The 144,179-nt window shown below is 44.8% G+C and overlaps 1 protein-coding gene and 2 long non-coding RNA genes across 4 annotated transcripts; 2 read left to right on the forward strand and 1 right to left on the reverse strand.

The window, feature by feature from the left end:
* Positions 1–12,264: 12,264 nt before the first annotated feature.
* STUM (stum, mechanosensory transduction mediator homolog) lies at positions 12,265–81,985 on the reverse strand. Of its 2 annotated transcripts, none has more exons than XM_067565387.1 (3): positions 81,471–81,985; positions 29,648–29,827; positions 12,265–12,777 (listed from the first exon to the last, which is right to left on the reverse strand). In XM_067565387.1, exons 1-3 carry the CDS (start codon positions 81,673–81,675, stop codon positions 12,743–12,745), a joined length of 420 nt encoding a protein of 139 aa, XP_067421488.1. In that variant the 5' UTR covers positions 81,676–81,985; the 3' UTR covers positions 12,265–12,742. The 2 variants fall into 2 exon arrangements, with proteins under 2 accessions (XP_067421488.1, XP_067421489.1); XM_067565388.1 differs by lacking the exon at positions 12,265–12,777 and adding an exon at positions 16,992–17,219.
* A 5,295-nt stretch (positions 81,986–87,280) lies between these two features.
* On the forward strand, positions 87,281–101,764 carry LOC137164489 (uncharacterized). Its single transcript, XR_010923051.1, has 3 exons — positions 87,281–87,426; positions 96,377–96,486; positions 101,575–101,764. It is a non-coding gene; the product is annotated as an uncharacterized lncRNA (long non-coding RNA).
* Positions 101,765–128,939: 27,175 nt separating this feature from the next.
* Positions 128,940–132,771, forward strand: LOC137164491 (uncharacterized). Its single transcript, XR_010923052.1, has 2 exons — positions 128,940–129,013; positions 132,331–132,771. It is a non-coding gene; the product is annotated as an uncharacterized lncRNA (long non-coding RNA).
* The last annotated feature ends 11,408 nt before the right edge of the window (positions 132,772–144,179 follow it).

The following is a 144,179-nucleotide window of genomic DNA, read 5'->3' on the forward strand; positions in this document are numbered from 1 at the left end:
ATGTCTTGTATTAACAGCTCTAACATGTTGGGATAATATAAACAGAAAACTTGGCAGGAACTTGGGGCCAGATTTTTAAAGGTAATTAGCTCCTGAAAATGCTAAATGTTTTTGAAAATCCAGCTAGCATCTATCTGCACCCTTAGGGACCTAAATACCTTTTTAAAATCTGGTACTTAGTCCCTAGGTCATAGGACAATAGATGGATCACTGGGCTGAGTCACACCTAACCTATCTCTGGCTGTGGCTAACCAGCTGCATTAGAGGAAGGTGGAAGAAACCCTGTAGGAGACAGTTATGGAATTGCCTGCCTGCAAGGAAAATTTCTTTCTAACAGCCCTAAATCAGAGTTTGGCATGTGCCCTGGAGCATAACATACGCCCTTCACTGATCCAGTGAAAACTAGATTAGATTTGACCTAGTTATAAGGGTTTAAATTTAGTATTTCTCACATGCACACCAGATTATGCTAAATGAAAAGACTAAGGTTCTGTCAACATGCAGGTGCCTTAAAAGTGTGGAAATCTCTGTTGAATAGAAGATGTCTCAAGATTTATGGGATGTAGATGAAGGAATAATGAAGCAGAGCGTGGCATTTCAGGTGTGATGAGTAGATGGCTGTGATCTATAATCAGTTAAGGTGATTGTGGAACATGGCAAGGCTCTGAAGTAAATTGTGTAGGCAGCCATGAGTGCTTTATTTTGCAACCCTAACATTCTTTTAATGTAGTATTGTTGAATGGAATATTGTATATGAAAGCATGTGTATCAGTCACAAGTTTTTTCCCATCACACATTCAGGAATCACTTCTTTGATTAGAAATCCAAACACTTGGAGAAATGCAAAACTGCCAGAAGAGACTGATGAGTTCACAAGAGGACTCCAAGCAAGTGGAAGGGGGGCAGTAACATTGTCAAGAAACACCCTTCCATAAGTCTTGGCGTGTTATGGCATAACATTTATGGTATAAATGGCATGATACACTGAACTGTAGCAATTCCTGCTCACATCTAGGAATTTGGGGCTAGGAGGTGGGGACAACTGCACAGGCAGTGTCTTCATTGTTATGCAGGCAGCTTGTTTAAACCCACGTTCACATGGCACCTATACCCAAGGGCAAGAGACTTCCCAAGTCATGAGCTGGGTCAAGGCCACCCAAACAGCCCCATGAGAATTGGCAGCCAGAAACCATGTATCTGCATTGAGTGTTGGTACTTAAGATCCAAAATGTTTGCTGGGTCTTCGATCCCTGCCAATATATCATCTAGGTTTTTACTCCCTTTTCTCTAAGGATAATTCATTAGTATAAATAGGGAGATCACACCTGTTGGGTTTTCTGTGGGAGTACAAGGCATTGATGGAACTCCGCCCTTTCCATCTTCCATGTTGATACTTACTTATAGAGGCCCTGATTCTCCACTGCCTTGCACCTTGTGTACTCATTTAGATACCTGTGCAAAAAGAGCACCAAGTGGGCTGGGGTGGTGCCAAATCCACTTTGCCCTGATCTTGCACAGTGCAAGTGGCTGGGCAAGGCCCAAAGACACTGCTCTCTGTCTATGACCATGAAAGTATCAAAGTTTCACAGATCAAAAGCTGAATTATGTAAAGTGTCTGTGTCCACTTATTTAGGCTCCCCAGTGGATTTTTCTTTAAGGAAAGATGACTTCCTTGCTGCCTCTCTGAAGCATGCCTAAGACACTATATTAATATGTATATCACTGGACAGAAATCTGCTATAAAGAGTCGCTATGGACAATGCCATTATGCTCGGATAGCTGAACATTCCGTATATACAGATCCATTAAACTGTGACAATCCCAATCAAACAGCCCCCTGCCCCTGTCTAATGTTTGCTGAGCAATGGAACACTTAGCTAGGCTAGTAGGAAAATCTTCCTAACGGTGAGATGGATTAGTTAGACTGTGGACTTCTCTCCCGAGGAAAGTAACAAGAGACCCAGTGGTAGAGTCATTTTAAAACTGGACAAATCAATGAGGAAAGCACGATAGGGAACAATTCTGCCTTTATCAGGGTGTGGGGGCAAACTCTTGGGTCTTGCTCAATCTTTGATTTCTAGGCTGTGGACTCAGGCTATGTTAAATGGGAGGGAAACAGCACAAAACATCCCTGCACAGCAGTTTGGCCACTCATCATTCAAGTCTGCATTTGTCCATATGGCCTCAATTTATTAATGCCTGAGAAAGCTGAGCCGTGTCCCCGGTTTTCCTTCAGACATCATGGGTGTGTGCTTATGTTTACTCACTGCTGCCATGTATACACTTGGTTGGTAGGAAGAGGGGGCACATGCAATCTTCAACCCAATGAGAATACAGTGTCTCAAGGTTGTATAAAGAGAGAATCTCTTCTACTCCATTCAAACTGTACAGCAAGAGAATATATTTAACTAAAAAATCCACAGTATCAAAACACGGCAAGTCACAGTAACATACTTTGTGATATAAATAGGCATACAATTTTTTTCAAATAGTTTGGCACTCTGTGCAATCAGTCTGGACTCTTATATGAATTAAAATCAAGACTAACCATTGCATTGCAAACCTCTCAGCTTCCTTGTGGTGATAGGGAAGGGAAACCAGACATAAATCCCAAAAGGCAATGACTGTGTAACACATGATATAGGAGATGAAAAAAATATTCCCTGATGCTCCTTGAACAGCATCCAATTTTTATTTGGTAGCAAAGAGTTTTACCCTCTTCCATATAGTCCAGCAGCACTTGTGTAACTACTGTTTGCTGAAAGAGCTTTTGCTAAACTTTCAGGAGATTGACTATAGGCCGTGGTCTGCAGCTAGTTATATTAGTGTAATTCCAGAACAACTTCAGTGAAGTCAATATACCAAATTCTTCTCTGAGTTGCAAGCATGCTAGTCCTGATTAACTCAATGAGAATAGGGTGGAGAGAAGAATTTGGTTCAGTGAATTAATTTGGATTTACCGGTGTAAATGAGAGCACAATTTGGACCTCTGTGGAGACCCTTCCTAACAGTTGTTTATTTGTCTTCACTGTAGATTTCCCCCACATTTTACTCTTTCATCATGGAAAGGAAACAGGAAATATAGTGAACAAGCCAAAGGAAAACTGATGCACAGGAATACCGATCAGTTAATCCTAGCTGAGTCCTGGCAATAAATACAGAAGATCAAGAGGAAGGCATGGCTCCTAGGGGTACAGTGGAGGTCATTAGAAATAATTTAAAATTGACTTGTGGGTATAATCTGACTTCATATCAGCTCAGTTGAGGGGAGATAATGCATACCGTGGTCCTAATTTGGATAACAAATTGCAGCATTACTTGGACACGAATTGTGTCTGCTTGAACATGGAGGAAAGCTGGATGTACATGTTTACTGGAATATTGTTGCATACTGGCTGCTGGGTGCATTAGTGAGAAAGCACTGCTTTCTCCAGGGTGGCATGTCATGCCTATTCGAGTCTTATGGCTATGTCTTCTAGGGGCTGGATCCTAAGTGTCTTTAAGCTTTTATTGCTTCTGTCATCCAGCAGATGTGGTTTTTTTGGCTCAAATGGGAAAGACTTATGTTTATGGCACAGAAGGTCCTGACTTTTAGCCTCACTGTTGCTTGCTATGATATTCTGTGTAACTACAATGGAGTGGTACAGTGTATTTTAATATGCAGCTGCAATACACAAAATAAATATAGTGGAAATGGAGTGGGGTAAAACCCAGGTTTTTTGACTGGTCTATGGTTCTCCAACTCAAAAACGTGATCTTTGCAGTGCATTAAAACAGAAGTTCTCCCAAAAGATCATGCACACTTCATGCAGCAGAGAGAGATGAGCACAGAGGCAATTTACATCAGCACCTAAAGGGTTGTTAATCAGTTGTGTGTTACCTTTTACAAACTTAAGGCGCATGCATTTTTTCAAGAAAGTACAAGATGAAGCAGAGACAGAGGGATCCTACATTTATAACCATTGGTATTATTGTCCTGTGTGCTTGAACAGTAATTCCCAACCATTTTAGGCAAATGGATTAAGTTGCCAGATAAACAGATCAAGAACTCGGTTGTCTCAGCCAGTGCCACCGCCCAGTCCGATGTGAGAGCACTTTATGAGACAGTGGTGTGCATCACCCCAAAGCCATGTCTGATCCAAGCACTCACCACTGAATGGGAGGTGGGCAGTAGCAGCACTGTGACCTCTAGTAAACCGGACCATTGGGATAAGCAGAAAGAAACTAGAGTTACAAGTACCGAGGAACCACTGCAATAAAGTCCCTTTGAAAGCCCTTGTTTTTATGTTGAGAAATATCACCAAGCAACATTTTGGTGCAGTCTCATGCCTTCAAGGAAATGGTGATGCAGAAAAGACAATTGCTGTCCCTCTTGTAAAACTTTTATCTAAAACACATTCATATTTATAAAGGGAGAAATTACATCTATATAGCCTGCTGCTCTGCACGTTAGAAATGTAGATCAGATAAACAGCTAGATTATGCAGAGCTCAACAGTGCAGGCTTTTGGAGTTTTCTTTACTGAGACGATGAAATATTTGACTGGGGGTGTTTTGGTGAAAGCACTAAAAATGTGACTGAGGTTCCTGTTTCCTAGTTTTGCTCACAAGGAGTTGGGCATTTTGCAAGTAACCTGGGTAACATGGTGTGGCAGGAGTTCGTGCAATAAAGCATTTGTATTACTCCTACTGACAACAGGCAAACACTCAAACCCACATCGCCTGCTGGCATATTGGAGGAGGCAGCCTTTCTCCACTGAACTTTTTCAGAAGGAGGCATAAAAGCTCCTGGTGATGAATTCAGCCCTCACAAAAACAACAACAAAAATCTCTCCACTCACCTTGAGGAAAAAACCCACCCTCCACCTGAGCACTTCTACAAGAGTTTTCCCTGTATGATTCTTTTCATCACAGAGCTAGAATCCAGGAGCAATATTTAGCTTTAACCTATGAGTTGACACTAGCTTCCCTTCTGTAAGTACTTGAAATTCTCTCTTTAAGAGCAATGTTGGGAGTTTGAGAAGAGCTGAACATGTAGAAATTGTGGGGTCCACTGAGGCCTCCTGTCCTAAGGGAGGGTTTTGAGTGCTATCCAAAAAGGGAGTCGTTTTCAGCTCTTTCCACTGAACTACATGCAGTAGGGTTGATTCTACCCTGCTCTGTTCCTTGCATCTTAGCATCAGGTGAAAGGAAGCAGCATTTCTCCTTGTTCTAAGAGTCCTATGCTGGAAGTTTATCACTGAGGGCACTGAAAGCTTTGCAAGTATCAATCACAAACCAAAGCAGCCCAGTTTAGGAGAGAGTTGAGTGGATAGTGCTGTGATTACAAAGACCTTCGTTTATATGTCAGAACAAAGAGCCTAACCCTTACCTCAGTTCAGATGAGAAATTTACAACGCTGCAGTTAGTAGGACAGGATTGTTTTCCTCCTCTGGAAGGCCATGGGGGATCATTCAGAGCCTGTCTCCTGCTTCTAGAAGTAAGGAAGAATTGTGCAGCTGCTTTGTCAGGATCATTCTACTCAGTGATTTCATTTTTTTGTGGGGGAGTAGGGAGGTAGAGATGGGAATGAACAGAAACCTCCACTCTAAACATTGGGCCATCTTGATCCAGGCTCAAACTTCATGGCTGGCCCTGCCTTATGTGGTGGCCCACACTAAAACCTCAACTCTAAACTTTGGGAAAATTCAGATCTGGATGGTTAATGGTACAATGGGAATTGGACCTGTATAACCTGAGAGCAGGATTTGGCCTTACCTAATCAATCTTCACAACAGCTCCATGAAGTGTTACTCCCACTTACAGCTGAGGGAGACAGTGAGAGAGAGAAGTGAAGCGATTTTCCCAATGCCTCATAATAAATCCATGGCAGAATTCAGGGATTCTTCAGTCATATCCTAGCTATAGTCCTCCTGCCTTCCAAACAAGACAGACTCACTTTTTAGTAAGAGCAATTAGATAGGGTTGAGGCAATTACAATGTATTTATTTGACTGGTAGTACTTTGAGGAAAATCCAATTCTGTTCTTGTTCTCCAGTGACCATTGAGAATCACCAGCCAATAAGATGCATCAACAGTAAGCTGCGCCAGCTGGGAATGATTTATCAATAATTAAAATTGCTTAAGCAGTACTAAAGTGACAGGTAAAAAAATGGCTTATTGTGTGTCAGAAGCATGGCTCAACATTGCTTCATCTTAAATATTTCAGAACTTCTCGAAGGGCAAGTTGGTTGCTTTTCTGCCTCAGTCAGTCTGATAAAATAGCTAAACAGCTATGGAATTTTTAATGAAACAACAGAACTTTCATGTAAATTACACATCCTGTAGCCTGTTTATGCAATGCTGTCTATGCCAACATCACTAACCCAATAAAAGCAGCCAAGACACAGGCATAATTATAACACTGCGATCTCAGAAGATACAAGGCAGCCCCTAAGAGTTCAACATTTCCATAGCAACTATCCCCTAATTAATCCCATTTTCCTGTCCTTGCTAAAACACACAGATGGAAAACACTGAACATTAGACAAAAAAGTAACCTGCAAAACCTCAGCAATTTAGACAAGCTGCTAAATCCTTTATCATCTTTTGCTACAAAGAGACTTTCTGAGGCGTCCTGAACTCCAGCATGTCAGACCAACAGCTATGCCTGAGGCATCTGTTGGCTAGATCTAGAGTCTGGTACCTGATGTTCCAGGAGACATGTCTGTGGACAATTTGATTTCTTGTGGCAGCACTGGTCTATTTAACTCTTACAACACTGAGGTTTTCCACACTGACTTCCAGAGAAATGTTCAGAAGCATGGGGATGTTCAGAACCCAAAGGTAAAAGCAGCATCTGGAAGGTTTGCACTATTGCCTCATCTTTGAGCTGGTGAAACTACAGAAAATCCAAGGGCTCTAAATTACACCTCACCTCCTTTGAATCACTGAGCACTCTGAGTTGAGCCAGCCACTGGTTGCAATGAAGCTAACTACCCACACGGAGAGCAATTCCCAGTGGCCAGCGCACATGACTGTGTAGTTCTGTTCCTGGTTGTGTGTCTGACTCACTCTCTGACCTTGGTGAGGTTACTTAGCTTGTCTGTGCCTCAGTTTTTCCCAGCTGTAAAAGAGAGATCATATTCTATAGGACAGTAGGGGAAGACTAAGGTCAGGTTGATACTACGGACTTATATTGGTATAACTACATTGCTCAGATGTGTGAAAAATCCACACCCCTTGAGCGATGTAGTTAGACCGACCTAACCCCCATGTAGACAGTGCTATGTCAGTGGGAGAACTTCTCCCCTCGACTTATCTCCCACCTCTCAGGGAGGTGGATTAACTACGCCGACAGGAGAAGCTCTCCTGTTGGTATAGTAGCATCTTGACTAAAGCACCACAGTATGCAGCTGCATTGGTGCAGATGCACCTCTATAATGCTGTATGTGAAGACAAGCCTTAAGTCCTCAATGCTATATCTGTCTTGCAGGGTGTTTTGAAGCTTAATTCTTTAACATTTGCAGAGTTTGAGACTGAAGGAGCTAAGAAGTGCAAGGTACTATTATAGCATAGTATTGATCAGTGAATAATTAGCAGCCATGCAGTAATATATTCTAGTTTGTATAAATTACCAGGAGGATTTCAATTCTGAGGAGAATTCCTGTGGTAATTACTGTAGTAATAGTAATCCTGATGATCTTGTCGCTTGGCATTAATACAGGTGATTCACACAGTATTTTGATAACATTTCCAGAGTAATTTGCCATTGATTAACTGGGATTTGATTTTTAGCTTGCTGCTGTTGTGGAACTTTCTAACTGGCAAAGTGAAGTAATGGGCTCTCTGCCTCCGAGTGTTATCTAATGATGATGATAGCTGTTTTCTTTGTTAATCATTCCCAACCCTGTGTTATGGAAAAACAAAAACTGGCTCCTGCCACTCAAAGAAACCCACTTTGCTGCTGTCTGTATTGTGATTTTTTTTAAACCTCTCCAGAGTTGGTATTTTATTTTTTTTAAATCTACCTTCCTCCAAAATTTTAAGTACAAAACTTGCCTCTCTGCTCCACTCTGCAGATCTCTTCTCTTCAGAGCAGAGCTGAGAGGGGACTTCTAGCCATACACAGCAGCCATTCTTTAATAAAGGGTAGTTATCTTTAATAAAGGACATATAATGCTAGGTGTTTAAGCTTAGCAGTGGGCTTTCTGTATGATCTTGATCAAGTCATTTAACTTCCCACTGCCTCAGTTTCTCACTGGTAGAATGGAGATAATGATGTCTACATTTATAAAGTGCTCTGAGCTCTACCAGTGAAAAGTGTTATTGTTAGCATTCAGCCAGGACACATGAAGGGCTAGCTCAGGCAGCTCTCCCTCCGTTATGGCAAGGAAAGCTAATCTGACTGATCTTCTGCAAATCCAGTGCTGTTCGATCGTATCCTGAGTGAGCTGGCCCCAGCACCGCTCCTCTTTCTAAATTTGTGCCAGTTGTGCTTGAAGAACCAGACAAAACAGGCTTGTCCACCCTCCTAAATGAATCAAACACTGCACCCCATGTTGGCTGGTTAGAGATCTTCCCAGCTTGGTGCTCACACATCAGGTAGTATGTGTGCGTGCCTAAAATATATCAACCCAGCTAAAATTGGGCCTAATAAATATATAAGTATCTAAAATACATTGTTTATATTAAGGATTTGGGTCCTCATAGTCTCTCTCTCTCCCCCTCTCCCTCTCCATGTGTGATATCAAGGCAGTTGAGATCAGCTAAGATACTGGAGCTAACAGCCCCCAAGTTTAAATGGAAGAGACTCTTAAACTCACTCTCCCTCCTTTCCAGGTCTGACACAGCCTCAATCTATTGACCAGCAGGGCAGTTTGTTGACTGCAATGCTGATCTATTTTCCCACGCCTGGTCTCTGAGTATGTCTACACTCTGTTTTAAAACCTAAGGCCGCAAGTCTCAGAGGCCTGGTCTGGGCAAGGTATTGCTAGTAGTGATAGAGAAGTGTTATTACCATTACACAAGGCACTGATGAGACCTCATCTGGAATACTGTATGCAATTCTGGTCTCCCATGTTTAAGAAAGATGAATTCATATTGGAACAGGTGCAGAGATGGGCTCCTAGGATGATGAGAGGAATAGAGAACCTGCCTTACAAGAGGAGACTTAAGGAGCTTGGCTTGATTGGCCTAACAAAACAAAGGTTGAGGGGAGCTATGATTGCTTTCTCTAAATACATCAGAAGGATAAATACCAGGGAGAGAGAGAACAGTTATTTATGTTAAGGGCCAATGCTGGCACAAGAACAAATGGATATAAACTGGCTATCAATAAGTTTAGGCTTGAAATTAAACAAAGGTTTCTAACTATCAGAGGAGTGAAGATCTGGAACAGCCTTCCAAGGGGAGCAGTGGGGGCAAAAAACCTAACTTGTTTCAAAAATGGGCTTGATATGTTTTCAGAGGGGATGATATGAGATTGCCTACAATGGCATATGGCCCATCTGCTACTGCTATTACCAAACATCTCCAATGACTGGAAATGGGACACTATATGGGGAGTGCTCTAAGTCACTTTCCCAGGTGTCTGGCTGGTGGGTCTAACTGGTTACCATATATAGAGTCGTGAAGGAATTGGGGGTTTTCGCCTTCCTCTAAAGCATGGGGCATGGGTCACTTACTGGTTTGAACTAGAGTAAATGGGGAATCTCTTTAAATCAAGATTTGAGGACTTCAGTGACTCAGCCATAGGTTATGGGTCTATTACAGGAGTGGGTGGGTGAGGTTCTGTGGCCTACGTTGTGCAGGAGATCAGACTCGATCATCATGATGGTTCCTTCTAGCCTTAAAGTCTATGACTTGGGCTTGTGCTAATGGCACTAAGAACAGCAGTGTGAACACTGCAGCTCAGACTGGGCGGGGGATGGCTTTCAGAGCTCAAGCTCCAGCCTGAGCCCGAATGTCTACACAGCTGTTTTTAGCGCTGTAGTGTGAGCTTGGGTCTGTAGACCCAGGCTCTGAGGCTCACTGCTATGGGTTTTAGAACGCAGTGTAGACACACCCTGAGAGGATGGACTGAAGAAGAAGAGTTGAATCAGCTCTGTGGGATGGGAAGGTTTTTATGTAGATGACGAGTAAACCTGAATTATTTTGACTGGTACTTAAAAAAAAAAAAAAAAAAAAGAGAGAGAGAGAGAGAGAGCTTGAAGTCAATGGGAGCAGAAGCAGGACCTTAATTTATCTCTGCTCCATGACCATGGGAGAAGTGCTTTTTACTGAGTAGAAAGAAATCCCCTTCTACCTACTGACAGCTTTCTGATGAATGCACTGAGGAGTTGTATTAGTTATTTCTGAAATCCAGAAAAAGCTGAATGAAATGCACTGGTGAACCCCTGACAGGAGGAGGAGAGTGAGCAGGTGACATGGGGGAAGGAAAGAAACCCTGGCTTCTCAGAAGAAAGAAGAAAAATGAACACAGCCTTAAATGAAGACCAGCTGCCCAGTTACAGCTGGGAGAAGAGCATTTTTCATCAGAGATGATCTGAGCTACCTGCTTTGTAGTGACAATAGTATTAGCTCTGTAATTGTTATTTATTTGTTTTCTGAGCACTACAACTTTAAATCTTAAAGGACTTGGCTGTCTGCAGAGCCAGGCAGCCATTTTTGTGTTCAGGCCAGTGCTGACTGTCATAGAGGAAGCCCACATCTGCCACTCATGCACCATCACAGAGACTTTACTTTTGTTCTTTGTTTCTTTAAACTACAGCAAAGGTCATTCTAACTGAACGTATCTGTTTGGTCTGTGTGTCTGAAACACCCACAACATGATCCAAACGCAAACAGTGAGAGTATGTCTTCACTGACGGCGGCAAATTCGCTGCCATCAGATCGATTTATCCGGATTGATTGAGTGGAAGTGAAGACCCACTCAATCGATCCAGAAGTCGATTTAATAAAGTCACCTCCCCAAAAAGCGTAGTGCTGTGTCAATGGGTACACATTTCCTGTCACACAGTGTAGTGGAGACGGCACGCAGAAGGGAATTTAGGAAATCGATGTAAGTTACGCAAGCTACTCTATGTAGCTTGCATAACTCCCGGCAACTGCCACCGAAATTGCCTGTCAGTGTAGATCAGGCCTGAGGGTGAGGGGGGATCAGGGTAGAAAGCGCTGTGGAGCAGGTGGGGTTTCATGCCCTAGACCCTCTCCCACTGGAACTCTTATTTATGAAACAAAAAGGGAGAGTTACTGAGAAATCTTACATTTGGATGTGTCTCTGTTTTGATGCGCCTCAATTAAGGCTATGGGGATTTTTAATTAATTTGTTGAAAGGATAGTTCCCGAAGAGAGGGAATGGCAGTATAATTTTGCCCTGTGCTCCTGAATGGCTCCTCTCATCATCTTTTCATAGCGGGAAAGTGACTGGCAAACACGGTTCTCTCCATTCCTTGCAATGCACTTATGGGCCTGATATTCAGAGATGCTGAGTGCCCACAGCAGCTCAGGCCATTGATCTTCCCATGAATTTCATACTGGTATGCTGGATGGAGGGGCCTGCAGAATTAAGTCCTTTCTTTAGCCATCATATAGATACAACATAGCCAAGGGCAGTGCTTCCCAACACCAGTATGGTTCAACCCTGACCGGGAAGGACCACCACTCTAGGCTTGAAATGGCAGTTCATTTTCCATGCCCCAGTAAATCCTTGACCTCTTGGCCAAGACTGCTAACATGGAGTCTAGTCAGTGCCATCTGTTGCAGTGGTCTTTGAAATATGAACACTTGTCTTCTGGGAAGCGAACCAAGACCACTGCATCATGCACACAGGCAACAAAACACACATTATAAGTATATTAACTTCCACAGTATGGTGCTATTTATCCACAAGTCTCTTTCATGGGCAGGGGGGGCGGGGGGCTTTTTAGTCCCGGTAAATACTGGTATAAACCAGAAGCTTTAGACAGCATATTACCTCACCCAACCCACACACCGCACAAAGCACACGCCACACCACGTCGTCCCAGTTCTTTGCAAGAACCAGTTTGCTGCTGGTTTGCAGCAGGTCCAGTCATTTATCTTCTTTCAGCAGACAGAAGCAGGCAAGCTGTACTCACAGCCTGGGTCACCAGTAAAGTATGATTTATAGCAGCCACAAGCAAAACCTCAGGGCATCTGCAACAACAGAGCTTCAGTGAGCATCATAAACACACACAGCAGGAAAGGCTGAGCTGAGCCCCTGTTATCATGAAGCACTCAAGAAAGGACTCTTGGGAAACAAGGGACCACTCAGCTTTTGCTTTTACATACTGTACATATATCTATAAATATATTTCATCTTGATGTTCACAATTGGGGTTCTTTAACGGTGAATTATACAGGAGACCAAATGTCTTCAGCTGCTTCACACCCTGTGGATGGAGAAAGCAGCATCTCCGCTCTTCTCACCGCTTGCCCAAGTGCCATCTCACTCAGCAATGTCTCATTCTACTAATGTTTTCACCCTCCTTGGGATTGGCTGCCCATCACAATGTGTTGGCTGTGCCAGTCCTAACCCACGCCGTGTTTGCCTCATCTCCGGTTCTAAACAGGATCAGTGAAGGTCTCCATCTGCTGTTCTGCACCGCCGCTCCGCTGAACAGACGTACGCATTGGTTTAATCAAAACAAAACAAAAGAAAAGAAAAATGAAAATGTCCTTGTGCCCCCAGCTGCCAAACACAACCTTTCGCCATGTTCCTTGGAACACCCTTGTCCCAGCCATTACAGCTGCTGTGGGATCCCCTGTTCCTTGTTGCCTGTGGGGGAGTGGGAAGGGAACATGATTAAAATGTTGTTTCAGGGTTCGCAGCCTTGGTGTGCTGCAAACAAACCATCAGCAATGGGTCATGTTTAACAGGACCCACCATGAGAAGGGGGAGAGAGAGAAGTTTCTCTTTCACTTATTTCTGCTGGTGCAGGGGCATGCATTGTGGGGGATATCATTGCTGCCCTAGCCCATTTTTGGGTAGTGTGGTCATTGCCCTTTCTGATGTGCAGGTCTGACAGGAAATTGGAGCTGGTTGGGGTCTGGGTTGTGGCTTTTGCAGCCACAGGTACATTGGGGAGGGCTGGGAGGCCTGGTTTGCAGAATGCAGAGTCATCCCATACAGAGTGCCTCTTAGGGCATTGTGCAAAGTCCCTCCCCTCGTGCTGGCCTCAGGGTGCTAGGGGCAGACAGGGTGAGGGGAACTGACAATGCCCCCATCATGCTCAGCCAAGCTCCCCCTTTGGGATGTGTTTATTATCCTTCAAAGCTCCTCTTAAAACTCACCTCTGATGTGATGCCTACAAACACTTAACAGCAACTGGAATGCTGGGATTGCTACTTATTGAGTCGACTGTTATCATCTCACTCTGTTACCTTGTGCTCCCCCAGTCTGTTTCTTGTATCCACCTGTAGATTGTATGCTCTTTGGGGAAGGAGCAGTCTTTTATTAGCTGAGTGTACAGCGCCTAGCGCAGTGGGGGCCTGATTGGGGCCTGCAGGAGCTAGCACAACACAGTAAGAATAAGGGAGCACCCTTTGCTGCCCTGGCCTCCCACATGTGCCATTGCACTCGGAGGGCAAATGTTAAAATTCCAGTCTTGCTTTGAGTTCGGGGATCAAACCCACCCTACAGCCCACAGCAACGCTTAACCAAAACCGCCCAGTGTTGACAGGTTTTCACCCAAAGCCATAAATCAGCCCAGGTCTTGGTTGAAACTTGACTCCAAGCAGCTTGCTGAAAGGTCTGTGAATCTCTGGAAGGGAAGCAGAGGCCCTGCATCAGAAATGAAAACAGGTGAATTTCCCCTGCTTTCACAGTGAAGGATTTCAACAGCGCTAGTTTGCATACAGTGACTCTTTCAGCAGATTTTCCCCTGTGGTGACAAGCACATCCTAGGTATGGCTGTATTTCTTTGTCTGGAGGCATGTGCCCTATGCGTGACAGGGCACAATCAACTTCCTGGAGGCAACATTTCTTCTGGTGGCTGACATGCTTTTCTAGCCTTCCCCACTGCTCGCTCTCTGTCTAACTGCACCTGCTGTGTTAGTAACTGTAGTGTGTGCAGTGTCAGGTCTGCCTTGAGAGATCCTGGGTAGACTGCAGAAATGTGTCTAGTACAGGGGTAGTAATGGCTGAGCCTATGGCTATAAAAATCAATGGTGTTCTGTGCTCCACCTACCCCGTCCTGTAAATATGAACTTTTCTAAATTATTGAATACATGCATATTATTTTTTAGGATGAAGACAGAGAGTTATGGGAATGAAAACTTCAATATTACTCCCAAGATGTTTTGGCAACTGTGGTTTCCAGACACTGCTGGCTGGATTAATAACTTTAGCAATACTTTCATCTGAAATGCTAACGGAAAGTTCACAGGTTCTTTCTTTTATTTAAACTTGTATGAATCTAGTGCTGACTAAGGACTGCTAACAAGAACCAGACAGGAGCGGCACAAGCCTCCTTCTGACAGCTCCTCCAGTGCATTGTGGTCTTAGTTGAAATACCACTAGCTTTTTCCAGTCATGCCCCTCTCTGGTAGAGCTCCATAGCAGTGCCGGTTTGTGTGGTGGTCGGGTGATGGGGACAAACATCCACCAGAGGTTAGGATGAGACTTAAGTTATGGGCTATGTCAGGATTGGAACACAAATGTCAGGTCCCCTCCAGCGAGCTCACCCCTTCATGCTCCCTTCCCCGAAGCACGTTTCCATGCTCTTGCTGAAATAGCACTTCATCCCAGCACACCAGAGTCACATGCATTATAATCAGGGCACAGCTGTGCTGGTGAATGTGTAAAGTGCAAGGAGTTTTAGTGGGGAAATCAATTGCACTAGGTGGTGTCTCGATTCTTATATGATAAGACAGAGGAGCAGGAAAGGCTTCTCTCCTTACTTCCCAGGCATTGCCCACCCTACTCAAATAAAGGCAGCCAGTCACGTTTGCTTATGTCATCATCAAGGAAGCAAAGCACTAATGGCTTTTTCCTTTTGTGCTCACGAATGGCCAATAGAAATGCAGGAGTCCAACTAGGGGTACAAGCTGTCTGCATCAGTGCTCAGCTTTAGACACTGCAAGAGCTGGAACCCAATCCCCTATTCTTCCCTGCTTCTCATCTTATCTCCCACCTTTCTCCTGGGAGCACAAGCTTTGCCTTCCCAGATGGTGCCATTGACACACAGGAACCTTTTTCCTGGGAACACAGAATTTGCCCTCCTTGATGATGCTGTTGACGCATGTTCCTGAACTTGGGCCTTTGTAGCAATTTCCCCCTCATCTGGTGGTTGAGTTGGGGGTCTATTTGGGGTTCTGCTGCAGGATCAGTCAAGTACAACTTCATTTCCCATGATTACTCCCCAGATGGTTATGGTCAGGAGAGAGGGGCAGAAGAATCTCTCTCCACCAGTTTGTCATGATGACCCGTGATAATGACAGCATCAGTTATTTTAACTTTGTCCAGGTGGTCACAAAGTCTCTATCAGAATTACCCCCTGGCTTTCCCAATAGAGCCAGTGGTTATTATAATGACATCAGTGTGGAGCTCCCCTATTTAAGAAAACAATTGTCCTTACCTGTGTCATCAGTAACAATGGAGATGTTTAAAATGAAACATTTAACAATGCAGTTTCCTTTTCACCTTTTTCTTTTTCCTCAGTTTGGACAGTGAAACTAGACTGGTCAATATCACTTTCTGAATCTCAAGCAATTTTCAAATGTCCAACATTGCAGGTGAATATTTACATCCTAAAACAGCTTTCCACTGTTTCTTTTTCTTTACAACACTATTTGTAAAACCCTTTGAACACTAGTGCTGAATGTAAACTACTGGAAAGTGTTCTAACCTGTATCCTTGAGGGACTTTTTTGATATGTAATAGCCAGAGAGAGTGATTTAAACTAAATCCAAGATATGAATATCCCTGCACACTGGAAAAATTCAGATCCAGGTGCAGATCTTGGAGTCTGGGTCTATCTCTGGTAATAAAGGGGTGCAAAGAACAGAGAAAAAAGATTAGCTGCTTTATCTGCACTCCTACTATTTCTACATACATTTGTTCTACATGTTGTGCAGATAAATAGGCACCAGAAATACATTCTGCTTTTCCAAACAGCTTATTAAAAGTAAATAGAGAAGGTTTCCTCTGCATTTCTTAGCTAGAACACAGGAATTAGGTTTGAAGGCAAATTTTAACTGGCAGAAAATCCTAAAGATTAGGGGCCTGGCTATGCACAGAAATTGCAATGGTTAAACTTAAATCAGTTTAAAAACCAATTTAGTTAGGTTAGTACAAACTCCTGTGTGGATACTCTTATATCAGTTTGAAACTGGTTGTATCCATTTAGCTTACACTTCTAAATGTACAGGTGCAAGGTAAACCAATATAAGGCCTGGTCTACCCTTAAAAGTTTTACTAATATAATTATTTTGGATAGGAGTGTGATTTTTTTTGTAAAGGAAGTAGTTCTACCAGTAAAAACCCTAGGGTATGTCTACACTGTGGAGACTATACTACTATAGCGATGCTGCCATAGCCCTGTTGTATACATGCAGCCTGCGCTGACAGAAGTGTTTTTTCTGTCAGTGCAGGAACACCACCTCCCTGGATGCAGTTAGCTCTGTTAACAGAAACCCTGTTCTTTTTTTCATACCCCTGCCTGACATAGCTATGCCAATATATACATTTTCAGCATAGACCTAATGTGGACGCAATTATACCTACATAAAGATGCCTTATATTGATATTATAAAGCACCTTTATACCAGTATAACTGCATCCACAGTAGGGGGATTGTACCTCTTTTACCATATAGTTAAAATGGTACAACTTTCTAGTGTTGACAGCCTTTACTCAGATTTAAATCGATTCACACACAAAGTTGCACCGATTTAACTAAATCAGTTTAACATCACACCTTTAAGTAAACTGAGGCAGCTTTGTGTGTAGACTAGGCCTAAGAAAAAAATGTACAGGGACAAACTCTCTCTAGGCTGTGCCTGCAAGGATCTCTTACTCAGGTCATTGGGAGCTGTCTGCACCTACACACAAGGTCAGATTTTAGATGAAAATGATAAAATGTGCCAAGTCAAATCCTAAGGTCTTTAACTCAGGCAAACATTCATTGACTTCCATGGAAATTTGCCTGAATAGGTATAGTAGGATTTTACCCACTGGAAGTTAAGAGAAGAATTAAAAGAAAAACTTACCTTGTGAAACTTTGATGATGAACAAAAGAAGGCAAAGGAAGCATAAAAGAAAGAGAGAAGGGGAAAATGTAATAGTACAGGGAATATCCAAAACACCCAGAGAACATACAAACAATGAGTAAGTAGAGGCTACATAGTAAACAGAGAACAGCTCCTCTACAATTAAACCTTCACACACAGCTAAACAGTGTCAAGGCTTTATTTATTTAAAATCCTTACATTTCAAGAAGCTTATTTCATTTTGTGAAGGGGAAATCCCTACTTGCTTTTAAATAACTGGACGTAGGTCAATAACAAACTATGACACTTCATGATCAAAATGATTACCTTACAGGCTGCATTAGCAATGTATCCATTTCATGTGTGTTGGTTAAGGGGAATTGTTGAAATTAGGGTACATAGGAAGCAGAACACTATCACACAGGAAGAGGTACATCCTATTTGTTAGAGTAGGGGACTGGAAAACAAAACTCCTGGGTTCTTTTGCTACTGATTTGGTCTGTGCCCATGGATAAGTCACAACAGTAGCTCTGTGTCTCAGTTTCCTTGTTTATGAAATGGGGATAATGTCTACCTTTTGGACAAGTGTTGCAGTGCTTGATTATAATTAATGTTTGCAAAATGCTTTGAAATTCTTATCTTATTACAACATAGATCAGCATTGGGTCTGAAAGTGCAGAAAAGGCTACTTTTACATACTTTCCTTTGGCAGAGGTGAAGTGCAGCTTTAGGTGGGTAAAAAAAGAAAATGATAGATGTAAGCAATCACTTTCTCCTCAAAATTTCCTTTCATCCCATGCAGGCTTTCTCAGTCAGATACTTGGTTCTGGCTTTTCTTTTACTGTGTGTTTTAGCAACACTTGCTACCCTCCCACCCAGTCACTGAAGGCTGGCTTGGCAGCTGCAGCATGAAGAAAAAAAATGCGGGTTATGCCTTTCTAAAGTCCCCTCCACTCCAACAGTACAGTAGCCAGGTAATCATTCTGGGTGGCTAGCAGGTTCTGAGCACTGTAATTAGCAAAGGAGTGAGGCGTGGACAGCATGATTACAGGTAATCTCTTATTACCAGTTGGTAATGAAGTCTTGACAGCCAGCATCATGACACCTATTAACTCTGAGAAGTGGCTGTGAGAGGCTGCTGTTGCCCAGGAAAAACATGGGTTCTTGGAACCCAGAGTAATTATGTCTGCAGTTATTTATGGGCACAGACACACACATTGCAAGCAAGTAGAAAGCAAGAGGCTGAACTAGGGACTCTTTAAAAACCATACTACACATCTTGTCTATATCAGCAGGCTTAATTAAAGGGAAAAGGTGTGAATTGACCCCTTTTCTCTTTTCTAGTTTAAGTGGCTTTTCTGTGTAGAATCTCTGGTACATCAGAAAGCAAGATTGTTTTAAATGTGAATTTAGGGCTGTTAAGAGGTGCTAGTATGGCAACCTTGGGGGTTATAGGATCAGACAGATAGAGCACAGTCAGCAGGAGGGCAACCTTCTCCAGAAACTGCCTCATCCATGATCTGAACAGATCGCCTCTGGCAGTACTTGGGAAGCTTATTCTCTAGGATCTTTCATTTTCTGCTGAGGCCGCTAACATGAAGGGGCCTTTCTGAGGTGGACACTTGTCCAGTAGGACCTGGGCTGAGACCAACCCTGAGATTATTTCATATTCGGTGACTGTCAGATGGTAAAAAGTCTCATGTAAGGTTCAACCTAGAGGTGAAAGGCTCCATAACCCATTCCCAATTCCCTGAGCCAGACAGCCCCTTACTTCTACTACCCTCACTATCTTGAGACCATATTGATTACTGTGTAGTAGATTGCTTTCAACAACTAGCGTCCATTTTTTACAATGAAGCAGTGCCTAAAGCAAACTGGTGAGCTTCTGAAAAGGGCAATTTTGTACTAACTATCTGACACTCATTTGGCTAACATTTAGGATGGTGGAAACATCCCTTGGGTGCTGATTTATGTGGGAGTGAAGGGGGAACTCGCACAAAAACATCTGTCTCATGGGCCAGCTAACAAAGCTCCCATTTAACTCTGTTTCACTGTAGATCTTTGCAGCCTCCACATGGATGCAACCAAAGACTCACAGAGACTTTTATCCATAAACACTGCTCAGCATCTAGCAGCTGCGGAGAGGCTAGGCAGTGATCATAAAGTCAGGATGCTTTAGAGCAGAAAAGGGCTGCAGGGAAAGAGTTTGCAGTCATTCTTTGGGATTAGAGAGTAGAGAGACCAGGGGGAGTGCAAGCCCTGGGACTCTTGCATAAGTATAAGAGGCTGGCAAATGGCCACATGTGACCTAGAAGAGGCATTGGAGAGGAGCAGGTTCTGGTGGGAAGCCCTGACACAAGGGAAGGAACTGGACTTTCAGGGAGAGAGCCCTGAGATGCATCTAATTGAGAGGGGTGAAAAGTCAAGCCCAAGGAGGGAGGAAGTGTGTTTTTGTTTATATTTTCATGTTGGGACTTTGTTAGGGGATCCCAGGAGAGGCCCTGAGAGTCCTGTCTCTGAAACAAGGTTGAATCTAGAGAGGTTGTGGGGAAGAAGGCCTGAGAAAGGCTAGGTAGGAAGAAGCCCAGGGAAACATCAGCAAGGAGTGGGATGGAGAAGCCCTTGACTGCTGGTTATAGGATCCCTGGGCTGAACCCAGTGCAGAGGGAAGGCCTAGGTTCCCCTGCCTGCCAGCAGAGAAGGTGATGTGGAACCCGCTGAGAAGGGAATAAGGACCAATAAAGAGCTCTGAGAGAAGGCTGTGATGACCAAAGGGTCTGGAGTTGAGGCCAAAGACCTTTGGGTGAGGATGTTTGGATTCTTCATTTGTTGGACATTCTGTTACCGTGGAAGGGGTGAAATGAATTGTGACCTTGCCAGAGGGCTGAGTTACAGGAAGAAAGATCACTGCAGTGCCAGAGTGACTGGCGGGAGGGGACACAAGTGGGGAAACACAAGTGGCCACAAGGAGGCACTCTGGTGACTAGTCCTCCACTTCTACTGCTAGCAAACTCTTTTGGCTTTCAGGCCCCAAATGAAACGAGGCTGTTTCAAAAGCCACATATGGTTGGTTAGAGATTTTACCTGTTTGGTAGTTAATGAGGCCATCTGGCAATTCATTTAAATTAGAAAAGAGATGGGAAATGTCCCTTAAAATCAGATGATCAAAAAGTAATTACCTGTGATAATAAAACTGCGAAACACTAAAGCATCCTCCGAGCCCTCTTAATTGAACTGGCTCAACCCCACATCCCTTATTCTAGTGAGCTGAAGAGATCTGGGCAACACTTAAACTCAGTAAAGATCTTACAAGAGCTTACAGTGAGAGACTTTGCAAAGAGACCTCAACCTAAACTCATCTCTCTAGGATTTTATACACAGGATTTGTAGTTTCATCCCCACCCTTGGGGTTCTTGAGGAAACTGTGCAGGTATCTAAAATGAGATGCTAGTGTCTCTTCTCTAATGTACAAAGCTCTCCTATGAGAAAGGCAGCTGCTCTTCTTGGTCCTTCCCAGGGTCAGCTGTAAGCATAAGCTGCCTAATACGTCCCTGAGGTAAGACTGGGACCACTGTAGTCAATAACTCACTAGATCACTTTCTAGTCTTTAAGATTAGCAGAGCTGTAGTGGGGTCCACACTTGGAATCTCAGAGTCACTGATCAGGAGTGAGGTACATTGACTGTATGGTGGCTCTGGAGTAGATCAGGGTGAATAACTGATTTTTTGGTTCTTTGGCCATTCAGAAACATTGAAAAAAATGTGGTTTGTGTTGAACCAAATCTGAAAATCCCAAAGAGTTTTGGTGAATCCAAAAAGTCCATTTTGGGTTGAACAAAATGTGGTGGTTGATCCAAAATGGTTTTTTTTCTGGGCATTTTTAAAGGGGCAAAGAGGCAGAGGAGGAGGTAGTGCTGCCATTGCCCTCCTTATGACATTTTGTGCAAGGGTGTGGTTAGGACACTCAAATGGGATGTGGGAGAAGCAAGTTGGAGGCCCCACACTGGAGCAGGAATTTGAACCCAGGTTTCCCTCTACCAGGTGAGTACCCTAACCACCAGCCTATGATCTACTCAGAGGTGGGCTTCTCTCAATCTCTCCTGTTGAAGATGTTCTGCTTGGTATAAAATCTATGAATAGACTTTAGGCCAGGGAGAGAATGACTTTATAGCCTGAGGACAGGGGTGGGAAGAAGACCCAAATCCAAGTCCCTGTCCCATTCCAATGAATATTTATACAAAGTCAAACAGCTTCAATGGGAGAAATTGAGAAGACCCCACCTTAGAACACCTGATAGCCAGGGGGTTAGGACACTCACCTGGGAGGGGGGAGACCAGTGTTTAAGTCCCTGTTCTAGATCAGAGAGAACTGGACCTGTGTTTCCCACATCCCAGGTGACTGCTTGAACCACCTGGCTACAAGATGGGCACAGCGCCACCTTCTCCTCCAGCCATTTTGTGAATGTAGCCTGAAAAAAAAATTATTGCCACAACTATTTGGCAAATTCATGTCAAATTTGTGCAATGGGGCGGGTTGACCAAAACTGTATTGTTTGGTGAATAAACTATTTGTCTGAAAAAATTTGCCCAGCTCTCCTCAGGACCAGAACGGGAGGGAGATTCACAATTCAGGTTATAACTGCAACTATAAAGCTACCATTACATGGCCAAAGCAAGCTTGGTCAGCACACAACGCCCTACACCCGCGTCTAGCCAGTAAAACAGGGCCTAGTCCATCGCTAAATACACACAAATCCCAAAAGCAAAATGGTGGCTCAAAACAAGGACTAGGACTATCCCTCTTTGTGGCCCCTTTTCTCACTGCTTGTCCTCATTACTTTTAGACATGAAGCCTTTGCCCACTTCCTAAACCTGCATGAAGGACCTATAGATGTGCATATAATGGCACATCTATAGGTCCTTATGCCAGCTCAGTGTAAGGATAAGGGGACATTCTTATGTTATGATGCCAAGTAAGAAGCTAACACAAGCTCCAGCTGCCAGCTTGTCACTAGTTATTGTCATGCATGTTTCCTTGGAGAATAAAATGTGCTTTTGACTTCTCTCACTCCCCTGTGCAGAACAAACAGAGCAGCACTTTGCTGTTATGTTCCAGCACCTGATGGCCTGATCGTAATCACACACGTGTGTGTGTGTGCTTGGTAGCTGTGTGTTGCTCTCTGAGACGTATCTGCCAGATTTGAAATTCCTCAGAGAAATCTACACTGACAACAGGAGCACCTTGTGACAGACACTTCCCAGCTGCCCCTTCCTTCCTAGCAACCAGGCTGGAAAATTAATAAGAGCCTCCTGAGACCCAGTCTTTCTGCCTGCTGCTCAGATGATGGGCACTGCATAATCCACTCACCATTGGGTCTAGAGGCTCATCTACACTATGGGGTTATAGCAACATAGGTGCAGCACTCCAGCTATGCTGCTGTAAAATGGCAGTACAGATGCATCCTACAGCAATGGAAGGGGTTTTTCCATTGCTGTAGGAACTCCGCTGCCCTGAACAGCAGTAGCTAGGTTGACAGAGGCATTCTTCCATCTGTGTCTACACCAGGGGTTAGTTCAGCATAGCTACAGCACTCAGGGGTGTGCATTTTTCACACCCCTGAGCGACGTAGCTATGTCACTCTACATTTTTAATATAGACAAGGCCTAGGGAAACAAGGCAACAACTTCAAACGCGTGTGTCAGCCCAAATGGCTGCCTTCCTGACTGACTGCCTGCCTGCCCCTGCCACTAGACCCATCCTGTATTGAACCTGCCCAGAAAGGAATGGTAGGTACACTGTCCCATGCAAGGGAGCGCCTCTAAATCACAATCTTCTACAAGCATGTCTCTACAGTAGGTGTATCGTGGTCCATGCTACATTACACAGATGTTGTGCAGGATCTCAAAGGCATGTGTGACAATAATAAACTGATTTACAAATTATATTTAGAAATCACTTTATCCACCACTGGAATGTAGCCACCTCTGAGGCAGAACTTGGCAGCTGTTTAACAACCCCTTTGGAGCAAGGATTAGCTTTGTGTTATGTGCGTATAGAGAGCCTAACATAGTGAGGCCTGAGAGTGGCCTTACGTGTTACTTCAATACAAACACTGATAATGTGCTCCACATGGGACCGAGGGGGGAGGCTACATCTTAAATCAACCTAGATAATGACGCTGGTGCAGAATGCAGCAGCCCCTTTGGCAAATGATGTGTCTGGTGGTCTGGGATGTGTGTTGGCTGCCTATGGTTTTTCTAGGTAGATTTTAAAAAGGTGATTTTGACCTATAAAGGTGTAAATGGACAAGCACCTGGCTATTTGGGAGACCATGGCCCAGCTACCAAAGATATAGGCACCTATATTTCCAAGAGACTTCAACTGATTTCAATGGGAGTTAGTGCCCAAATACCCTTGGGGATCTGGGCTCATGTCTCCTAACCATACTGCCCCAGATGTGATCAGCAGAGGTTCATGAGGTGGAATCACCTCAGCTGAAACGGGAGGGAGCTATTAGCAGACTGCTCTCCCAGAGAGGCCCTCATCTTTGGCATGTGCAACCCTACCCTTTGAGATTGAACCATCTCAGATCTGTTGCCCTTCAGGGCTTGCTGCGCTGCCCATGTTTGTCTCCAGGCTTTTGGGAAGGGACGGGTGCACTGTGTGCGTCCGTGGCATCCTGCTTGGGTTTGACATGCACCGTGATGTGCACTGCGTTTTGGGTGTGAGGAGAGGCTGCTTTCTAATTCTCTGTTGCATGCTGGTGTATTTAATATATGTGAAAAAGGACCAAGCGTCTTGGACAGATGTGTTTTCTTGGTCTCATCATCATCATAGATCAAAATAAATACATACAACAGTACAGACTCACCAGTTTGCGGTAAATGGTCAAGAAGAATAGAGTGTCATTTCCAACTGGAACTTCAAGGGGAAATTAAAGAGGCACATTGGGCCTCGCCTAGACCCTAGACTAGGGGAAAGGTGCTTTTTTGATGAAGTAGCTCACTGAGAAACCTGATTGAAAACTCCACTTAGCCCCAGTATAGACATAGTTTAACTTCTTTAGCTTGATTTTTAGCATGTCAAGTTATAGCCTAAGGGACCTCGGTTGAAAATAAGGAGACCATACAAGGTTAGCTAACTAGATGTTTTAATTTGCTTCCCTTGGGCTATGTCTGCACTACAAGCTTTGGTTGACTGAAGTTATGTCCGCATGCAGCTACCAACATTTGTATAACCCTTGGGTGCATATGTTTGGCTTCTTGCGTCAGCTGCAGCAACTCACCAGCAGTGCTTCTGTGAATGCAAAGTACAATACACCACTGGTAGGTATCGCAGCATGCCACGCACCGTCCTCTGGTATAATATCTTTTGGGAAATTTTCACACTATGCCATGGGATAGAAAGCACTCATCTATGGATGTTTGGGAGGTAGAGGTTAAGTTCTCAGCATTCAACTTTCTTGATCCCATAATGCCATACATATCATATCATTTTTGTGCCTTTTAAAAAAAATCCCACGAATCCACACAGCACTTTTTGGCGTCCCCATCTCAGACAGAAGCATGGAGCCTGCAGAACTCTGCAGTATTCCCATGGCGTTGAAGTACAGAATGCATGATCCTCCTGCATTTTCAGCCTTGCAGTAAGTACTGCAGCAGCGGGGGACGTGACGATTTCTGTGAGGACAGTTTGCTAAGGGACAGAGCAAAAACTAATTCAAGGTTGTTGGTGGCATGCATGGAGCAGCTGCAGATGGCGGAGTGCCGCTTCTGCGCCCGAGAAATGAGCATTGGCTGGTGGGAATGCATCATCATGCAGGTTTGGGATGATGAGGAGTGGTTGCAGAACTTTCAGATGTGAAAGGCCACTTTCCTGGATCTAGGCCGAGTTTGCCCCAGCCCTTCAGCACAGGGACACCAAAATTACAGCTGCACTGACAGAGGAGAAGCAAGTGGCAATTGCACTCCAGAGTCTTGCAATGTCGGATTGCTGCCAGTCGGTGGGAAATCATTTTCATTTTGAAGCTGAAAAATCCTCAGTGGCGGCCATTTTCATGATTAATGTAGGGCCATTAATCATATCCAGCTATGCAGGACTATGACTCTCGGCGATGTGCAGGACATAATGGATGGATTTTCTGCAATGAGGCTCCTGAATTGTTGCAAGGCAATAAACATCCCTATTTTGGCAGCAGCCCACCTGACCTTGCCATAGAGTTCATCAACAGAAAGGGCTACCTTTTGTATGGTTATGCAAGCATTGGTGGATCACCAGGGATGCTTCTCCACTAGCAATGTGGGCTGGTCAGGGAAGGCACATGATGCTTGCATCTTTAAGAAAACTGGGCTGTTCTGAAAGCTGCAAGCAGGGCCTTTCTTTCCTGACTGGTGGATTAGCACTGGCAATATTGACATGCCTATAGTGATTCTGGGGAATCCACCCTACTCCTTGCTCCCCTGGCTCATGTAGCTGTAAACCAGCCACTTGACAGCACCAAACAAAGATTCAACTGCCTGTTCAGCAAGTGCAGAATGACAGTTGAATGTGCTTTTAGTAGAGTGAAGGGATGCCCGCAGTGTTTACTCACTCAGATTGGATCGCAGTGAGAAAATATCCCAATGGTTATAGCTGCCTGTTGTGTCTTGCATAATATCTGTGAGGCAAAGAGGGAAAAGCTGCCACCAGAGTGGAGGGGGGTGGCTGTCTGCTGACTTTGAACAGCCAGACACAAAGGCCATTACAAGACCCTAGCGTGGACCTATCCAGTTGAGAATGGCTTTGAAAGAGCACTTTAATGGTCAGCCACAGTGTGTTCTCTGCTGGAGTGTTCTCTTGGGAGGTTTGGGTGCCACTAAAAATTGCTATATGTTTCTAACTAGGAATGGGTGCTTTCCTGAAGCACTGGATGATGCGGTGCTTGCTGTACATTTACAAATTCTGCTTGCTTTGAGTATCACTGTGCATTCTGCAATATGTGTTGTAAATTAATAAAGAGCATTTTATTCTCCAAAAATAAAACTTTATTGAATAGGAGAAACAGTGCAGAAAATCAATGTGATCCCCCCCCCGGCAATATAATGCAAACTTTTGACAAATTAATGGGGTGGAACTTTAAAATTGAAAAGGCAGCAAACATTTCTTTCCATTTCAGTGCACAAATGTAGTCCATGCTGGCTACACAATGCACCAACCGTGGTTCTCACAGGCCAGTGTATGTGAAGCTTTGGTTTTCTTTGTTGTCCCCTGGCACAGAGTAGTAGGATAAGGATGTGGCCTGTGATGCCACATGGTATGTTGGGGAGTGTAAGAAGCAGCAAACATGGAGTTCTCCAAGGCTTGAAAAGGGTGGGGAGGCCAGGATTTTTGGACTGGTTGGTCAACCAGGTTCTACAGCATTTGGGTTTGCTACCTGAGAAGACCCATTCTGTCCTGGTGTATTTTCATCTCCTTTTCATGCTGAGACTCCTAGGCCTTTCTCCTGTCCTCTCTTTCCGTCTCTGTGCCATCTGCCCTGTTGGCCCTTTGTTCACAGTCCGATGCAGCACTGGTTTGCTGGATCTTGCTGAATATGTCCTCTGCTTTCTCCTCCTCATAGGGTCAGGCATCTGCAGGTGTGGAGGGGACACCCTGAAGGTCACCAGGCCAGAAGCTGCTATTAAAAACAGACAGATGTGCCACTGGATTTACAGTCACAACAGAAAGAGAAAGATATGTTTCACAATGTCCTTCCTTCATTCCCAGAAACACTTGGAATGAGAAATGCTTATTGACACTTCAGCTTTGGAGTGCCTTGGCACAGCCCTGCTCTCCAGCCCCAGCCAGGGGTTTGGCCTGCTGGAGTGAGGAGATGGTGAAGGATTTTCTGTTGCATGAAGCAATAACATTTTGGTCCATGTTCCTCGGGTGTAAGCACAGGGCAATGGCACTGAACAGTAGCACTATTTCCCATAGGTGGTGGTGACTTTAGCTGCTATCTCATTCCTGAGGGTAACAAAGGCATGGACAGCATAACTATTATTGGCATCCTGAAGCTGCCTAGGCCCGTATGCCACTAGCCTATTTACTGCAATGGTGCCTGCCAAACACACCGCAGAGTGGTGTGGAAAATTGTCCTATCACGGAGGAAGAAATCAGGGAGCCATCCTTGGAACCTTCATGAGAGGATTGCAGAGTTTCTCCATGAAAGTTTCATTGAGATCCCTCAGGAGACACAAGGCACATCCTTGTGTACGTGAACAAACTTCTCCACGTGGCCCTGCCACCTAACCTTACAGGGAATGAACAGCAGACACCAACTCTACCTCTGTTTGTTGTGCCTCTGTCTCATCTCATATGAGTAAAACTATGAAAAGTCGATATCTGTGTCTTCCTAACTTGAGGATGGGCTGGGAGTCATCTTTACATTTAAAAACTGTAAGGAAAAATGCATGCACACACTTACCCGAGTTCCCTTCCCCTTCATCCATCTCATCTGTGCTCGCTTGTTGGAGCTGGCTAGATGGTAGTGTCTAGAACAGGTGCTGACTTGTGGTATGACCGGAGCTTCTGCTGTGTCACCCCTCCCCGCTTCCTCGTCCTCACTGTTCACTTCAGGGGTCTCTGTTTCGGGGTCCTCCAAGGTATCCTCAGAGTCTGCTGGGCGGGGTCTCCGCCAAGTATGACATGACACTCGTAAAAGCAGTAGATCTGTGGGGCACCACCAAATCTATTGTTGACCTTCCTAACCTTGTGGTATGCCTGGCAAAGTTCCTTTGCTCGCACCCGGCACTGCTGCTGATCCCGGTTATATCCCTTTTCCTGCATCCCCTGTCCGTAGATGTCCATGTTTGGTCTGTAGCTGTGCTTACACAGCCTCTTCTTCCTTCAGAACAGGAGATCCAATACTTCCGATCTACCCCTGGCAGGAGCATGGTCGGTTGGGCAGTTGCAGACAACAAGGGTGAACTATTAGGTGTGCTCGCCAAGGTGCCGATCAGGAAAAGGCATTTCAAAAACACACGGAGGACTTTAAAGAAGGATGGCTTCCAGCCTCCGTGACCCCTGGGCAGTAAGGTTGTACTTGTGACCAGAATGGTCACTGCTGCAGCGAATGGGGCATTATGGGCCAGCTGCTGGAAGACTGCTGAGGTTGACACAGGCCATGCAGTGTCTATACTTGCCCTGCATTGACCTCAGTAGGTTGATCATGGCTTCATGCTGGTCAGAGAGGTGGTTTTATTGCGGCGCTGTAAAAAGCACTTAGGTCAGCTGGAGACAAGTTAGAGTGTAGAAAAATGCACTTATGTCAACGTAACTTTGTAGTGTAGACCAGGCCTTTCAGAGATGCATTTGTGTGTTTCTTCCCCTAAGCCTGAGGTCTTCATTGGTGTTTCAAGGTATCAAAAGGGCACTTTCACATTGGAGAAAACTTTGAGGCATTGATAACTCCTTTTGCCTACAAATTTGATGAAATCTCAAAAAACCTTTGGATAAATGGGATTTATGAGGAAATGGGGAACCAGCGACTCAGACAGTGAGGAGGATTCAGGGCATCTGTGCAGGTATGTACTCCGCATGACTCAGCTGTGCCTCCGCTGCCACTACCCAAGCTATTGTGACTACACTGCTATTTATACTCATACTAACCTTGTGACAGCTAATTTATGTGTACACAAGCAGGGGAATCAGACCCCTAGTGCGTAGTGTAAATTTAGTCTAAAAGTACAACACCAGAGAGTGTAGCTAAACTTGGGTTAATCTCAGTTAGCTGGAGTATGGTTAAATGGGAAGATGCAGCTGGGCTGCTGAGAGAAAGAGTGCTTATTCAAACACTGATTGATGCAACATCAGGCAATGGGGCACTGAAAAGCATGGGTTGGACTGAACCAGAAAGGGACAGTATTCTGTGCCAGCACTTCTCCAATGATCCCATTCATTTCTACAGATTTCATTTTAAAATGGAAAAGTATGTTACTAGTTTGAATGGTTGTGAGGGTGGGGGGGATCTTTCCAGGTGTGAATCAACACAGTGCTGTTCACATAAGTATGCAGGGAGAATGTGGAACAATAGATCTGAGAAGTGGGGATTACTCCCATTGAGTGCAACCCTGTTAGCTCTGAAGCATAATAATGACAATTGAAAGGTTAACTTGGTTAAGCAGTTCAGTGTTTATCATTTTATAGAAACACTCAGCTACTTCTGGGGCTGTGAGCAGAACTTGATATCATGGGAAGAAATTAAGCAGATGCCACCACTAGCTTCCCCCTTGTGCTGGGGCAGATATCGCTCTTTGTGTATCTTTTCACTCTGTTTCAGTGTGAGTGTCCCCATTCAATGAAAGCTTCCTAGTACTGTTTCCACTTTCCTCATTTCAAGGGCTGGGTTCTAGCGGTTGCAGGACACTAGCTGAGCCCCCTAACAATGTGGGGTGGAGAAAATGATCACACTGTACTTACTAGCAAGAATGACCATGTCCATCCCCCAAAATATACTCATGATCCAGCCAACCATCACGATAGCCGTCAGAATCTGAATCAGCGCCGCGGCGATGTTCAACCAGAAGACGCAGCACATGTGCCTGTCGGGGAGGTCAGTTCGGGCTCCGCACAGCACAGTGAAGGCAGACACAAATGTCCCTATGGAAACAGCAACAGTAAACCCTCAGTGGAAAGGCTGACACAGAAACAAAATGGCAGGAGCTGGGATGTTAGCACCTCCCCAGACAACAGCAAAGGTCCTTCCAGACCCCACCCCAAACTCTTGTTTTAGATCCAGTGTTCACAGCATCCCCCTTTTTATTGCTGCCTCTATAGAAATGCTACACACATGAAACTGTTTATAAAACACATCGCAATATTTGCCCAGCCGTCTCAGGAGGTGCTGACTGCTTCAGAGAAAGAAAGACTCAATCAAAGGGAGGCTGCTCCTTGATTTTAGAGACCTGCCAGCTTTAAAGGGGACACAGTCCAGCCGTTTGGCATACTCTGGGCTTGGAGCATCCAGAGCACAACACTGGATTGTCAGGAAATCGGTTGCCACAACCATCTTCATCTGGCAGCCTCCTTTCATTGTGCTCTGGCCTCACTTCCCAAGTATCAGCCTTAGGGAAACTATCTGGTGTCTTACACAGCATCACCTCAAGGTTTCAGCTAGCCAAAACTTTACGGCATTTAGTGCCCAGACACTATGGTGATGAGCGCCACAGAAGGGCATGTAACAATCATTCTGTAATACTAACTTAGCAATAACCAAGTTACACTGTATCTAACACTCCAACTTCTCTTTCATGGCAGCATCTCTCTTTGCAGGGACACATTGCTGCACATTTTAATAGGCAAGTCTGCCTGTCTATTCAGGTCTTGGCGGGCTGAGAGCTCCCCGTCCCTCAACACACAGACTAGCAAAGTCATGAATTTAAGTTCCCAGGCTCATCTTTTGAAAGTGTGCGCAGATGTCCTTTGAGGCTGAGGACTGATAGGTCAGATGCAGAGTGATCTCTTTGTGAAGTGTTCACCCACAGATAATAAAGTGTTTTTGTCTTTTATCATTTTCCTGTGAGGCCATTTGAGAGCATAGCGAGTGTCTAGTTTCACCTCTTGAATCCAAATGTTATGTACTGTATTTCACACAAGACACACCTCAAAATACCAACAGCAGGAAGACAAAGGCCGTGTCTACACTGGCAAAACTTTTGTCACTCAGGGGTGTGAAAAAACAGCCTCCTGAGAGACACAAATTTTGCCAGCATAAGTGCTTGTGTGGACAGTTCTATGTTGGCAGCAGACGCTTTCCTGCCAACATAGTTACCAGCACTCATTTAGGTGGTTTTATTATGTTGGTGGGAGAGCGCCCACCCATCAACATAACACGGCTACACAAGCGCTCTTACAATGCCACAGTCCAAAGAGTAAAGAATAGTAAAGGAGTGACAGAGATGGCCCCCTCTGAAACCTGTATCTTTGAAAGGGTTTCCCTGATAAATGTTTGGTCTTATGTCTACACTGCAATTAAACACCCACAGCTGGCTTACTGTAGGAATACAGGGCAACAGAACTGTGCTCAGCCTGTCCTGGGAGGGAGTCACCCTCAACTGAACTGATGCCAGACCCCTGTGAGAGGAAGAGGGGGTGGGGACAGGAGGTGTCCCTGCCAGCAGGTGTGGCTCTGCCCCTCTCCACTGTTCAAAGATAAGAGCTAATTTTGTTTTGTTAAGTGATCACAAGAGCTGAAATCACTTGTTGTGGGACAGCGTTTTCTGCCCAGCCTGCTTCAGCGATTAAGTTCCCCCACTCAGAGCTGAAAATCACTGAGAGCTGACAATCACTATGAGCTGCATGGAACCTCAAGGGACCGACCAGCAGAGGTCACAGTAGAGAAGCAGGTGGCAACAGAAGTGATGATGTACATTGGTGACAGTTGGCTTAGCAGCCAGCAGAGCAGCTGACAGGGCAGCCGGGGAGCAGAGTGGTCAGTGGAACAGCTGGCAGCAGAGTGAGCAAAGGGCCTTCTATCTCTCCCTTCTCCCCACCAGGGTACGAGGTGCACTCTGCAGCTGCACCTCTGAACTCCGGGTCTGCACTGACTAAGGACGACAACTGTGAGTGTGGTGCTCTGCGGGGAGGGGCACATTAAAGGAACTTCTGGTTGCTGGACGTTAGAACCTGAGGCAAAAGGAAACTGCCCAACGTACTCTGGGGTGGGTGTTTTGTTCATGCTTTTATGCTTGTGAATCCTGCTTGCGGCGTTTTCCCAATGGAATGCCAGGTTACTTTTCCCCTTTTATTAAACATTTCTTTTCTACACTCAGGCCTTGTCTACACTACAAAGATACATCGACCTATGCTAGGCTGATTTACAGCCACCGCATTAATGACTCACCAGGAGCACTTCCACCCACCTAAGAGGGGCAGTGTGGGGAACTAAGAGACATGCTGGCAGCTCCCTGCAGGAAGCCCGGCTGCCCCACAGGCTCCTGGGCTCCCAGTGGGCTGCCCTCCCCCACTCCCCATTCCCCATCAGGAACAGGGGGAGCTGCCCTGGCTTCTCACACACCCCCAGCCCGCTCCCTCCTGGGAGCCTGGCAGCCTTGTCAATTTCAAGGCTGCCTGGGCTCCCTGTGGGAGCAGGTGGAGAAGCCCTCCAGGCTTCTCCCTTCCCTGCTCCCTGTCAGGAGCCAAAGGAAGCCACCCAGGGCTTCTCCACTCCCCATTCCACACCAGTCGTCCAGGCTTCTTGCCCTGCTTCCAGCCAGAAGTGGGGTCCAGCCACTCAGCTCTCCAGGGAAGTGGGGGGCAGCTGGGCACTATCTACCCCCTTTCTTGTCAATTTCATGGCTTTGCTAGAGAGACAGTGTGTAAGGAACACAGTGTCTGCACTGACGCAGGTGGTTTTATTATGGTGGCATAGCAGGGGAGCATTTCAGTGTGTATACCTCCACTGTTTTGTCAATAAAAGCTGACTTTTGTCAACAAAACTCTGTAGTATAGACCAGCCCTCAGTCTCTGTGCTTGCGAGAGGGGAAGTATTGCCTCTAGAGGAGCCCAAGGGGTGGTGTGTAATTGTCCCAGATTACTGGATGAAGGCTTGAGGCAGTTTGGGGTGTATTGTTGAAAGGAATCCCTCTATATTGAACCCAGCCCTTGTTGCTGCCCATTCTGACTGACAGAAGGGTTACAGTTGCAATGTAGACAAACCCAAAGAGTCCTGTATAAACGTGTCCAGTTATCTACATGCTATGTCTATGCCGTATGGCCCCAATCCAGCAAAGCACTGACGCATGTGAGCAACTTTATACACGTGTGTGGCTACATGCTCAAATGCTTTGCTGGATTGTGTGCCTGAGTCACTTTACCAAATGACTCTTTTACAGGTGTGATCTGCTCTAGTCTAGGGAGGGCCATTCAATTTACATCTTGTAGGAGGCCTCACTATAGAGAGAGAGTGAGGTCGTCTGGGAAACTGGCTACTGGTCAAGAGGACGAGGTTCTCCAGTGCTGCACTGGCAGGAAGATGAACTGAATGATCTCGTCCATTTCTAATGTCTTTGCTTCTGTGAGCTGTAAGGAGAAGGGGGCAAAGGAGGATGGACTGTCAGACAACTAAAGAACTGATGAAGGCTGAAGGAGAGAGTCTACAGCCTATTTTTAATCTCAAAAACTTCTGCAGGCTCCAACTCCAATTGCCTTCAAATGCTCCCCAAGCTCCTAAAGCCCCCACTTCTCTTCTTGCTGCTGCCGGGAACTGATTTCATACTCCCACCTTATTTCCTTTGCAGCAGCTTGAAGATGGGAGCGGAGAAGCAGTTTAGAGGCAACACAGAGATATGGAGTAGGTGGGAACTGCTGAAGCAGTGGGAGGCAGCCCCACACTGGAACATTGCGGGGAGGGGAAATGGGAGTGCTTCTCCCATGTGAGAAATCCCCTCCGGGTTTTATCCTCCTACTGTTCAGCCTCTGATATACAGGGTTTTATATTTGGAGCTGTTGAAGCCTGAAGGTGTATCTGTGTAGTTAACCCTTCATTACTGCCTCACGTCCATCCAGACAAAATGTACCTTCAGTGCCAGCCCTTGGGCCAGATATGCAAGCTGGGAAAATTTGTGTTGTCAGCCCAGGGCAACCAAAGCCTCATCTCAGTTTCTTTGTAAACAGCAGCTGTGCCCTGTGCTGTTCTTTGGACACAGCACTTCCTCTCTAAGGCCATGTCTATACTGATGGCAGCAAATTTGCCGCCGCCAGATCGATCTTTCTGGATCAATTGAGCGGTCAGTGTAGACCTGTGTACATATATAACCCACTGTCCAGCTTGTGCTGTGTGTCCCTGTCTAGAGGCTACTCTGCTGCTGCCACCACCAGCTATGCAATCATTTCTTTGGCTCAAGGGATAGGGCCATCTGATTTTAGCATTTGGGGTTCCAGGTTCAGTCCAGACTGGCAACCCATGATGGCAGCAACTACATAAAAGAGATTTGTGCAAATGTACATGCGCTCAGATGTACATGTAGGTCAGTTTTATTGCATGCGCATGCATATCAGCTATACTGCCTCCAGGCATATCAGCTACACTGTTTTTTGCAGTTAGTTCGATACATAATGTGCACATGCACACACCTGATTTGCACATTCAGAGCAGATGTTTGCATGCATGTTGGTGCCCATGCAATTGCCTATGGCTACCACTGACTATCTGGAATTAGATCCAAACAAGCTTTATTCATCCTGAGGGCTTTCTGCAGAGGTTGGAGGGCAGGCAGAGAGTGTAATTACAGTAGGCTAGCAAGAAGGATGAGAATATGAAAGGAGGCTGAGGCAGAGGATGGGGAGATGAGAAGATAGGAATCCAGTTATGATTTTTTTTAAAATCTCTGTTGTGGAAAGACCTTTCAAAAACCCTCTGAGAGGCAGCAATTGCTGTCACCTCCCCAGAATATACTGCCATTTTACAGTCACCTTTCTTTTTACTGATGGAAAAGATGCAGTTTACAATTAGGAACCTGAAGAAGAGCTCTGTGTGGCTCAAAAGCTTGTGTCTTTCACCAACAGAAGTTGGTCCAATAAAAGATATTACCTCACCCACCTTGTCTCTCGAACTAGGGACAAAGACATTCAATTGGAGAGAGTGAGGGGTGGAGGGGGGCAATCCTCTTTTGGGAGGCAAGGGCAAGTAACCTTAACCACTCTGTGTGTAATCAGTGACATGGGATAAGGCAGATTGTTTTCTGGTACAGATGACTGAGCCAATGGCTGGTTAGGCTGGGCGGGAAGGGGAGAAGGGATAATTATTTTAATTCCTCTGGGTGTTGCATCAGCCTCCCCCTGGTTTTTTGTCAGAGGCAACACATTCTGCCACTGTGGCTTTGATATATTCCAGAGGAAATAGCCTGTTCCCCTTCCCATTTCTCCTATCTTTCCCTGTACTGTATCTCTAGAAAGGCAAGAAAATGGGTTGGAATATCCCCAAAACTTTGTAAAAACTGGATTAGGAGAAGCTACACACCTTGAGATCAAACTTGGATCAAGGATAGATTAGAATATGGATGGATGTTTCTATTCCAGTGGACATCAGTATGCACAGTTTGCATTTAAAATAACCCATCCTTCCTCTCTCCCCCACAGTGGCATACCGTGGGTCTCTGGCGCCCAGGGGCCAATATTTGCATTTGCACACACACCCATGTGGGCAGCAGCGGCAGCACCCCGTGCGAGTGTGGGTGTGTGTCTGTGGGCCCGTTTCCTGCTCTCCCCCACTCTCCCTCCTTGTGGGGGCGGCAGGTATGCCAGGGAGCAGAGTGACATGGGCAGATGCCCATGGGCTGCCTGACGATGGGGAGACCAGGAGGATGTTTGCTCTCCCCACAGCAGGAGCCCTCAGCTGCCAGCAAGCCTGAGCTGAGGTCAGCATGGCCGCCGGGGATGTCAAAGCCCGGCAGCCCCTGGCCACCTGTGATAGCAAGGGACAGCGCCTCCAAGGAGGGCCCGACCAGCGCCCCTTCCAGGCCAGCTCCCGGGGTCATGGCCCCCTCCCACCTCACCCCCCGTAGGTATGCCACTGTTCCCCCACCTTATTCTTCAAGATATGGGTTGACAAAATAATTTGTAAGCGAAAAATAATTCTCAGTACTTGGGGTTCTATTATACAGGCCCTTCCAAGGAGGTTTTTATTCAACACTTCCTCCCTGCAGAGTGCTGTACCACATTAGCTAATTAACCTCCCCAAGCACCTGTGTACCGTCGAGAAGCATGTTTGTTCCCATTCACTAGATAGGGCAGCACACAGAGAAGTGTGACATGCCCAATCCTAGAGAGAGAGAATTTGTTTATAAACTAGGATACACAGATTCATAGATTATAAACCCAGGAGGGACCGATGTGATGATGTAGTCTGACCTCTTGTATAACACAGGCCATAGAACTTCCTCAAAACAACTCCTAGAGCATAGCTTTTAGAAAAGCCTCCAATTTTGATTTAAAATTTGCCAAGGATGGAGAATCCACCACAACCACTGGTAAATTGTTTCAATAGCCATCACTGTTAAAAATGTGCAGTCGTTACAATCTGAATTTGTCTAGTGTCAACTTTCAGCCATTGGATCTTGTTACACTTTTGCCTGCTAGACTGAAGAGCCCGTTATTAAATATTTGTTTGACATGTAGGTACTTATAGACGGTGATCAAGTTACCCCTTAACCTTTTCTTTGTTAAGCTAAATAGCTTGATGAACTCATTGAGTCAATCACTATAAAACAAGCTTTCTATTCCTTTAACTGTTCTTGGGGATTTTCTCTGAACCCTCTCCAATTTATCAACAACCTGCTTGGATTGTGGATACTAAAACTGGACGCACTATTCCTGTAGTGGTCACATCAGCCCCAAATACAGTGGTAAAGTAACCTCTCTTCGCCTACTTGAGATTCCCCTGTTTATACATCCCAGGAGCGCATTAGTTCTTTTGGCCACAGTGTTGCTCTGGGAGCTCATGTTCAGTTGATTATCCTCTATGACCACCTAATCTCTTTCAGAGTCATTGCTTCCCAGGATAGACTCCCCGTGACACACTGTACCCCATGTACACCCGTATAGTGTGATTTGTGTGTCATTTATGTTCACCCTTATAAAGTAACTGTGTATTGTCTAATGCAAAGTATGTCATGTAAGGTGTTTTTGGAATGCGCGTGGCATACTGAACATATTGTTGTGGTAGCATGTTTCCTGCAATGTCATACATATGTACACATATGAAACTCTGCTGTGTCATATCCCCAAATGTGTGTCTCACATGGCTTGAATAGATGCAGACAAACACAAAGCTGTGTTTCCACGCCCAGCACAGCCATGCATACAGGAACAATGGACTGGCCTAAGCACCTGTGAGCACTTTGCTCAAGTGGAAGAAATCACGCCCATTGACAGTCAAGGCTGATCACCTGACCCCAAGGGGTGTTGGGAAACTTGTTAAAAGCTGAGGCGTCTTTGTCTCAGGGCTCTCCCTTAAAATCCATCTTCTAAGCAACACCAAGGACTGTGAATCTATCCACCGGGGGCCTGGCTGCATTGCAGCCAGCTGTGGGTAAGCTGACATCACAGAAGCTACTGAAATGTCAAATCTAGCTTAGCATGTGATTTATTACTTCAGTTAATTATGGTCAAATCTGTTGGTTAATATTAATCTGACTTATAATCACTTAAAATCTTGCTGTAGTCAATAAACTTATTTGTTTGTTTTATCTTAAACAGTGCATGTGGGTTGAGTGTGTGTAGAGTCTCCACTTAGACTGACAGAGCTGGTGCATATCAATTTCTTTGATAAATTGACAGACAAATGTAAATGAGCTTGCAGGGTGTAGTGTGCAGCACTGAACCTTGCAAGACAGCAGTTCCTGGGGTTGCATCTGGGATGGAGAGTGTTTGCTGGGGGTCAATACCATGAGTGGCTGGCCAGAAGCGCTCCTTCACTAGGTCAGGGACTGATTACTCGTAGGAGACTGGGCGTGGGCTAACCTAGGAGTGGGTGCTTCACACAGCAAAGCAAGGTAAATTGGGTCCCAGGAGTGAGGAATTGGGGTGACATAGCTACACACCAGTCTAGATTGTCTAGGGGAGGAACCTGAAATATGGTAACCCTAGGCCTCCCAATGACACTCACTCTGCCACTATAAATGGCCCAGTGAGAAGTCTAATAGAGCTGAGTGAATAGTTGGGTGGGGACATCACCAGGGAATATTTCTTTGAATTCTAAAGCAAATTAACTTGCCCATGTTTGGGACCTTTGTGTGTTTGCTTTTCCCTGAAGAACTGAGAATGTGAGCTTCCCTGGGGTGAATACCCACAAACAGTGATTCACAAACTGGCCCAAATGTGAATTTCAGGTTGTTTATTTGATTATAAAATTTGCAACTTGAACTGTTTTGGTTAGTTAAGTTGGTTGGTCAGATGATATTTTTTCTGTTCCCTGATTGGATGGCTGATGTAACTAAGCAACATGATGTAACCTGCTAAAATTACAATTGAATATACATCGATAGCCCTGAAAATCCTGCCATGTAACCTGTGTAAACAGATGAACTTCCCTGAATATCTGCAGCATTTCCTAGTACTTCCCTATACTTAGTGTAAGAAATACCTTCCAACCTGCAAATACTGATGTTAATCTAAATACAAATGGAGCATGATTCTGCTTCCTTTACTTGCCCTGAATAGTATATTAGGGCTTATCTACACAAACATTTAGCTCCTGACAAGCTGGGGCTTGAATCTAACCTGCACTAGCTACCCGTGCACTAACTGTCCATGTGGACCCTGCTAACACGCAGTAACAGTTCCTTAGTGTGCGTTGATCTAGTCCCATTTCAAAGCACTATATATCAAAGCACCCTACAGAACTTTTAATGCACTTCAGCAGGGTCCACCTGCATACTTAGCGTGCAGCAGGCTAGTGCGGAGTAAGTTTACACCCCAGCTTGACACATACTAAGTGTTCATGTAGACAAGCCTTTACTCCAGTAGTAGTCTCACTGGGGGCTGCCCAGAGGAGGAAAGACAAAAGGGCATTTTGCCCCCACCCGCTGCCCCTTTGAGAGAGCCCCCAAAGCACGTGGCATTGTGATTGACACGCAGGGTCACAGTGCCACTAACTGAAATTAGGCCCCGCAGCTCCTCTGTCATGATGGAGAGGCAACTGGGATAAACTTGAGGGATTCTGCAACCCCACGTGTCTGGTTGCAATGCTCGGAGCGGGGAGCTGGGCTCAGCCCTGCAGCTCAGGAGTCGCCATGGGGGGATGAGTGTGGGGCAGACTCACTTTAAAACTTCCTTCCCTCAGTGGTAACTTTGTTTTGAAGGGTGAGGGCCTCAGTTTTAGATTTTGCCCTGGGCCCCCAATAACCTCTATGTGATCCTGGTCTCATGGTTCTTTTACGCCACAGGCAGTTCCATTGAAGTCAGCGGGACTACTCAAGATTAAAGTACTGCTCAGTGTGGCTAAGGGCACACACTACACATTTACATTGGTGCAGCTGCACCAGTGTAGCCTGTCCGGTGAAGGCACTCTAACTGCTGGGGTGGCCAAACTTACTGACCCCCCACCCTCCCTGAAACCCCCTTCTGCTCTGGGAAGAATCCTCTAGCCCCACCACCCTGCCACAGAGCAGAAGCACCGAGCTCCCCACCCCAGTCTGGTAAATAGAGACTGGGGGTGGGGGTGGAGGCATAGGGGGCACCATGAACTGTACTTTAACTGTAAAAGAGCTGCATGCGAGTCACGCACCATGGTTTGGCCACTCCTGGCCAACAAGAAAAACTCCCCTCCACAAGAGGCAGTGAGAGAAGCTCCCCCACTGACATAACACAGCCTACATGGAGGGTTAAGGGCAGTATAACTGCATCGCTCAGGGGTGTGAGTTTTTCACACCCCTGAGTGACATACTGAAGTAAGTATGTATGTAGAGTAGACAGGGCCCTGGTCTACATTGACCTGGCGATTCGGCGGCAGTCGACGTGAGTTACACAAACTACGCAGAGTAGCTTGGTAATGCCCATCGACTGCTGTGCTTCTCTTCTGCGCAGTGTCTTCACTGCACTGCACCAACAGGAACAGCATTCCCGTCGACGCAGTGCTACGCTACTTGACAGGGTGGTTTTATTCAGTTGACTTTCTGATCAATTGAGCGGGCCTACACTGACTGCTCAGTCGATCCTGAAAGATCGATCTGGCGGCGGCGACTTTGCCGCCGTCAGTATAGACATACCCCAAGCCAAGGGCAGCAGAACCGAGCCCTTAGTTACCTAAGGGGATTGCCAAATCGAGGGCCCTACTGCACCAGAAAAAAATTGCACTAGGCAATACAACATAGACCATGAATATTCACAAGTTTCTCAGGAGGGAACTAAGCAGCCAAAAATGATCTGCTTCAAATATTTGTAGTAATATGGAATAGTGAATACATGTTGTGATCTCTGTGTAGACAAATTGCAAAAAAAAAAAGACATACTGTGTCAAATAATTTGTCAGCTCTGCCTAATGATTATGGCATTTCAGCTCGTCAAGGCCTATTACAACCCCCGAATGATCCTCACTGGTGCTGATTGGGAGTGTTTGCTGTACCTCCAAGGCCTCAGCTTGGGATCTGGTTGGAGCTCTCAGGCACTAAGCACTGAGGTGGTGGGAAGGGACCACAGGGTGGGTTTGCCTCTCTAAAGCAGCTGAGGGACACAGCTGTGAATCAACCAGCTGCAGCAGTGATGGGCAGAAGCAGGAAACCTCTGACACTGCCATGGCTCTTATTGCACCAGATGTGTCAGTAGGATGCAGACAGCACAACTAGTAATAGGCAAGCAAGCAAAGAAAGAATGCAGAGGAAATAGGGGAAAAAAGCCTTTGGGAAACTGTCTTTGCTTTTACTATCAACAGAATGAGACAATTTCGAATTATACAATCAAATTTGAGAAGGCTTCAATTTCATCGGTTTAATCCTTTGAATCTGTAGGGGACTATATTCATCCTGAGGGGACTATAAGGATACAGGGGCAGCCAGCAGCAGCCTGTGGCGTGAACCTTGGAGCCTGAATTGACAGGCTCAGGCTCATGGGGCTCACACTATGGCACTAAAAACAGCTGTGTAGATGTTCCTGCTAAGGCTGGCGCTTGGCGTTTGAAGCTCCCCTTATACTCAGGCTTCAGAGCCCAAGCTCCAGCCTGAGCTGGAACGTCTGCACAGCTATTTTTAGTGGGATAGTCCCAGCCTGAATATGTTGACCTGGGCTCTGGGACTTGCTGCTGTGTAGATGCAGCCATAAGGGGCAGGAGCTAGTCTGCCAACTCCTCTGCTTCCCTGGCTTCTTCAACATTTCTGCTCCCTCCCTCCTCTCCTCTTTCCCTTCCCCGATGATCATCCAAGTTGCAGCCCTCCATCTCACGCCAGCTATGCTGATGACTTCAAACTGCTGGCTCCTTCTTTCCATAGGCAGCTGTATGCTGGTCTGTCCGCACGCTCAGCCTTCCCACCCAATGTAACCTTCCGGTTCCTAGCCTGAGAGAGGAGTGGGGGAGTCTGGTCAAAGCAGGAGGGCAAGTCAGGGGATAAGGATGTTGGTGTGTGAGGAGCAGGATGTAGTGTAACTGTAGGGGCACTGGGCGCACCAGCGGGTTTTCCCATAGACTACAGGTTTTCTGAATCTACTACAGGCCTACAGGAAAAACCCCATCTGATTGTCTGCCTTAGGGGGATGGGAAAGGGCAGACAATCAAAGCTGCTCCATGTGATGATGGAGAGCTGGTCTCTGGGCGTGTGGAGCAGTGCTCATGCTCCCTCCCCCATGCAAACACAAGGGGCACGTCTACACAGCAAGGAAGAACGCACGGCAGGCCCGTGCCAGTCGACTCGGGCTTGCAGGGCTCAGGCTGTGGGGCTGTTTCGTTGCTGAGTGGACTTCCGGACTCGGTGGGAGGGTCCCAGAGCTCAGGCTCCAGCCCGATCCTGCAAGTCTACACAGTGATGAAACAGCCCCGCAGCCCAAGCTCCGCGAGCCCGAGTGGGCTGGCACGGGCCAGCCAGGGGTGTCCAGTTGCTGTGTAGACATAGCCACGATCTGAAGCACTAGAGCTGCAGGCCAGCTGGGGAATAGCCCCTCCCTGCTGGCTCTGCAGTTGGGCACCCTTCCCTCCTCCCACAAACAAATGTTCCTGATACTGTCCCCATATCCTGAAATTGGTGCTGGGGATGGGGGGAGTTTGAAGCTGGTTGAGGGACCCCCCCCACCCTCAGCAGAGAAAACAGAACCACTTCATGGGTGGGGGGAGCAAGGAGCAGAGCCCAGCAAGAAAGGCAGTGCTGAGAGCGCCCAGGACAAAGGGGCACAGTGGCAGAATCAATCGAAAGGCGTGTGTGGGAGGTAGGTGGGGGACTCAGTTGGTGTTGGGGGGTAGAAGTAGATTGTGGGAGGGCAGCAGAATTAGTTGACCAGTGTTGAGGAAGCAGAATTGTTGTGGAGTGTAGAGCTGCATTTCCAATTTCAGGTACACGAAAATGATGCTCTGTTATTGTGTTGGACAGTGTTGGCAAGTACTTGTGGATGTGGTGATGGACTATGTTGTGGCTGTGTTGAGGGGATGTACAGCGAATCCAAGGCCTGATCACAGCATGTGACAGAAATAAAGAGGGAGAAAATGTGTGCGAGAATTGAGTTTATTCTGGGTGTGTGGTGGGGTGTACGTGTGTGTTTGTAACCCATTAGTCAGCGTGTTATGCATCCCCTCTGGGCATGATCCACAGAGGATGTGAGTCTGCTACAGGCCTTGGCTCTTTAGGTGTGGCTGTAGAGACTTGTGGTTTTGGCTCTGGACATCTTCAAGATAATGACTATCACACTCTGCATTATGAGGAGAGAGAAAAATAACTAAGGTAATGCTTAGCCAACCAAGGAAGATGTCTGCTAACTGTCTGAAACAATTCCTTTCTCCTTCCTTGAGTTTTACACCTTTTGAGTAAACATGGCACTCTCCATGGGAGCACTGCTTACAAATCATGGAATGAAATCGCAAAATAATAAAATACAGGCTGATTATCTGGGGTTCTCTCCTGAGCGTGAGATCCAGTACACTTTGGAATAGTTTCTCAAAGCAAGTCTCTTTGCTTGAGATGGCAGTTGTTAGTTAAAGCCCTCGAAATATATTGTAGGGACAGAGCTTCCTTGGCCAGAAGGACAGATTGCGTGTGTCCTTTCCATCTTCAGCTGCTGTGATTCTGGCTCTAACTATGGCCTAATCTATACTGGAAATGGTTTTCTGGTGTATCTATACCAGTAAACAACCTATTTTCTGTATTACTGCATCTGAAGAAGAGAGCTGAAGTCTCTCGAAAACTTATGTCTACAAATATTAAATTTGTTAGTCTTTAAAGTGCCACAGAACTCTCGTTGTTTTTGCTGTATACAGACTAACATGGCTACCCCTCTGGAACTGTGCAGAATAGTACTTTTCCAGTATAGCTTAGAGAGATTCTCCAAATGAAATAAGGTATACCAGCAAAAGCATAATTAAGCTGGTACAACGCCATCTACACTAGGGTTTCTGCCAATAGCAAATTTTCTATTTAAATCACATCCTTATTCGATGTGGCTATACCGGCAGAAGCATTAAGTGCAGAACTGGCCTAGCTCAGCTGAGTAGGTGATCATTTTCTAGCTCTACAACTGTAATCAAATGAGAGAACAAATCCGTTTTACACTTAATATCTTTGCTCTAGAAATAAAGCAAGACACTACTTGGCAAGCTATTGAGTTATACCGATAAGGAGAGATATAGGTCAATGAAACGCAACGTGCAGCACTTAATTACCCAGTTAACCTAAATGCTGGAATTATATTGAGACTCAATCTCCGCAATTAACTGCCTCTATTACTGAAGAATTGGTCTCCTAAACCCAATATCCTGACAAGTTTCCCTTTCAGTTCAAGTTTTATTGGATAGCTATGCAAGCTTCATCATCCTTGCTAGTCTTACAAGGCCTACTTATTCTCCTCTCATCCTCCCATATAAGGTGAAAACAGGCTAGGATGGATAAGTGGCTTTAACAGATGAAGAGAAAGAGAGAAGGCTCAGTAAACAGGAGGCTTGTTCAGTACCAGAGAGCATACATTAGAGTGCAGGATTTGATTTGCAGATCCATGGGTCAATGTTGCTCACCAAGCATGATGACCTTTAACCTGACAGACAAAACAATGTGTTTGGTGTGGACTGAAGAAAAAATTCAGTGGGCTCTACTGGTGGACATGTGCAGCAATGAGATCAGGTACTAACTACCACAGATCTCGAAGCTTGTCCCCATTGGCAGGAAAGCACACAGGTTCCAGGTAACACAAATGGGAGTAGAGGGGTTAGGAAGAGGAGAGGGAAAAGACTAGAGAAAAAAGCTGAGCAAATGTGATGGAATCCAGACATTGCCACTGTGTGCTTCTCAGTAATTTTTTGTCTGCCCTGAAAACAGCTATGTTTAAAGTTATATTAAAAAGTTATGGCAGAAGCTAAACAAAGCAAGGAAATTCTATGTGAAGCCTGACTCTTGACTCACTGTGAACAAAAATACACCACAGTTTGATAAGTGAAAGCTGAATCGTCAGCTTGGTTTGTCCCAACTTCAATGTCTCTTTAAGCAGCAGCTTTTGATACTGAATTATCTTGTTATTTGCCCAATTACATTAAAAATGTCTTTAACAGATGTTTACAAAACATAATTTACTCGAGATCGATTGGAACAGCTCCAAATATGTCATTGGAGCTCAGATAAAGAGCTACAGTTGTTTACTATATAGTTCGGTTTGTTTCATGCATTCAGCATGACCTGCATTATTGTTTATTTGCTTTGTGATAGCATCCACAAAGTACTAAGTGCTGTCCACACACATGGGAAGAAGATGCAGTTCGTACCTCAAAAAGTTGGGATTATATTTCTTCCATGGAAAAACTGCTAGTTATTTTGAAAATTTCCAGTTTTGCTGTAAATTTCAAAATGTTTCCTAAGAAGATCAAAAGTTTGAGTGTAAAGTGATTTTCCCTTTTGTACCTTGAGCACCTCACCATGTCTGCTTTTGGGCATTTCATCATTTACAGCAGGTTGACCTCAATCAGTCACAACCAGTTACAAGCGGAGCGCCCCAAGGGTCGGTCCTGGGGCCGGTTTTGTTCAACATCTTCATTAATGATCTGGAAGATGGGGTAGATTGCACCCTCAGCAAGTTTGCGGATGACACTAAGCTGGGGGGAGTGGTAGATATCCTGGAAGGTAGGGATAGGATACAGAAGGACCTAAACAAACTGGAGGATTGGGCCAAAAGAAATCTAATGAGGTTCAACAAAGAAAAGCGCAGAGTCCTCCACTTAGGAAGGAAGAATCCCATGCACAACTATAGACTGGGGACCGACGAGCTAGGCAGCAGTTCTGCAGAAAAGGACCTGGGATAACAGTGGATAAAAAGCTGGATATGAGGCAGCAGTGTGCCCTGGTTGTGAAGAAGGCTAATAGCATATTGGGCTGCATTAGGAGGAGGATGGCCAGCAGATTGCGGGAAGTGATTATTCCCCTCTATTCGGCATTGGTAAGGCCGCATTTAGAGTATTGTGTCCAGTTTTGGGGCCCCCACTACAAAAAGGATGTAGACAAGTTGGAGAGAGTCCAGCGGAGGGCAACAAAAATGATTAGGGGGCTGGAGCACAGAACTTATGAGGAGAGGCTAAGGAAACTGGGCTTGTTTAGTCTGCAAAAGAGAAGAATGAGGGGGATTTGATAGCAGCCTTTAACTACCTGAAAGGGGGTTCCAGGGAGGATGGGGCTAGGCTGTTCTCGGTGGTGGCAGATGACAGAACAAGGAGCAATGGTCTCAAGTTGCAGTGGGGGAGGTCTAGGTTGGACATTAGGAAAAAGTTTTTCACTAGGAGGGTGGTGAAGCACTGGAATGGGTTACCTAGGGAGGTGGTGGAATCTCCATCTTTAGGGATTTTTAAGCTGAGGCTTGATAAAGCCCTGGCTGGGATGATATAGCTGAGGTTAGTCCTGCTTTGAGCAGGGGATTGGACTAGATGACCTCCTGAGGTCCCTTCCAACTCTAATATTCTATGATTCTATGATTCTAATTCTTCATTTCCAAATGGTTCTTCCTGACTTCAGTCTAATTAGCACTCTTAGCATTAGCATTCCACTGGAGGCTAGGAGCCCCACTCAGGTTTTGGGGCTGTATTGTGCTCGGTGCTGTACAAGCATGGAGTAAAAGATGGCTCTGACCCAAAAGAGTTTACAGTTTAATTAAGAAAAGATCCAGCAAGTAGGGAGAAGAAACCATTGGAAAGAATGGGGGAGGGAGAATGAGGGAAATGGTGGTAAAATAGAGATGAAATAGCAATCAGAAATCCCTACTGGCTGGCTCTGTTATCCGTTTCCTCTGGGCATCTTGTTAGGAGTGGATCTTGAGGAGGGATTTGAAGGAAGACTGAACAGTGGCTTTATAGACTAGTTTGGGGAGGCATGGAAGGAAGTGCAAAGGCACTTGTGTCAGAAGTGAACAAACAGACCATGGAAGCTGGTGTCACCGGTGGAGTGGAGAGGGCAGGGTGCAACACTCTTTGGTAGAAGTAGAGAGGGCCTAAGCAGTGAAGGACATTAAAGGTAAAGCCCAGAAGCTTGTATCTGATATAGTGGAAAGGGTGGACAATGAGAAAGAACTCAAAGATTTCAAGGAGGAAGGTGGTGTCAAAGGGAACCAGGCAGGATGGAGTGGAGGCCCTGAATTTTGGCCATGAAGAGGTCATTAGTGACCGTGGCAATTTCAGTTGGAAGGAGAGGGCGGAAACCAGATTGGAGGAGACTGAGAATGGAGTTGGAGGAGATGAATCCAAGGCAACAGTTGTAGAAGGTGCATTCAGGGTGTGCAGAGATGAAATGGAGAAAGGAGGGGGAGCAGCATTTGAAGTGGGAGGGTGAGGGTAAAGAATCGGATTCTGAGTGTGGTGCTCATGTTGTCAGGAGAAGGAGCCTAAGGAGAATGAAAGGGTAAGGAGAAGGGAATGGATATAAACACCTGCATAGACTAGACTAGAATAAATGGAGAGTGAGGGGCAATGAAAGACATGGAGTAGGAAGGGGTGGGGTCACTGGGGCAGCTATGGGTACAGAGAAAAATAAGCAGTCAAGAAAGCACTAATTTAACTCGCATGTCAAGACTAGTCAGTAGTGACTGAGAGTCCCTACCATCCGATGGTTGTCTGGTGGTCTATGTTAAAAGAGTTTGGTTGTCTCAGTCCAATTCCTTCTGGCAGGCATCCATACCACAAAAAACAAGACCACCATCGCCACCCTTGCTGGTCATCTTGGCAGATATGTTTTTTTATTTGTTAGAATAAAGGTCTGGGGCTGCGGGTTCTATTTCTGTACCTCTTGCTGACTCAGTGTGGCACTAGGCCAGTCACTTAACATCTCAATCTCATCTCCTTGCTGTATAATCTCATAATCCACCTCTGACACCCAGCTGCAAATTTGTTTTAACTGAATTTTATGTAAAGTGAAGATTCGTGCTACGGTTTACATTAAAATCCCATGGTGCAGCATTACATCCTATCACCATGCAAAAGATACAGGTTCAGGAGGCCAAGTAGGTCAAAGTTGTGATGAAACTCATTACTTCTCTAATTTTTTTTAAACCCATGTCTTCAACCAGTGTGAACCCTTGTGTGGACGCAGTTATACTGATTTAACTGTGCCTTGTACTGATATAGTTTATGCTAGTCCCTGAACTGGCATAAACTCTACAGGTATAAAACACACTTTTACCTGAATCCACACTAGACGTGTCTTGCCAGTTTAACTATACTGGTGTAACAGCGAGAGTCCTTAAAGACTAACAAATTTATTTGGGCATAAGCTTTCGTGGGCAGAAACCCACTTTGTCGGATGCATACTGGTATAGTTAAACCAGCAAAATGTGCTAGTGTAGGCTAGCTCGAAGAGCCAGTGTGATGCTATGCAATACCCTGGCAACTCATTCTGGCCCTAAAACCAGTGTCTCTAGCCCTGAGAGGACCACCCAATAAAAGGGGGATCATCCACTGTGTCAAGCAAGATTATGGGTTCTTGCACCACTCACTCTAACTGCTGCCAGTGTGGTAAGGAAAGAGGTGGTGGCCAGAGAAAAAGGGGCATGGTTAGGATGCTCATGTTCCACACCAATCCCCAGCTGTGGTTTCAGTCCCTTGGGACCATTAGCAGCCAGTGTTAGTTACAGCAGCCCTGAGGTTGCTCTAATTCAGCACAGGGAGACCAGACCTGCACACTCAGCAGCAAAAGCAAGGGAGTATAAAGTTGACCTTTAAGCTACCCACACCTATGTTCTGTGTGCAGCCCAAGAGTAGCCAAGGATTAAGGTCTACAACTACAACCCTGTCAGATCACATATGCCTCTCCCTCTCTCTTCAGCCATCACCTCCAATTGAGTTGTTAATCTAATTTTTTGTAAACTACCTAACAAAACTTCCTAATTTATTGAGGAACAAATGAAACACTTCCAAGATTCACTCTTCAGTGCGTGGTGGTTTGAATCTGGGTTTTACTGAGATGCCCTTTACCATGGAGACAAATTACATTATTTCAGGGCTACAGAGACACAAGACAGAATCAATTTTATTAAAATCGGGGACACATAGCAACTAGATTGGGATACAGACCAAAATAATCTGTAGTAAAGTAAGTGCCCCAGCCCCCAGTACTGCACCTAAATAAGACTAATATCGTCAAAACCCTAGGAACACAACACAAAGCTGACCATACATTTTAGTGTTCTGAAGCAATATACACAACCAGCTCCCAAGAGTAATCTACACTAATGACGGGCAAAGAACAGTTTCTTATGAAGGCAGAAATAATTCCGTACAAAACCAGTATAAAAGTTTATATGACGCCATAATTTCTGAAACATGGAATTAAAAGGAGCCCTAGCACAATATTTAAAGAATTACAGTGTGAGGCAAGGCATGGTAGCCTTGCAATAAAGACACTGGAATGTGATTTGGGAAATCCGGCTTCAGTTCCAGCTCTGCTGCAGAGTCGTTATGTGATCCTGGACAAGTCATTTTAATCTCTCTGGTTCTCAGTAGCCCATCAATAGAACAAGGATAATAATACTTCCTTTGTTTGTCATTTCTATTTAGATTGTAAACACTTATGGACAGGCGACTGTCTCTTACTATGTGTCTGTACAGTTCCTAGCTCAGTGGGGTCCTGATTTCAGTAGTGCTCCAGTAATACAAATAATGACCATCACTCTCTTTTACAGAAGAGAACTTAAACAAGCTCCGGCTTCTTGTTTCTGTGGATGACCCAGTGCTGTTATCAAGCTATCAGCAAAGTCATTTATTTTGATGATGTACAATATTCAGGGTGATTCTCAGTTTAAGATAAGGTGATTTGCTCCATGAATCTGGCTATCATGCTCTTTAGTGGCTTGGATGGATGAACAGGCACAAAAATTCAACATAGTAGCCACTTAAAACTAGTAAGGAAAATAAGCCACATCTTGTCCTTTTCTGAAAAATAGGGAAAGGTTTCTGGGGCATAACCAGTCTTACCTTTAATCAGATATATCTAGATAACTGCCCAGCAGTCACAGCAAATACTAACACCCTTTTGAATGATGACTTTCAAAGCAGGATTGTTTCTATAAAGGAATAGCAGGTAGTGAGGAAGACAAGAGTCCACATGAATTCAGACTGCAGTCAGGACAGGTTTAATTGGCTAGATCCCTTCTCAGCCTTATTTAAGGCACCATCCTATATTTGTGAAAGGTGAAAATCAGCTGTGCAAGGCCCTACACACACAACATATACCCTGCAATTTAGCTTCTCAGAGAAGGATTCTAGGAGGATCAGGAGAGCAGAGGCATAACTATATCCCTCCTTACATGCTATGGAAAGGTGCTTCATGCTGGCTCCAAATAGCCCAGAATATAGAGGAGGTGTGGTGACAGGCTGAAGGAGGGTCCATGACACCTGTGCCTCGATACCACAATGAATGGACTCTAGACTGGATCCATTGCTGTGCAGATTCTGGGGATGTGGAACGACAAAGGCTGCTGTTAGGGTTGCCAACCCTCCAAGATTGTCCTGGAGTCTCCAGGAATTAAAGATTAAATTTATATTAAATTTTAATTTAAAGATTATGTCATGTAATGAAACCTCCAGGAATATGTCCAACCAAAAGTGGCAACTCTAGATGCTATTCCAATTAATAGATTTCACACGCTGATCACCCTTTTAAACAAAGCCAAAGCTCAGGCTTTGTGGAGATGAGATGAAACCACAGATACTGTGCCAAATTAGATAAGAGAGTCCATTTAGGAATAATCCAGGCAATATAAACCCAGCTACAGATAATGTGCGTAGTGTCCTGAATGGAAGATTTCCTATTAGGGCTAACAAAGTGCAGAGAATATGGAAGCTGATGCACTGTATCAGCACTACTAGGCATTTAATAAATATCCTGTGACATTTCAGGAATTCCAGCCAGTCTCTTCTTGGCTTAGCTGATATAAATAAAGGTTGATTAATGGAAAACCTAACAGGGACTCCCAAACCTTTTGAAGCTTCTGTGTTTTACATACTGAAAAACAAACTGCTGATAAAGACAAGCCTGTGTAATCTCTGCAGGGAGTTTGCCTTCCCCTCAATTAGCCTTAATTCCCCTGTCCCTGTGTATAAAGACCAAAGTAAAATACCCTCTGCTGGCATGATCAACATCAAAATTAAGCTTCTTTCTACAGTGCAACAACCTCCTGCTTCCACATCATGGACAGCCCTTGAACACAAGACACTCATGGACGTGTGGCCAAACCATATTCAGATGTTGGATGCCTGAACATATTGGCCAAGTTACTCTCCTAGAAAAATATATCTGAATGGGAAATACTTTCACAAGGAACCACATGCCCAACAACATGTGAAATGTAACTGTGTAAAGACAGAGTCCCCACAACATTCCTCACCACCGCTATCATACACACACACTGTTGTCCAAGCACTCACCCCACTTCCTGGGGTTTGCCTTTAGTAACAAAGCCCTAAAAGCAGGATTGTGCTTTCACACATAAAAAAAAGCTTATTTCAGCCAAAATTCTTTTCCCCCCACTCTTCCCCAGAGAGCCACTCAGCCTTTTATGTCTTCAAACTGGAGCTGAAGGAAGGAACCTGCCTCATATAGCGGCCCATATAGAATAAGGGTTGTTTGAATCCTGTTAAGATTCTTTAGCCACCATCTCATCCCTTTTTACTTTCATACAGCTTTATTTGCATCCAGACATGATCGGGGCAGAGCTGTGAAGAGTATGTGCCTGTGAGATCTCATCTGTTGTACTTATTAGAGATGGGCCAAACCAGAATCATTTATCTGAATGTTCCCCACGCACCATGGCCTCTGGGAACTCTTGGGCCTCCAATTTACAGGAAATTATCTCTCATCTACTCATTTTTGACCATCTATAGATGGATATGTTATACACTCACAGATATTTAAATACATATTTATGTGTGTCTGTGTAGGTGCAAATGTATATGCGTATGTGTATGTATATCAATAAAGTGAATTCCCAACATCACAATAATCCCCTACATTCTGAGTGTTGCAAGAAGAATAACAACTCTATTATGCAAAGGTTCAAGAATACCTTGCTTTAAGATTAGAGCAGAGATACATGCAGGATTGTGAAGTACTGGGGAAAATGCTATAAAAAGGTAAACCAGAAATTATCAGGGTTTCATGCTATCTGTGGTTCTTTATTTTATCTGAGAATTATAAAAAGATAAAATGGACTTTGGGATGGATTGAACTAGTTGAAATCTCTACTGAAAGAGTACTGGAAATATTTATCTTAATGTTAAAGGGCAATGTCCATATAAGTCTCACATTTGTATAAATTTCCTCTCCTGTGCACTAAGCTCACCTAAGATTATAAAAAGAAAACATTTTGAAAGTCAGCATTGACACTGGGATACCAGATACCATAATGACAGGCAGAGTGCAACCGCCTAAGCAGAAAAGGACAGCTGGTGTTTATTTTTTTGCAGTTCCCTTAGCCAGGGGAAATGGACTGGTTTATAGTTTCTTCCTAGTCACTTTCTCTTTCGTTCTATGGCCTTGGACAATGCTGTTGTATTTGGGTTTCCAGCACTACAAAGGAAAACAAACTAACTAGCTGGGGTTTTTATTAGATTTATTTCATTCGTATTTTGTTATTGTTTGTTTGCAGTCATGCCTAGGAGCCCTAGTCATGGACCAGGACCACCCTTGTGCTAGGCACTGTACAAACACAGAACAAAAAGACTGTCTCTGCCCCAAAGAGCATATATTAATATTGGGGTTAGGCCTTTTTTCAACACCTACGTTGAGTACCTTTAAACTATCATGAGAAAACATTCTCTGCTGTGACTCACAAGGACCACTTATCTGCTGTTGCAGGCTATGTATGGCACAGTCCAAAATCTCTGTGAAGACTCCCCCTACACTGAGGACTCTGAAGGGGACTGTGTGAGGCCAAGGGAAGTTTCTCCTAGCCAACTGCAATGTCTTTATGGCCTGCTGTAACTCTAGCTGAAAGACAACTCTAGCTGAAAGTTTTCAAGTTTATGGAGTGTCCTTTAATTTGCTTTTGTTGTGGTTGTTCTCTTTCTATTGCCAAAAAAAATTATACTGGACCCACATTCATCCCTGGCCTAAATCCACTGACTGCAATGGAGTTACACCAAAGATTATTTAGCCCACCAGATGACCTTGACAACAATTCAGCAGCGCAAATTGTTGCAGGAAGATGATTCAAAGGATCTATGTTAGCAGACCATGGCAAACAATCTCAGACTGTAATTCAACCACTTTGTGTGAGGCTGACAAATCAAATACAAACGTAATCCAGAGCAAGACTAACATGAGTATATGTCTGTGAGGTTTAGTTAGGATTAGATAGCTCTTAAAAAGGATTAATATTAACAAATGCATATGGGGCCCAATGTACCTTTGGTTTAACTTCATTGTTTGCTGTGACATTACGCCAGGGATGGATTCAGCTCAGTAATACTGGCTGGTGTCATTGTCAAGCTGTAACAATCAGGCCTTGGCGATTCTGCAGCCCTCCAGGACCAATTTGTGCAGAAAAGCTGTGGCAATTTGGATGACATATATATGCTGACATCTGTAGCACTGCTGTAGTGCTAAGAAAAATAATGGGCTCACAGTTACCAAATGTTGCAGCTGTACTGAAGTCAAGGGGCCAAATTCTAATGGGGCTTCAAAGAAGCTGCACCCAGTTACACTGGGGTTCAGTCCACTGAGGTTGAACTGAAGACACAATTTGCCCCCCTCAAAAAAATATTCCCTAATGTAAATCTACTGACTTCAACAGAGTCCTTGAACCCTGGCGGGCGGGTGAGGCTTCACCTGGGAGAGACTAGCTCCCAGTCCTGCTTCTTCCACCTACAGCTCTGCCCACACTCCACCCTGCTCTGCCCCAGGCCCTGCCCTTTCCCCCACTCTGCCCCGCCACTGCTGGAGGGACACGGCGGGAAGGGGATCTCATGGGATTGGAGGGGTGAGGAGGGACATGGCGAGCAGTGGGTGGGCGGAGGGTGGAGCGTGGAGGGCACCTACTATTAACCTACAAGGCAAAAAAGGGCTGGCAGAGCCCTGAAGCAATTGGGTAGCTAACAGACTGGTGGTGTCAGGGAGCTGACACCCAGTTAAGCACCCACAAGTCTTCCTCTTGTTGAAAGCAAGGGGATAACAAGGTGATTCACAGAAAGTATCCCACATGCATCCAAGCACTTTCCAAATCCTGCCCCTCTTCCTCCAAATCAGTCCTTCTCTTTCCATCTCCACAGCTAAATCCGTCATTCAGACCCTCATTCCCTCCCACTTCAATTACCACAACATCCTCCTCTCCAACCTCCCTAAAGCCCACACCTCCCCACTTGCTGCTATGGGATCTTACCATTACAGGATCCTAACCAGCGACACTTGATGCTGCAGGCAGTTTTGGGGGTTAACCCGTGGTCCTCTCCCGCACAGGATCTCACTGACATAATCTGTGACACTTGCCACTGTAGGATTTTACTAAAATTAATCCAGGCAACTCACTGTCACTTGAATTTAAGACCAAGAAATGGATTAAAAATCTGTACGAATGAGAAAAGTCCCTGTACTCCTAACAAGCTGAAATAAAATGACAAAGGCTGTACATTCTCATGCCTCAGGCATAAACGAAGGTCAGGAATAAATTTCCCTCCACTATTATTAACCAATGACACAAACCATGAAGAATTTACACTTTCTTCTGAAGTGCCAGGCAAATTTTGCCTCTTGGAGGCACATTACTGAGCTAGACAGGCCATTGGTATGCTGCAATACATAAGCATTATCTTCCTATGCAGGATCCCTAACTCTGCTATTTTAACTCACATAGGTGGCTGTGGCATAATTATGTAGTCATTATAGCTTACATGTGAGCATTAAATAACTCCGCTTTCCTAGCTAAAACAATTCCTTTTTCTTTCCCTTTAAAGGTAGGAATGTGGCATTTTTCACCCATCAGGCTTTTAAAAAAACGAATGTTCTAAGTTCAGTATCATACAAAAACAGATCACTGCCACATTAGATGGAGCCATTCTGCCGTCTTTCATTGTGCTACAAAAAATTAAGCACGTATTTTTAGCTGACTGTGCTAAACGGAACAGTCTGATTGCAGAAGTTTGTCTTCAAAAGAACATTTGTTTAATCAGATGCAGTCATGAAAAATTACATTAATTTTTATGATAAGTATGTTCTACAGAAAGTTTGCTGGTACCAAGTGAAATCCAGAGATATCAGATTACCAGAGCCATGACACATATTGCTGGTTTTGCTCTGAGGCAGGATAGAACAGGGTCACCCAGACAATGAGACATGCCAGATGGGAAAAATCATACACAAATTGCATTGATATCACTTAGATATCACGTGATGAGCACAGTGTAAGTATAACAGGAAAGAATGCCAAAGGATCCCTAATCACTGCATAGCCGTATACAGTACTGTACATATACTACCCTGAATTGCACCTCTTTCTATTGCAGTATTCAGACAAAAACTGGCACACAACTCAGTAGTGAGGGAAGGGACCTTTAGGGCCAAGACTGATGGAGCAAACACTCACACTTATGAAAAATGTCATGACATTTTTAATGACCACATGCAGCCAATCTCAGAATTTAAGATCTCATCCAAACTACTGTTGCGCAAGAACCTGTGCTGTATTCAGTATCTCTGCCTTGGAAGAATGAAAACTGCATTGACACTAGCGAGATTTGAATCATGACCTGGGCTGTGGTTGCTTTGTAAAGCACAGATGGTGCAAAGTAGCCCTAAAGCTGGAGTAACTAATTAATGAAAAAATGAGAGTTCTGTAGCACTTTAAAGACTAACACATTTAATTTCAGCAGGCATGAGCTTTCGTGGGCTCCAACCCACTTCCTCAGATGCAAGTAATAGAAATCATACAAGAGGCAAGAGGCAACATATACATATCCAAGGGAAGTGACAACAATGGGGGAGGTGGATGAAGACAGGGTACTTGAGGCCTAATTACAATCATTGAGTAGAAGGTGAGAATGGGTGATCAGAGGTAATTGCTTCTTGTAATGAGATAACCATTCCAAGTCCGGATTCAGATTGCCCCAGAGCAGGCTGATCAGCAGCTCCTATTCCACCACTCTTCCTGTAACTGGTAAGGGGTGGGGCTGGTAGAAATTAGGCATGGCTAGAGCCTTTAGATCTACTTGAAGTTTTAAGGGTGCTCCAGCCGGGCTGGGGAATCAGTGTGGCCCTGTGACGATTTGGGGAATCTGTCTGTTAAATTTATGAATTCTGTATGAGATTCTGAACTCTCTGTATGTATCTTTACACACTCCATTTTCAATATGCAACACTTCACTTTCCCCATTGTCCATTTGCCTCCCAGTTAGACTGGAATTCAAAGTTGGGTGGCAAAGGGCTGAGGAAAGAGGGTAGTTGCCATAAGTGCTCTCCCATGGATATGTAATCACTCTAAACAACAGATTGGCTGCCAATTAAGAGAACTAGTTTAGTAGGGGAATGGTCGCCTAGCAACAAAACCACCTGGTAGGACTCTGTTATCACCTGTTGAAACTGACCGGGAAGTCTCCTGACTGAGGGATGAGAAGGCTATAAAGAAGAAGCTGCTTTTGTTGCTCTTTCTCTTTGGTAATCTTTCACCATCTTAAGATGAGGGAAGCTGCTGCAGCAGCTGGATAACAGGGGAGAGGAGGAGGAATGTTGCATTCCTGTCCACATCTCCCAAGGGAGAGTGAGCTAGTGAGGGGAAATCTGATGGGCTGCTGGCAGGGGGAGCCCAACTGGATCTGCAGCAGCATGCACTTAGTTCAGGTTCAAGGGAGCAGAAGCATGACTTAAAGCCACTTTTGCATCTTCCTTTCTAAGTTATGCTATGCTTTCTTCAGCCACAGTGGAGGACCTGAGTGTGGATGTGTCAAGCTTGAGGTTTACAGTATTCCACCAGCTGCTGCAACTATTGCAGCTGCTGTTTGCATCTTGTTTGATAGATGAACAAAAATCACTACCTTTTTTGAGCTCCCCTCACCCAGCAGGCAGATAGGAGGTGCTCTACAGGACAGAAACACCATTTGATCTTTTGGCTGCACTTTTAGAACAAGAACACTGCAGGGGCCTTCAGAACATGATTCATACAAAGACTGCCAGAAATCCCCTAAGCTTTACTGGAGAAGCAGCATAATCTACAGCAGCTTCCCAACTGATTTGCGGACGACTCTGTTGGCAGTCCCTGCAGAGCTGGCTAGTCCTTACAACTAGCAGAGAGAGTAAGGCCACATGGGTCTTGAACCTAGGCCTGTATAGCTTCCTAGCAGCTGGCATCACTGGCTGCCACCCAGCAATAGCTGTAACTGACTTGCACTCCACTTCCCATGACCCACTGTAGACATAGACCATGGGAAGTTCTGCCTTGAGTGTTTGACAGACAGTAGCTCCAAGTCTCCTGATTGGCTCCCTGCCCTATATAAACCCACGGGGTTTTCCAGGCAGTGTCCAGGCAATGGTGTGGATCTTCCATGATTATTCCTTGTCCAACTTGGTCTTTGCCACCTAAGTTAGACTCTAACTCTTGGTATTGATTAGGGTCAGATTGACCTAGACCTGACTATGAACTGCTTGGCTACTCCTAGCCTCAGATTTGCTCTGATCCTTGGCCCTGACTGCCTTTGTTGGTCTCCTGAGAGACAGCATGAGAGAGGAGAGGGGGAATGGGGAGAAGAATTGGAGAGGAAGAGCAGACAGCTTGATTAACACAATGGCTGGAACATTTATTGCACTAAGACAGATCAATATGCATAGAAATAATTTCTTAATGTTACTTTCCATGTAAGCAATTGCTGAAGGAAGAGTTGCCTCAGGGACTGGCTCAGACTGCTGATGGCACTCCACTCTCCAAAGAGTGGCTTGGAGCACTGCAAGGGCACTGCTAGCACCATGTTTAAAGTTGTATCAAGAGGCATTTTGGAGTATGCTCCCTCTAGTGCCTTGGAAGCATTATTCCTGCATAAGGCAGACATAACACTCCCATCATCGCTACCCGAACAACCCCTTCCTATCCTAACATGCCCCAGCACTGCTTACACCTTCTGTAATCCCCACCAGCTCTGGCTGTACAGATATGTAGGAGAGAGCTAGGAGATAAGTGACAGTGTCTGTAATGTCTGCACAGTGCTATTTTGGTGCTAAACATCAGCATTGTTAGGTGGATGGCAAATGATGTTGGATGGGCACAACCCATATCACAATCATGAGCCAAGCGTAACCACAAAATTTCAGATTTTTTCCCCATCATACCAAACTCCTTTTTCCAAAATGTCTTTTATTTTCCAGTTATTGCAGAATATTAGCAGCCAAGCCAAGTTCCTTCCTGAGAAGTTAATACCAACATAGCTCTCATATTTCTCAAGTGTCTGGCACAGAACTATTTATAATGCATTGATTTTTTTAAACATATGCAAATAACTCTGCACATATCCTCCCATTTTGTTCTGATTTGAACACGCTGCTGCTTCTCTCCGAACTCAGCTAAGCATTCTGACTGAAAGTGGCACTTCGTAGAGCACACTTCATCTCTGGTATTTCGTACACACTAATAAATCCTCACAACACTCTTGTGAAGTAGGTAGGTTCATGTTATCCCTGTTTTACTTCTGGGGAAACTGAGGTGGAGGGATTAAGTGATTTGCCAAATGCCTCAGTGGGAGCCAGTGTCAGAGCTAGACTGAAATTCAGGAGTTCCTGGTTTAAACCACCCCCCTCCTCAAGGCTCTGTGATGAAAATGGAGTGTATGTGATGGAGCCAGTAGTCTCCACCCTATTAAAGATCTATGCATTGTAGAACTCTGAAGGCCACATTTGCCCAGCAGATCACTGTGGACTAAACAGTTACGGTTAGTATTATATCTTCTTTACACCAGCAATTATGCTAGGTCCTTTACAGTCAAGCCTCAAGGCAAGCAAACAAGATCCTTGACCCAAAAAGCTTTCAATTGAAATAGACACTATACAGATGAGGGATGGTTTGTAACACAAAGCAAAGTAAATGAGACGTGAAGTTTACCATCAGTCTTGTTACTTCAAGTGTTGTAGCCATGTTGGTCCCAGGAAATTAGAGAGACAAGGTGCTTGGTCCATTAAAAGATATCTCATCCACCTTGTCAGTTCCAGGAATTCTTTAACTCTTCACAGTAGTCAGGATGAGGGGTCACAGGTACAGCTGAGCAAATAATTGTTTGGTGGTGTTTTTTCGTTGGTTCAGGAGCTGAACTGCATCAGAAGCACCAGGTTCCCATCTCTGGAGTAGTCCTCCTGAAGGGTCTGCCCTGGAGCCTCAGCGTGGGGACCCTACCAGCTCTGAGAGACCTGGCTCTAGCCAGGGCTCCAGTGACTGACATATTCCCTGCCACAGAGCTGTGGATTGGTAAAAGCTTTGTCAAATCTGCAATAGGTTCAGCTAAACATTTTGGGCCAATGAATCAGCATTTCCTGATGAAATTACATTTCTGACCCGCTCCATTTATAGGACTAAACTAATTTGTAACATGTTGTTCCATCCTTAACAATATAGGGGACATTCCTTACACTTTCCAAATTGCTTTGTGGTGTTACTTATTTGATCTGCCAAGTATGCCAAGATTGGTTACCAAATCAGAAACCTGTTTTCTGCAGGTAACTATTGATGTCTGCCATTCTCCACCATGTAAGCTTTATGGCATGTTTGCCATGAATTGTCAATAGAACCAGGTGTAAGCCATTCCTGGGCAAAGCCTTGTTGGTTGTGGAAAGCTCCTCTTCTACTGAATTGAACAGAAAGATATAATTGTTTCTATTACTTTATAGCAATGCTGCTTTGCACTTTCATCCAAGTATCTCAAAGCACCTTATAGGTGTAAAAGAGTTGAGCCTCATAATCCCATCTGAGGTAACATAGTGTTATTATCCTCAAACAGGTAGGTAAACTCACAGAAGATTTACAGCAGTTAAGTGACTTGTCCAAGATCACACAACAAGCCAAGAGCAGAGGTGAGAATACAGCATGCAAGTTCTGACTCTCAGTCCCCTTGTCTAGCCACTAAACTACACTCCCTCAATAGCTAGTAAAGGTCACTTCTTACCTGAACTCAAAAGAGAACAGCCATGGCGTTACGAGGTATGTGACACTACATTGTGGCTTGATGTCAGAGGAAGAAAATGAAAATAGCCCATGTTGTCTTAGGGTTTTATTTGAAGGATTAGCCACCTTTCATTTCCAACAACCCTTCCTGAAAAGGAACCAGTTTCCAAGAACAGACTAATGTAAATGCCTACAAATACAAAGCCCTCTCCAGCCAGTAGCACTCTCCTTTTAATGCAAGTTTCCCCTCATACCTTCCAGGTGTGCAGCTGTTCTAGACAAGGGTGGTGTTTGGGTGCTTATCCCCAGTCTACCTGCACAATGCAGAACTGGTGTTATTGAAGGGCTGCCGTATACTTTACACCTTTACTTTAGAGGGGAAGCAGGCTTCTTTCTGCCCAGTAAGGCTAACAAGATCTAGGCTGCATTAGAAATAAGGAAGTGATTATAATGTGTTATAGAAGTCAATGGCATGCCCTCCTCTTGAATACGGTGTTTATGTGGTCACTCCATTTCCAAAAGATGTAGCAGAAACAGAGAAGGTCCAGAAAAGGGCAATGATGATCATTAGAGGCACAGAAAGTCTTTTCTATAAGGAGTGATTAAAAAGATTAGGATGGTTTAGTTTAGAGAAGAGAGAAATAATATGGGATGTTAGATAGAATAAATAGGACTGACCTTCTCTAAATTGTTCATTAATTTATATCTTTCTCATAATGACAAGAATAAGAGGACAACCAATAAGATGAACAGGCTACGCATTTAAAGGTAATCAAAGGAAATACCCCTTTTACACAATACTCAATCTGTATAAAACATTGACCTTTGAACTAACTGACAAGCGATATGAACTCATGTTTCAGTGCATAAGTGAACCAATACTTACCTATGTTAGAAATAAATTTCCACCATGAGCAGGTTATTGTATAACTGTTTATTATGGGGTTTCTTGTACCTTCCTCTAAAGCATCTAGGACTGGATAGGACACTGGACTGGATCGTGAGCTGATCCAGTATAGTGATTCCTAGAGCCCTGATGTAAAATATGGTCTTATTATGGATATGGAGGGGAAGAGAGGATTTGAACTGAAAAACCTATTGTTCTTTCATCGTTCTTCCCTTTAAAGCAAGTCAGGTGAAAGCAAGTTCTTTCCCACGTCTACTTGCTCTGATCAGAGCTCTTTATCAGAATGCCCTTGACCACAGCCTGAAGGCTTTGTAATGCTGATGAAATACTCCTACATGTTCAGGAAGACATCCCTCAAATTGGCTGTTTCTAGTCCTTTTATACTGCATTTTTCCAGCAGGCATCTTTTCATAACATGACAGGGTTTGCATGGCTTAGATGAGCACTGTTGCTAAGAAACAAGTCCCAACTGTGCCTTTAAAACTCTGCATTTAAACATACAACTTAGAAAAAAAATTGACTTTTCACTAAATTGCGCTGTGTGTGTTTTATTGTAGATTTCTTTTTACTAGGATTGACCTAGCTAAATGAAAGCTAGATCGGGTATGTCTACACTTGCTGCAATCACTCCTCCTGACTGCAGTGTAGACACACCCCAAGGGTACGATGCCTAGCTCTGGCAGGCAGGTGTGTACTAATTCTGCTCAAGCTAGCATGCTAAATATAGTTGTGTGGCCACAGTGGCATGAGTGACACCTCCCACTAGCCGCTTGAGTACAATCCCGTTGAGATCGTAGGTATGTACTTGGGCGACTAGCCGAAACTACCACCCATGCCTCTGTGGCCACATTGCTCTATTTAGCACACTAGCTCAAGCAGAACCACACCTCCCAGCTGCAGTGTAGACATACGCTAATCTAATGGTGCCCAGCTCCAGGAGACATACCGACGCTGCTCTAGTCCAGCTAGTGTGCTAAACATTGAGTGTAGCCACAGCAGCACACACCAAGGGATGGGCTAGCCACACCAAGTAGGTGCCTAGCACCTGATGGTCACACACGCAGGCTGCTATCCCCTCCCTCCACTTGCGCTGCCACAATTACACTCTATTTTTAGCATGCTAGCTCCAACCGAGCTAGCTCCAGTATGTCCCCTCAAGCTGGGAATCACACCCCCAGCACAAATTGTAGACATGCTCTAAGAGAGAAAGGATGGCTTTGTAGTTAAGGCCCTGACTTTAGACGCTCTGGGTTTAACTCCAGCTCTGCCACAGACTTCCCCTGTAATTTGGAGCACATCAGTTAATCTCTCTGCCTCAAGTTCCACATCTGTAAAATGGGGATGATGATGATGATATCTTGGTGCCATAACTGGAACTAGAGGTGCAGGGGGCACTGCGGCACCCCCTGCTTGAAGTAGTAGTAATAGTCCAAATACATGGTCTCCACCTTCAGCACCACTACTATAAAAATTGTTCCAGCACCACTGATTGGTGCAAGCTGCCTGCAGATGATATTATTCTATGCAGTGAAGAGAAAGAGAGTTTAGAAAAGGATCTAGATAAATGCAGAGGTGTGTTGGAGAGTCCTGGGCTCAAACTAAGCAAAAGGAAAATAGAGTGTATAGTATGTAATTTCAATAATAAAAACATCGAATAATTATCCTTGAAGCTAGATTGGCAGGCACTACTGGAAACACAAAGTTTCAAGTATCTAGATTCCAGAACCCCAGGGAAATGCAGGACAAAATTAGAGCTAGGAAAATAAATGCCTGGCTCAAAGGCAGAGAGCGAGGTGGGATAGTATGTGACAGGAAAATACTAGTAAGATTAAAAGGGAAAGTCTATAAACCGGTGGTCCAGTCAGTTTCAGTGTATGGCGCTGATTGCTGGGCAGCCAAGAGGAAACATGAGCATAAATGTGACGGATGAGATGGATGAGGGGTGTAAGCAAGAAAGACACATGAGGAATGTGTATGTTTGGGACAAGCTCAAAATAACACCTACAAATGAAAGAAAGAGTGCGGTCATGTAAAGGGCAGTCCTCACAACTAAGTGGGTAAGAGAATCCAAAAGATCAAGACTGAAGGAAAAAGAGAGAAGCCAACCCAAGAAGAAGTGTTGGGGTGTCATGAAAGAAGATATGTTGACATGTGGTGTGATAGAAGATATATGGCACTGAAGAGAAGATTTTGGAGGGAGAGTACTCATAACACAGATCCCATTTGATGGGATTAATGCAAGGAAGAAAACTTTTGTCCATCTTGTTTATTTAGATTGTAAGCAGTCTGTATGCAAGGATTGTCTCTCATTGTGTTTATACAGAACCTGATACAATGGGGCCCTGATTTTGGTTGGAGCCTTTGGTGCTACTGTAATAAAAATAATAATAGTGCTGTCAAACCTTGCTATTTGGCCTACTTTATAGTTCAAACACAATAATTGCCAGTCTCTGCTCACTTCTTAGCAAAGATTTAATAGCAGTCACTGGAGTGAGGTCTCATGTTACTAAGACTTCATTACTTTTACAAAATATACTACGGAACATTTCCTAGTCCGCTGTGAAGCACCATAAATAATTAAAACTCAACTGTATTTCTCAAATAAAGAACAGTGCACTTTGTGATGCATTACCCTTGGATTTTTAATCTTGGTTGTTCACTCATTTGGAGAACAATTCTCAATGGGTTTCCTAGTCATTAGTGCAAATAACTGGGGTCTACTCTATTGTTTGGAGTGCAACTTAAGGGCCCCATTCTGCAACCTTTTATCACTGTGAGTAATATTTACTCACATGAGCAAACCCATTTATTTCAATGGTGCTGCTCATGTAACTACAACTTTGTGGACCTGATTCTCACAGTTTTTACACTAGTGTAATGCCACTGATATTAGTGAAGCTATCCTATCCCTGATTTCCATCAGTGTGAGAAGGGAATCAGACCCAATGTGAGCAAAAGTTGTGGAATCAGCTCCTAAGGGCTCGGTTCAGTATTGTGCCATCACGGCCATGCTACATGAGTGTAGGGCACTGCTGGTTCTGAATGGTACCATTTTACACCCACTTTACTCTGGTGTAAATGACTGCACAAGTGCAGGGGATGCTGGATCAAGCCCTTAGTGCAATTAAAAGTAAGGAATTTTATGTGCCTAGTCAAATGCCTAGTTACCTGGATGCCAATGTATAAAGGAGCAGTGACAACGTCTTCAGTGGATGTAAAATATTGTGCGTGAGACCAGACTGGTCAATAAGGGAAGACCATCAGCCCAAGCCCAAACGTCTACATTGCAATTTTATAACCCCAGAGCCTGAGACTCACGAATGTTTTGTTACAGTGTAGACGCACCCATAGAATCCCCTACTTCTCATCGCACTCAGGACTTGTTTCAGCAGTGACCTCAACCTTGAAAAGTCACTTAGAAGAATGCAAATGGGATGTAAAATACCACCATTCAATGGAGCACTGATCATTTGCACCGAGGAGCTAGCCCGTGAGGTGTACGAGCGCGGCCACCTTGGGGTACTTGAAATTTGTCTAAAACTTTAGTTCCACCACAGCTGAATGTCCACTTCACTAAGGCCTGGTCTACACCTAAAATTTAGGTTGATCTATCTACATTGCTTGGGGCTCTGAAAAAGTCACACCCTGGGTGACATAGTTAAGATGACCTAACGCCCACTGTAGATGCAGCTAGGTTCACAAAAATTCTTCTGTCAACCTAGCTACCGCCTCTCAGAGAGTGATGTGGGCCCAGACTCACCGAGGGGAGAACCTCCCCCCTCAAAATAGGCAGTTAAACCAACTGATTGCATACAGTATTATTGTACTATAAAAGTATCACGAGTAGTGTCTTTTATGAAGGCTTGTAATATTCTGAACTTGATGGTCATTATGAGACGTATACAGACTGTGGTCACGAATATATATATTTGTGTATATATAAAACTGTGCTCATAATTTGTGCTTCAGCATCCAGCTACACCTCATAGCTCGGCAGGTAAGCAGAAAGGCACACCTCCCACGCAAGATGTTACACAAAACTTGCTCCAAGTAATTATCCATTGTTGAGCACATGACAGGACAATGGTAGACCATTAAATTTAATGGAAAGACATTGTGACTACTGGGAATTTCCCCAATCTGAATAGCTGTGAGTCATCATAGTCTGAAAGGGAAAAAAAAGAGGAAAAAACCCTTTAAAAGGAGGCTCAAAACTGAGGTCTTCATCCAGAAACTGAGGGACAGTCACTTGGTGGGTGCTGTTTGTGAAACTCTGGGTCCCCGCCAGGGCAGGGGGTGTGCTGGGAAACAGGTCCGAGGCAATAGGTAATTTATATTAGAAAAGGGAATGTATCTAATTTGAAAGTGCGCAGCGTGAGGCTTTTTGCTTATTTTCTGTGTAACTTGTATATGTTTGCCTTGCCTCATCATTTAATCTTTGAATCTGTGGTTTTTCTATTTAAATTTAAAAAATTGTTTATTTTTACCCCAAGTAGGTCTCTGCTGTGCAAACTGGAGTGCAAGTGCCATGGTAAGGTGGTGTCTGGAGGACTGGTTTTACATCTTTGGGGGTGATGAACCAGAGGAGAAATGTCTGATTGTCTGGCAGTTAAGAACTTGGGGTGTATGGATTTGGGGAGACTCAAGCATGGAAGGGTTGTTGGGGTCACCCTGCAAGGAATAATTAGGCTGGTGGAAGCCAGGATGAGGCCTTGTGCCTGTGGGCAGGCTACTGGTGTCAGGCTCTGAGCCAAAGCTGCATAGCAAGAAGGCACCCAAGGTCACAGGGCAGGTGGTGACAGAACCCCTCGCTGGTCTGGGTAATCCCAAAAGATCACAGGTGGACTTACTTCAGCAATGGAAAACCCCTTCTGTCTGTGTAGTGAGTGTTTACACTACAGCACTGCAGCCGTGCTAAGAGTCAGGGGGACCCATTCTACTCAGTTACATCCATGCCACACCATTGGCTTCAGTGGGACATCTGGCTGCAATCAACAGCAAATTAGGTAAGCAAATGACCACTATCACTGCATTTTTTTAAATGAAAACAAGGAAAGGGTTTCATGCTCACCCCAGGCAGCATAGGGGGACCCCGCCATCTGTTTGCTCTTTTATACAATTCAAGAGTCACTTAGGAGCTCCTTGCCCCTTTCAGTCACACAAGCAACGGCCTCTGTTATCACAATGAACTGTCAGTAGGAGAAAAAAGCTCATGTCTTTCCCAATATCAAGACCAAAATATTAGTTACTCCAAAAATATCTCTCTCAATCGTCTTTTACCTCCTCAGACATTAATCATAGTTTGTTTGTCAAACTCAGAAACGCCTTCACTCCTCTTATTCCAAATACAAATGATAAAAACATATACAATCATTGCCATTTACATGGACCGAGCTGGCAGTGTTTTCACACTTACTTGGAATGTGAGAGCTAATGTAAGGCCCCAGCCTGAAAATCCTTACTTCACTGAGTAGTCTTCCTACAGCGAAGCCAATGAGCCAGCATATTCACTGAATAACTGGAGAGGAAATCTGCTGTAAATGAGATATGTGACCAATGGAATCACATAGTCATGACACCACTGGCTCCACCATGTCTTATCCCGACGCCATGGCAGAAGCCACAGAGAGGAGCTGAGGGTACTCAGTAGCTCACAGGTTCAGTTCTTATGACTGCTTTGTTTGTGTGCAACCATTTGGGGTCCATTTGTGCTTTTGGCCAGAATTTGGGCCTAGGATTCTTAGAATCAATTTTTCAGCCTTTGCTTGAGATTTCAGAAAAGGACCAGTCAGTTACATGGATAATGCAAACTTCCACAGTTACATAAGAAAGGGGAATCTAAACCCTTGTGATTCCAACACCCAAATTAACCATTGGGCGTAGGCAAAAACTTCCCTTATTGGGCAAGCTATATAATTGTCCATTACAGGGTTGTTTGCACCTTACTCTGCAGCATCTGTTACTGGCTACTGTCAGTGACCAAATGCTAGACTAGATGGACCACCGGTGTGATTTGGCATTGTAAATGCCTATGTCCCTGTGCCAAACTGGCACCTACTTTTCCCAATACTCCCAATATGAACTAAAATGTTGAATACGCACACACAGACAAAATCATGTTTATGGAGATGAAATTGTCATGGCAACAGCAAAGGTCTCACAAGTATTTTTAAAATAGCAAATTAACAAAACCCATTTATGAAATCCAAAATCCATTCTTTCATGAATACATTTAAAATACAGATTTTAAAAAATGGTTTCCTATCTATACAATAAGGAAATAATCTAAACTTGAGATTTTGCCTCATGATATTGGGGTGGATTTTTTTCCCCTTTTTTTAAATTTAGAAAAGCAAAGCTCAGTTTCAGTGTGATTGTTATACAGAGCACTTTAGGGCTTATTAGTTTCTTACCAGGTAAAATATTGTCACACAAATAATATTATGATTCATACTCATTAAGATGATTCTGTTTTTTAACCTAGTATATTTATAACCGTGTTTTATCCTGGTGTCTCTATGGTTTAGTTTGTGAATCTCCATTTAAAAACCCAGTTTCTCAGAGATTTATAAAGCTGCTCTGAAAATGTACTTGGCTCCAGGGTTGCAGCAAAGCAACATTTTGTTTATTTCGTTAGATTATTTTCTTTATAAATTTTCAACAAAATCAATTTGGCCATTTAGGCTTTGCCTTTGCTAAAGTTTTGTTCATGGTGTAACTCAAGCTTATTGCTTGCCGATGAACATGTGTCAATTCCCTGGCTATAAACTCCAGCATAGACATGCATAATGCTTGTGATTTGCTGAAATCTCAGCCTAGAGTAAATAACAATATTTGTGGTTTTGGACAAACCTTTTTTTAAAGAATATTAGGAACAGAGAGAATTGTAGCTATGGTATTGGTCCATTATCCAATGGAAATGGTAGAATTGTCAATACGAATGAAGAAAAGGCAAACGTTTTCAATAAATATTTCTGTTTGATATTTGGAAAAAAAACAGATGATGTTCTTTCCATTCTATTAGTATCTCAGAAGGATGTTAAACAACAGCAAATAAAGTCAGACATTTTTAAATCAGTAGGTCCAGAAACTGGTACCTAAGAGTTTTAAAAGAACTGCCTGAGGAGCTCACTGCACCGTTAATGTTGACTTTCAATAAATCTTGGAACACTGGGGAAGTTCCAGAAGACTGGAAGAAATCTAATGTTGTGCCAATATTTAAAAAGGTAAATGGGATGACCTGGGTAATTATAGGCCTGTCAGTCTGACATCAATCCCAGGCAAGACAATGGAGCAGCTGATATGAGACTTGATTAATAAAGAATTAAAGGAGGGCAATATAATTAATGCCAATCAATATGGCCCTATAGAAAATAAATCCTGTCAAACTAACTTAGTATGTTTTTTATGAGATAACAGGTTTAGTTGATAAAGGTAATAGTGTTAATGTAATACACTTAGACTTCTGCAAGGCATTTGACTTGGTCCTGCACATTTTGATTAAAAAAAAACTAGAACATATAAAGTTAACATGGCACACAGTAAATGGATTAAAAGATGGCTAACTGATATATCTCAAAATGTAATTGTAAATGAAAAATCATCATTGAGCAGGTATGTTTCCAGTGGAGTCCCATAGGGATCAGTTCTTGGCCCTATGCTATTTAACATTATTATCAATGACATGGAAGAAAACATTAAATCATCACTGATAAAGTTTGCAAATGACACAAAGATTGGGGGAGTGGTAAATAGTGAAGAGGACAGGTCACTGATACAAAGCAATTTGGAGCACTTGGTAAGCTGAGTGCTAGCAAACAACATGCATTTTGATACAGCTAAATGTAAATGTTTACAACTAGAAAAAAAGATGGCAGGTCAGACTTACAGGATGTGGGACTCTATTCTGGGAAACAACGACTCTGAAAAAACATTGGGATTTGTGGTGGATAGTCAACTGAATACAAACTCCCAGTATGCTGCTTTGGCTGAAAGGGCTAATGAGATCTTTGATGCATAAACAGGAGCATCTCGAGTAGCAGTAGAGAGGTTATTTTACCTCTGTATTTGGCACTGGGGCAACTGCTGCTGGAATATTGTGTCCAGGTCTGGTGTCCACAGTACAAGAAAAATGTTGATTTAGTGAGACGGTGTGGCCTCCCTCCAAGCCAGAGGGGGAAGAGTCGCCCTTCTTCCCCAAGTGGGCGGAGCCAGACCAGCCTCGCCCCTCCCACCAACAGAATTGGGCTTGTTTTGCAAGCGAGTAGCTTGTTTGAGTAAAGCAGTTCAACTTTTGTATGTAGATAAGCTAACTTAGGTCAATTGTCAATCAACTGGCTCAGGTTACAACAGGAGCAAAAACTCTAATTTAGACATATAATATTTAACTAGAGTTAATGGATTGCCAATTAAGTTTAGTTAACTAACACTTTAGTACACACTAGTCTGGATATTTGAAAAACGTTTGTTCCAGGACACAAATGTTTTTGGTTTTGTGTAGACTGGCTTGTACAGACCTGTTAATGAGCTGACTGGCAATCAGTTAGCTTGAGTTGAAAAACTCTAGTACAGTTTTGCCAATTCCAAGTCCCCAAAATCAAGAGATTTAAATAAATAAAAGGAGGAATTCTTTTTATTTGCTTTCTAGATTTTGAGATCTTAGAGTTCACATTTCCAACTTTTCTCCACAACCATGAGAGCTAGAGCCCTACTTTATTTGAATGAAAGCTGAGACTCTCAACTAACTAAAGACTCCAGGTGCTGGGGATCTAAGAAAAATACCAACTATTGCAAGAGTTTAGATGACAGTGAGCGTAGATAATCCATCTGTAGGGACAATGTCAAGTAGTTTAAGACAAACATTTAGTTCGTCTTAAAGGTGACCTGCAAAGGGGGTGGGGAAAGAGGGGAGCTTTTGCACATCTGTATAAGAAGTTCCAAGCAGTTTTAAAAGAGAGAGAGAGAGAGAAAGAGGGTGAAGGAATTGTTTCTCCTTGTATTTTAAATTAGAAATTCAATTCTTATCTACCCTGTTTTTTCCTGAAAGATTCCATGGACTTTCAGAACCTAGGAACTGTACAACATTAGATATACCAACAAGTGAAAACCAATTAAACGAGACGGGAAGTGATTCTTATTCAGACCTTAAAACAGTTTGGTTTTTTACATCTATTTAACTCAAACACACAAAAAATATGGGGAAAATCTCTTTGTTAAAAAGTTGATACCCAGGCCCTTTTAAATGAATGAAAAGCTCGCAATTTGCATCAGGAACCTTCAGCAAAACCAGGGAAATCCAGACTTGGAAATCCAGATATCCTAATATCTATAAGACCTGGTTGACACACATTTTTTTGCACTGGTAAAACGATGTCAGTTAAGGGTGTGATCTTTTACTGACATAGTTATACCAATATTAACCCTAGTGTTGGAGGCATTTTTAATGGTCTGAATGTGCTTTATGTTATAGCTTCCTTTGGCCATGTCTACACGATCCACTTTTGCTAGCACAGATATGTTGGTCAGGGATCTGATGAGTTGTGATCCCTGACCAACATAGCTGTACCAGCCAAAGTCCCTAGTGTAGATGCAGCTATACCAGCAAAGCTGTGCTTTTCCCAATATTGCTTGTTTTTCTCATAGGGGTGGTTCTAGCATAGGGACAAACACAGCGCATCCACACTAGAAGTGTTTTATAGTATAGCATACTGGTATTTCTATGCTGGTAAAGTGCTCCTAGTGTAGACATGGCCTTATTCTGGGAATAAACTACACTGGCATAAATACCTTATATCAGTATACACCTAACAGGGCAGCTATAACACTTTAACTATATATAAACCCTTTTTAAATGTGAGGTTGACACTATATCTCATAAAGAAACAAGAAAAGAGCACAAACAACGGGAGTCCTGTAGCACCTTAAAGATTAACAAATTTCTGCGGGCATAAGCTTTCGTGGGCTGCAACCCACTTCATCAGACGCATGGAAACTCAGAAACGTCAGATGCAAGAAAAGAGCACAATGTGCTTCTGTTCTGCCTTTTCAGGTTATCTTTAAAAAAAAAGGGGGGGGGGGGGTGGGAGTCAAAAACCTAACATGAATTCCAATTATCCCTTCACACAAGCTCACACACCCTGGATGTCATTTTAGACTCCCCTCTATCTTTCTCACCCTATCAGGTTCTCCCCATGTTTGATCATATCTTCCTCTTGCCTCTCTATCCAACTGCTAACCTCCATGTGCACGCGTGTATCTAGGTGTCAGAAGACTTGGGTTCTATTCCCAGCTCTTCTCCCAACTTTCTCGAGCAAGTTCACAGTGTCTCTGTTTCACCATCTGTAACACGGAGATAATACTACCTTGTTTCACACCAAGTGAATTCCATCTAGTCCACAGCACATCTAAAACCTCATGTCTGTGAGGCTCTTTTTAATCTGGGAGTGGAGGATATAGGAGTATTTACCTCCTCCTGTCTCCTTTCCAGTCTAGCCAAAATCCTCCAGCTAAAAGTATCTTCCTTGTCCAAATCACTTCCCTCCTTAAATTCTTTCATTGTCTTCCCCCACTCCTTCTGCACAGAGTTCACGCTCCCTTCAAGGCTCTGCACAGCTCTGCCCCCTTCAAACAGATCTACTCTGAGTTCTTTCTATAAAGCCCCCTCAGATCCAGTCCTCTGCCCCAAATGCTCCTTTTTCCTCCCACATTTGACTTTGTGCTTTCCTTCTCATCACACCCTGTGACTGGAACCGCCTCCTCCCCTCCTTCAAATTCGCTTTATTCATGCAGCCATGTATCACCAATCTCCTTTTCCCTGTTGTCTGCCTGCCTTCACCTTTAATCTTCCTAAAGTATCTGTCTAAATTACATTAGAGAATGAACTGGATTGCAAGATGCTTAGCAAACTCTATGTTATTAGGTGTTTGTTAAGTGCAATGTACACTCATGATGCTGTATAGACAAAGCAGTGAGCAGAAATGCCTTCATCCACTCCTTTCCCCCCCCCCCCTTTCATCAAAATGGGGGGGATTGTTTGGATTTATCCAGGCCCTGCAGTGGCTGCACCCCAAATACTGTGGCACTGGGCTAGTGCATGACAGCCTGAGAATGAAACTGACCCTCAGAGTGTCACTATAATCAAAAGTAAAACTGACTAGATTACTTTCACTGGCCAAGCTGAGTGAAGTTCAAAAGGTAAACAAACAGCATAAATAGAAACATTGTAATTTGTATTGTAGTAGTGCCCCCAATCAGGATCAGAGCCTCATTCCACTAGACACATAGCTGCCATGTCCCTGTCCCAGGGAGCTAATACCTGTATTTATAAAGCACAGCCCATGCCTGTCCTTGTTCAAGTGCTTGGTGTAACATGCCCTATAATAAACAATAAATTCATAATCATTCTCTTAAAGCCAAACAGGTAAACCTAACTGAAGGGGTCCAATACTTTAAAAAGGGGGAAGTGGAGGGCAATAAGTATTGGGCAACAGTGGCCATAATGAAATACAACTATGGGGAGAAAAATAGCTTTGAGCTGTTTCTGAGAAAATGGGGAGAGATGGATGGAGGTGGAGATCAATGGGAAGTGAATTCCATCTAGTCCACACAGCACATCTAAAACCTCATCCTCTTCTGACCCAAGACATGGCTGGAGCCAAGAAGAGTGTGTATAACAAACCATTTATTGGATGAATGTTGTCCTTTCTTCTGTACACAAATTATCTGTGAACAAACATTGATTTTTATTAATTTGTTATTCCACGTCATCCAAACTCTTCATGATACATATTCCAGACCCTTTTACTTTGATCAGATCTTTGATTAGTTATTTGCAATCAGCAGCCTAAGTCACATGGTATTCTTTCTGATCTGATTGAAACTTTCGTAAACAGAAGGAGGGAAATCAAAGTTCTTCTCTACACTGGCAAAAATGGGACCTGCCATGGTGGGAGCTCTAGTGTATATAAGGCTCAGGTGTTCTTACTACTGGGTTGGTCACCTAACCCTGAGACCCATCTACACTACACCTCCCATCACTGGTGGCACCAATGATGAATTACAGATCTTCTTTTTTGACAGTACAAATGCAGCCAAAGAGGTCTGTGCTGAGAATTCCACTGTGACACACAAACACAAATTTGCACAGGTATTTGTAAGACCTTTGCTTTCCACAAACTTGCTTACAAACAAACCAAATAAAATCACTCATTTCCACATTTGTAGGCAAACAGGAGAAAGACTCATGAATATCACAATGAGTTCCTGAGTTTAGTGCACGGAGGTTTGAAAGTCCTTTTTTTATTTTTGTATTTTTTGCCAGACTCTATATGTGACAATGAGAATGTCTTAAAATTCTTTGTTTTAATAAATTGAGGTGCTGTTGGTAATAGGGTGACCAGATGTTCCAATATTATCAGGATCATCTCAATATTAGGGGCTTTGTCTTATATAGGACCCTATTGCCCACCTCCCACCCCCCATATAGGACTGTATAACCTCACCCCCATCCTGATTTTTCACACGTGCTATCTGGTCACCCTGGTTGGTATGAAAGGGAGGAGACTTTGCCTTGAGACATCCATTTAATTGATAGAACAGCCAAAAAAAACAAAAAAAAAGGATATTGATATCCTCATGCAGATTTCATTCTTCTGATTGCTGCAGGGGATGTATTTTGTGCCCTTATTCAGCGTGTCTACAGAGAGCTCAATGGGGCCCTCTGTCACAGAGTTGTAATTAGAGCCCTTAGGTCAGATCTGTTTGAATAAATCAGTGTAGCTCCATTAAAGTCAATGGTACTACACAGATTTATACCAGCTAAGGATCTGGACCTTAAACTTCAACAAGGAGACTGTAAACTGAATAAACAGATGGGGAAGAAGAGAAGAGTTGTGATAAAGAGTGGAAACATCCAGGATAAACAAGAATTGCATAGCACTAAAGAAAAACATTCAGTGGGATGAGAACCGTTCCCTGCTTCTCCGCATATCTGTGGGAGACCATGATCCACACTTCCTTCTACTGGGATTTTCAGGGGTTACCTGGTGGCGGCTCCCCCATCTTGTCCTCACATTATTTCGTGCTCTTTTAGTTAATGCACAAAGATGCTCTCTTTAAAACTACCAAGCCTGAACAATACAGGATGTGGTCCAAACCTCCACCTGAAAGGGGGTTTTCATATTGGAGAATTAATTCATTTTCAGATAATTACACTCATTTTTCATATTTCCTCCAACGCCCCCCACACCACCACACACACACGCACGTGCTTTAGTGGAGGAGAAACGTGGCGGGGGAAGGGGGCACGATTTCAGTGTATTGGCTCAAGGAGAATGCTAGGGAGCCATATCTGCTCCCACGCTGGCTGGCACATGGCAGCTCCAAGGGAACATAGTCTGCCAGCATAGGGGCATGGCCAGCCCCTCAGCTCAGCCGCCATCTGCAGCACATGCTAGCTGAAGGCTCGCACTCCAAAATCCAGCAGGATCTGTGGAGCAGAATATGCACCTGAGTGTCTCTGCTGGCTCCTCTGGCTCCCATTCTCAGGGCTGGTGAGGGCAGGATTTGGCACTGAGGCTTAAAAACAACCAGTTCATGACGTTCTTAATGCAGGATACAGCTAATTCCCGTTGATTTCATAGTGTCTGTGACAGAGCTAGAAATAATCCTTAGCTCTTGGATAATGTTTTTCAACAGTATATCTCAAACCACTTTACATAGGAGAGCAGTGTCATTACCCCCACTTCCAGATGGGGAAACTGAGGCACAAGAATGGAAGTGACTTGCCCAAGGTCACCCAGCAGGCCAGAAGCAGAACTGGGAACAGAAGCCAGATCTGATGTTCAGTCCTGTGCTTTGGCCACAAAAATAAAGAAAGACTCTAACTCTCTCTTTTCTCTCACAGTCTGTATCTTCCCCTTTTCTGACCCTGAATTTGTGACACCCCCATTATTTCTAGGTCTATGTCTTGCATTGTCAGAAAGGCAGAGCTAGGACAGACGCAGGTGAACCAGATTACACTGTCCCATTGCAAATTCTGATCCAGCACCTCCACAAGTTGCTATGTCTAAATATGGCAGATGAATCCAAGCAGTGTATGAAGCTAAGTACCCTAGGTTCTGTCATACCAGCATGCAATGTGGTGATCTAAAGGGACTCTTGCAGGTCATATTTGGCCCGAATTGTAAGTTACAGCAAAGCAAGCCTGCTACAAATGGCGGAGAATGGGGACAAGAGCTTCCCAACCCTGACACAAGGGTAAATTAGTGGGAGCTTGGAAACCCACGCACAGGAGAGACAGAGAATCTAAGCAGCACTGATCCAGAACAGGGGTGCAAGTGGCTGACAGAGAGCCAGCAACAACAGGCAGTCCAGCCACAGCAGTTTGAGCAGCAGCAACTGTTACAACAGTGGGCCACTCAACAACAGCTATAAACAACCCAACAACAGCAGCTGCTCGGTGAGATGGCATCCCAGCAGAAGGACCTGCTACAAAACTTGCTTCATCAACTCCTGATGGGGTTACGGCCTCCCAATGGCTTTCAGAGCACTGGGCCCTTGTGCTGGCCTCCTACCTGACCGACCCAGCCAAGGCAGCCTACTGAGAGTTTGACCCTGTGATTGCATGGGATTACACAGGTTAAGGCTGTGCTCTTGAACTTTCTCAATATCCACAAAGAGATGCACTGCTGCCACTTCCAGCTGGGAATGGGAGCCCAGCTCTGGGGGGTGGCCCAAAAACAGAAGGAATGTTGCTGGTGCTGGTTATGGCCAGATGAGCAGACTGCAGCCCAAGTGGCTGAGTTAGTACTGGTTGAGCAGTTCATACAAATACTCCCCGCTGGTGGACACAAGTGGATACTGAGGCACCACCCACAGTCTCTATCAGAGGCAATGCAGCTGATGAGAAAACTGTATGGCCTCAGGGGAAACCCCCCCCACCCCCCCACACACACACACACCTCCGAAACTAGGGGGAAAGGGACAACCTGGGGCTAAGAAGCTAACCCAGACTGATGTGAAGTCAGCCAGACAAGACAATGGGCTCAGACCTGTTTCTCATGTGGGCTACCAGGACATATCTGAAGAGCATGCCCCCTGATGGAATGTGAGTATGCCAAGCTGTGGACAGCAGAGAGCAGAGCATGGATGAAAGGACCCACCAAAATTACAGTCCTCATGTGAATCAAGAGGACCAAATTACAGGGTCTGTTGGATAACAAGGGAAAGATATTAAGACTGCATAGTCAGTGATCCAGCACCCCAAATGGTAGCCCACCATGATGCATGAGAGCTGAAGCAAACACACGTGACTAGAAATGTACCATGCACACAAGAAATATGGCTTGAGGGGTAAAGGGCACAGCTGGCCCTAAGTCTGATAAGTACCTAGGCAAAAGACAAAATGACAACACTAGTAGTGAGTAAACACTTGAAGAGGAAGCAGAAATAAATCCCCGCAGTAGGTAGAGGGTGTTATGCTGGGATGAGAGGGTAGGATCTCTTGTACTGGATGCCCCCTGCAGCATATTTAGGAACCTGCTGCTTCATGTCAGGTGTAGGATGAGACATATTGTCAGGACTGTCAAAAATCACATTCACATTTGCCATTTCAGCGGCCTTAGACCCCCTGTGTAAATTTTCATTGAAATGTGTAGGATATTACCAGCCTCATCACAGGACAGTAAATGAGTCAACTTTAGAGCCAAAATCTGCCATCAGGTGCAAATGTCCCATTCTGACCAAAGTCAGCAGGGACCTATGATGGGGTATAAAAACCCCACACAGGACAACATGGGGTTAATGAACTAAAGTGGTCTCAGGTGGTTCCCCTCTGTTGCAATTGTGAGAAATGTCAGGATTGGAAAGAGGCACTTCAGAGGAAAAGCCCCAGTTCAGCTGATGGCAGACCAAGGAAGAGAGCAAATCTTCAGTACTCAGCTACGGAAGGGAGAGCTGACTGAAGGCAGGAGCTGCCCAGCTGACAGCTGACCAGTGGCCCCTCCTCAGGAAAGAAAGGGCTAGATGCTGATGCACTTTGAGAAGGCATCAGTCTCTCTTACATGTGAACTCAGTTCCCCTTGTTTTTGTTCACTGACTACCCCGGAATGGGAGAGAGGTTGAAGTGACCTGGGTGAAGGGCCAGGTCTCAGGAAGAGACAGATCACCACAGACCAGGAGCCACTGTTCCCAGAAGGTAGTGACGAGGAGACAGCTGCTATGCCAGCCTAACCCCAAGGATTAGCCAACCCCTTCACAGAACCCCATGCAATCATAGGAGAGTGGCATTTTTTACTGTTATTTTTACAGCAGAAAATTGGAGTGGAAAGTGGTCCAGACTCAGGGAAGTATGATTGAAAGCAGCAAATCAATGCAAAGAGGGGAAAGAATAATCGGGGGGTTTTAAGAATAAAGGACTTTGGGTTGGTCTAACTATCTGACGGTAACACAAGATGCACAGATCCAAGTTCAAGCCTCACATTCCCAACCTGGTAAAGACTGGAAGTATACTAGAGGCAGCAGCCTCAGGCCTTAGAAGAGAGGGAATACTTTCTGCAGACTGGCACTGATTAAATACAGAGGGCTTTCTGCGGCGTTTGGCTAGGGGGAAAACCCCTATACAAAGAATGAGAGAGATCCATAAAGCCAGCCCCTTCTAGCCTCTTCTGATGGCCCTGGGAAAATGATAAGGTGATTTTTTGGGTTCTGAGAAAAGCTTGTAGTAATCCCCAAACAATGTATTCAAATGAGAAGGAGAATGAGTACTGACAGCCTGTCTAGGTTCTCTTGTAATTCTACTATGGGGAATTATTTTCTCCTGTGATAAAAAGCTATGTTCAGTAAGACCGAAGGAAAACTTTGGTTTTCAAAATATTTTGGGGCGGGGAAAAGGGTGAGAAATCTTTACATGATAAAGGGTCATATTATAAAGACACTAAGGCACTCAGCTGGAGTGCTTCCATGCAGTCCATTCATCTACATTCTACAAGTACCTGAATACAAGAGACATATCTGAAGGGTATAATAGGGGACAATGGAAGCATGTACCCCAGTGTCATAGTTATATAATAAAACTTTTAAAAGATTTAGTATTTTCCTTTGAAATAAATCTCTGGGTTTTTAAAAACATTGCACATGTTGTAAAGACATTTGTCTGTATACGGTGTTGCACTTATGTAACTTCTTTCATCAGAGGAATTCAGTCATTTTGCATGCATTAAGCCATAAAAACACACCTGCAAAATAGGTGTGAGAGGTGCTATCCCTTCAAGAGCAGGGCAAGGTGGGAAATCATAATTTCCATAGGGAAGGCTGTGATGAAGGAAAGACCAGCAGGAATTGCAGTAAGGATTCTACAGCCCAATATGGGAGTTCTGAGGTATGGGTTGTTCCTGGGTTTTTTTAAGTTTGTTTGTTTCAATTGTTGTTAAAAAAGAGTGATTTGGTCTTGCAGTCCTAGCACCCTTGTAATGCTAAGGCTCTGGGATGCAGCTGGCTCTGAATTGCAGCAGGCAATTATCCCCATTTTACAAATGAGGAAACTAAGATTAAAGCTAACTGTTTCAAGAGTAGCCTCAATTGGCGAGTGCCCTCCTAGAGCAACCAGAGGTCTGATATTCAAAGATGTTAGTGTCCACAGCTTCCATGGACATCATTGATTGAAGTGGAATAAGGACCAAGGTGCCCCAAAGGGAGCACCTAAAAACAAAGGCCAACAAAATGAATGGCAAATTCCAAAAATGTTGACACCAGTGGCTTGGCCCTGATCACTTAGTGAGTCAATATGAGAGCTAGGATTTTAGAACTCAGGACTCCCAGGCCTTGTCTACACTTACCTCGGAGATTTGGCGGCAGTCGACTGGAGTTATGCAAACTAGGCAAAAAACTTGTGTAACTCCCGTCGACTTCTGTGCTTCTGTTCTGCGCGCCATCTTCACTGCACTGTGCCGACGGGAACCGCGTTCCCATCGACACAGCGCTACACCACTTGAGAAAGTGGTCTTAATACGTCAATTTCTGGATCTACTCAGCGGGTCTTCCCTGACCGCTCAGTCAATTCAGATAAGTCGATCTGACGGTGGCGAATTTGCCGCCGTCAGTGAAGACATAGCCCCAGTTACCAGTGCTCTGCTCTAACCACTAGACTACACAGCTTCCAAAAAGTAAAACAGTCAGTGTGCACTTCAGGCAGGGATTTTCCACAGACTGGTCCAAAGGGGTAGAAATTACTGAGAGCTTTATAATAATTAAAATAATGACTAGACTGCTGGATCTCTGCAGTCACAACTTCTGCTGAGAATCCCTCAAAGTGAGCACAGGATATGGGAGACAGAAGGATGCCATCTCAGTCTTGGCATCATTTCCTGGCTGCTGTAAAAAATCATATTGTGGCATTTCCATCATTATTTTTAAAAATAAATGAAATATAGATGTAGTACAGTGGATGCTATTCATTCCTGTTTTAACAGATGAAGAAAAAAATGCTTTCATTCTAGCAGGTGGAAAATTCTGAAGTGACTAAACTGACATTCTCCTGCTTCCTTCCTAGTGTCTGTGCTCAGAGCTGCAGGAAGTGAGACACATTTGAATGTCACTCGTTCGAACAAACTGATTTTTCAGAATGCAGCTCCTTTTAGTATTCAAAAGCAACAGTTCATTTTTGTGACACTTCTTAAAGAGGATGGGGAAAGCCACAGACTTGTGTATGTCATAATATAGAACAATGCAAAGCACCAAAGAGTACAGAGAAAGGAGAAGGGGATAAATACATTCCCTAACTAGGAACCAGGCATCAGAAGATGAAATCCTGACCCCACTGAAGTTAAGGGGAATCTTGCAACTGACTTCAATGGTGCCAAGATTACAGCCAGAGCTGGGGCTGGAGGGATTTCCATGATGCCCAGCCTCGCCCCATCCCCAACATAAGACAAAATATTGATCTTTAGTTCTACCCCAAGAACTTTCTGTCAGGAAAAGTAATGAGCGCAGGAGACTGATCCATTAGCTTTTCCTCTACAAAGCACAGCAGGTTGGTGAAAGCTCCACGGTGCCTGATCCAAAGCCTTTTGAAGTCAAGGGAAGAGTTTTGGCCTTCAGAGTTCAGCAGCACAGGGGCCAGCTTGGGCTTTCCCCCCACCACTTGATTCTCTGCTGCTGCAATGGCATTTTGCAGGGATTGTGAAGTAGCGAAGTTGAAGTACGGTCTAAGGCTATTGCTACACTGACGGTGGCAAAGTCGCCGCCATCAGATCGACTTCTCGGGATTGACTGAGCAGTCAGTGAAGACCCACTCAGTCGATCCAGAAATCAATGTATTAAGACCACCTTCTCAAGTGGCGTAGTGCTACATCGACAGGAACACGGTTCCCATCGGCGCAGTGCAGTTAAGACAGCGTGCAGAAGAGAAGCAGAGAAGTCGACGGGAGTTACGCAAGTTTTGTGCGTAGCTTGTGTAACTCCAGTCGACTGCCGCTGAATCTCGGAGGTAAGCGTAGACAAGCCCTAAGGCTATGTCGTCACTGACAGTGGCAAATTCGCCACTGTCAGATCAAGTTATCTGGATCAACTGAGCGGTCAGTGAAAACCCGCTCAGTCGATCCAGAAATTGACGTATTAAGACCACCTTCTCAAGTGGCGTAGCGCTGCATTGACAGGAACAGGGTTCCCATCGGCGCAGTGTTGTGAAGACAGCGCGGCGTGCAGAACAGAAGCACAGAAGTCGACAGAAGCTACACAAATTTTTTGCGTAGTTTGCGTAACTCAGGTCGACTGCTGCCGAATCTCCAGGTAAGTGTAGACAAGCCCTTAAGAGCCAAACACCCACCACCTTGTGCCATCACCGCGGCACAGTCGCTGGTGCATGGGTGTAATCCTGGGCAGAGAGCAGTCGCCTGGCACCTCTGCGGCCCAGCTGGTCCTTCCCTGCCTTCAGCAGGGCCCTGTCTGCCACTTCTCTGGGGCGGGGCGGGGCGGGGCGGGGGGGGGGGGGGGGGGTTATTGCATGGCCAAGCAGCCCAGAGCTGCCTTTCTCCCCAGGAGGTTGCATCGCTGCAAAATCCGACTCTACCGATCATGGGCAGAAAACAAACACTGAGCGAAGGTGCAGATCTTCGCGGGGTCCCAGAGAGAAGGAGGGGCAGGCAGTCCCTGAGAGCCAGGAAAGTGCCAGTCTAGACAACTCCTCCCCTCCCCCCGGCTTCCCCTCTTGCAGAAGTATGAACGACACACACTGGAGTAATTGCCTGGGGCGGCCCCTCCCGCCCTACCGCCGGCTCGGCCTGGGGCGATCTCCCGGTCCCGCAGTACTTCACGCGAACCCGCCGGTGGCCAGCTGGAGAGGGAAGCAGCGCACGGCCCGCGCTAGCGCCCCCCTTGCAAATGACAGAGGAGGGCGGCCCCGCACCTCGCCTCCTTGCAGCAGCCGCCCTGATCTGAGCTCAGCGAAGTAAGGCTGGGGTTACGGAGCCAGGCCAGCGGCTGCCCCAGCAGAAGGAGGCAGGGCAGGGCACGACTCCTGCTTTCCCGTTAGATCGGGCCAGGAAAAGTTGTCAGCGGCAGCCTCATGGCCCCTGGCCCCACCCCCGCACCGTCCTAAGGAAGCAGCGGTAGCAGCAGCTTTTCTAGGGTGAGGGGGGTGCCGCCCAGTCCGCCCGCCCGCCCGGGGTCACCCCATCCGCCCGCAGCGCAGCGCAGCGCCCACTCCGCTGGCGAGGTCTCCAAGCAGCAGGGAGCAAAACTGGAGGCGAAGCTGGGGGGAGCCTGGATCTTGTCTGCTTGCAATGGAAGGTCGTTATGCCAGTGACAGCAAATGCCTTGGCTTCACCCAGGAGCCCTCACACCCTTAACGAGCCCCGCCGTGCGGTCACCCAGCTGCACGGGCACCCTCGTGCGCCCAGCCAGTCCCCGGCCGACCCCGCGGGACCCCTCATGCACCCGGCACAGACAGTCACCCTGCCCTGCACGCCGCCTGCGTGCACAGTAACCCTTAGGTATCCCAGCCCCCCCCGACACGAGTGACCCTTCCACCCCGGGGCTGCACCGCAGCCGGGCGGCAGCAGCGTGGCCCGCACCCCCTGCCCCGGCGGGCACCAGGCACGGAGGGCAGGTCGCGGGGCGCCTTACCCAGCCCCGGCACGAAGGTGTTGAGGAACAAGCAGATGACGGCCACGGGGAACGGCATGTAGGGGATGGCGGCGCGCAGGGGCCCCTTCTTCTCCCGGATCTGCACCACCACCCCGCTGGAGGAGGCAGTGCCCCTGCTGGGCTCCCCGCCCGCCGCCGCCGGCGCCGCCGCCGCGGGCTCCGCTTCTTTGGGAAGCTGATCCATGGCTGGTCTCCCGCGGCTGGAGCTGGCCGTGCCCAAGCGGGTTTCCGCTGAGCTGGGACGGGGGAGAGCACAGCACAGCACAGCACAGGACCGGCAGCCGAGCCGAGCCGAGCCGAGCCGAGCCCCGCTGTGCTGGTGTCTCCGGCTGAGTCCGGGGTGGGAGCGGCGGCGCTGCTGTCTGAACAAGAGCTCGGGCTCCTGAGCGCTGGGCTTAAAGAGACAGCGCGCTGCTTCACACACACACACCCCAACACACCATCTCCCACACACACTCTCCAATCACTCACACAGTCTCACACATACACTCCCCAACACACCATCTCCCACACATACTCCCCAACACACACACACACACACACACACTCCCCAACACACCATCTCCCACACACACTCTCCAATCACTCACAGTCTCACACACACACTCCCCAACACACCATCTCCCACACAGTCTCCCACCCACACTCCCCCAACACACACACTCACTCTCAAACACACACTCTCACTCTCACACACAATCTCCTTCACACACTCCTAAACACACACTCTCACACACAGTCTACCTCACACACTCCCTCAACACTTTCTCTCTCACACACACACACACACACACTCCCTCCAACATACACTCTCTCTCTCTCACACACACACAATCTCTCACACAATTCCCCAAACACACAGCCTCTCTGACACACACACTTTCCCACACACCCACATCCAATCTCACTCCTCAATTTCTTTCTCTCTAGACTAGGATAGATGGTCATGTTTAAAATGTGTTAACTAAACTGGAAAAGGGCACTCTGATTCTGAAATAAGCAGCCGCATAGGGATTTAGAGGGTAAAACCAAAGTGGTGTAGTTATATTGGATTGTCTGTTAAAAGGTTGAGTATGACCAGCTCACGTTTTCAGACATGACTTGCCCATTGTAGGCTGCGTGAAAAGTCCTGTTTAAAATCATATTAGTTAAAACAAGCTAGTTAATCCTGGTCAATCTGATGGGAGTCAGATCAGAATGTTAACTAATGTTATAAAACATGCCCCTTTTTCCTACATGCCCACAGTCTCACACACTCATTCTCTCAAACCCACCCACATAGCCTCCTACATGTCCATCTATACTCACAGACATCCACATACACCTGGTCATATACACACATTACCTCCTGTGACTCTCTTAGGCCTGGTCTACAAAAATTAGATTCACCTAGCTATGTTGCTCAGGACTGTGAAAACCTAACCTACCCCACCACCACCACCACCATAGAATTCTTCCATCAACCTAGCTACCACCTCTCACAGAGGTGGATTCAGTATATTGGTGGAAACCCCCCTTCCATCAATGCAGAAGGCATCTATGCTATGGTGCTACAGTTGCACAACTCAAACAGTGCTGCTGTAGTGTAGACAAACCCATACACTTATAAAACTCATTCTTCCTCTCATATACACACAGCGCTTGCTTCTGCTCTTATTTACACCAGCATAAATCAAGAGTAATTCCCAGTGAAATTAATAGAGCCACACTTGTGTGAAATGGCTGTTGGTGAGAAAAACAGGCCCACTGTCTCACACATGTTCTCCCCCAATCTCAAATATATGCTGCACATACACACAGATGCTTAGAGACTGACACATCTGGCAATGAGGATAAGAGAAAGGCAGGGCAAAAAGGTATTTGATTTAATCACTTTGAGGGGGGAAATCTGTTGCACAGAAGCACAAAAATAATGAAAACTGATAGCTTTTCATATTAGAAAAATGTTGCTCTTGCGGGTGCAGATAGCGTTGTAAATGAAACCCACACATATCCTCATTTATTGCCTACAAAAGGTTGCTTTAGGGGGGAAAAAAGCGGTTCTGAAAATGTAAATGAAAAAAACAAATATATACTGCTCAGAAGTTCATCTGGGTTTGGAATAGAGTGAAAATATATCTTAATTCATATCAATAGCATAAAGTGTAATATCCTTTTGTATGAGTGGTGATTACCATTCAGTATGCAGTTTGATGGATGAAATGGTAATAGAACTTGAAGGTATTTGTTGTTCAAAGTGATGACAATGCTGGTCGCTGAAGATAGTCTTGAGTGAAGAAATCATGGGACATATCAGAGGCATTAATCACAGTACAAAGTGTAAGCATCAGATGCACTTTTATATTTCTGTGGCAATGATCAGTAGACAATAACCTTTGTCCCACCATATAGTTTAAAGCTTTATTTGCATTAAGTGTTCTTAAGAATTTTAACCATGACAGCAAAGCTTAAGTGGTTTATACATGTAATCGGAACCGCATCTAATGTAAACATACGGTTTAACAGTATGATCAGGATCACAGAAATGAGCATGGAGAAGACTGTTAGGTAATCTAAGTAATCCCATTGCCAGGGCAGCTTTGTTCCATACAGTGTATGTCAAGTTTGGGTTGTTTTTTAAATATATGGGCAACAATCCCCCAAAATGTAGACTTCCAGTGTAAACTCTGACATTTTAGCCATATTTGTTATCTTTCACTTCTGTACATGTATTTGATCGGCACATTTCTCTAATTTGTTTTGATTAAGTATCTAATCTAGACATTCTCCTGGACTGCAAGAATAAACATTCTTTAGGCATCTAGAATACTTACAGTGATGTCATTTATTCATATCATAGTAGATCTTGACACCCCACAGGACTTTAAATATATAGATTAGAAGGCTATCTCAGGTATGCACCTGTTTCTAGAAAGATCTAATGGAAATGATTTTTGAATCTAACAATCTCTCCAACATGTGGGCAATAAGATTACATGTAGAATGTAAGATCCTCATGCCAAGAAGGTTGCCTAACTAGGTTGTATACTAGGCTAAGTGAATTCTTGGACCTCAATCAATAATTAATAATAATATTCTCTACTTTCTCAACCAGGTGATAAACTGCTAACAATTCTGGTAATTGTGGGAGGGTGAATCTACATTATGTAGATTAAAAATAGGCAAAAGGTAAACCATTGTGTTGCATAAAAGAGACTAGACAAAATACAACAGGAGCAGAGTGCAATTAAAAATATTTTATTAATAAGTTTGTGCTGCTGTAGAGCATTTCCTTGGAGAGACTTGAAGTGCTTTACAAACATAAATTAATTAAATTTCATAATGTTCCTTTGAGGTAGGTAAGGAACCCGCCATTGAAATGCAGCCACTTCTGGAGGGGAACACACCATTGATTTAGTATCATCCAGCAACACTACACAACAGATTATTTATTCATATAGCACCAGTATGTAAGTGCTTTATGGACATTTAGGAAAAAAGATCCCTGCCTTGAAGGGCTTAAAATGAGGAAGGACACAGTATTCAGTTGAAAAGGTACAGCAGAAATCTAAGAAGAGTGTAATTATTAGAGCTAAAATTTGGCGAGGATAATAGGATTAGCATCCTTACCCTTACAAAAGGTGGGATTCTTAATCGCCAAAAATTTTACTGAGATTTGTTCAAATGAATAATAAATAAAAGCCTCACTTCATCTTCTCGGCCTGGAAAGAGCACTCAGATTTGGTTTAGTTACACACAAAACCATTGCACTGTAATCACAAACAGATTGGAGGTGGAAACAGGCGTGTGTTTCAAAGGGGCCCCCAGATTACAGCATTACACCCACTGTGCGTCGCAGCACAAACATCCCTGTATCAATGTAGATCTCTTCATCTGTCCCTGACTGTGACTACACCTTCACTAAGCCCTCCCCAGACGTTACGCAGCAGTGTTGTACAAGGCAAACAATCAAAGATGAAGGTTAGAATTGCAGCTATGCTAGAGGGCATGGCTTAGCAGTCTAAGCATCAGTCTTCAGATACCTAGTTTCCACGTTCTTCTTGACTTCTGTTTTTGTGGGCAGACAGTTGTTGAAAGGAAGGTAGTGCTGTGCCCAAGTTGAGACCAACAGGAGCCAGAGGCAAGGTTTCTGTAGTGGTAGGGCCTAAACTGAAAAGTGGCCAGGTGGAGACATGAACTACGGTGAAACACAAGCTTGTACCTATACCATTGGAGAGCCAAGTGCATGTTCTGAGGAAGTACAGGCACATGTCTGAGGGCTTTATGTGTGGCTTGGGTGTGTGTTGGCAGCAAGGGATGGGTTTAAGCATGTGCAGACCTTCAGGTGTAGTCATACCTTTGCTTCTGTGTCCTTGATGGGCACAGCAGTCTCAAAGAGCTGTGAATGGAGAGCCCAGCCTTGAGGTAGCCAAAGTCTGAGTCCATTAAGTGCTTTAAAGATTAAGATTTGAATTGGACCTGCTGGTAGACAAGGAGGCATTGCAGGGCATAGAGCACTGCAATGTGCTTTTTGTGGCTAGTCCCATTCCAATGGCAAGCTGGAGGTTTTGGTTGACTTTGATCAACAACCCCAGGGAATGTACATTAATCATACTTTGAAGTGTCCAACTTGTGGCTTGTTATTGCAGTCTGTAGTCTCCTAGCTAACTGAAGGCAGGAGAAAGCTTTCATTGTTACTGTCATTACCTGGTCCTCAAAGAGCGATGATGAGTCTAGAAATTCTGTGGGGCTTTGCACTACTCTGACAACTGGGTTTTTTCCCTTTTCCTATGCTTTGGAGACTCATAAAGGCAGACAGATAAACTGGACAACATACCTTGCACTGCATGGGCCTTTCCAATGAGACCTCAATTTTAAAAAGGTCCTACAAGCCCAGGGTGGACTTTAAAGATCTAATGGCTGTAAGGGTTTGCCCTATCATCTTTGGCCAAATGTTTTCCTTTCCACCCTGGTGCAGTGTGTTCTGTGATGCCTTCCACCTCACAGATGGCTCTATTTCCGTTGTACGCATGCAGTCAGTGAAGCATTTTAGGATCCTTGAGAATGAAAGTCTGTATGTTATACTATTATTAATAGTGAAAGTAGCACAGTTTGTCTTCTACTGCTAAGTAAAGGAAAGTTTCACTGTCCCTTTAAAATATACACCCCACACAACAGATCTTGAATTCTTTCCTGGGCAGCCTTACATATTATACAAACATTTTAAGAGAGAGATACAAAAATAGTCCCAAATACAAATCAAATGAGGAATGTGAAATAAGGGACCCAGCAGAGTTACTGCTCACCAGCAAAACCCTGGGGGCAGGAAAACAGCCACATTCCACCTCAGTTACACTGCCAAAAATCCAGAGTTACTCCATAAATTTGAATAGTTTTTCTGGATTTACACTAGTTTGGCTGAGAACAGAATTTGGCCCCATGAGTCCAGTTTGCTCCAAATATAAGAAATCAATTAACTACTACAACGGAGGGGATTATATTCATAGTACTGCAAACATAACAGTACGGTCATATAATCAGGTCTGGTCAACAGAGAAACTAAGATTAGGGCCCCCAATTTGCCCTGATTTACACAGATGTAACTCTCTTTGTGCCCAAAACTGCCCCTTAGGGGTGTGTAGGGAATGGGTGTGGCCTCCCTCTGAAACTGACCAAGGAACAGGCCAAGCCTGGCAGGGCAGAGGCAGGGATTGCCTGTCCGTCCCCCCCCCAACAGGAAATCAGGGGCGGGACAGGAAGTATAAAAGGAAGTCCCAGGAGCACACTCCAGGGTAAGCTGGGGGGGGGGGGCTAGCCCACCTACCTGCCTCCAGAGTGGCCTGGGTACTGGTGAGCGAGCAGTGGTCTGGGCCCCAGAGGTACCCCCCAGACCTAAGCACCCCTGGGGAGCCAAATGGGCCAGGAGCTGGAGAAGTTGCCAGAGGCTGATGATGAGGTGAGGGCCCTGATGGGGCTGGACCTGAAAGAACTGCCCTACACTGACTTCCCCAACAAGCTGCCTGACCTACCACCCCCTGATGATCTTGAGGGGTTTGCAACCTACCCCTGGGTGTCTACCCTGATGAGGTCAACTGGGCTGTGGCCTACCAGGTACCTGAGGGAAAGGGGGCAAGAAGTAGCCCAGGGGAGGGGAAGCCTGGTCCAGGGACTGTAGGACTGGAGGGTGAGTTAGTGTGTTGTGCCTGGATCCCCACTGATAGGGCCCTGAGCTGGGATGCAGTGGAGTTGGGTGGGCCTGCATTTCCCTTCCCTGACCACCCCAGGAGTGCCTGAAGTGTTTGCTGCCCTGGACTGGGGGCCCAGAGACTTTTTGCTGCCCTGGACTGGGCCCACACCCACTGGAGCGGAGCTGGGAATGGGTGTGGCCTCCCTCTGGAACTGACAGGGAGGCATGGCCATGCTCTCTACATGTGAAATTCACTTCTGTGCAGAAAACCAGCCTTAAGGCTAAGCCCCACTTCAAATCTATTTTTACTTGTTTTAAATGACATGTAGGCATATGTGAGCTGTCTGCACAGGGTGGATCTCACCCAGTCACCCCAATGTAAGGCTAGAGCCTTTCCACAGACATCTGAGGGCTCACACTGAGTTCAATACAAGGGCAAATCCTGGTCATTTTGGAGTCCATGTTATAAATGTCCATGGGAGTTGTACCTATAAAACTGCAGGCAGAACTGGGCCCTTTGGGCCAAATCTTGGTCTCACTAAAGTTGTCACCAAAACCTCCATTGAATTACAGTTGGACCAGTATTTGGCCCTATATGTGTAACCTACTTATGTCACATGGTTTGTCTCTGTCATTATGGCAGAAAATACTGGTTTCCGCACAATTTCCAGCTGGTCTATGTGATTTAATGTGTCATTTCCTGATGTGTTCAGCTGTACCACCTGTGCAACAGCAGCATGGCTGCGATTCTTACTAGAGCTGTTTGCTTCAATGCTGGCTGTGTGAGACAGCCACACCAGCACAGTCTCTGCACACAAGATTCAACCCCTGGCTTTCTAGTCCTTTTGCTCTCCCTTTTCAGGCAGCTTTTTACTAGAGATGAGTATGAGTGGAAAAAATTCAGAAGCAGCTCTTGATCTAGTTCTAAGCTACTGCAAGTTCAGGGTCAGTGATTCAGCACTTTAGGTCCATTTCTACTGCAGCTACAGAAGTCCCCAATTTCACCCTGCCCAGAGCATTTCTCAGTTCCCATGTAATTATCACTATATCTCTCTCAATGTCTGGCTTCTTTCAAGAGCTCATGGGGAATATCCTTGGGAATAAAGATTTTTTGTGTGTGTGTGTGACACGTGCAGCTGCCACTGCTATGTGCAAAGATTCTTGTCCGTACAGCTGATCAGTTGGCTCTGTTGAGGTATGGGTTATTCTCATTGACACTTGCTTATTTTCCAGGAGCCCTGGACATCTTCATCCCTTATTAGAACTTTTGCTGTCTGATTCTTTGATAACAATGGAGCATAGAGGGAGTGATTTAGACTCTCCTTGGTGTTGAAAAGGTCCTTTCACACTCTTCCCTGCACCTGACCACCTCTTCTATTCTCTAGTTGCCTGCACTGTACAGGGAAGTGTTCCTATTACAGCAATTGACAAACCATTTTGTCCCTCAGCTGATATTTCTGAATTCTCCTTTCATGCCATTTGCTTTAAGCAATCTTCTCCTTTCTACCAAAACTAGCATGATGATCAGACACTATTATATGGTCCTCCCAAATATTTATTTGCCTTGAAGTATGTAAAATACCAGAGTTCTAGAGGCTAGCGGATTTAATTTTTTGTTTCCTGGATCATTTAGTTCTCTTTCCAGCATAATTTTGATTGGTATTTTTCTTCAGGAAAAGCAGATGCTGGTCTTAAAATGTCCTGAAGCTCTTTCTCTAACCTACTTATTTGTTTCTTATTGGAGCACCCCAGCTTCTCCTCAAATCTGCCTTGCTGCTTTCCCAACCTCTCTCCCACCACCCCCTGGTTCCTACTCTCACTTTCCAGCCAGTCTGTCTCCCCTAATCTCAGCCCCTAATCAGTTTTTCTCTCTCCTTTCTGTCAATCTCCAGTTCAGTCTCCGGCCCACCTCTGTGGCTCCTTGTCCCAATCTGTTTTCCCTCCCATGCCTGGCTCTTGTCCCCTCTGCATTTGATTCTCCACTGCCTGGGCTAAGCAGGAGAAGCTTTCAGAGTACACGAGAGACCTTCTCCCTTCTCTCATTTCTGGTGCCTAGGCATTTTAGGCACAGTCCGTAGCAGCTCAGACGTGCAAGTACAAAGAAAGTCCTGCTCAGCCCCAGGCTGAAGCATGCCTATTGCTGATGGAATCTCCAGGGGATTAAGCTGTGAAGTTCTAGCTACTCTCTACTGAGCATGTGTGTACTGCAAGTTTTCAAAGGCTTTCCTTGGACAAATTTGGGCAGATTTTCACAGGGATGGCAAAAGGCACGACTCTGATATTAAGTGCCCCTTCTCCCCCCCCCCCCCACTAAATTGCAGGTTCTTGCCCCAAACATGGGGACACTAGAGCTTCTCAAAGAATAGGTCATCAGAATATTTTAACATGGGCAATACAACATCATTTTCCCGGCCTTGTCTTTGGAAATGGCTGACCTGTTATGGCTGAAATGTTCCTAAAACCTCAGTCTGAAGAAGACACCTGATGTGGAAAACTTCAGCCAAAACAGAAAGTTTAGCAAAGTTATAGGCACCTGAAAATAGTCTTATAATCGGAAGTGTCAACTACCTTAATAGGTGGTGCTACCAGCACTGCCTATAAATAAGTCTATAGGCAGACTAGTACTGTGGATAGGATGGTGGCCTGGGACTCCAGCTCAGCCACTGGTCAGCTGTGACACCATGGGCAAGTCACTTCACTTTTCTGTCCTTCTGCTCTCCCTTCAACTTTTGTCTGCCTTGCATAGCTTGTAAATTCTTTAGGTAGGCCAGGGATTGTCTCTTAATATGCATTTGTATTATGCTTAGCACAGCAGGGCCCCAATCTCAGTTGGGGCCATCGGCCATTATTGCACTATTATAGAAGATGATAAATAATTGCATAATTCTTATTTTAATTGAAGTTTTCAACACTATAAAACAAAATTACATGTTTGCTAGGATGGATCTATGCCAGTATCCAAAGTAAACCTTCACCTGCTTATCTCTGTATACAAACTCTTTAAGCCTTGCCTTGACAAGGATTAAAAGTGTGTGGTAAATCCTAATCAAGACAAGGCCCTAGAAATGATCATGGTCTCACTTCACAGCTGCTTTACTACACTGTCTTGAGAGACTCTTCTACTCTGTGGGTGAAACTCATCCTTGGGCTGAGGGCCAGCACAAGACCTGTCAGTCACTTATACACTTTGATAGACTGAAGTGGGACCTAAGTGGTGCACAGGCCTTGTTCTGGTCCTCTGCACATGGGAGAATTTCCCATTAGTTCCCATTAGCAGTATTGGGAACTGAGTGTGCCCATGGAGGGCAGAACAGATGCCACAGTGCTGTAGCAAAACTTAAAAAAAAAAAAAAAAAAAAAAAAAATTCTTGAAAGACAGAATTCAGTGCTGGTGAAAGGTGTCAGGCTGAGGAAGCCCTTTACCCACAGAACAGATACAACACAGGCATCTGTATACTCATATTACCCTTCCGATGTATTGTAATTGTAGCCATGCTGTGAAGGAGTCCCTTTAGGAGAGAAAAGGGAATTTAGTCCTTACGTCCACTTCTTAGCCTCTTTGCCAGTGAGAGAACCAACTATTGGCAGTTGTGTCACGGGCACCTGTCCACTGCAAACTAAACTAAGATCCCATACTCATGTCACACAGGACACCAAACAGGTATGACAGGTTCACAGCTTTTAATTGCTGCCTCCTTGGGCTGAAATCAAGATGGTGTCCTATAGATAAATCACTGTATGTCCCACTACCAATCTCTTCAGCCATCCACTCCTTCACAAGAACTGATTCTTAACTGTTTTAAGTCTATTTTATAGACTTGGGTTGACCTCCTGAAGAAGGTCTTTGCAGTAGGAGCTGCAGACTGCCTGGTTGCAGATGTGACTGAGATGGAAACCTTTGAAAATTACACTGCGTAAGGCCCTACTTAACTTGTGATATTGCAGAAATTGTGGATTCCACAATATTAGGCTTCCAATGCAGTTTTGACAACGGGAGCCTTGCTATGTGTGGGACTGAAAGTGGGAGCTTTGCCTGCCTTGGGGCTGAGAGCAGGAGCCCCCCCCCCCCCCCCCCCGTTAGTCCTAGGCCCCTGCTTTCAGCCCCAGGCAGTTGACGGTAGTAATCCCCCCCCCAGTTTCAGTCCTGGGCTGCCAACAACAGGAGTGCCCGTTCTTAGTGCCAGGTGGCTGACAGCAGAAAATCGTGGGAAAGTAATAATGGACTTTATTACTTTTCTGCACTTTTCCATGGTTTGTCTGCCACTCAGTGGCAACTTCTTGACAATCATCCCGCAATTCAAGTAGGGCCTTAACCATGAGCCATTTATTTCATGCTCACATCTGAAGGAGCCCAGCTATAGGCAGTGGCTTGAGAGCAACGCTGAGGTCTTGCTGTGAGGTATGTTATTAGAGAGCCTAGTTGTTCTGCATTAAATGACCCTGTTTCAGTCTGAATTTCTTGCCACTTATACATTTTTGTATTGCTCAATAGAACATGTTCCAGACAAGAGTAAATGTTCTGTTTTATATGGCAGCCCTCTCAAAAGCTGTGCAATTGAAGGGGAAAAAGTGCTGCTCTTTTTGAATTCAGTCAGAGGCTGAGTTGTCTCTAGATGAGACTGTAATGCTTGTGAAGGCTGTTAGTCTAGTTGACAAGTTGGGGGGCTGAACTCTATGTATCAACACAGGAACTGTTGCAGTGCACAGTGCCTTTATGCTGCTCCACCCCCAATCAGGAGGGACAGGTTTAGGCAGCGAAGTGGATGTTTAGTAACCAGGAATCAATCCTTCTCCTTCTGCTGATACTGCCTACAGGTTTGTAATGCCAGTTGGGCTGAGACCAGCAGCTAAACTTTATATAGGTTGCAGAACAGACATCAAATGGTGACAACATTTGATCACAACCAACTTGTGCTGGATTTACCTGGCTACCTAGAAATAAAAGTCCCTGTAGCGCATTAGAAATCCACTGAGCCAGCCAGTCCCCTTCGGTAAGGAGCAATGGGTGTGTTCGGGTAACCTGCTGGTATGTCTTTCTATTCTAAAAACAAATGGAAAACACCTGCAAATTACAGCCTATTTCCCCCATAGGCTGAAGAGCTAAAAACTCAGTTCAGTCCCTGCTGTTGTAATCCATAATGATAGAATATACTCTACTGCAGTGGTCCCCAGACATTTTAACCCATGCCACCCCCTTATCCCTGTCCACACACCCCTGCCTCCCTTCAGCTGGGGCCAGTTAAGGCTGGGAGCTGAGGCTGGGAACGGGGCCATGGTCAGGGGCCAGTGGTCAGGGGCTGCAGCAGGCCAAGGGATTGGGAGCCAAGCGCTGAGGCCACATGCTGCAACCAGGGGCCAAGGCTGAGGCCAAGCCAGGGGCTGGGCCTGGAACAGAGTTCAGGACAGAGCAGGGCTGGGTGATACTCCCTCCCTGCCCCTTGTAGCAGCTGGCCCTGGGCCTTAGTTTGAAGACCTCTGCTCTACTGTGTTCAAATCAGTGGGGTAGATCCTGGGGAGATGACGTGGCCCCTACCATGGTGGATGCAGAAGGTCATTAAAGGTGCAGGCCATGTTGGAACTGGGCATCACTGAGCATCGCAAAGTGAATGGCGCAGCCCTATGGTGTTGGTACCTCTGCATCGACTCCCGATGGATGAATGCAATTTCCAAGTTCAATGCCTACCCCAGGTCCCGAATAGACGAGCTACTTGACCGCTTGGGGGAGGCCCACTTTATCACCACCCTCAACCTCATCAAGGGATATTGGCAAATCCCCCTCGACCCTGGATCGAAAGACAAGATGGTGTTTGCCACACCCACCAGGCTCTAGAAATGCACCCAGATGCTCTTTGACCTCCACAGGGTCCCTGCGACGTTCCAGTGGCTCATGGACTGCCTCCTACAGGAGCACATGGACTATGCTGCCTCATATCTGGATGACCTAGTTGTTTATAGCCGGCACTGGGAAGACCAACTCAACTGGATGGTGGTGGTTCTGTGGACCTTGAAGGCTAGCCTAATCGCCAACCCAAGAAGGTCATTTCTTGCCATGCTATCCGACACTATCTGAGACCCACATTGGGTGGGGGGGGGCAGGTACACCCCCACTTGTTGGGAAAGTCCAGGCCTTGAAAGTCTGCCTACCACCCACCACGAAATGACAGGTCTGCCAGTTTTGGGGTTTGGTAACCAATACAGGCAGTTCATATCCCAGTTTGCTGCTATTGTGGCCCCCTTGACTGCTTCCAACTAAGGACAGTCCACTGGACCACAGAGTGCAAGGTGGCCTTCCAGACCCTAAAGACTCACCTCTGGCTGGAGCCAGTTCTGTATAGTCTGAATTTCACACGGGGCTTCGTCACGCCGATGGATGCCTCAGACAGGACTCGGGGTGGTCCTGTCTCAGGAAGTTGATGGGGAGGACCACCCCATCCCATATATAAACTGGAAGTTATTCTCCCGTGAACAGAATTACTCAGTCATTGAGAGAGAGGCCCTTGTCAAGTGGGCCAACAACGCCCTCAGGTATTAACTCCTCGATGCCTCTGTCATGCTGGTTACTGACCATGCTCCCTGAAGATAGCTTAATTCAGTGAAGGACACCAACGCCTGACTCATGCGGTGATACCTCGCACTACAGCCCTATGCCTTCACTCTCTGTCACTGAGCAGGCAAAGACTCTGTCAGTGCTCATTTCCTATCCTGCCTAGGAGCTGGAAGACACTGAACCCTGGGACTGGGAGCTTGGCTTGAGAGGGGTGTGTGTGGTGTGTTCTCCCTCTGACCCTGAGGGGGAGGAGCAAGCCTCTCTACCCAAGGGGGCAGAGCCAGGCCAACCTTGTCCCCCACCCCCACCCCCATTGGAAGCAGGTGGGCGGGACAGGAAGTACAAAAGGCAGGGCCTCTCTCTCAGTTGGGAGAGAGCTGCTGGAGAAGAACATCTCTCCCCAGTGCTCTGGCTCAAGCCCAATCACTGCACAGCTGAGTCCACGGCCTGGAGTCCAGAGGAGCTGCCAGAGCTGCTTGACGCCTGTGACCTGGAAGAGCTGCTTGACGCCTGCAGTCTGGGGGAGCTGCCAGATGCTTGTGACACTGAGAGCCTGCTGGGGCTGCCCCTTGCAGGGAGACTGACGGCAACCCTGTGGCCCAGGTACTGTAAGGAAGGGAGGTAGAAAGGAGTCCAGAGGAACCAGACAATTGTCCAGTTGTGTTGCTTACTGCAGCAGGGTCAGCACGTTTTGGCTGGTGCCCCGGTGACCCAGTGTCCTATTTTGTGGCCTCTTTGCATTGTTACCAGTTGTGGGTTCTGCAGTTTTTCCAAGCTTCCCTCCTACTAAGGTTCTTTGGTCTCCCACTCGCCAGTTGTGCCCTGTTATATTGTAAATTTGGTGATGATATTTTCACATTTGTCTCTTCTCCTTACTACTGTGTGAGTATTGTCTGATGTGGTCTCCCCTATGCTGCTAGCATGTATCTACCCCCTCATTGTGGAAGTCAAGCTGTGGTTTTCTGGTTTTTTCTTAGATCACTTCATAAGTCTAGGCATGACACTAAATTCCCTCCAGCCCATTTAGTTCTCTTCTTCCCTATCTCCACTGCGATTTTTTTTTTAACTGCCCTTGCCACAGAGATAACATCAGAAACTATCTTATGAGGCTTCAAGAAGTAACTGACAATACTGTGGACAGGGGACATCAGTGTTCCTACAAAGTATACATGAATTAGATGCTTTTTTTTGTTATGGTGACTAACTCACATGCACAGGGTTCATCTACCTACCAGACTTGGACAAGAGCTTTTCCCTGTTATATATTGTCAGTATATTGAGAGTTTTACCTTCCTATGAAACATTCATCTGGGTCATTACAACAATCAGGTGGGGGGTGTTTTATTCAATTTTGTGCAATTGTCAGGGTAAGGAATTGGTGGACTTTGATCTTGTCTCCTATGTTCCTTTGCTTAACCATCTGCTGTAATTTAATTGACCGCTTAATTTTTCTGAGGTGGGTCCCATCTGGCCCTGTTCTTTTGTTTGCGTTTGTGACATTCTGAATTTCTTGATCCCTCCTCCTGGCATGATCTCAACTCTGACAGTATTTCTACTGTCTCCTTTAGAAAAAGCATGGCTGGTTTTGGCATGGCCTCTATCCCCCTTTATCAATACAAGGCAAAGGGTTTTTAATAAGCAGTTTGCTGCTTCTTTGTATATCATAATTGACCCGTTTACCTTCCGGGTGTCTAACTGTATTCTTAAATGAACTCTTGTTCTCTGTGTAACAGGAACCCTTCTCCTTGACTTAGATTGTTTGTGCTTTCTTTTGGTTAGTTTCTCTCATTATTCTTTCAATCACCTTCAATTTCTTTGTCTTGCAGTTCTCTCCTGTCATTCAGGTTTTCTGCAGTGCCTCATGTGATATGACAACTTCCTGCAAGATCTTTGGGAGATCCTACTATGTTAAGCTTAGGTATCATTATGGGCCACGGATAGTATGTAATTTCCTAAGATATGGTGACCACAGCCCTCCAGGAACTAAGAACAGTGGGAGGTGATTAGGCAAATTCACTCAGGTTGTAACACCTCCAGAGAGCTACTCCAATCTGGAGAGGCTCACACATACTGGTTGGGAGTGGATTCTCCAGAGAGAACAATAGACAACAAAAGGACTTTTGGATAACTAGCTTAAGTTTAAAATAACTCAAGGCCTTCTTTCTGATCCAGCCAACAGACAGAACCTGCTATCCAAGGAGAGGAGGAGGGGCAATCCTTAAGGAAGGGCTGGAAGGATCAACACCTACCAGATCTTGAGGCTGGAGTTGAGATGACCTCTGGTAAGCTTTTTAGCATGTGTAGGTTTTTTAATTGTTAAAGTTTTCTCTAACTCTTTCACCTTAAGAACACATGCGCTTCTTTAGAAAGAGCTGTGTGGCAACTTAACTGTGGGCAACTTCGCTGTTTATAGACTCTGAGGAGAAAGCAAAACTCAGATGCTGGCTGTTTAGGGAGTCTGGTGTACTGGGGAACTCAATGAGTGTGGGTAGGGAACTAGGCAGCCTGGATAAACTCTGATCAAGAGGGGGGGAGACATGGGTCTCTGCCCAAGAGAGGTTATAACTTGGAGCCAGAAGCCTAAAAGTGGGTGCCCTTGCTGAATCACAGAGAGGGGAATAGAAGTGCAGTTGCCTTGAACTGTGACAGCTCACACAGGCCTTTTATCCCAGATGACCTGAATTTTTAAAGCACAGCCATGATTTGCTCTGGCTTTCAGTTCTAGTGTATAATTTTCATCTGTGAAGCAACTCATTTTGGTATGTTCTCCTTATTTGCCCTCTGGAAAAGCAAAATCAATACAGGTATTCTACTTCACTCACAAAGTTTAGGCTATGGGCTAGTCTACACTTGCAGCTGTGCTGTTCTAAGTTTTATCATTACAGCTGTGCTGCTGTAAGAGCACTTGTGTAGCCACATTATGTCGACAGGAGAGCTCTCATAATTATTTGACAGGACCTCTACAGTACAGTAATGGATCACTTATTCCATTCCCCCAACAAGTCATGGGGACTTCTAACAGCTTTTAGGATCTGCTTTCCAGGTAGATTTTTATGGATGTTACACTTGGCCCATGCCATACCTGCTAGTTGGTGCAAAGATCCTCTGTCTGGTTGTTCTGGCTCTACTGATTTCTCACAGAAGGGAGAAGTATTCAGAAGTGGTCACCAATATGTCCCGAATGACATATCTATATTGTAGCGCTCTTCCCACGCCAAGGTTTATCACTAGAGCTGGTCAGGAAGGGATTCCCACACCCAAAATTTGGATTTTCATCAAGGAGGAAATAAGTTGGGGATTTTCAACAAAAACCTGAATATTTTGATTGAATATTTTCTTTTCACAAACTTTTTTTTAATAAAATCCTATTTTTCAACAAACAATCTTTCATCAGAAATATTTTGAACAGCTGTTTCTTATAAGAAAAGCTGAGGACCAGTTCTAGCCCTTACACAATACCTGTGGGATAACTTGCTTGACAAACACGTGTCAGGCATGGTAGATAATGCTTAGGGCTGGTCTACACTACAGAGATCTTGTTGACAAAAGTTTTGACAAACTCCAGCAAGTTCCCAGAGCATCCCCAAACCCTGGCTGGACTGCCAGCAGCCGGAGCAGTCTAGAGGAGCCCCAGCTGGCCAAGGCCAAGCCCTGAGCCCTGGCCAGCCAGAGGAGCTCTGAGCCCCACCATGGCCCAGACCCCAGCCTCTATTACCCCTCGCCCATGAGGGATGGGAAGAGGCAGGGCCACCACAGCTTAGCCTCCCCTGGCCTATTATAAGGTCTTCTCATGGGCAGCGGGTCTAAGTCACTGTCATGTACTTGTACACGGTAGGTTGCAGGGCTGCTACGAGCAGGTCAGACTTCTGTATGCGACATAGATGGACAACAGAGCGTACCTCTAAGAGGTGCACCCCAGATGTGTTCAGTATATGATCCTTTAACACTCTGGCTGGTATGGCTAAGGTTAGCTTACATAAGGTAGTTTATACACAGCGCCACCTACTGTCTAAACAGTATAATACAATTTAACATGCTATTACAGTTGCATCTAGACATTCTTGTGCCGAGACAGGATTGTTTCCTACAATATATTCTTCAGAGATTTGTTCAGTTCATTTTAAAATGATCCTAACCGAGGGTATTCATTCCCTGGTGTGATAGTGAACATAGTTCAGATTTGTCTATATTGCAATCAGAGGTACAATTGCAGCTCAGGTAGTAATACCGGTTTTAATGGAGCTAGCATGGCTAAAAATAGCAATGAAGATGTGGTGGCACTGCACAGACCTGAGGGTGGGTTAGGAACACAAACACGCATTCAAAGGTTCTAAATGGGCTTGTACAGCCTGTGCTGAAGCCTGTGGCACTGCGTCTGCACTGCTATTTTTAGCTATGTTAGCTAGATTAAATCTAGTGCAGGTATGTCTAAGGAAGCTGTAATCAACCCCAGATTGCAGTGTAGACATACCCTTAGACTGAAAAAGCAACATTTGCTGGCTCTTCCCAGGTTTTATGATTTATGTAGGGCCAGGCACTCTAGAGATAAGAATAAAAACAAGATTCCCTGCCCTGCAGAGTTCACAATCTAAACAGTGTACAGTCATACAAAGGGGGAATGAGACCATCAACAAATAGTTTGACTGAATAACGAAGGCAGCACTTGGATCCAGATCTGAATTAGATTTTTTTAATAGAGTTCAAGGTTGATTCAGAGCTAAAGTTTGGGTTTGATGCCAGAACTGCATGATCTGCTCAACTGAGTGAGATCTAGAAGTACCAATGGCAGGTAGTTGGGTGGGGGTCGGGAGAGGAGAAGAAACCCTGATGGACAGGGTCTCTCTTTGTCTCTAACAGCTGGGTATAAAACTACTGAATATGTACAACTCAATGGATAAGGAAGAGAGAAAGATTAAGGGGAAGGGAGAAGTTAGCATACCCATGAACTCTTAACTCAGGAACTGAGTCCTAGGGGAAGAGTCTGAAGGCAGTTACAAAGAGGTTTTACTTAATCCTCAGTGATAAATGAACAGGCTATTATTTTAGTAGCTATGGGATGGATTTTAGATAAGGAATCACAGGCTTTCCTGATGAAATAAATGTGTGTGATATACTGATTGCCTCCATGTGGGAACCATTCCCATCCTTTCCTATTAATGATTCCTACTGAGACTTTCTACATAGATAGAGATCATTAATTAATATCAAAGCCACTGCAATCACCTGCTCTCTTTAATTGGCCCCAGAAACACCGAGCTTGGCCCAACTGAGATCATGCACCCTGTACTCTGATTAGTGTGTTTTAGTTTGGTTTAATTTTTTTTAGTGAATTTAGTGCTCGTGAAAGTTGCTAGGTTGACAGCCCAAGTGATACAAGTCCCCCCTGTTTAACCACAGATCAGGTACAGGATGGACAATGGCAGTGCAAGCTTCTCCCACATGCTGCCCTGCCAATATGCCATAAACCTGATCTAGAGAAATTCCCACTAGGCGCAAGAGGGGAATTTTGTCTTATGGACTCCCTGCTCAAGACTATCACAAAAGTGCAAAATGTGGCAGCATGTTCTAGTGAACTGAGCCCTGGTCCAGCTTTTTTACTGATTACTTGTGTGATTCAGAGCAGGTCATTTAATCTGTGTGCCTCAGTTTCTGTAGCAATCATCACTAGTATCTGAGGCTACGTTTACACTGACAGCGGCAAAATCCCCGTCGCCAGATGGATCTTTCAGGATCAATTGAGCAGGTCTCACTGACCGCTCAATTGATCAGGAAGTCAAGTGAGTAAGTCCACCCCCTCGACTAGTGTAGCGCTGAGTCGACAGGAACGGCTCAGCACCGTGTGAACAACGCGCAGAAGGGAAGCTGAGCAGTCAACGTCAGTTACGCAAACCATGCAGAGTAGTTTGCATAACTCCCGTCGACTGCCGCTGAATCGCGCAGTCGATGTGAACCAGCCCTAAGTACGAAGTGTTACTACTACATTTGTGATGCCAACATGTCTTAGAAAATGGACTGAATCTCATGTTTGCAGATCACCTTCAGCCACTTCCAACCTTTTCTAAGGAATTTTAACGTAGTAAAATGTTCTGTCTAACATGCAGATTGTTTTTCCCCTTCACCTGTTTCCAAGGCACAGAAATCTCAAAGGTAAATAGAGGGGGGGAAAAAGATGAGATGCGAGTTAAAATGTTCTGCTTAACCTCTTTCCTCTAACTGGAATAAATCAACATGTTCTTGCCTCTGGAAATATGCCATGTGAATCTTTATAGCTGGTAAGGCATTATGTTAAGCCATTATGCAACATTACAAATGATGATGGCACACAAGCAGCACTGTGTGGCTGAGAGCTTCTATTTCACAGCAGCCAGGCTGACAGTGAATTAAAGCACCTTCATAATGGAAGGTCCCATGGTTTCAGAGCTCTCCCTTTCTTCTACTGCCACATTAACATATAGAATAGAGAAGTATTCTCATTTTCTTCTAATACATCACTAGACTCTGAAAATGGCTCTCCCATTAGGAGTAAAGGTATGTGATGTGTTAGGCAAACCAGAACCTTGAAGCTGACTCCTTTTTTGAATTTCAAAAGTTTGGGTTCAATTCTTGCTCATATAATTTGGCCCCTCAAACTCTGGTTTTGATTCAAACCTAAACTCTCTCCTAAATCTGATCTAGATCTGAGCACTCCCTCTCTTGCCATCAGATTTCTTATTCAACAGGCTGGTGCCTATCTTAGGACCAAAGATAGTATATGACCATCCCCTGTCCGCCTCTTCCCCTCCTTCCCTCCTCCCTCCCCAAAAAAATCCCTAAGTCATTTTTAAAATGACTGCATAATGCACTTAGTGTAATACTATAGGAATAATTCTGCTCTCGCTGGTAATTGGAGACAATGAGCTAGATGACTTGATAAAGTAAATCTTTCCCATCTCCAATGTCTATGGGACGAATTTGCCATTGCTCACCGTATGTGTCTGCAACTACTACTGACTTTTACACTGAAACAATTCCCATTACTGAGGGTAGAATCTGGCCCACTGAAATTAGATGACAAAAGACCTATTGTATTAGGTCCTCTAATCAACGTTCTCTCTGACCAGTGGAGGATCAGTCCTTGCAGTAAAATCCCAAATGCATTGCACAGTTTATATTTAAATGCTTCAGGTGATGGAGCTTCCACCACTCCTTGGGGTAGATTATGCCAGTCTAATAGATCTCACTATCAGGCATCAGGTTTACATTTTTCCTTTGTTCAGTTGATCCTGTGACTTACAGCACTGTACAAGAATAGCAGTGATGCCTGGAATACTGGGTAATAGTAGGAGTGATGAAGCACACTACAAAGACACTAAAGGATTTCTTCGCATCAGTCTTCACAGGAAAGGATGTCAGGCAACAAAGATGAGCAACCATCAGAGGTTGGGATATCAAAAGAAGGTACTGAAATAAACGGATAAATTAAAGAGCAACAAGTCACCAGGACCAAAGAGTATTGATGCAAGAGGCTGAGCGACTAACAAGATATGCACACACTCATTAAAATCAGCTATTGCACTGAAAACAGCAAATGTGGTACCTGTCCTTAAGGGCTCTCAGGGTGATCCTGAGAATTACACACCCGTAAGGCTTACTTCACTAACAGACAAACAGGTTGAGATACTAATAACATACTGAATGACAACTCTGAGCTGACCAATATATAATAGAGGTATGATTCTCTTCTCCTTGCTGATTTCCCACTAATTTGCTGTAAATTGGTGCAGCTCCAAATTACATCAGCAGATAATTTAGCTCTGACAGTAACTTGGCTCTGACAATTTAAAAACCAAAAGGTAGACATTGAGAATCTGATCTGAAAACCATTGTGAGGGAAGGAATATGGAACCTCACGATGTTTGTTTTGCAGATGCTGTTCAAAGCATAACTGCATTTTAGTGTTTACTCTGCAATCGGAAGTCAATGGGGCTGTCTCAGTTGACAAGACAGAGAATTTGGTCCACAGCCTCAACTTACTTTCTGAGAATACAGCTGTGTTCTGCCTCTTACAATTGATGGGGTAAGAGAGGATCTGCAAATAGAGCTTAGGTAATAATTCTATTGATGATGCATGAGAGAGAATAGAATCTACCTCACTCTCCTATAGCTTATCTTTCATTAGTGGTAAAGGCAGAGATGATTAAAAGAAACACATGGAGCAGAGTTTTTGAGTTAGAATTATTTTTATATACTCAGATTTCTGACTTGCACTGTAAGGGAACTCTAGTGAGCTCTCAGTAGTTAGAGTAGCTTTAGTAGTTAAGAGTATTGTGCAGGCAGTAGTCAGAGAAAAGGTTTTCTGTTGCTTCCAAGAACAAAGGAAAATTTCTCTGTTGTAATCCTAGTCCTTAGCAAGAGAAAGTGAGACCTAACTGATAGCTAATGACTATACATTCAATTAATATCGAGGAAAAACTACCTTTTATTTAAATTCAACACCCATTGGATCTAACTCTGCATCCACACTCAGACAGAAGTCCGAGTAAGGACTGCTGCAAGGAACACAAAGGACCTCTCTTCATAGTGATGTAACTTTCTTTCCATAGACCCACTTCAGACCAAAAATAGTTTCCTCATAGCTAGAGTTGCAATTTTCACATTGTGATGCACTGAAATGATCCATGACTTTCACCTTCTGTCTAAATTAGACATGGGCCTGAACCAGAACTCTGAATCTTTCTACACATCCCTGAACTTCGGAGAGGTTTAAAATCCAGACCTAGATTCAGATCAGAACTTTGCAGCTGGCATTCATCCATAGTACACCTTCACTAGCTTCTAAGATCGCAAAGTAGGTTCCACTGCTTAATAATTTTAAGGTACAGCTGTGTTTCTCATCCTCTTTTCATCCCTGGCCATAGATTACTGGCAACATCTCCAAAGCCATCTGTTGCCATGTAAGACATTGCTGAAAATGCAAGCAGTCCTTTGTATTGTTTCCTCTTACACATAGTGTTCTGTGTGCATTGTTATTGTCAAGCTTGAAGTCTTGAGTAGCTCTTAACTTTATTCTCCTTTAAAAGATAATTTTAAAATAGAATTTCCTCCTTTAAATGATGAACACAAGAATTTGACTTTGTCTCTCTTAAATACACTAAAAACACTTTTGACCCTTTAAAATACAGACACTGCAGCAGTGTTTAGTCGAGATAGCAGCTGTATGCTAACACCTATTGAGTTGGTAGGCATTTGCTCAAACACAGTACATCCAACTTACATTAAAAGGAGCAAACTGAGACCATCTGCTTTTTAAATACTCTTTGGCTCCCTCTGCAAAACCCAGAAGATTAAAGGACAGCAGTGACTTGTGATTCTCTACTATGAGGTTTCACAAGATTAGTTAAAAAGAAAAAATAAACTCCATAGCAGTCTCTTGCCTAGCCTCAGACCCTGCCTGAAATGAACATTTCATCAAGTGAATGGAATCAAGTGGTCTGAAGTTGCAGGGGGGGGAGGTCTAGGTTGGATATTAGGAAAAACTTTTTCACGAGGAAGGTGGTGAAGCACTGGAATGGGTTACCTAGGGAGGTGGTAGAACCTCTATCCTTAGAGGTTTTTAAGGTGCGGCTCGACAGAGCCTTGGCTGGGATGGTTTAGCTGAGGTTAGCCCTGCTTTGAGCAGGGGATTGGACTGGATGACCTCCTGAGGTCCCTGCCAGCCCTAATCTTCTCTGATTCTATGAATGCATTTGTATGGGAAGCATTTTAAAATAAAATGTATAATGGTGAGGAAAATAAGATTGTGGGCTCTGAAGTCCATGCTCTTCTATCACATGGTAGGGAACCTGCAGCCGAGGAAGGGGAGAGCTCTGCCACTTTGGCATGTGCCTCTTTTTGTCCCAACCTGCTCCCATTCATGGAGACCCCTCTTAGTTCTGTGGACCTGAAGGAGGTTGATGCTGGAAGAGGTTGCTCCGAAACCCACTCCCCCAGAGCCATGGAGGGGCAGCAACACAAGTTAACCACAAGTGGCATTCAGGAGAGTGACCCTTTGTTCAGGTCGCTGGGGATCTAGGGTCAATGGAGTGGGCTCTGTGCAGCTTCTAAAGGGGAGAGAAATGCTTCCAATGGAACAAGGAGTAGGAAGTTCCAAGAGATGATAGTGTTTCCACTCCCCAGTACAGATTGTTTCTGCTCTGTATCCTTCCGGAGTGGGAGAGCAGGGATGTTAAAATGTGAAATTTGTTTTTCTGCCACAAATTTGGAAAGATCTCATTTCAACCAGACACAGCTCTGTGTGCATGAGGAGATGACAAGCCGTACTGGGTATGTTTAGAGGATGTGCAAAAGACTTACAGTTCAGACAAACATTAAAGTGTACACGTGCTGTTGGAACAACTTGCCTATATTTTGCCTGTAGTGCGCACATACACCCGCACTAAGTAGTTTTAGCTTCTACAGGGAATGGGTTATGTGGCTTCTGCTGACTTACTGAAGCAGGTAACGCATTATCTCACCTGGATAGACAGGGGTGCAAGAATCACACACTTGCACAGAGATGGGGTGAATTTAATTATTGAAGTTTCAGCAACTCTTTCATCGGTGAAATAGGCTGTGGGTTTCCCAGTTAGCTGATTCTGGTCTGAGGAACAGGCAAGGTATTGGATCATTTACTGAAACATGATTTTAAACACACCTGATTGGAATGACAGAAGTATTATGCAGTGTTGTAGCCATGTTGATTACAGGATATTAGAGAGACAAGGTGGGACCAAACTCCAGGATCCTGACACCTAGTCATCAAACTACTTACTAGACCCAGCTCCCTTTGTTCTAACTACCCAAGTTAATCCCCTGTCAAATTATTTTGATTACTCATCATCCTCTTTTGAAAGAGTAATGGTGTGGTAGTTATCTGTGTTATGCCAAAAGAAAAGTAACAACTTTAAACATAAAACATTTCCCCTCCACAATGTTCAAGCAGCAGCTTTTGACTAGACAGGATTGCAGCAGAAGAGCCAAGAAATCTGACATACAGTAAGGATTTCAGCCAAACACAGACCAGAAAAGTCAAATTCCATTTCCCTATGAATAACAAGAAAATGCTATTGACACTAATTGGTGTACCAAGTTCAACACTTCTTTGGAGTCACAACTCTGGTTTATTGTGTCCAATCGCCTTATTGCTCTGCACATGCCCCCTCCTTCACACAATTTACTTCTAGCTGCACCCTCTAATTATAACTTGCCTTTTGCTGTCACAGACTAGTTATTATAATAATGAATAACACTCCATTTGTACTTCTATAAGGCCTTTCATCTGAGGATCAGAAAGGACTCTAGGACCTTTAATTAATTAAACTTGAAAGTACCTATGTCAGGCGAGTAAGTGGATATAAGGAACATTTATATCGGCTCTTGGGTGGAATTCAACAGCTTTTTAATAGCTTTCAGCAACATTGTACAGGGATGTAGAACAGGACGTGAAGAAAACTGCTATATTCTCTTGGAGGTTCTGGGTGGATTCATATGCAGAATGTCCCATTTATTAGAAGCACATCATTATGGACTGGATCCTACCAATCCCTACTGTGATGAACAGTCCACAATCACAGGAATAGTCTCACTGACTGCTAACTCAGCTATTTATCCGGGTGTTTAATGTGGCCACTGTAGAATCTGAAGAATCACAAGTATTTTAAAAAAGAACTATTCAATGGGACTACTCCTTCAGGCACTGTTAATGTCACTAAGGGGTTTGCAAAATCAAGAATTGAAGACTTGGGGCTTTAACTGGGGAAGGAATTTAGCTTTAGATTTAAGCATCATCAATAGATGATCAAATATAAATAATGCACAGCTGAATATTTTGCCTTTCACTAGGTTTGCATAAAATATATGCACATATTTGATAGGAATTCAAAGAGGGTCAATGAAATGGAAATTGGATTCATAAATCTTTTAACAGTAGTAGACCAAGATGCTCTGCAGTTCTTTGCCACTGACAGTTTGCCTGACTTCATTTCCTGTCCTTTTGCAAAATGGTTGCAGTGCATTTGACATGCTTTTGCTAAGCTGCTTAGAATCCTAATTTTTTTGTCCCAGGGAACGAAGGGCATACTCAGCACAGAGGGCCTTGCAGAACATGAGGACATGTCTAATGGCTGTTGTACATGGAGTGCCTAAAGGAGGACAAGCTGTTGCTGTTTATCAAGTACACACCAAAAAAACATGCTTTCCTTATCAAATTTATGTAATCCAGGGTAGCACTTAGGCTAGTACAAGACTAGCTCCAGGTTACATATGTCCTGCTGGTTAAGTGTACATCTTCCTAGTCAAATATTCTCTGACCCTTTGTCAGGGGGTTGGACTAGTTGACCTCCTGAGGTCCCTTCCAGCTCTAATATTCTATGATTCTATGATTTGCAAAGAAAGCATCATACAACTCTCACTCTTTCCTCCTTCCTTCTTCCCCTCCCCAATTCCTATCTCCTCAGCAAAGATTGTCCTCTGAACAGGCATAGGTGAACCATTTTTTCTTTTACTGAAAATTCTTCTGCACTAGCACAGTGGGAAGTGGAAGAACCCAGATCTCAAGAGAGAGGACATCTTTGCTCTATTTCCTGCTTGATCAGAAGCAGGCAGCATCAGAATTCACAAGAGAACCTGTTCCCTGTAGCTGTCTAAATCAATTTTGAAGGCTCAGTTCAGAGGTTCAAGATTGAAGTGCTGAAGTTCAGGAACTTGTGAAAGTTTGGATACTTAGTTATGGGCAGATCTCAGAAGTTTCAATTGTTTAACGTCTGTGTGGGGGTTCTGAGGTTTTTTGGCCCAATTCACTCCGAAGACCAATCCAGCATGGTGCAAGGATGGAGGTAGTTAACATCTTTCTACCTCCTAAAGACAAAATTACCTTAGAAAAGTATGGGGGGAGTGGGCAGGGAAAATACCCAATCAATACTGTATATAAAATAACATGCCTGGAAGGTCTAACCTTTGGTGTGTTTTAAAGTTAACATCCACTTTGCTGTTTCCATAGAAACCCTGAGGACATTTAATAACAATTTGCTGTTCAGTCGATAAATCCATGAAGCACTGAATGCAGACCCCTGATGGAGTTAGATTTGAAGGTGGAAGGTTGTTTGACCTTGTTTTAATTTGGGTTTAATTTGTGTCCAAGAATAGAAGTTTGTACAGTTTTCACACAGAGCAGAGAAGCCTTTAATTGGAGCAGGAACATGCATTTAGCAGAGTGATTCTCAGATTTTGTGTTAATAGGCCCTTCAGGATGGAATCATTTGCTACAGAGTTTGTCTCCCAATGTCTCCTAGTGGCTCAATTAAGAGAGGCATAAGCAGGGATGCTGGAACAATTTTTATAGTGGGGTGCTGCCAGCCATTGAACCAAACTGTAAAACCTGTATATGATGGAAACCACTTCAAGCCAGGGGGTGCAGCAGCCCCTCCCCCCACATCCCTACTTCCAGCACCAATGGGCATCAGGTGTGTCCATTTGGGGCCCCTGGATAATTTTCCTACCCTTGGAGGCAGATCATACTTAATCTAGAATATTTAGACCCTCCAAATTATTATTATTTGTATAGTGTCAGTGGGAAAAGGGTTTTGACAGGTTTAACGATAAGATTGTTGCTCCAAAATGCTTACAGTCTAGACAGATAATTTGCAAATACAGGAGAGAGGTGAGAAGCAACAAATGCAATGAAGTTCTACATGCATTTAGTCTGTGTGTCAAATCAGGCCTCACCATCTCTGCTGAGAGGGCTGACAAGGGTACCTGTGTGTGATGGTTGGTTTTTGTGATTGTGGACACAAGTCTACTAAGAACTGGAGGGCAATCCCCAAACTATTTCATATTGACCATTGAACAGATGGTTGTGACTTTCAGCCATTATTATTATTTATTATGGTAGTGCATAGGGACCAACCAAGATCAGGGCCCCATTGTGCTAGTCATTGTACAAACGGAGTAGTAGATAGTCCCTGCCCCTAAGAGTTTGCACTCTAAATAATCACTGACCTGGACTTGATTTAAACCAATGATGTAGAAACGAAAGGTTCTCCATCTCATTGTGGCATTGACAACTCCCTGAACCCTCCAATCCCTTTCCTTCCCCCTCTCCCATACGCTATTTAAGGGACAGCATTCATGTCAGATTCGTAGAGGAGACAATAAACATCCTCAGTGAGCGATTTAAAATGCTCCAGCAAAGCTGAGGAGCCAAATGTCTCACAAGGTTTTGACAATGCAGCGGTGCTGCTTGCTCTGGCTTTCTATTCTCCAGCTTCAAGGTTTTTTAGGGAAAATCTAATAAATAGTCACTTTTTCAGCTGTGTTTGATCACCAATATTTTCCAGGAAAAGCTTATGCTATATCCCAGCACTGATAAACTACTGAACCACCAATAAGCCAAATAGCTGTATAAATCTATGACACAAGCATATATCCCCAATGGGTAAGAAACAAACAAAACCCATTATACTCGTGGCCAGCATTGACTTTCATAGCTACAATAATAGCCATGTAACAAAGCTGTCATATTTTCTCTGAGACATTGTTTTATCCTAATCCCACTGAAATATTACATTATAGGAGCTGTAATAGCAGGCTTCCCAGACAAAACTGTCATACATACAAATTAAAGAATAAATGATAAATGCACCATACAGGAAAAAAGTAATACTTCCCATAAAAGCATTGAATGAACAGAGGATGACATAGCTCCTATGGCTTATACGGATACTTAAGAAGTGAAGGTTAACATTTGTCTGGCTGAAACAGTAACAAGTGAATATTTCTAGCTCAATTAAGCTTTACTGGTTGAGAAGAAGGAACAGCAACCATGCCTCTTTACAGTAGCAATGTGGAAAAATAGAGATGACCCGTATTTAAAGTCCTGGATCCAAACATACCTTAACTATGGGTGGAAGCTTTTAGATCCAGCTGTGGACCCACCAGTTTCAGCTCAGGTCCAGCTCAATGGGAATCATACAGGGCCATATTCACAAAGGGGTTCAACCCAGTGTCCAAATATTGGCTTTACAAATGTGCTGCTATGTTTTAGTACATCTACTCTTGACACCTCTTATGTTCACAGTGAAGCTTGGCTGTGGGTATGGGAATTGTGTGGTTGTGTGTTAAATCCAAAAGCCTAAATTTAGGCTCCATAAAGTGAACACACAAATATAAGTGTACTACTATACAGGCGCAAACTGGAAGGCCATTTCTGAGAATTAGTCCCACACCAAGGGCCCGCTCCCAATCCTGCTGATCTCACTGAATTTATTGGGAGCAGAAGTTCTGTGCATGTTGTAAGAGACACCCAGCACCTTCCAAGACTAGCTCACCGAGGGCCAGATCAAAAGGTGTGTTGGGCATCTGTAGCTCCCTTGTGTACTATGCAAGTTGCAGGAGCTCCTTGGGTGTTCAGGATTTGGCCATATGTTACTAATCATTATTCATGAATCACTGGGAGAAATGAAACCGTTAACAATATACAGCAGTTCCAGACAGGCAGTGGACAAGAATACTATAGCCCAATGAAACCACGCCCAGAACTTAATTAGATTAAAATGGAGCTAATTACATGGGCCAGAGACCAGTGTTAATACTTCTACTCCTGTGGAAAAAAACCCACAGCAACTTATTGAATGACCACCACTGGTAAGAGCTGCAGTTTATCATCTTTTAAATGTTGATTATCAGCAAAATGATTCTAAATACCCAACTAGGCCACTGCTTCAGAAATGATTCAGGAGAAGAGCAGTGACTCAGTAGATAAAATAGTACTTCATACAACGTATAGGCATTCTAAGGTCTCCATCCAAGAATAGCCTTAGCTCTTAGCTTATTAGATCTGACAGCCCTGGGTTGTAGGCTGTTTAAAAAAAAAAAAAAAAAAGCACTAGTTCACATTTGCCAGATCTCCCACTCCAAATAATACATATTGGCAATATTCAGATTTCTTACTAACCCTTTGGCTTTTTCAATGATGCAATGTAAGTAGGGGACGAGAAGTGCTTAATTTGTGCTGGAGCTTGCCAGGGCTGAGCCCCAGCACCTCTAGGCTTGGCAGTTCATAGCCTCAGCACCTCTGGGCTTGCTGCGTCAAATTATGAAAGTAAAACAAATGATGTGAGCCCCGGCACCTAATTGCTTGAGCCCTGGCACCTCTTTTGTTATAAATTAAGCACTGGGGACAGGGGAATAAACCCAGATTGTATATAAAAAGCATGCTTGAAAACATCCCAGAAAAATATAATTGCAGGGCAATTGTAGCGGTACATGAGTTTATTGTTATAATAATTAATAATTCATTTTTCCGTAGATCGCATCCCTCATCTGAGAATGTCAATGTACTTCACAAATTTTAGTTAAACCTCCTAACTAATACTCCTATTACCCCCATTTTACAGATGGATAAACCAAACCACCAAGAGACAGAAGTGATTTGCCCAAGGTCAAATAGAAAGTAGCAGAGGCGGGAATAGAACCTACAGTCCAGACAGTCTTTGTGCAGCTAGAAATAGGTAGTCATTAATAGAGAGGCTTTTCTATGGTGTCTATTACCTATAATTAATTTAGCCTCACAATACTTTTGTCAGGTAGGGTTATATTATTATTTCCATTTTAAAGTTGGGGAAACTGAGGTACACAATTAAGTAACTTGCCCAGGATCACACAGCAAGTCTGTGGCAGAGGCAGGGATAAAAACCAGACCACCTGAATGCTGGTCCAGTGGCTTAACATAATCACAAGACTGTCCTTCCTCTTTGCAATCCGGATAATGGTGGACATCACTGTCTAGATATTGTAGACAGATTGATTCAACTCTATTTTTTCCCCTTCCAGTGAAAATTTCCTTCCATAATTGCAGTAGGCAATATTCAGATATGGTTACCCTCTTAACATTCTGAAACAGAGGTTGTAGATGGGCACAATTGCCACCAGGGTATAATTTCATGATCATTTACTGCCTTATCTAAAACCTTTTTTCCTAGCAACTATCTGATTAAAGTGAGCTGTTTTGGATAAACACTGTGGAAACCCTCTTCAGAGACGAAAGTCTCTGATGGAAACACACAGCTTTTAAATGAATGTATTTTCGTCACACCGAGGGCACCTATAGAAATTCTAACGGCAAGTTTTTAACAATCACTACGTTACATTACCATTGTATGAACAATTTAATTGCAATAAAAACAAGGTGACTTCTTAAAAGAACAAATTATCACTGCAGCAAGCTATGCCTTACACAAATAACAGATTTGCAGAAACCCTCAGAAACAATTACTTGTCGCAGGAGTAATCCCGTTAGCAAGTACATATGGAGCCCAGTGATCCAAAAGCTGAGCAGGCATGAATAGGTTTTCTGTTCTTTCTAATTCCTACCTGTGTGACTTTTTCCTTTGGGGAAAAAAATTGGCTCTGAGGAAATTGAGATAATTTGTGACTGGTTCTTACAATGCAAATTGATTTTTTTTAAATACCTAGTCTAGTTCTCTTTCAAACCATCTCTTTAACCATCCTATACAGATTAGTAATGGGATTTGAATTCCTTCCCCTCCAGACTGCCAGCTCAGGATGGCAGTCACTGAATGGTACCTTTTGATGGGTTGTTGGGTGACTTTTGTGAAAGGAGTTGGAGTCTCTCAGCCCAGCTGATGAGTGATGAGCCTATAACAAAATGATCCCCCCAATGTATAGGCATAGAAATGTAAAGTCTGCAGAATCCTGTACTTCATAGGTGTCAGAGAGCATATTATAATAACAGGCACTCGTGCTTGGCTCGTCCATTTTAGCCCAGTGTCTGTCTTCTCATAATGTATTAGCTATTAGTGGTGACTTTTGCTCAGGAGATGAAAATGAGATATACAAAATGTAAGGGGGAAAAATAAAAGAAACAAAAATGATAAAATTCTGCAGTTTGCAAATATGCACATTTCTGCTTTCCTTTTCTGTCCCAGCGATTATTGTGCAGCTCGATGAATTTTGACTGCAGTTGTAATTTTAAATAACAGAAAGATATGGGTTGTAGTTGTGGGGTTACACGTTGCTGGAAAACAAAGCTTTATTGAAGTGTGTATCAGTTCAGAGCAGATTATAGTATATAGCTCTACTTTGTTATAAGGATGGCCTCACGTTTTGGTTCAAAATTTCTTTTTCCCTACACATATGGTTGGTATTTTCTTTCTGTTTACTACTTCTATAAACTATTGACATCAGGAATATTGTATTAGCTAGAGTAAATCACTGAAAGTGGATAATTTGTCTGATTTTTTGCCTCTTTTTTTTCATGACTTGAAAAGTGAAGTGGGGGGTGTTGTGACTTATTTAATGAATATTTCTTAGAATGACTCTTGGTGTACAGATTGCTTGTAAGCAATTCTTTGCACGTGTTCGATATTTGAAATTCAGATGAGCTGATTAGCTCTGATAGGATGCAGAGGTCACATGGCATTTTTGTTGCCTGTCTGGATAAGCATAGCTCTAGGAATCAGGATTCTGGTGCAAGTTATTTCATTTATTGGCTCAAAATTCATTTACTGTGAATATTCACTAATGTTAGCTTAAAATTTCTGTTTCCAGTTTCTGCTTCCACCTGTCAGGAAGCTTGTTTGCTAGAATATTTATAGTAAGAGAACAAATCATGAATGCAATGAAATCTAATTTACATTTATATTTAGGTAACATTTTAGCAATTCCCCAAGCGCTAGAATTAAGGATTTGCACAGGGACTAATATTTGTTGACGATATTCCTTGTCTGTACAGTGCCTAGCACATTGTTGGTGCTTGTCAGGGGGTGCGCATGCCCATCCCACTTTGGGGGTCTGATTGCCCAGGGAATGAGGCAGTGCAGCTCAACGGCCAGAGTTAGTCTCACTGCCTGGGGTTGTGAGGCAGTATGGCCCGACAGCCAGAATCAACGTCACTGCCTGGGGCTGCCAGCCAGTACAGCCCAACAGCTAGAGTCAGTATAATTGCCCTCAGATCAGGGCTCCGCGGCCTAGTGGCCAGAGTCAATAGCAGCCCTGGGATCAGGGCTCCATGAGCAAGTAGTCAATAGCTACGGCAGGGGTTGGCGCACCTCTGCAGTCTGAAGCTCAGGTATGGGTTTGCTGTCATCCCAAAGGGAGTGGCAGGGGGAAAGGGGACGCAGGACTGCCTGACTCCACTGCGTCCCAGCCCAGGGCCCTGTCCGTGACAGGGGTGGTCACTATCCTGGTTAGTGGGTATCCTACCGCAACACGCTGACTGGTCTCAGTCGGGAGATACCACTAACCCTGTCTCCCTGGGCTACTTCCTACCGTGCCTCCTGATGCAGCGACCTGCGTCTCATCAGGGCCTTCGGGTTCCCCAGCGTCGGTAGCTCCGTGGACATCTGGCTCTGGGTAGCCGGCTGTGGGCAGCCACTCTCTGTTCAGGTCTCCAGTTCCCTCAGCTGGGAGTTGTAGCAGCTCCCTGCTTGGAGCTCCACCAAGCTTGCTTCCTCCTCAGTGGTCAGCCCCGAATGAGCTGGGCTGCTCACTTTTGTACTGGGGCAGCGGTTAGAGCATGCCTAGCACGGTCTAAGGGGCAGGACTTCCTCCACCCATAATGCCGGGTGGACTTTAATCTCTAGTGCAGGGTAGGCACACCCTCTCACACACACACACCCTTAAGAGGGGTCCAGGTGGGTGGACTGCCTCCCCCTCCACTTCCTCCAGCCTGGAGAAGTCCACGTTAGTGTGTGTTTTACTGGGGCAGTGGAATACATAGAAGTTGTATGATTGGAGGGAGAGATACCATTGCATGATCTGGGGGTTTGTGTCCTTTATGCTGCTCAGCCACCAAAGGGATGTGTGGTCTGTCACTAATTTAAAGGTGTTCCCAAGTAGGTAGTATCGCAGAGCATCGATGGCCAACTTCACAGCCAGGGCTTCCTTTTCAATAGTCAAATAGTTGAATTCTCTTGGGAACAGATTTTGGCTCATGTATAAAATGGGTTGTTCTTCCCCGTTGACTTCCTGTGATAGTATGGATCCGAGCATGACCCCGGAGGCATCTGTCTGGAGGATGAAGTCCTTTGTAAAGTCCGGGTGAGTGAGGACCCATTCCTGAGGTAGTTGGCACTTCAGCATTTGGAAGGTTGTCTCGCAGTCGGTGAACCACCATATATGTTGGGGTTGCAAGTTTTTGGTTAGGTCCAAGAGGGGGGGCAGTGAGTGTTGCAAAGCGGACATGAAGAGGCGGTAATACTCTGCTAAGACCAAGAAGTGTAGCACTTGTCTTTGTTGTCGGGGTTGGCGTGTCCTTCAGGACCTGCACTTTGTTGATCAGGGGTTGCAACTTACCCCCACCTACTACATACTCCAGGTAGATCACCTCCTCTTGACCAGGATGGCATTTTGCAGGGTTGGCTTTGAGCCCTGTCTCTAAAGGCCTGGAGCAACTTGGAGAGGGGTCCAAGGTGTTCTTCCCAGCTGTTACTGTAGACCACAATATCGTCGATGTAGCCTGCTGCATATCGGTCGTGGGCTTGTAATATCTTATTCATCAGCCGCTGAAAGGTGGTGGCTGCCCTATGCAACCCGAGTGGCATGGTCACAAACTGGAACAGGCCGTTTGGCGTGGGAAGGCCAATTTGGTCAAGAATTCGGCATCAGGGGTATTTGCCAATACCATCTTGTTAAATCTAGGGTTGACAGAAGCTCCTCAATGCACGGTATTGGGTAAGCATCAAACCATGAAATGGCGTTGACCTTGTGAAAGTCGATGCAAAATCTTATGGCACCGTCCAGCTTTGGGACTAATACAATGGGGCTTTGCCACTCACTCTGGGATTCCTCTGACTCCCATCTCAAGAATCATCTCTAGTTCCTGTCAGACAACTGCCCACATGTTTTTGGGGAGGAGTCTGTGATTGTCTCGTACCTTCTGTTCTAGGGAAGTTGCGATATGGTGGTTCATGAGCATAGACCATCCTGGTTGTGCTGACAGGATATCAGAGAAGTCCCGCAGGATTCGCTGCAACTGTTCCCGCTGTTCATTGTCGAGCCTATCTCCCACTGACATGCGTTTTGGTTCCAGTGGCTCTCCTGCTAACAGCCCTAATTCGGGTTCTGGCGGGACCAGGTTAATGAATAGAGCTTTCCTAGTCTTCCATGCTTTCAGCAGGTTTACATAATAGATCTGGACCTCCTTGAAGCACCCTATTACCTGGACCTCGTAGTCAACCAGTCCCATGTGTCGAGTCACTTCGAATCGACCCTGCCACTTAGCCAAAAGATTGGACTCTGTGGAGGACAATAGGAGGAGGACTCAATTGCCTGGGTTACAACTGCACATCTTAGTCCCTTGAGTATATTGTTGCTCTTGGGTCATTTGGGCTTGCAACAACTTCTCCTCTGCAAATATCCCCAAAGTTTGAAGGTGCTCACAGAGCTGTAAAATGTATTAGGCATTTCCAGGCATCCATGTTTCCTGGTCTTCCCAGTTTTCTTTCAGGAGGTCAAGGATTACCCCATGGCTGCCTCCCATAAAGTAGCTGAAAGGGTGAAAAACCCATTGAGGCTGAGGCACCTCCCATATGGTGAACAGCAGAGCGGGCAGTAATGAGTCCCAATGTCTTGGGTCATCCTTGGTGAACTTACATAATGACGACTTCAGTGTATCATTGAAACGCTCAATGAGTCCGTCAGTCTGCAGGTGGTACACCGATTTTCGGATGGTCCAGAAGTGCAGGAGGCGGCACAGCTCTGCAATCATACACAAGATCACATTGGTGTCTTGATCCATGAAGATTTCTTTCGGTATCCCAACTCGGGCAAACATCTTGATCAGCTTGGCCATGATGTTGGGGGCGGTGGCGGCATGCAAGGGGACAGCTTTGGGGCATCGCATGGCATAATCATTGATGACCAGGATGAAGTGACTGCCAGTTTTACTTTTCTCTAGAGGCCACACGAGGTCCATACCAATCCGCTCAAAGGGTTTGCCAACCATCGGCAGAGGAACGAGGGAGGCCTGAGGCACCCCTTTTGGTCTGGCCTGCTGACATTCAGGGCAGGGGGCACAGTAATCCTTCACTTCTTGTTGTATCCCGGGCCAAAAGAAGCGATGGGTCACCCACTGAAGGGTCTTCTCCCTGCCCAGGCGTTCCACCCAGGGCACTGCATGGGCCTGGTATAGGAGACCCTGACAGAGTCTCTGAGGAACTAAGAGCTGCCGGATGACTTCCTGCATTGGGGGGGTCTTGTACCACCCAGTACAAACAGCCCTTTTGTATCTTGAATGGTGGTCCCTGGGGGAGCCAAGGGGCCATCCCACCTCCTTGATCCAGAACCATTGCCTGCTCCCAAGCTCTGCTCAGGGTTGGAACTTCCCTCTGTTCCCAGACGAAGTCCTCATCGTTTTCCAACTCTTCTTGTACGTCCCATACTGGTTGTGCATCCCCCGTGCTGTGGGAGGGGGGTCGTCGAGGGCACCGTTTGGGGGCTAAATGGGCCTTCTCTAGGGTCGGTCTCTGTGGACTGGCCGATGAACCCCCCTCAGGGCGGATCCGCCCCCTTTCTCTGAGGGGCGGGGGTGGTCGTACTTCCTTTAGATTCTTAAGAATTCCAGCCAGTCTTGCCCCAACACCATAGAGTTGGCTAGTGCAGAGACCAGGTCAACTTGGAAAGTCTCCTCATGGTGGCAGATCTCAATCCTAACCGTGGCAGACGGATAGGGGTGGACGTCCCCCTGGATGCACTGGAGGTGCACCATCGTCTTAGAGAGCTGTAGATCAGGGACCAGGCCTTCCCGGATAAGTGTTTGGCTGCAGCTGGAGTTGACGAGAGCCATTATGGGGATCCCCTCCACCTGGGCTGGGACCAGGAGTTTTGCGGGTCTGCATTTCCTGGCCCTAGGGCTAGTGACCCAGGCCTGGTCATATAGGGGTAGTCTCGCCGAAAGTGCCCCCCTGGCCACACTCCCAACGCATGTCTCAGGTTCCCCTGGTTCTTGGGTCAGGCTTTGACCCGCTAAACCCCCCCTGGCAGGTCTTCCCCTCTCTGGAAGTATAGGAAAGGTTAGTTGAGACATAGGAAGATAGGTTAGATAGGAAAAGTTAGTTAGTTAGTTATAGGAAAGGTTGATTAGGGTAGATCCCAGGTTTGTGTTTTACGATTTTGATTTATATGAAACCATTTTGTTTCTAATTATCCTTACTCACTAGCTTTTAAATCTTAATCTTTGATAATAAACTTCAGATTGTTTTCATTATAAATATATCACAGTGCTGTGTTAAATAAAAGCTGCCCTCAGCTGAATCAAGCAAACTTGATTGTATACCACCCCCTTGGGATTAGTGCACCCTTCTGTCAGGGTTTTCCTTAGGGAAGGATAACAAAATGTCTCCTTGCTCTCTTTTTACATTCTTCAAAGTTCCTTTTTGTCCTCCACGGACAGGACAACTGGCTGTGGTTTAGTCTCAGGTGTCTTTCCATCCCCCTGTTGACTTCATATGAAAATTGGGTTCCCATTGTGTTAGCTTGCAATGCTTAATTTACCTGTGAACCACCATAGACAGGTGAATATACATCCTATCTCCTGTCTGGGAGAAATCTTTTTTTCTTTGGTTGGTGATGGACTTTAAAGCATATTTTCACAACATGTGCACAACTCCTTAAATATCATCTGTATGTACATCTTATGACAGTATTCATAACCAGTGTGACACCAGCTTTCATTTAAGAGCTCACATGATATTCTTTATGGCTAAATACTGTGAAAGTGATTTACTAGATGGGTTGCTATTGCAGATCAGTGAACCTTTTGCCAGCTGGTGTGAGGATCTCCTGGGTCCTGAATCCAGGCCCACGGACTACTTCTGCATCCCCAACACCAGCCGATGGCTCTACTTGTGACTGGAGAACTGGGAACTCTAAGGCCTTTCACTCCACCAAAGGTACCACCCATAGGGACCTGATTGGAGGAACTCCAGAGTCCCTGATTGGGCCGGGTACGCTAAGCGAGAAGGAGGCACATGAAGTTGTCTGTGCAACTGGATGAATTCCTGTCTGACTGCTAAATTGGACTCTGCCTTCTCACCTGACCACCTGAGTCCTGTGTTCTAGATTTGTCCCTGGTTCCGGCTTTCCTGCCTTGCTCCTGGTTTTGGCTTTCCTGACCTGTGCCTGGTTCTGGCCTCTGACTCTGATCTTTGGCATGACTCCTGATTCTGACTCCTGCTCCAGCCACTAGATCTGACCACCCAAGCCCCAGTTGGTCGTGACAGCTGGCACCAATGGGCCTCTGTATTATAGGGATGCAGCAGCTTGAGTGACAAGAACTTGGCAGCTGCTAATGCAATCACTCTGTGTAGCTCTAGTGCTATTTTGAAGTGTGGTCATTCTGGATATGTCTACAGTGCAGTTGGAGGTGTAATTTCCAGCTCAAGTAGAGTATAGTCCCATCCAAGACCCTAAATATGTACTCGGGGGGCTAGCCCCTCCTCCCACAGCTATATTTGCTATTTTTAGCACACTGACTCAATCAAAGCTAGCATTTTTATGTCTCCCTGAGCTGGAAATTACACTTCCAGCTGCAGTGTAGACGTGCTCTTAAACTTAGCAAAGCTAAGCTCAAGTGAAACAACTCAAGTGTAGTAACATGAGCTAACTGTTACACTGCAGACAAGCCCTAGATAGCAAAATTTAGCTTCCCTCTTTTGTTGTCCCTCTTACTCATGGAGTTAGTAAGTGATTTATTATTCTTTGTGTCAAAAGGGAATGGAATGTATGGTGCCTATCAATAGAAAGTGACAGAAAAACAACTGAGGCAACAGACTGTTGAGGGCGAGATTGATTTTCTGGCAGAGTTTTCATTGTTCTGTAAGAAATACAAAGGCCTTCTCACATTTATTGCTGCTGGTTTCCCTCTTGATTGAATTAAGAACCTCTTGATCCAGAAAATAGGTTTCAGACACACCTTAGTTGAAATGATGGCTTTGGGCTATAAACAGGAAGTTAGTTTACCCTCACAAATATACTAATCCTCTAAATTATGGCACAGACTCACTTACAAAAACTTTGCTAAGGTGGAGTTAAGGTTGATGCTGTATAGAGCTTCCTGCCCCTACAACCTTCTGGAACACAGGACTTCTAACTGACGAAGTCAAACATTAGGAAATGCCACATTAAGGTCTCCCCGCTTAGCCCCAAAAAGGTTAGTGTTACAAGAAAAAACACACAGCAAACTTACGAGAATAAAGAAATGCATAGTCAAGATGCTGCTTCACACACACAACCTTAACTCTGCCTCATTCTACTTAGAGGTTAGCCAAGAAAAGGCTCAAGAATTTTTGTATTAAACATTTGTATTGTGGTAGCACTAGAGGCCAACTAAGTCAGGCCTCGTTGTGCTAGGTGCTGCACAATCATAGTAAATGAAAGATCATGCCCCAAAGAGGTTACAGTTTAAAAGAAAAGATATAGCACGGGGATGAGACAAACAAGCACGCTGAGATTGGGAGTGGGGGATATAGTTTACCAAAAATAATAGGATGTGCACATTTCTTAGCAATTCTGCTACTGTAAAGCTCAGTATCATGTTCCCTAAACGACAGGACAGCTAATCTGAAGAATTCAAAAATCAGAACCATAAACTCACTAGAGATCATTTCCACTCAAAATACCTAAGCCCCACCCTCCATTCGATCTTGTCTGCTATTGCTTCTCACTCCCCTTCCAACAACTGTCCCCTCGCCCCGGTTCTCTCACTCCTGACTCCTACAACCCCTTCTCTCCTTGTCCTCACCCCCATGTCCTCCTCCCATTCCAAGTCAGGCTGGCGCCTCCTTCTCCTGACTGCTTGGGTACCAGCATTCAGAGCACACACAGACAGTCTCTCTGCTCTCACTTACAGTGCCGCTGCAGCCCAGGGCAGCAACTGCAGGGAAAGTCCTGCTCGGTTCCCACAGCTCCAGGATAGAGCAGTTGCTCTGTGGGGATGGCACACACACATCAATGGCTATCTGTCAGCTGACACAGTTGTGTTTTGGCACTTACATCTGGCTAGGACCTCAAAGCATAGAAGGACATAAACAACAAGCTGCAATGTTTGGGCCCGCATCAGATTCTGTAATTTCCCATCATGGTGCTCAGACCTCAGGGATGGGGTCAGTGAAAATAAAAAAGTAGCAGCTGTGTTGTGTCAAAATTAAGCAAATATTTTGAAATTTTCAGAACATTCAGTTGAAGACTGGAAATCAGCAAAGAAATTGCTCATCCCTAAGTTAGCCTTTGCACCATTCTCTTCTTTCAGGGTGAGATTTGCCCCTCTGCAGAGGGCCAGCCAACCAGAATTAGACCTATTTAAGTCCTCAAAATAGGGTGTAAATGTGGCATAAGTTTTGACTGATCCCCTGTGCAAGGATGTAGCTTGTCCTGAATGAGGAAATCCAAAAACAAGTTGTCTCCCAGATTTAAGATGAGACAGAAAATCTTCTGGGCATTAATGTTAATTAAAGAGAACTTATTTCTATTTAGATGAATCTGTTAAGGAGCAGATTGTCATTTCCCATTCTGTCTGCTTCATCAGCAGAATGCACCTATGTACATAGAACAATCAGCTCTCTTCCACTGCCCCGTGGCATGAAGGACCTGATTTGTCAGGCCTTTGGGACAGACCAGATGAAATATTTTCCTTGCTCAGCCATTTGCAGAGGATGTGGGGAGAAGAGCTGTGTGGTTGATTTGTACAAGGAGAATTTGGCTGGTATTGCAATGGCTGCTTTAACATATGCAAAATGGTGTTACCACCACTGTCTCTCAGAGTGGAATCCAGCAAGGAGAGCAAACAGCTTTTCCATCAGAGCAAACCACCTTCTCTTTCATGCAAGGGGCTGTGGATACCTTCAGAGCCTTCTGTGATGGCAGCTTGGGGTCTGTGAGAGAAAACACAACAAACTACAAATAGACTTCCACTAAAAAAAGAGAGAGAGAAATCACAAAAATCTTTGAAAGGACTTTGACATAGAGTTGTAGAGGTGAAGGCCAGAAGGAAGCATTAGATCATCTATTCTGATCTCTTGTATATTGCAGGCCACCCACACCACCCAGCACCCACACACTGAACCCAACAACCAAAATAAGACCAAAGTACTACAGCCCACAGGAGACTAAACTATTATGTGCCACAAGTGGATAATGGGAGGGACTGAGGTGAATCAGTGCTCAAGGACTCTGCAATGGCAGGGAAATGGTTAAGTGAGAGAGAGGCAAATAATCCTAGCAAGAGACCTGCACCCATATGCTGCAGAGAATGGCAATGACCCTGGGTTTTTTTGCCTATCTGACCTGGGGGAAAGTTCCTTCCCAGCTCCACATATGGTGATCAGTTAGACCCTGAACATGTGAGCAAGGCACCTGAGAGAGAGAAAATGCTCAGTGCCAGCTTAGAATCCTAGCCCACCTTGCCCAATGTCCCATCTCTAGCTCTGGCCATCGCTCATGCTTCAGAGGAAGGAGATGCAAAAAATCCTCCTAGAATACATTGGGGGAGGGGGCGGCAGGGAGGAATCCCTTCCTGACCCCTGCCAGTGGCTGGCTGAAACCCTGAAGCAAGAGCTTCAGAAACATAAGACATAAACTGGAAATGAGCCCTGGGGCTATTGAGCTCTAATGCCTAATAACAAACAATCTCATCATACAATTACACTCATAAATTTGTCCAGCTGTATCTTAAAACTAATTAAGTTGTTTGCCCTCACAACTTCTATTGGGAGGCTGTTCCAGAACCTGACTCCTCTGATAGCTAGAAACCTTCTCCTAATTTACAACCTAAATTTGTTCATGGCCAGTTCATTATACCCATTTGTTCTTCTGTCAACATTTAGCTTAAATAACTCTTCACCCTTTCTGGAATTTACCCCCTTAATAAATTTATAGAGAGCAATCATCTCCCCTCTCAGCTTTCTTTTTGTTAGACTGAATAAGCAAAGCTCTTCCAATCTCCTCTCATAAGACAGGCCCTCCATTCCCCTCATCATCCTAGTAGCTCGTCTCTGCACCTGTTGCAGTTTAAATTCATCTGTCTTGAACATTGGTGACCAGAACCATACACAGTATTCTCAATAAGGTATCTCCAGTGCCTTATATAAGGGCATTAACACTTCACCTTCTCTACTGAAAATTCCTCACCTAATTCATCATAGGATCTCATTTGCCTTTTTCACAGTTGCAACACACTGGTGGCTCATAGTCATCCTGGGATCAACCCATTCACCCAGGTCTCTTTGCTCCTCTGCCACTTCCAATTGAGGAGCCCAAGCTTGTAGCAGAAATTCTTACTATTAAACCCTAAGTGACCTTGCACTTTGTACTACTGAATTTCATCCCATTTCTGTCACTCCAGCCTTCTAGGTCATCCAAATCTTTCTGTATAATATTCCGACCATCCTCTGTATTGATGAGACCTCCCAACTTTGCATCATCCGCAAATTTCATTAGCACACTCCTATTTTTTGTGCCAAGGCCACTAATAAAAATATTGAATATTGGTCCCAAGACTGATCTTTGAGGAACTGCACTAGTAAGCTCCCTCCAGTCTGATAACTCACCTTTCAGCACAACCTGTTGCCTTCTCCCCTTTAGCCAGTTCCGTATCTACCTTACAGTGGTTGTACTGATCCCTGTCTTCCCTTATTTAACTAATAATTTCCCATGTGGTACTGAGCTAAATGCTTTACTGAAGTCCAAGTATATTAGATCTATTGCACTTACCTTATCTAAAAAATCAGTTATTTTCTCAAAGAAGGAGATCAGGTGGGTCTGTCATGATCTACCTTTGGCAAACCCATGTTGCATTTCATCTCCTTTACATCCCATTGTTGAGATCATGTAGGATACTATTTCAAGGAAATCCTTGCATGTTCAGGCGTATTATTTCATGGAATAAATACCTATCTGTCCTGGAGAGACTGTTGTCTCAACCAATGCAGTCCAAAACCACACTATCCCCACACCTGGTACCCCTGTCGGTGGTCTCTGCCAAGAGCAGAACAGTCTCAGAAAAGGTTAAAATACTGTACTAAAAACTCTGGTGGCAACTGGAGCTTTTTCTACACCAGGGCTCCCATCGTTTCTGCCACCTGGGGACCCACAGCTGTGGGGATTTATTGCAAAAAATCCCTCGTGTGGACAAGGCTATGGAAAGAGCCTACTCTGCCCTTACTAGAAGGGAGTGCAGAATGTGTGCAGTGCAGCTAAGGATTCCCCAGAGTGCTTTGCCAATGTGCCTTAATCTTGATCTGTCAGTCCAGCCATAGGATACAACAGCACGTGTGGTCTGGACATAAATGTCTAATTAAATCTTCGATGTGCCTTTGGCTACAGCTTTATCCATCTCATATTAAAATAAAGGCCGCTTTTTCTTTCGTGCTTCCTCAAATTCCGTCTTCTTTGCACTGATTAGGTTCCTGGCAGCACTGTCAGGGAGGTGCTTCCTTAGTTGCTAACAAATTATCTGGTATCTCTGATCCCAATGCTTTAGTGCTCACTCTGTTGTTTCTCTTTTCTCTCCTCCATGTACCTAGTGCAATATACACTGTAATATATTTTTAACATGGCCTGAATTCTCACTAGTAATAATGCCTGGTACCATCTCATGCTTTTTTGCTCTCTTTGACCCCAGCACTCTGCGAACAGTGACACAAGAGCTCTGACTGCAGGCTCAAGATCTATGATCATCAAGAATATCAAGCTGAATCCTGCTCTTCCTACTGTATTTACTTATGTACCTCTACAAGGAGCTGTCTTGTGTGTCACAGCCCGAAACAACACCAGAAGATAATGATTTTCACATAAACAAGCACATCTTTCCTGAGGACCTTTTGGGGGGAGGGAGAGGGGGGGGGGGAAATCAAGCAAGCATTTCTAGCAATGAAAAAGCAGCAGAAAATCCACAAGTATTAGAGATTAGCTCCCAGGAAAGAAACTTTGGACCAGCTTTCTAAAGGTAATTAGGTGTTGCTGCACCCAGGGTCACAAGCCCTAACTGATTTAAGAGCCTAAATCTTCAAAAGGGATTTAGGCACTTAGGAGTCTAAATCCCATTGACAGATGCTCTTGTTTTAAAACCTCGGGACCAGGCTTGCCCCAGGGTATATCAGGAGCAGCTCAGTAGGATTTAATAGTTACAGTAGTGAAGGGAAAAGAAGACTCAAGCACTCACCTGCTCCATGGGCCTCTATTCTGTACCCAAGACAGATAGGAGGAAAAGAGACTAGGGCTTGTCTATACTTACCCCAGCAATTCGGCGGCAGTCGACGGAAGTTACACAAACTACGCAGAAAACTTGCATAACTCCCGTCAACTGCTGTGCTTCTCTTTTGCGCACTGTCTTCACTGCACTGCGCCGACGAGAACCGTGTTCCCGTCAATGCAGCACTACGCCACTTGCGGGGGTGGATTAATGACGTCAACTTCTGGATTGACTGAGCGGGTCTTCACTGACCGCTCAGTCGATTCAGATAAGTCGATCTGATGGGTCAGTGTAGACATAGCCATAGTCTAGAAGATGAGTCAGTTTGTTAGGGTGAGTCAGCTCCACTCTGGTTCCCACCAAGGCCAACGGACTTTTCCTGTGTAGAATGACTGCAGAACACCCAGGACCGATGCAGGTAAGAGAGGAGAATTCTGTCTTCCATCCTTGGACACTGAGTGTCTTGTGCCATATACCCTTTACTGCAGCTTTTCTCCCTAACATGAAATCCACATTCCTCTCCACTGCTGGTCCCTTTCTGAGCACATGCAGGCTACTCCTACCTCCACAGCCCCTTAGCCCAGCTCATCCTGTGAGCACCAGGAGACTTCTCTGTTTTTGATGCATTTTTAAATAATCAGGTCTGGCTGCTAATTTGAAGAGCACATCCCCTGGGCTCCTAGAAGCCCTCCTTTGACCACTTACAGATATTTATGGAACGTTCGTTCAACACCAAGGGAAAATGAAACCCACTTTTGTGATTCACCTGGCAGCTAGTAACAAGATAGGTATTAAATTAGTATTAAACTTCACTAACTCCATTAAAATTAGAGCTGGATCTGAACCATACTACACTGGAAAGGGGCATGCCCAATGCAGTTAGGATGTGCTGAATCAGGAGCTCGGCCTGTCGGCCCCAGTGGAACTTACAGCTGCCCCTCCTCATTGTGAAACATAAGGGAGAGCAGCACTGGAAACACCAGCTGTCTTCCCCCAAGGACAGATTCCTCCCTGGGGTGTAGCAGCCCCCGTTCGTGCAGAGGGTGCCGACTCTGAGTCTGGTCTGTGGTTTTAACTTGGGAGATGCAAAGTAGAGACAGACTGTGACTAAAATCCGGATAGCATGAGGATCCTGCCAGACCTCACGCCAGAGTGCTTCTCCTTTCCTTCTGGTACAGGATTGATTCATCTGACCTCCCAAATGCAGCCAGGCGCTATAACTCTGGATTTCATTCTAATTTAAAAAAAAAAAAAGTGGCCTCCTCCTGACTTGGAACAAATCACCAAAGTCAGAGACAGAAACATTGATGTGAGTCAGTTCCTGGCTTGGCGTAACAATGCCACCTGCACAGCAAGCAGGCAACTGCTCTCTCCCTTAGCTTTCACCTTGTTCTTGAAATGATGACTAGTGCCATCTTGTCTCTTTCTTCCTGGATCTCATTCCCCTCTGAAAGATTCTTCCATGCCCTCTTTGCACTGTTTTTTCTCAGCTATGTAGGTACAGTCTGGGGATTGTCTTGTTTGAAACCTGTTCCCTTCCCAAACAGCCATAGATTTAAGGCCAGAAGGGTCCAGTATGATCATCTATTCTGACCTTCTGCGTAACACAGGCCATTGATCCTCACCCAATAATTTCTATATCATGGCATTTTGGGTTGCCTCCTTTGACAGGTGTGGCAGTTTCCCAAAGTCTGGGACAAACCTTATTGAATTAATTTTAAGTATCTTAAGAGTTCTTTGTATTAAAAATGCAAATGTTCCTGTGGGATTTTATGTAATATCCCGGGGGGAGGGAGGGACAGGACGAATGTAAACTCTGGGAAGTGTTATGAGCATCAAAGGACTATGAAAGATAGTCCAAAGAAACAGTGGGCCAGACAAGAATGAGTGGGTTTCCCAAGAAATCTCTAGGGGAAGGTGTATGCAAATGTACTCCTTCCCTCCCAAAAGAGCTCAGCCTTTTGAAGTTTTGCCCTGAGGAGGGATCCTTTATCTGATGATCACCTGTGCCATGAGGACAAGACCGGAGGCCCAAAAGAGTGAATCACCGATTCATGGGGAAGCTTGTTCTGAGGCAAGGAAGTGATGAACTTGTGACCACAGAAAATCTCCTTGGCGGGGTTTGTAGCTCTGATCACCTACCAGAGCCCTTGCTGCAGTTGGGGGTGATCTCTGGGAAGCTTATTAGCATGCAGGTAGGGTCTTTTATTGTTTTAATAGGTTTTCTCAGTAATGCTTGCACCTTAAGAATAAATGTGCTTGATTAGGAAAAGCTGTGTGGTACCTTACAGTTGTGTACACTTATGCCATTTATAGCCCCTGCAGAGAAAGCAAAACAGGCCTGCTGAGGCAGTCTGACTTGCTGGGGAACTCAGCGTGTATGCAGGGAAATGTGCAATCTGGAAAAAAAAAACCGCTCAGGATAGAGTGAGATACGCATCTCTGCCCAAGTGAGGTGACGGCTGGGAGCCACAAGCCTGAGAGCAGGTGCCCTTGGTGGTCCGTAGAGGGGGAACACAGGTGCAGTTGCTCTGAACTGCGACATCCTCTGTGGCACTTGCTCCAATGTTCTCTCTATGGCTGAGGCCTTTAGGCACTATCACAGTATAAATGTTTAATAACAACAACAATTCACGAAGTGGTATTTCATATCAGGCCTCCCCTCCCCTAGAGCTAAAATAACAGCTTCCATATTTATTCCCCTTCTCTCAGACCCATTCTTATAGACCAGTACCACTGTCAATGGAGCACTCATTGAACACACCCCCTGCTCTCTGAGGGCATCAAAATTCTTGGCCCTCTAGGAACAGGCTGGCACAAGCCTGTCCCAAGGGACAAGGAAGGAGCAGCATTTCCCTTCCTCTTACTGTTGCCTATGCCACTGTTGCACCCCCTTCAACCCACCATCCAGGCCCAGAGCAGCTCTCAGCGCCCTCTTTTCTCCCCTGACCCTCACAACTGTGGTCCTGGGCAGAAGTGATGCTTAAAGGGTCTGTGAAGGTGGCTTCACAGCCCCTTCTAGTGACACCTCCCAACCCTTAGAGCTGAGCACAGCACAAGCAGGAAGAAGCCTCTACCCCGAAGAACATCAGCCCTTGACAGGATGGTGGGATATTGTGAGTTAGAGGCTCATTTGTTGGCCATTTATGAGTTGGGGAATAAAAAAGGTTAAGAACTGCTGCTATAAATAACCACCTGGGGATAGTCCTGAACCAAACCCTTGGCTCCAGTTTGCCACTTCAGTCCCTGGGGGTGGGGAATTTAGACTCCAAATCCACATTTCACAGCATTAGCTCTCTGTAGGACTCTGAATCAGAACACCAGGACATTTTTTCAGGGGGCCAAATTTGGATCTGAAATTCATTTTTTTAGTCCATTTCTAACAGATTTTCTTCCTTCTCATACAAGACTTTGTTTGCCTTTCCTGCCACTGCAGAAATGTGGATTTTAGTATCTCTTCTTCCCCCATCATCCCAGACCTCTCTGGGGCTTCTCTGCTCTCTCTCTACAGTGTGTTCAAACTGCTGTCTTTCCCTCGTATTACTCTTCATGTTGAGTCATAGTAGTTACCCTTGGCATGGGTCTTGTCCAATGAAATGAAATGTGGGTGCAGAGGGGAGCCCCAGCCACATGATAGAGGCTTGCCGCCCCATCTGAGGTACCATGTTATCATATATCAGTGGTGGTTTTACAGGGCAGAACATATAGCACCTTGTGGCATTGTGTTTAGTTATTAGCAATATTTGGATCATAATTTCATTGGGGAAGAAACTGATTAAAATGTACCAAACTACATCATCTTTAGTGCTTTGAAAAATCCCTGAAGTCTGTGGGTGGGTGTGGGGGAGGGAATGATTGATGTAAAATGTCCCTTCTCTCCAGGAAATCTTTTTCTCCCCCACATCCCTAATAGTGTTTGTTACTTGGTACTTTTATAACATTTTCATCTCTCTGTTGAAGGAGGAAGCACAGCTAGAGACTAGAGCAAGGGACTGGGAGTCAAGAACTCTGGATTCTGCTCCCAGCTCTTCCACTGCCACATGGTGTGCCTACAGGCAAGTTACTTAACCTGTCTGTGCTTCAGTTTTCTCCTCTGCAAAATGGTAATGTGAATGATTTTATCTAGTTCACTGGTCTGATGTGAAACTGAATTAATGTTGGTAGTAGGTGCTTTGAGATCCCCTGATGAAAAGTGGTCAATTATTAATGAAATATTCTCTTCAAAGCGTTTTACAAATGTTCCTTAATTAACCCAGGCAAAACATCTGCAAGGGCATATGATTATATCTGTTTAACAGATGGAGCAACTGAAGTAGATTCACCCAGCACCCCAGAAGGAGTCAGTGCCAGGGTGTAACGGGTCAGCAGGACTCTTCTCTTGACCCAGGTTGTTAGTACATATTAGAAGTGAAGCCTGCTGACCTCTTACAGCAGGTGCAACCTCTTAACTGTGGGTGCAGCCTGTATTCCCTGGGTATAAGGGAGGTGGGCGTGCCTTTCTAGGGAGTAGGAACGAGAACAAAAACTGGTCATGGAGGAACCAAGAAGCAACCAAGCTTAAGGAAAATTTAGAGGGAGGTTTATGTTCTGTAAGTATCTGTTGTATGATGATTATTTTACTTCCCAGTGAAGCCATTCCCTTGCTTAAAGAGTATGTGGGACTACTGGAATACAATTGATGGGCCCACTCTTACAGTCCTTATTCAGGCAAAATTTATTTTGATTTTGATGGAAATTTTGCCTATGTAATTGCTCAGTAAAGACTTCAGGCTCTGACCACATGATTTGGAGTTTAGTGCCTCTAGACTTCTATCAGAACATGACCCAATTGTTCTGCTATAAGCATGATTGCTTAACTCCTGCATTTTCTCCTTTCTACTGGCTCCTCTTTCTCTGTACCCTGGAAGATGTGTCCGCGTGGCATATGACCCGCAGCGCCTTTTAGGAATAACAAGGCAATCCTACCAATAACTATCTCTCTTGTCACTAACTTCCCACTCAGTGGCCCCATCTGCACTCGATCATTTTGGCATGCAAGCCCCACTGCGTGTGTGTATGTGACACACCTCAGGTGAATCCTGGCCCCACTGAAGTCAATGGGAGCTTTGTCATTCACTTCAATAGGCCCAATATTCCACCCCTGGTTTCCACATACACCAGATGTGCTCACAATGGGCAGTGCAGAGGTGTTCACACAAGCAGGGGGAGCCACAGAACTTCCTTGCCTCTGGTAGATGCTGATTTGCAGGTACAGAATTCCTTCATATGTTATCTTAATTTACTACTTTAACCTTCTTTTTAAGACTCCTTTTTAAATTATTCCCATGATCCTTAATCTCACTGGCAATGCAGTGCTCCCTCTGTTTCTGGAAATACATACATTTCACCACCAGCCACATTTGTAGACATCATGCTTCTCAACAACATGAGAAAATACCTGCAGCATGAATTGATCATAGCACACAACTGTTCGTCTGACTTGCACCATACTAAATGTTTGAGGCTCGGAATTGATCTGGGAAGAATTTTATTTAGCAAGAAAGTAATGAGATTTCCTACATGCAGTATTTTTTTCCAGCCCAAGAGGTTTGGGTAAGCTTTTATGGTGCACATGGCAACATTGGTAGGGGGTAAGGTGTTGGAAATGGTGCCACACCCTTAGGATACGATAAGCCAAAGAGAAGTTGGTCTGATGAAGTAACTTGGTATCTTGCTGGAGAGCTGTGGACCATGACAAAACTAAGAATTAATAATTCTGACCCTGAAATTGCATAGCAGGCAACAGAGTTGAAATAAGATATGACTCTTAATGGTTAACTTATTATGTTTCCATGGGTTAACCATGGAAGAAGTGATGCTTTGAGGTGGGGTGGGAGACTTACTTTTGTGTTGGTCTGATTGTATCATTAAATTTCATTTGTGTGTTTTGGCAGGCTGGAATAGTTTAAATTATGTATGTGTGTATTTTGATTGACAAAGCCTATTGGATTGGTGTTTGATTTTTGGTGGGTTATCTTTTTAAATTTTTTTTTTTTTTTTAGAAATTGAAATGCTTAATCTTTCAAATATTCCTTTGAGATAGGTAGATCAGCATTATCCACGTTTCAAAGAAGGGAAAACCTGAGAGACGACAAAGGTTAAGTGATGTGTCCAAGGCCACATACTGAATCAGTGGCAGACCCAGAACTGGAACTGTTTATTCTTGGCTCCCAGCACCATCCTAACTATGCTGCCTCTCAACAAACTCACTGCTTATTTTTCTAACTCACCTCCTGACTCATTAGGGACTTTTACTTTGAACTCTTTGGTGTTTATCTGCCCTAAATCCTTTGACGGTTGCCCATTACTGCTGAAAACACCATGGTTTTTGTTTTTTTTCCCCTTGGTGAAATCCTGCTCCAGATCAGCCCTTCCTTTCATTACATCTGTAATTCCTCCAGTATCTGCATGCTAAGCATGCACTGCACCTATGAAAAATAAGTCAGCATCATATCAGACATCCTAGGACAATCACAATAACAGCAGTTGCACACAAACTGTCCTTAATGAGAAAAGTGTAAATCCGCTTTTCAGATACAATTTCTAGTCACGCTTTCAATCTAATACTGTGCTACAGATTGTATCGACCACATAAGCTATATTTCTTTTTAATGGATTCATTCTATTTCTGTTTTTAGGTTTTGTAAACACCACTTTAAAAAAAAAATCAAACTAAATTTTGACATCTTTTCAAATCATGTACACATAGAAACACTTGGTCTTTCCAATGTAATATGTACAACAACTTGACTGGAATTTGCAATGGAAATGCATAAGAGCTTGTTTCCTCTTCTTGGTCAGCGCCTTGTAAACTTCTTGTGATTCATATAGTTGTTTTCTCTTAAAGCTTTTCTTCTTTGCGAGACAGTGAATTTCAGCATGATCCACTTGGAAAGAACACCATGACAGGAGAAGAGGGCAATGATAGAAAATAATAAAACATCCCACAAGGAAGAAAAAGAAAAAATGTCAAAGAGAGATGTGTATTTTGTTTGCAAAAGCCATGTGGGGAATTTAAGGAGGGGCCATTGGACCACACTAATCATGGGGGAACTGAGTTCTTTGGCCTGTGAAGTGCTTTCTGCAATAGTTTTGGGAACTGGCATTAACTACAGGAAGTACTTTTGATCTCATCATCTTAACAGGAGAATCTAAAGTTGCTTAAGTTTACCTATACTCTCCCCACATCTGTCTCACTGGCCTTTAACCTGGATTTTTTTAAATGCAGCAAAAGAGGTTGAGATAATTAAATCAGGTCTATATACTGTCTTTGGGTTTGATATCCTTTGCGCCTAGAAAAATCAAACAGATGTCTCCAGGTGCCATCTCCCAACAGCCAAGATAATACTGACAGCCCCTAGATTTAACACATGATGCCTGGGGGCAGGGGAGCATTCTTTGAGGAGAGAAGTGAGCTGTGGAATTTACCTGCTGTCCTGTTCTCTCTGTCTGAGTTTATTGAGAGCACAGGGCAAGTCTTGTGTTTCTGGCTCAGCATTTGCTTGATTGGAAGTGAAATCCAGAGATGTTAAAGGATGGATTGTAAATTGGCAAGAGGCTGTCTGTTATGAGCAAAATAGCTATAGTTTTGTTTTCATTATATAAATGTGCCCAGATTCTTGTGCAATGGATGTACTGTGTGCATTTCTCTATAACTCAGTATTATATAATATAGACATTTATTCCTCCTCCATTTTAAAGACTCATCTACATAAAAAGTAGGGATTGGCTAAGAACATAGATTAAAATTCGACTCTAAATTAAGTTCTGGCTGCAGACTTGACTATACTAGGATTTGGAGTTTAACAGCAACTAAAACTAAACAAAAATACTATTTTCACAGCTCCCTTCATTTTCTTGTTTCTAGAAAAAGAAGATGTGACAATGGTTGTGAATTCCCCCTCTGATACTGACATTTCCTTTTTATTGGACACAGAGGGTCAAACTCACTTGAACAACTCCAGTGCACCTGCTTAAACCAATAGTGAATTTGGCCCAAAGGCTGGTTTTAAGAGAGGAGAGACCCATTTGTTGGAACATTGTGCCTTCTCTCCTAGAGAATTGTAAGCTTTCAAAAGCAGATGTTTATGTTGCACTGATCTGCAAAATCTGATCACACAGGCACAGCTGGGTAATAACTAAGTGCAAATGAATGCACTCGTGTGTGCAAAACAGATTGCACTGATAAGTGAGCGTCTTGTGCCTGCAGTTTCCTGTTTGCAGCAGTATGTTTTATGGACACAACTTAAGTATCTGTATTTGAAAATGAGGCCCGTAGGAAGCACTTTGCAGTACACTTATCGAGCAGGGACCTGCTGGCCTTCTAGGCATAGTAGAGTACAGAGGACAAAGCACTAGCCTGAATCCTGTTCTGCTTATGCTGGTGAGAGTCCACTGAAGACAGTGGAGTTATTCTAGATTTATTCCAGTTGTTGTACTTTAATTTGGGCCCCTACAATCACATAGGTTTGGAAGAAGGGTCTTGGTATTCTGAGGGGCGGAGGTGGGGATTGTATAGGGGTGAAGAGTCCTCAGGCAAGCTGACTCCAGGGCTCATATCACTGTCACTACAAGGTTTTGTCCCTCACAACAAATACACACAGGTGGCAGCCCTATGCTAGATTCACATTACAACAATATTTTAACAGGACTTAAAATAGAAAAACTGGCAGCTCCTCTGCTGCTGGAAACTGAGCTATTTTGGGCAGGTGGCTGCATAAAATGTTCCTTGCTGGAGTTACACAGACAGCAAACAACTTAGTAAATTCTCAGTGTGTCTTAGACGCTTATCTGAAATTACTAATGCTGATAATCTTCATGCTCCAATGTACAAGCTGATCCCCAGCTGGGGTCAGGAAGAAATCTCTCCTCATTGTGCAGTACTAACCATACTTAGCACTTTATATAGCCAACAATGCTTAACAATTGATCTTGCACAGTTCATAGCATTTTGCATTATAGCACCTTCTGGCTAAGACCCTCAAAACATTTCTCAAATAAGCCTCACAGCACCACTCAAAGATACTGCACCATAATAATATCCCTATTTTACAGATGGAAAACTGAAACCCAATGAAAGTCACTGAAAGAACTGGGATTGCTGGAACCCAGCTCCTCTTAATGAACAGTCATATGCTTAAGCATGTCATCCCAGATGTATTAGACAGGCATACCTTCCTCTGGAACATCAGATATTAGCTGCTGTTGGACAGGTTACTCATCTAGATGGACTTTTGGCCTGCTCCAAGTTCTATGTAGCTTTCAGCCGAGCATAGCTCTTTACAAAATCTGATTGAGTTTTCTGACAAACTAATGTTCTGTGCAGTCCCGTAGTACATGTGGTATCCAATAATAATCAGCTGTTATGTGCATCTTGACGGCTCTATGTGCCATTTAGAAAGACTCCCAGGGAGGCACAAGGCTGACATATCCCTTCATCAGATTAATTGTTTGGTTTCATTCAGCAAACATTTTTATGCAGTCTCAAATTGTCATCTTAACACACAGCTTGATATTCCAGGCAGTGTGAGATATTTAGTAGCAGCCAAGAGCCAGTTTTTCTCTGAGGCAGCTAGTCAATGTCTTTTGAACTTCAGGGAGGTATAAAACCAGCTAAGATATTGACAATCGTCATCTTGGGGGTTTTTTGTTTGTTTTGGTTTGGGTTTTTTTTTTTTTTGGTAGGTCATAATTTATTACCAGATCCAGAAGCAAAACCTGCCTGTAAATCTACAGAAGTTGCTACATGGGCAGCCGATGCTCTGGGTTGTTCTGACAGTGTTTCTTGGAGCTGGGAACATGTACATTGCACTGGGGATGGCTTTCCCCAGTACTCTCGTAGGATAGGGCAATGGCTGTTGGACACAGTGCAGATGCTGCCACCTCTCAAATGCCCATGGTTGCTCAAGCAGTTGGTAACTTACTCCTCTTCACTAAAACCAGTACTGGTTTCATAAACAGGGTTTTCAGGAATCTGAGATACAGGCTGCCACAAAATAGCAAGTGATGATTACTAGCTAGCTACCACACAGTGTAGGGTACCTTACGAAAAGTGTCCAAGCATTCAAGCCCTGATGCAGCAAAAAATAAGTTATGGGACTTATGCAAATGCTTGAGTGTTTTGTTGTGTCAGGGCTTTGGCTTACATGGTTGGGCCTGGCGCTTAACAGAAATCACGCTTAAAGCAGCAAGATTCCATTCAATGTGGCAGTAGTTTGCTGGATCAATATTAATTTGAAAAAATGTAAAACACCAATCACCTCCAACTGAGGTTGCAAATGAACCTTGAATTGCAAATCAGTATGACTACCATGGCCTGCCCGTTTGTACGCTCTTTATTACTTGTATTAGCAGAGGACCTAGAAGCCTTAGTCATGGACCAGGACCCTACTGTACTAGGTGTTGTACAAACACAGAACAAAAAGACAATCCCTACCTCCAAGAAGCTTACAATCTGAATATAAAACAAAGGATAACAGCTGGATACAGAGAGATGGGGCGGGAGGGGAGACAAGGAAACAATGAGACAAAAGTGGAGATAGGCGCTCACCTTTAAGTAGAGCATCTCAGACACTAAAAAGTCAATTCTCCAAAAGCTTCACTTACTAATACTACTCACTTCAAAATGTTTTGGGAAGTACCAGGGTGTATGCAGTCCGGCCTAGCAGTCATAGCTGGGCTGGTGTCACCAAGTCAAGGCTGGTCATGAGACAGTCATCAGCGAGCAGAGATCCGAGTCATCACTAGAATTGGGATCAAGAGGTAAGAGCCAAAGTCAGGGTCAGAGACTGGAGCCAGCAGCAAGCAAGGGGAGACCTAAAGTCACAGAATGCCAGATGTCTGCATAGGTGGACCACCCTCCAGAGTTAAATAGTGAAGATGGGGCAATCAGAAGGCCACAGGGAGCTGTCTCCCTGGTCCCTACTACTTTCTGTAGCACCTAATCTCCACAGTTTCTTGAAGAGAGCTTTGCACGGTCTCCAGGTGATGATGTGGAAACATCAGCTGTCCCAGGCTCTCCAAAAGTTGGTTCTAGTGCTACAGATCCTTACATGTTTAAAGATAGGATTTGAGAGTAAAGCTTCTTCCAGGTATGCAATAATATTTGGCACAACTTTGTGCAAGCTCCCCAAGACAAATCCTCTTTTGGAAGGAAGATCTGCTCTTTTTTTTTCCCTCCCAGGCAAGCGTCTGCGTGTCAAGATTTCCTCTGCAAGCCGATGTGGAAGCTTTAATGCCCAACATTAAATATTCCTTTTTAAAGCTGGTCTTGACTGAAGAAAGTCAATTAGAGCCTCTTTCAGGGGAAAAAAGTTTATTAACTAAAGCAGTGACATTTCCTTTTGATAGAAAGCTAGTTTCCAAGTGTTTGACATAACGGCTCATAGGCAGTAATCAAAGAACAGAGGAACTGGACCTCTCATCTATTTAGCCCAAATCTATTTGATCTTTACTATTAAGCAATGGAATGTAAATCATCCCCAGAGAAACCTGGCAGTGAAATAACAGATGTCAAAGCCACAAGATCTGGGTTCAGATCCAGCTTTTCCCAGTGTTTGGGCTTATTCAGATGCAAAGTTTTGGTCTGGCCCATTGTAAAGCTAGGGACCGGCCCCCAAGTTCCAATCCAAATCTGGATTTTCCTCACTGTTCAGTGATCTTCTTAGCAGAGATGGCCTGAACCAGAGCCCAAATCCAAGTACTGTAGTGATCCAAAACTTGGGGAAAATTCCTATCTGGATCCCACCTTTGCTGCTGGGCTCATCTCTAGTTCTTGGTGTTCTTCCTGAGAGCCCTGCATTAAAAGGCTGTGCAAACTGAAAAATAATCAGCCATTCAATAAATTCTGCAGATTGTTATTATTAGCGTTGTGCATAGGAGCCACAGTTATGGACCAGGATCCCATTTGGCTAGGCACTGTACAAACAGAACAAAAAATGGTCCCTGTCCCAATGATATGATCAAAAATATAATGGCAGGGGGCTGGGAGAAGTGAAGGTGTTTGAGCTGTTTCAAATTGGGATCCAGATTGAAATCTTTTAACTTAAGTCCATCTGTACTACAAATCTATGGGAAGTTCAATGCTAAAAGAGATGTTACAAAAGGTTTAGCTTCCTAATGATCTGATCTCGCACCACTGAAATCAATGGGAGCTTTGCTGTCAACTTCCACAGGGGCAGGATCAGAGCCTAAGGCCCTGATTCAGCAAAGAATTCAAGCATACGCTTCAAGTTAAATATGTACTTGAGGACTTAGGGCCAGACTTTCAGAGGTATTTAGACACCTACAAATAAAGATAGGTGCTAGTGGGATTTTTAATACTTTCTCAGCAGCCTAGGCCACTCACTCCCACTGATCTCAGACACTCCACACCCAGGGATTTCGATTGCTTTTGAAAATCCCCCTACACACCTATCTGCATCTTTCGGCATCTAAAGAGCTTTGAAAAGCTGGAGCTTGTTTGAACTGCGGTTTAAATAGATAAGTTAAACATGAGGCTTTTCATTCCTCTTCTCCTCACATGGGAGGCCTCCTGAATGATCTATGAAACCTAGGACAGGCCATGTTAGACCTAATTGTATATATGTAAGATATTACCATAGTGCTTTCATCCTGAAGGAGCCCAAATTGCTTTACAGTCTAGTTTCTGTAACTATTGGTGTGACAAGAGAAAGCCAATATGAGCATTAGCAAAATGCATCATCTCTGTCCCCAGAATAGACTTGCCGTTGGGGTTTTCTACAGTATATCCATCTTTGGTTACAGGGTATTTCTGCTTTGGGGAAGGCCATCATCACCTATTGTGAAGTTGTTAGGGGAAAGATATTTTTGTGGCTCAAGCAAGAAAATGGGAGGCATAAGACCCACATTCTATTCCTAGTTTTGCCCATGATTTCCTCAGTGACATTAGGAAACTTAAGCCTAGAAAACTAACTTAAGCCCTCTCAACCTCTGGGTCACCATCTGTAAAATGAAGGTGATACCTACATAATAAAGGTGCTGTGACACTTAATTCATTTAATATATGTGAAGTACTCTGTGACCCTCAGAAAGAAGATGCTATAGAAGTGCAAAGTCTTCATATTTCTGTTGTCTTCTTCCATTCTCCTGAGGTTATGGAGTTTCTCCTGCTCATCTTTAAGTAGGCAATCTTTGATCACTTTAAGTTTTATTAATGATTGCATTACCGTATGCCTGTAAACCCCCAACTAAAATGAATGCTGCATTCTCATAAGCATCCTACATATGAAATAAGAGTCTCTGCTCCAGAAAGAGGGTACTGCACTGAGAGATGAAGGGATTTGCCTAAGATCATGCAGGAAGTCAGTAGCAGAGACAAGAATTGAATCTAGACTATCCTTCCTCTTCATTATCTTGCAGAAGTATCTTCTGATAGCTTTTTGTTTGTTTCTTCATAATTTAGAGGTCAGCTTTATTCTCTTGTGTCATGCTGATTACACAGCCATTCTGCCTTAAACTAGATTCTGGTCTCACTTTCACCAGTGACATTAGTGGAGCTAGTTTGGCTTTACCCTGATATAATTATGTTCATAATATGGCTCTGGTTTTCCAGTGGGTCTTATACAAATTCTATATGCTATGCAACTTATACAGAGGGATCACTTTCCCAGTCTTACTTTACTGTAGCTGCATTTACTGTTAAGTTCCCTCTCCAAATCTTCTCTCTTTCCACCCAAAGCTAGGGCTGGCTTGGTACTCAGTGGTACACTCCACAATACCACTCCTTTTCCGCTGGCACCCATCAGTTTCTTCTGTTTTGTTTTGTAAGAAAGTATCTAATCCATGTGGTGCAAATAAGCCTTTAAAATGGGATTGGATGCCATGCGAGCTAGAGGAGACTGCACGTCGCTTAAAAAAAAAATTAGGATGCAGACTGCCCCTGAATTCAACGGGGTTCACTCTGAGACGTAATGACAGGGCTTTCATCAGCGACACTTCACTGCAGCGCCGGGCCAGTGGAGATTGCCAGCTCTCTGGGAATGGGGCGTGGAGGGCAGGTAGACATGGGTGGACTTGGGGAGGTGGGGGGGAAGCAACGCCCTGTGTTCCCCACCCCTAACTACAGCGCCCTAACCAGAGCGGGACAGCCCCAAGGGCAGTTCCACACGCCCCTTGCCACCCTCCACATCCCCTTAGAGGTCCGGCCGGCCACCGCCCCGGCCAGGTCGGAGTGAGGCAGCTGGGGGGCGGCCAGTGCAGGGCGGGGCGGCTGCTGCCGGGGAGCGGGCGGCTGCGGCATGCCCCCATCTGCTGCTGGTGCCCGAGCTGCGGCTGCTTCTCTGCTCCCAGCTGCCTTTGACTGCTCGTGAAGCTGGTAGGAGCTGCCCAGGTCGGGGGCCCAGCCTTGGGGCTGGTGGAGCCCTCAGGGAGCAGCGATCGTGGGATCCGGCACACAGCCCCAAGCCATCCCCAGCCTGCACACTCCCCTAGCTACTTCCCTCCTTCACCCTGAGCTACCCCCACCTGCACACAGCCCCTAGCTTCCCCCTCCTTCACCCTGAGCTCCACCCGCTCACACACAGCCCCAGCTCTCCCTGCCTTCACCCTGAGCTGTTCTCAAACTGAGTTGAGCCTCTTCCTTTGGGTTATAATTTTTGGTTGGGCGTTGTCCCCCCCACCCAGACAGGCTGGGTGGCCTGCTGAGGTGACTTAAGAGGTGGAGGTGGCGCTCCCTCCTTGGACGCTGCTGCACTGAGCTGGCCTGAGCCCTGCCCCCCCAAATACAGAAGTCAAACTACACCTATGCAAGTCTATTATCACTTTGCTTTTCCAATCTGACTACTGCTCCCACCCAATAATAAAACTTAGAGGAGGTGATCAGTCTGAATAGAGTCGTAATGGTAATTGCTTGCAGCTTGATGTGAGACCTGTCTGTCTCACCTCTTCTTTGCCCCTCAGATAAAAACAATATGGAGAGGAAGCAGACATTGCAGTCTGACAAATCAGAGCTGCAGTGAGTGCTGGCAGGCAGAAAGTGGCAAAGTATTGTGCACATGGGTCAGGCCTTCAGTGAAATGGGGTTTAACTCACCTGTGTTACCTTTCACATTTGTTCCTGCATTGCAGTCACTGTTACTCAGTACAGTTCAGCTCTGTGGGGAGCCCACTGCATTTCAGTACCTGTCTCCTTTTCTGAATAGAAGATGTAAAAGGGTTTCACAGAATACAAGAAAACATCTATTGAGGAAAATTATATAAATGGGAAATAAAAGCCAATCCTTTGTGGTGGATGTTTTGTTCTGCTGCATCCTCTGGTTACACAGAGAGATGCATTGCTAGTTAGTGGCAAACTAGTTCAGAAAGGAATCCCAGTATCTTGCTGATTGCTGGGAGCTGCTGATAGGATTTTTGCATTTGGGGTTATTTGGATCTGGGTGGATTGGTTTGAGCCCATCCCTACAGTTAGCCACGCATGTCAAAACCTTCAGAAAAGTTTTAGATTCACCAGGATGTAGGAAATGATCCCTGTTCTCTACTGCCTTTCGGAAGAAATGAAGACTGTGGTCATATTGTAAAGAGTGATAGCAGGGCTCTCAGCATACAGACCCAGGACAAGGAGTTACGCTAGTCAGCAAATATGATGACATGCCAAGAGCAGGCCTGGACAAACCAATGTGCACTCAGTGTACTTGCACTGGGTGCCCATGTCAGGGGGACCCCCAGTCACCAGATTTGGATGGATGGCATGGTGACCTGCCGCATGGGGCCATTCAGGTTTGGTCCAGCCACTCCTCCATTATAATGGGGGTAACCTGGCCAAGTTCGAGAGAAAGTGAGGGGAGGGCAATTTCCATAGTGCACAGGACCCCAAAATTCTTTAATCTGGCACTGGGCAATCAGTTAGTTATTAAAATGAGAAAGGAGGAGGTGCTGAGAATGCCTTGTTCATTACAATTATGAAGACAGCATTGCATCTTCAAGACTGGTTTATCTTATGCTGCTGTCATAAAATCATAGAAGATTAGGGTTGGAAGGGACCTCAGAAGGTCATCTAGCCCAACCCCCTACTTAAAGCAGGACCAACCCCAACTAAACCATTCCAGCCAGGGCATTGTCAAGCCGCACCTTAACCTCTGAGGATGGAGATTCCACCACCTCCCTAGGTAACCCATTCCAGTGCTTCATCACCCTCCTACTGACAAAGTTTTTCCTAATAGCCAAACTAGACCTTCCGCACTGCAACTTGAGGCCATTGCTCCTAGTTCTGCCATTTACTACCACTGAAAACAGCCTAGCTCCATCCTCCCTGGAACCCCCTTTCAGGTAGTAAAGGGGGCTATCAAATCCACCCTCATTCTTCTCTTCTGCAGACTAAACAAGCCTAGTTCTCTCAGTCTCTCCTCATAAGTCATGGGCTCCAGCCCCTAATCATTTTTGTTGCCCTCTCCAACCATCACCACCCATGTCTTCCTCTTGGGAGTGGTGGTCATGGAATCCCCATCTCTACGACAATACATCCCATGCCTTCTGACCAATGGAGCGTCCTTCTGATCCCTTCCCTCAGATGAATCTTCCAAATAATTCTCCTCTGTAGTACCTGTGCAGAGAGTCTGAAAATGATTGCTTACCTCTATCTGCATTTGAGGTATATGGGTACTCTTCTCTCTCCTTCTGGAGGTCACATGCTGCCAATTTTCTTCCCTCTTCAGTTTCCCCTGCACTGTCTTCTCTGATTCTTCTGCATGCTGTGTCTGCTATAACAAATTGTGATTCCTATCCAGAAAGTCTTCATTTTCTCTGATGCAACACAGGGTTGATAGTTGGGTCTCTAGCCCTTTAACCTTGTCTTCCAATATGGAGACCAACTTGCACTACATACAGATGAAGTCACTTCTATCCTCTGGAAGAAAGACAAACGTGGCACATCCTGTGCAAGTCACAACAGCTGATCGCTCACTTTCCATATTATCTTTCCTCAGAGAGCCTCTTCAGATGCTGTATTTACTGCTCAGCTAGGTCTGAAAGGTAAAACCATGTGTGGGGTCTCCCCCAAGGCAAACTCCCAGGCAAACTCTGTTTGCTTCTCCTTTGATCGCAGCTCACTTGGTTCAGCACTGGCTGCTTCTTATAAGGCTGCTGGCTCGAAGCAGTTGCCTGGCTCAAAGCCTCACTCTCTAGTCAACCACTCAAGGCTAATTAAGGCCTACTTGGAACAAAGCACACCCAATTCACACTTTTCAAACAAACACACAGTCAAACAGTCCCTGCAACTAGTACTTAGATGTGTTACGTAATCAAGGTTTTCATTGGGCACGAGTGAAGACAGAGATCCTTCCCCTAGGACACTTCCTAGTCTACATATCTAGGGGATGAATACAACACGGATTTGTTAATCCAAAGATTTTAGGAACCTGAAACTGATCAATTCCAATAGAAAGCAGAGAGAATTGACCTACCAAAAAAAAAAAAAAAAAAAAAATCGCTTCTTGTAAATGCATCTGCTTTGCTTGTGCATAAGGAAACAGTGTGATCATCATCTGATTAATGTTACAGAAAACCTTGAATACAGAGATACCTGCTGATGTTCTGACTGAGCAATGTTGATCTATGCATGTTAATAGATGTTGATCTATGCATCCTGATAAGAAATAAAAAGATGCTTTGAACAAATAAAAACAAAAGTTTATATCTCCATTTAAACTATAGGGAGGGGTTTCCTTTTTGGATTGTCAGCACTTCTCAGTGCTGTTCATAAAAAGTCTGTATGAGCAGTTTCTGTGAGGGTAAATATATGCATTAATATGACTTTGTGCTGATATCATCCTTTTCATCTAGAGATGTATGACGGGCTGTACCTAACCCGCACTGGTTCAGCAGGGGTTAATCACACTAAATGGGCCAAAGAGAACATGTCTCCTCATCCTTGCTAAGCATGCTCCAACTGGAACCAGGATATAAAAGGGAGCAGCTCAGCTCAGTCTGGACTGACTGCGGAAGGGAACAGAGGTGCATTGCAGGCTCCTGTGGAGAGACTGCTGATGCTCCAGGATGCGAAGGCCAGCTGGGCTGCGGCGCCAGCTGACCTCTGGTGCCATAAACAGAAGAGACTGTCGAACCCCCGAGACTACCAGCTGTGGAGGAACGGGTAGGAAGTAACCCAGGAAGAGCTTAATGGTGTCCAGTTATAGAACCAGGGTTTAACTCAGCGTGTTTCAGCAGGATCCCCACTGAGTTGGTAGCAGATAGCCCCACCATAGATCAGGCTTTGTGTTGGGACCTGATGGAGTAAGGAGGGCTGGGGTCCCTCTATTCCAGCTGCCCACTTCTGGGTGGTGGCCCACCCCCTCCAGCCACTAGGAAATGCTGCCCTGCCACAAAAGGGGAGGTCCATTGATCTACACCGCCTGCCATGAAAATGCAACCACATTGACCCTGGCCACTAGGCCACACTGCCCTGCTGCAAGAGGGTAGTCCTATTGACTTTGGCTACTGGACTGCACCACCTGCCACAAAATGGCAGCGTAATGGACTCTGACCACTACCCTACTGAAAAGGGTAGTTCTGTTGGTCTTGACTGTTGGGCCACACGGGCCTAGGAACCAGGGCTGCTGTGGTGACTGAGGAGGCTAGTCCACTAGGCCACCCCCATTCTCATTCATTTCCCCCCACAACCTGACATCCCCGACAGGGTGTACCTCTCCACAAGAGGATGTCAAAGTGTAAAAACTACGTAATTAAGCTTCACAACACTAATCAGCTCTTTGGGAGGAAGGTGACTGTTGTGGCTCAATTTTCCCATCTGTTAAATAAGAACAAAGATCAGGGACCAGATAATGCCTATTGAGGATGTGCCCACACCAGAGGCAATGTGGAGTGGTTCTGTGCTAGTTTGAGCTCTGAGGCCCACCTCCTCCTTAGGAAATTGTACCATGCCCTCCTCTCCACCATGTGTCAGCTCTGAAAGAGGTAGGTGGGCTGGCCCTACCTTCTGCTTGCCCCTCTTCATCTTTTGAAGTGGTGTAAGCGGGCGGCACGGCACAGCTGGGGCGTTGCGACCCTTCCTCGGTCCCAGGCTCCGAGGAAGGCCCCAGCGCCTCTGCTATGGGGAATTAGCAGTCTGTTGCCCCGGCTCGGGCAGGGCAGGCCAGCAAGCAGTGGTGCTGCTTTTGGTAGTGGTTAGGGAGAGCACGTTCTCCCGGGGTGGCTAGGGAAGGGCAGAGGGGGACACAGGCCCAACCATCTCCACTGCATCCCAGCCCAGGGCCCTAGCAGTGGCAAAGGCTTCTGCCACTGAGTTGGCAGGGCTCCCGCCACAACACACCGACGGGGGTCTTGCCCCTGACTCAGCCACTGTCTCTGGGCCACTTCCTGCACCTGGTCCCCAGGTATCTGTGTCTACATTTCTCCCTCCAGGTCACTGGGGGAGATGGTGAACGGGTGTCCGGAAAGTCCCTCACCATCGACCAGCGGCAGGTCTGGAAACATCTGAGGGTCATTTGCAAGCAGGAGTTCTTCCAGGTCAGGGCCAGCCTCAGAGGGCTTCTCCAATCCAGCAGGCAGGGGTAGCTCCTCCCCGCTACAAGGGTCCAGTGGCCGTTTCCAGTTCTTCGATCATGGCACCCCCACCCAGTCCAACCGGTTCAGGCAGTCCCCTCCAGTCACTTGGGCCTGGCAGGTCCAGCCAGGTTTGGGGCCTGTGGTTGGCAGGGCATCCACTCCACACCGCACCGCGTCTGGGTCTGGGTCTGGGCTGTAG

Source organism: Emydura macquarii, unplaced genomic scaffold (genome assembly GCF_026122565.2).
Source record: "Emydura macquarii macquarii isolate MOO-44397 ecotype Brisbane River unplaced genomic scaffold, CSIRO-AGI_Emac_v2 contig_2676, whole genome shotgun sequence".
Lineage (NCBI taxonomy): Eukaryota > Metazoa > Chordata > Testudines > Chelidae > Emydura > Emydura macquarii.

Excerpts from the sequence above, each read along its gene's own strand:
- STUM (XM_067565387.1), bottom strand. The coding sequence starts at position 81,675 with ATGGATCAGCTTCCCAAAGAAGCGGAGCCCGCGGCGGCGGCGCCGGCG. Across the intron at positions 29,828-81,470 it reads CACCTTCGTGCCGGGGCTGG|GGACATTTGTGTCTGCCTTC; the intron begins GTAAGGCGCCCC and ends CTGTTTCCATAG. Across the intron at positions 12,778-29,647 it reads GGACATGGTCATTCTTGCTA|GCAACAAGGAACAGGGGATC; the intron begins GTAAGTACAGTG and ends ACTCCCCCACAG.